The sequence below is a fragment of the Periophthalmus magnuspinnatus genome, chromosome 4, assembly GCF_009829125.3.
Source record: "Periophthalmus magnuspinnatus isolate fPerMag1 chromosome 4, fPerMag1.2.pri, whole genome shotgun sequence".
NCBI classification, from domain to species: domain Eukaryota; kingdom Metazoa; phylum Chordata; class Actinopteri; order Gobiiformes; family Gobiidae; genus Periophthalmus; species Periophthalmus magnuspinnatus.
Window position 1 is genome coordinate 29057721 of NC_047129.1, and position 109673 is coordinate 29167393.

The 109673-nt window shown below is 38.3% G+C and overlaps 3 protein-coding genes across 3 annotated transcripts; all 3 read left to right on the forward strand.

Moving 5' to 3' along the window:
- Window positions 1-48984: 48984 nt before the first annotated feature.
- Window positions 48985-57536, forward strand: LOC129456217 (fibronectin type III domain-containing protein 7-like). Its single transcript, XM_055221548.1, has 7 exons — window positions 48985-49150; window positions 50519-50797; window positions 53310-53570; window positions 54285-54551; window positions 56169-56426; window positions 56661-56921; window positions 57523-57536. Exons 1-7 carry the CDS (start codon window positions 48985-48987, stop codon window positions 57534-57536), a joined length of 1506 nt encoding a protein of 501 aa, XP_055077523.1.
- A 312-nt stretch (window positions 57537-57848) lies between these two features.
- LOC129456207 (fibronectin-like) lies at window positions 57849-85278 on the forward strand. The gene is made up of 26 exons (XM_055221432.1): window positions 57849-58101; window positions 58830-59093; window positions 59702-59962; window positions 61330-61590; window positions 62480-62740; window positions 64005-64265; window positions 65019-65282; window positions 66014-66274; window positions 66351-66400; window positions 67500-67710; window positions 67898-68158; window positions 68967-69227; window positions 69691-69951; window positions 71271-71525; window positions 72792-73052; window positions 73678-73932; window positions 74600-74863; window positions 75405-75665; window positions 76127-76390; window positions 76973-77233; window positions 78015-78269; window positions 80036-80296; window positions 80798-81085; window positions 82277-82504; window positions 83799-83855; window positions 84577-85278. The coding sequence occupies exons 1-26, from the start codon at window positions 57852-57854 to the stop codon at window positions 84861-84863; spliced, it is 6324 nt and encodes a 2107-aa protein (XP_055077407.1). The 5' UTR covers window positions 57849-57851; the 3' UTR covers window positions 84864-85278.
- A 2764-nt stretch (window positions 85279-88042) lies between these two features.
- On the forward strand, window positions 88043-96666 carry LOC129456218 (uncharacterized). The gene is made up of 6 exons (XM_055221549.1): window positions 88043-88109; window positions 91981-92161; window positions 93753-93895; window positions 94452-94616; window positions 96106-96149; window positions 96475-96666. Exons 1-6 carry the CDS (start codon window positions 88043-88045, stop codon window positions 96664-96666), a joined length of 792 nt encoding a protein of 263 aa, XP_055077524.1.
- The last annotated feature ends 13007 nt before the right edge of the window (window positions 96667-109673 follow it).

A 109673-nucleotide genomic window follows, 5' to 3' on the forward strand; every position in this document is an offset into this window, starting at 1 on the left:
CAAAAGCTTTATGTCGACAATATGAAATGATTTGAACATTTGAGTTTCTTGCCGCACTCCTTCAGATATGATTTAGTCTTATTTTTGTGTCCATCCTTTGAAAATACCAGTTTTATCCTTGAAATTGCATTAAGTTCAAATTATAAATCAAATATTACATCCCGACAGTTAAGCTACTCTTACTTGTGTAATTTCTTGGATCACTACTTTATACTTGTACTTGAGTAATATTATTTTGAAGTAAACTTTTATCTCTTTAAAAACAAACATTAGACTTGGACAGTAACAGCAAACAAGTAACAAATAAGATATAGGTTATGTTTTTACATTTTATAAGATCAGATTTGAATTAAAACCTCCTTATATTATTCATTACATTTGAAGGATGGATACTAGATTTATATGAATATGTTTTATCTGTGTTACTAACTCGATTTCGACACTAAAGAGTCGACTCGATACTCAATACCGATTACGATACCACAATAAAAATTTAAAAGATTCTTTATTTAGACAATAGAATGTGATTTTCAATATTAAATGGTAGTACTTTCTTTTATATTACTATGTGGAATATTATCTGTGTAGTCCCTCAGTGGTCCATGTGTGTATACTAGTCTATGTGTCTTATATTTGTTCTTATACAGCTCAAAATTATCCTAAATATATTAAGAAAAGGTTCATTTCTGTCCCGAGAATGTGACTTTTTTAGTACCGACACTGCTCAAATGAGGATCTAGTTATGATACTAGTTTTCGCATCAGTTCGTATCTGATTTTAAGTACTTTTGACAACCTTAATCAAAGTGTTTTTCTTTTTCTTTTTCAGTCTATTTCAGAGGGAAGAGAAGTGTGGAGTAGTCACGACGTCGCCTTTCCACAGACGTGATTCAGATAAAGTTTAGGTAATAGATAAAAATCAAGCATAAAATGTTTTAAAACAGTCAAATAAATGGACTATTTACCAGAGGTGGGTAGTACTCAGTTACATTTACTTGAGTAACTTTTTAATCAAATTTTACTTCTCTGAGTAGTTTTCAGACGACGTAGTTTTACTCCTACTCTCGTAATATATTTTAAAGTGTAACAGTACTCTTACTTGAGTACAGTTTTAGTTTGTCCCAAGGTTATAAGTGACAAAATCAGCCATCAAAGTCGGCCATATTAAATAAACTGAACATTTGTGATTCTTGCGCCGCTCGCTCAGATATAATTTAATTTGTTGTCATTTTTTGGTTTGTCCTTTGAAAATACAAACTTCCAATTACATTATATTTCCTTCAATTTATAAATCAGACGCTACCTCCAGACATTTACAATTACTCAAGTAGTAGTTCCTCCAAATACGGATTTACTGACTAATAAATAGTACTACTACTGCTGAAACTACTACTAGTACCATTACTACTGCTACTACTGCTGCTACTATTACTACTACTACTACTACTACTACTACTACTACTACTACTACTACTACTGAAACTACTACTACTGCATCTACCATTATTACTACTACTGAAACTGTTACTACTACTACTGCTACTACCATTACTACTACTACTATACCATTACTACTACTACTGAAACTACTACTACTGTAACTACCATTATTACTACTACTACTACTGCTACTACCATTACTACTACTATACCATTACTACTACTACTGAAACTACTACTACTGCAACTACCATTACTACTACTACTGAAACTACTACTACCTACTACTAATGACACTGTTACTACTACTGCTACTCCCATTACTACTACTACTACTAGCAAAACTATTACTTCTACTACCAGTACTTTACCATTACTACTACAACAACTACTGCTACTATTACTACAAATGAAACTACAGATTGAAGATTATTTTTTTTCATGGCCACTTGCAGATCCAGATTATTTAGAATACAGAGCAACCAGTGACCGATTAGTTCTGCCGATATTTTTTAGGCCGATATATATTGGGTCGATTTTATTTATTTCCCCCAAATTATGTCGTTTAACTTTACTACAAACTCGCCGCAAACCTTCCTTTTACCACTAACCTTTAAGAGTGCTGTGTACTCACGTTTGTTCAGTTTTCTCTTTAAAGTTTAAAGCAGATTGACCAAAACAAAATATCGGATTACGCTGGAGATTTAAGGCCGATACGCTAAAAAGTCCAACTCTGAAATATTGGTCTAACTCTAAATTAAACTACTACTAAATATTATTATGAAAAGTGAGTACAATATTTGGTTCTTTACCCACCTCTGCAATTAACTTTGAGTAGTAAGCGCAAAAATGAAGTTATAATTCTATGTTAATGTGCCAAGGATAACGCGTTTCTGCTAAATCAATAATATATAATGAAGATAATAGAGATAATGATGATGAAAATTGATCTATAAGAGAAATTTGCACATTTATTTTTTAATTTATGACATAAGTTATAAGATCCAAATACTGTGTAACATGATAGTCCCTTAAAACCATTGATATTATATTGAGTCTTCATTGAAATGGTGTAAAGTTTAAAGTTTAAAGCCCCTAAGTGTTCGCCTCCTGAGATAATGATCCAAAATGTGATTGAAATTCTGTTGTAATATTTTCAGGATGAAGTTTTGGCAATAAATAAATTCTCCCCATTACTTTCTGTGTCATGTTAGTTTTTGTTAAAATCGCAGAAAAAATGAAAGACATATCAACAAAGAACAGAGATCAACATCAGAACTGACATAATGTGACAGAAAGTTTAAGTCCTCGAGTTGTGTAAAGTAAATAATAAATAGTGACAGTGGTGAGTCTGTGTTTTATGTCTCATATTTAGAAAATTTGTTTTGTTTCCTTTGTGTAACACACTGTGATTTATAATAAGACAAATAGTGTAGTAATAATAAGACTTCCACCTTCGGCAGGTTTATTCCTGGTTTAGACCTGGTTTAGACCTGGTTTAGACCTGGTTTAGACCTGGTTTAGACCTGGTTTAGACCTGGTTTAGACATGGTTCATATCTGGTTCAGATCTGGTTTAGTCCTGATTTAGTCCTGGTTCAGACCCAGTTCAGACCTGGTTTAGACTCAGTTCCTACCTGGTTTAGACCCAGTTCAGATCTGGTTCAGACCTGATTTAGTCCTAATTTAGACCTGCTTTAGACTTGGTTTAGATCTGGTTTAGATCTGGTTCAGACCCAACACAGACCTGGTTTAGACCCAGTTCAGGCCTGATTTAGACCTGGTTTAGACTCAGTTCAGACCTGGTTCAGACCTGGTTTAGACTCAGTTCAGACCTGGTTGAGACCTGGTTGAGACCTGGTTCATACTTGGTTTAGACCTGGTTTAGACCTGGTTTAGACCCAGTTCAGACCCAGTTCAGACCTGGTTCAGACCTGGTTTAGTCCTGGTTTAGTCCTAGCTTAGACCTGCTTCAGGCCTGGTTTAGCCTTGCCTCTGTGGATCTGCTTATGTGTTTATTTTTTTTATTTTTTTTTATTAAAAAAAAAAGATGTTTAATAATTAGTTATAATTCACTGTAAGACCCACACAGTGAGCACAAATACTAAATGAAGACAAAACTGTTCTTACAGGGACTGTGACTTGACAGTACAGACTTATTCACGGGACCAGTCAAATTCTAGTTTCTGTTGTGGCAGCCATTTTGAGGACCATTAATAACATTAGAATGTGTTTATCTTGCATTATTTATCACTTCCCACACTCAGCTGTCCTGTTCCCTTGGGCAGACTAAGGGAAGCGACGCTGCCAATCTGCACCATCGGGCCCTCCCACTTCAAGACAGGTGAAGTGTTTTGCCAAAAGACACAATGGTGAGCTGGGATTGAACCTTCAACCATCTAATTTTACACCAGATGAAACCCATAGATAGATGTGCAAAGAGTTCCCAAATATTATGACTTTAGTAGGGTCATAAACGTCTCTTTCCCAGGTTTTTATTCAAAAAGTATAGGAATAAAAACATCCTATCCATGGATTTCAAGTGATGTAAAAACCAGACTGTTGCCATAGAGATGAACAAAATAGTAGTGAGTAAGCCATCCCTCTTTGTGAGAATAATTAGCTAATGTCCCAGGTGAGGATGGATAGTGAGATGTGCTGCCCTGCCCTATCGCTACAATACTAGTTTCTGTTGGCTTCTTTCCCTTAAGCACAATGGATGGATATTATCTGTGGTGTAAGTTATCAATAATAGGAATAGTCCTGGGAATATTCGCCATGCACGGCCAACAGAACACTGTGACTCAGGGCCAGTGCTGGAATCTTATGTAACCACATTTGGGCAGCTCAGGAATTTTGAAGTACATAGGTTTAGAAAATGGTAATATTAGAGTCATGACCTTTTTTCTCTTTTTCTACAAAACTCTTAAAGAAACTGCATGTAAGATTTTAAACATTTCCTATGGACACAAACAAGACATGTTTAAATCAAATATAACTTTTTCTTATAACAATTGTAATTCTGGTTTATTCTTAATTACAAAAACAATGGACATGATGGAGCGTATCTTTTTAACTTTATGTCTTTATTTGTATGTATTCAGTGTGTTTTTATGTTGCACTTTATCACCGATGACAGTTTTTAGTTTGTGAGCTGTGTTCACTGACAATGGCAATAAAAAGTCTTCTAATTCTGAAGTTGTTTATGCTATAATTTGCTATTTTGGTTCTCAAGACGATTATCCAATCAGAAAACAGAATGACTTGGTTTAAACCCAAAAGGCCTCTCTCTCTGATCTGAATCGTCATCACCAGCGCCCGCAGCCAATCCTTAATCAGCGCTTTTGTTGCTGCAGAATGTTTGGTCCAAGCCCTGAGAGAAGCAGGACCTGGCAACCCACGTTCAGGTGTGATTGTAATACGTTTTAGTCTGAAAAGGTACGGCAAAGTCTTTTATACATGTAGCAAGGCAAAACGAGACACTAAAACACTGTTATTTGAATCTGAAAAGCCTAAAATACAAATGTGTCCCTCATAAGATCTTCACCAAGGCGTTAACATGTCCACTGAGAGTCCAGGCAATAGCTTTGTTCACTATACACACCAAAATCTGATTGTTATCTGATTCCTGGACTTTTAAGATGATGTAAATGAAAGGGGAACTGCAAAATCAGACGTGAGTAATCAGGGGAATCATGATTAGAAAGAGATCACGTGATTTTATTTTTTTTTTGTTTATGACCACTAAGAATCAAGATACAGCGCTTTTTATGAACAAAGAGAAAACCCAATACAAAAATAGGAGAACTAGAAGCGCAATAAGTCAGTCAGGCACTATAGTTTTCCATTAGTTTACACTTTTCCCTTGTATTGTGTTGATGAAAGGATGAGTGAAGTGGGATAAGCTCACGCAGTCGATTGTTTAGTAAGTCTACATTATAAAACCTCTGTGATATCTATTACTTTTGGGAAGTTTCAGGAGGTCACATCTGAGGGAGAGAGGATTCGTTGGAGAGTTTGGCAAGGACCAGGTGATTGCCCATATGGCTTTCTTTTGTAATACCTCAAGTTTTGTAGTGTAAGTCGGATCGGTGTTACACTATATCACATTGCAATAATTTAGGTGAGGCTCAAACAAGGATCTATGCAGTGTTTAACAGTGCTTCTAATGGAAGTGCATCTCTTATTTTAAAGATCAGACTGACAATTTTGGATAATATAAACAGCTCATTAATGTGTTTGTTTTTTTGTTTTGTTTTTTTATTTAAACACTGGTCAATGTTGATTCCTAGGAATTTAGTAGAGTCAACTTTTCGGATAGCTGTCTAGTTTGCATTTCCATCACTGGATTTATGTTTGTTTGGGGGAAAAAATAAAAAACACAGACAATAAAAATGTTTTGCTAATGTTTAGGGACAGTTTGTTGCATTTGAACCAAGTATTGACTTTTACCAGATGCTCATTTAGAAGTTTTCCTAACTGGTCCATATTTGTATGTGATATAATCAGATTTGTATCATTAATAAATAGTATTTTGTGAATGTCATTGGAACAAAAGATTAAGTAATTTATATTAATAATGAATAAAAGTGGCCCTATAATGGATCCTTGTGTGACTCCTGTGTCAATGATTTTTGTGTCTGAGTTTTGTTCCTCAACATGCACATACTGTATTGCTCTTTTCCACAAATATAACTTCTAAACCACTGGAGTTTTATTCCCCTGACTCCATAGTCCATTGATTTACAAAGAAGAGTTTCATGATCAATGGATGAATTATTGAGTGTCCTATTGAGTGTCCACAGATCCGACCTGTAACATGACCTCAAAATGATTCCCTTATATTTGTTGCCTTATTTACATATTATTTTTAATCAGTTTGAGACCCAGCACGACCCACCCTCTCATTCTAACATAAAAACATGGATGGAAGCTGGCACCTGCTCACATACTGTTCTCACCAGCCTTATTCAGGGAATTTCTACAAGTAGCAGGTTGCAGACGGCTCATGAGCTGTACGATAAGAAAGTACAAACTCCAAAGCAGTTCTCAAGCTCAGAGTAAGGTTTAAAATAGTATTTGTTTGCCATAACTGCTCATGAATGATCTCAGAAGCTAAGCAACGCTGGGCTTAGTTAGTACTTGGATTGGCAGTGGCTCTAGTGCATACTGTCACTGTGACCTTAGGAAAGACACTTCACCCACAATCAGGGGAGTTGACAGAAGGGGGCAAAGGGTCTTAGGAGGCCAGAATTGGAACCTTTGCCTATTCAGTTATATTAAAAGGGAGCCCATATAAGCCTTCTTGCCCCTGCCCACCCCAAATTTCTGTCGACAGGCCTGCCCACAAGGCCTATTATGAAAGTGGTATGTGTATTTTGACTTCAGCCATAATTCCTCTCAAAAATACATTGCCTGGTCAAAAAAAAAAAGGTCACACACTCTGATATTTGGTTGTTCCGCCTTTAGCTTTGATTACGTCACACATTCACTGTGGCATTGTTTCGATTTCGCTTCTGCAATGTCACAACATTTATTTCCATCCAGTGTTGCCTTAATTTTTCACCTCTTGCATTGATGATGGTCGAGTCTGACGCTGCTCAAAGCTTCTCCAGCTCATCCCAAAGATTCTCAATGAGGTTAAGGTCTGGACTCTGTGGTGGACAATCCATGTGTGAAAATGATGTCTCATGCTCCTGATCCACTCTTTCACAATTTGAGCCCGATGAATCCTGGCATTGTCATCTTGGAATATGCCCGTGCCATCAGGGAAGAAAAAAATCCATTGATGGAATAACCTGGTCATTCAGTATATTGACCTGACCTCATTCTTTGAGCACAGACTGTTGCTGAATGTAGACCAGACCAACTGCAGGAGGCTTGTACTTATTTGCTTAGTTAAATCCAGGTGGCGACTTTTTTTTTGACCAGGCAGTGTAGTTCCCGTAAGTTGAGTCTCAGGTTACCAGGGGTGCAGTACCAAATTTTGGGCCCTGGATACAAATCATTTTGGTGGGCCCACACTACATGATGTCTATTTAAAACACCCAGTAGAGATTTTTATAAAGGGGCCTCTCCCTGCACTGGGCCTTAGGTAAACATACCCTTTACCCCCCTGGTCCAACGCCCCTGCAGGTTACACTATTATCACACAGCTGATTTCAACTGCTTCTTGTCTATTACTCAAACTGAAACCTTGTCTAACTTGGAAAATTGGTTGCATCAGCGACGTTATCCAATACGTAACTCTAGGTTAGTTATCACACCAGTCCAGTGAATACCAGGCTTCTGCCTCTCACTTCTCCTTTACTGCAAAATTACATTGTTTTCCCTGCTCCTCTTAAGTTACCGGTATAGTTTACTGCATATAACTTCTTTTGTACAACTTCCCAAATATTCTGATATAAATATACAGGCCTAAATACATTGGGGATTAGTTCTTTACAATCAAAATAATGTCGTCGCTTGTCAAAGTTTTACCAAAAATGTACATTATGCTTGAAGAAAACAGCTTTTTTGTTTTGAAATAATACCATATATCTTTTGTTTTGGTGTGGTGTACCTAGTTCCCATCGGTAACTTTAGTTTCAGCAAGTAGCCACTCCCAGGCTTTGTCTCGAGTAGTTCAGGTCAAACTCTGTTCCCTCATATTGTTTTTCGCAAAAGTGCTGGGACATGTGCAAATTTACCGCGTGCTTCTATGTTTGACAAATTTCCAGTCAGAGTCCAGTCAGTTGATGATAATGTGGGGGTGTGCATGGTTTAGGGAAATGGATTTGATAAGTCCCAGCGTAATGAGCGCAGTTTGATTGGACAATGGAGGAGATGGGTTAGTGAGTCAAACGGGAAATAAACAATAGGTGACTGCAGGGATTAAGATAAAATGGGGATAAGATCTGAGAAGACTGCCCTGGAATGTTTAGATTTTAGATTTCCTTGAAACTATATCCCAAATGTCAAGCTAGGAATTGTATTGTATTAATCAACCTGGAAAAGCCGCCATAGCCTAAAAAAATATAAAAGTGCTGGTGCTACCCACATGGAAATTGCTTTGCTTGTAATTAGAATCACAAGAATCAGAAGAATCAGAAGAATCAGAAAACTTTTATTGCCATTGTCAGTGAACACAGCTCACAAACTAGGAACTCGCTTTGGTGATAAAGTGCAACATAAAAACACGGAATAAGTACAAATAAGGGCATGCATAAAGTTAAAAAAAGATATGCTTAAAATAAAATAAAATACTTAGAGTTAGATATATACAACAACAACATAACAACAGTGCAAACAATGTTCCACAGCATGGTTTTAAACTCATCCACCTCAATGGAGACAAGCAGAATTAATGTTTTTCAAGGTAGTTTTGAGCAGCAGAAACACCTGTCACTGAATAAATGCAAGATAGATTCATTTAATGTCATACTTTGGAACATTCCTGTCAACACAATCAAATCTTCATGAAGACAAGCAGGTGGCACAAGAAAAGTTACCAGTACACCTACAATAATGTATTTGTGAATCAAGGAACAAAAACATAAATTGCAGAGATAGTAGAATGCTACCCCCTCCTAAAAAGTTAATTTAATTCAACCTACCTTATTTGAGTGAAATCTATCTTGCTCCAGTACAGATATAATGTTTAAACACTCCTTGAGGTCCAAATAAGTCTGCTGCATGCTGTCTGCAATTATAATAAATCGCTTAATTATCTGATAATAAGGAAGTGTGTGTTGTTGTTAGCATTAGAGAGCTGTGAAAAGTGCTTATAAACTAAAAAAATTGCAGTGATTAATAAGGATGCTTTGAATGCATAAAGTAAGTGGCGAATAACTTTGGACCACTGCAAAACCTTTAAAATGAACTAGTAAAAATATAGGTGCTGTGCGTTAAACCAGTCACTACTTATTTAACCTTAACCGAAACCTAAAATGTAACATACTTAAGTTGAATTAAGTCTACATACAAATTTAGTCCCATGCAAGCTAATTTTCATATATGGTTACATTGGTAGAGTTATGGTAAGACAGCAACCAGGACATGAAACAGTCACAAAACACTTTACACACATACGTGACATAAAGACACTACAAATCAGTGAAATACAATATGCCATCAATAGAGTAAAATTAAAACATGCTACAAGTTAACACAGTTCACAAAACACAGATTAAACAGAAACATGACAACAGACAAAACAAAATCACATTCTCCCAACATGACAGAGACGCTCGCTAACCCTTTGTTAAAGACGGTATTTTAAAAGACAGACGTTATCCAAGCATGTCTGATCCAAAAAACACTGTTTAAGATCTACTAAAGATGTGAATGAACCTGCCCCTTCCCATTTTAAAGACCAGTAGACCCAGTTCCAGGCTTCTAAATGATGTACACTCTTCAATTTAACGAGCCTTACGTGTCTGCATATATACTGTATTTTATATCTTGATGGGTGCATTTATTCGTATGTAAAATACTGTAGATACATTTTGTTTTGTAGTAATAGGAAAGTGTTTTAAAAATAATTATATATAGGTAACAGTAACACATTAGCTGTACTGATGAATGCTACATAGGCCCCATTTATAAGATAAGCATTGCTGACAAAATGTACTTTCTAAACTGCGCTGACTGTATATTTTTTCATTTTGTAATAAACTAAACTAAACCAAGAATCTTCCCAAGGAGATGTCAGCTCTATTCAGGTGCTGACTAATTTAAGAGGTCATGACTTCGCTTTGCATCAACTTAACTGTATATGACTCTTCTAGACCCGCTCCCAGTCACTTACAATCTCGGCATCATTCATTCATTCGCCACAGCTGCCTAGTGGCAAACTGAGAGAATGCTGCCGATCTGTGCCCCAAACCCATTCACCAAGAGTCACGTAAGCACAGCTGTAAAAGGTCAAGATGGAGGAAGTCTTTTACACCTTTCCTGTGATAGTTCTTGTACATGTGATATGTTCAGCTCAGTGTTGAGGAAAATTACATTTACGCCCATTTAGTTCTCGTGTTTACATGTGATCATCTCTTGGGTCTAGGCCAGGCTAGTTTGAATTTCATTGGATCTTTATGAACTCCTCAAAGACTCATCTTGAAATCCAATTTGAGTTCCTGGTAACTGGGGAAGCAATCATACTGTATGTTACACAATATGGCAACACAATCTTCTTCTATAGTATGTTTAATGCAGCTTTAACAGCAGCACTTACATAGCACTTACTGTACATTGGTAAGGGCAGTTTGAGTTTAGCTAAATAAGAAATGGTTTCAGTTTAATGGGAAGAATTTTGAGGGAATTCTAGAAATTAAGCTTGCATACCTTATTCAAATAACTTAAATTTTAAAACATTACTTTATATTTTGATCATATGATCGGATCAAGCTGGATATTGAAAGTTAAGTGTTACTGGTCAAAACTTAAATCTACCAGAACTTGAGTTGGCTACTGTCACACCCTGTTTATTACATTTAATCAAAACAATTAAAATAACATTAAAATGGTCCTGACCAAGCTTAGCTCAAGATCTGAAGATGGGTCCCCGGGCGCTGCTCTCTGGTCACTCAGAGCTCACAATAAGCCAAACACCTTTGAAGAATAAGTCAAATGCAGAGGACATATTTCTCTTTCCGGAAGTTGAAACCATAACTTTACATACACTATATAAAAAGACACATACTGTCACTGTCGGAATGAAATCAGAGGTCAGTTAGGATCACCAAAATAATTTCTATTTGCTAAATGCCAGAATAATGGGAGAAGGATTTTTAGACAGTTTTTTATGACTTTTAAAAAAATCTCAATTTTACATACAGTAAGATTAATATACATTTAAACAATTTGGGAAAACCCAGATGATGATGTCATATCTTTGGAAGCTCTGATTGGTTTATTGACAAGATTTGAGTTAATTAGAGACTCATCTGTGGAAGTATTTGAACCCACCCCTGAAACACACTGCTTCCTTGTGTCATATCATGGGAAAGTCAAAAGAAATTAGCCAAGATATCAAGAAGAGAATTGTGGACTTGCACAAGTCTGGTTCATCCTTCGGTGCCTGAAGGTGCCACATTCATCTGTTGAAACAATTATAAAGTATAAAGACCTTGGGAATGCCAAACCATCGCACTGCTCAGGAAGGAGACGAGTTCTGTGTCCCAGAGATGAATGTGCTTTGGCCTAAAATGTGCATATCATTCCAAGAACAAAAGCAAAAGACCTTGTAAAGATGCTGCTGAAGCTGGTAAGAGCGTGTCATTATCCTCAGTGAAACGAGGACTGTACTGACATGGACTGAAAGGCCACTCTGCCAGAAAGAAGCAAGCATAAAAAAAACATTAAAAAAGCCAGATTACAATTTGCAATTGAACTGTTTGGCTGTAATGAGCCTTGTTACGTTTGGAAGAAAAAGCTTGCAAGCCTGTAAACACCATCCCAACTGTGAAATATCGGGGTGGCAGCATCATGTCGTGGGGTGGTTTTGCTGCAGGAGGAACTGGTGCACCTCACAAAATAGGTGTCATCATGAGGAAAGAACTTTATGTGGAAATACTGAAGCAACATCTCAAAACATCAACCAGTAAGTTAATGCTTGGGCGCAAATGGGTCTTCTAAATGGGCAATGACCCAACGCATACTGCCAAACTGGTTACAAAGTGGCTTAAGGATAACAAAGTCAATGTTTTGGAGTGGCCATCACAAAGCCCTGATCTCAATCCTATTGAAAATGTATGGGTAGACCTGAATAGGCATGTGCGAGCAAGGCGGCCAGTACGCGGTACGCGGTAATGGGCCAAAATTCCTGCCAACTATTGGGAGAAGCTTGTGGAAGGATATCCAAAGCATTTGACCCAACTTTAAAGGCAATGGGACCAAATACTAATGAAATGCACTGTATGTAAACATCTGACTTTGAAGAAAGTCTTGAAAAATTGTCTAAAAAATCCATCTCTGGCATTTAGCAACTAGAAGTAATTTTGGTCATCCTAATTGACCCAAAACAGTTAAAGTTTAGTCTGATTTTATGTCAGACAGTGAGAAAAAAAGCCTGTGTCTTTTCATATAGTGCATGTAAACTTCTGGTTTCAACTGTATATACCTTAACCTTTGGAAGCATTTTAAATTATATTTCCTAGTAAATTAGGCTTAGCTTTGTTGTTCCAAAGAGCAGTGACTTCACATAGTATCCAAAGGTGTGTGAAACCTGTTTTATTCATGACTCCTTCAGATAGAGGTATGTGAACTTCCCCTGACTCTGCATGGGACAGACTCATAAATGGAGCTGTAGAGGATGTGCACACTCACGACTGGAGCAGGGGTTTTTTCAGGTACTGGAGCATCCCTCCCTCTGCTGTTCTCAGGGCAGAGCTGAGCGCCTCAGGCCTTTGGTGGGACAGCCCGTCCCCATTTGGGCTATACTGATTGGTTCCCACGCACACTAGGCTGCTGCTCAAAAGAATCCAGATCACCTTTTGTATTTTACTCCCATGTATACTAAACTAATTGTAAATCTGCACTCAAGTCAAACATGGGATTGTTGGGAGCTATAAGGCTTTCTATAGCATTGGTATCTTTAACACAGGTAAAAGCAGATTTAATTTAATTCATATTCAATTGGTCAATTGTACAACACTTATTTGGTTTTGTTTGTGTTTTGTAGATACCTTTTAGCAGAGCAGGTAAGAGATCTAACTTATGAAAAGATGTGTGCTAGGATAGAACTAACATATTTGTGATGGATTTACAAAGCCTGTGGATTGTACGTTTGTAACTGACATCTTTCTTCTGCAGTCTGCAACATCACATCTGCAGTATCTGCGGGGCCTTCATCTATTTTGGTCAAATGGGAGGCTGATCCAGTAGCGACAAATTATATTTTGGATCTACGGGTCGTAAATGGCGCAAACTATGCCCCAGTTCTGGCAATAGTTCCTAAAACTCAAACAGAAAAGAAGGTACAAGGTCTTCAACCAGGAACTAATTACACAGTGATTCTGAAAGTTCTACAGTTTATGACAGTGGAATGTATTTCAAACACTCAGGCTTGTACAGGTAAGTCATTCCTTTGTCTTTTTTCAAAAACAAGCTGGAGAAGTAATTGTATATAGACCCACCTACCAATTATACCATGATTCAAGGTTAGACTCTGGACATTAAGTCTATATTCTTTATGCCATTTTACATCTTTAATATATTTTATTGCTAGCATAAAACCTAGCTAGTTTCCTTCCATTACTTTGTTAGAAAATGCTAATTTCAATTGGACACGAATACAAACAGCTTCTAAAATATTAAATAAAAGCTTAAAAAAGCTTTTTAAACAAATAAGTTTTAAATGATTGAACTAGTGAGAAATAAGTATGCTTAAAAAAAACAATTTTTCTTTTAGTCAAATCTAAATGTAATTGTAATATTTTTGGCTCTCGAATCAACTTTTCCCGTAACCATGGTAACTAATTGATGCTACTACAGCTAGCCATGGAAGCTAACGTGCCTTCCTGTTGCTTTTTGCGCCTCAGTCCCGGACACGGCGCAGATAACCTCCGGGGTAGCGCTGTCGAGCACCACCATCGAGCTGACATGGACCGAGGTGCCGTCCGCGGGGCACTATTACCTGGTGATCTGGACCCAAGGCAAGGTCGCGCTAAACCTGACGTACACCGCGCACTCAGCCGTTGTGGGGAACCTGCACCCCTCCACCCACTACGACTGCTACGTGTACTCTGCTAACTCGGCCGGAGTGGGTTTTGCCAGCAAAGTACGCACCATAACCACGTGTGAGTATATATTTATAGTGTAAAACAAACTTATGCAGTGTTTCCCGTTAACACAGCAAACTACGGTGTCCTGTATAGTCAAATTTTTGCCGCCATATTCTTGAATAAGCTGAGCAGTTATGTCATGATGGTAATGCTAACAACTAGTATGCTAACACGCGATTCCTGATTAATGGACAAAAAATAAACATTTTAATTAGATAGAGACATAACACAGTGGACATATTGCTGCTTATGCAAGATATCTGTGCTGGTGCAAGACACATTTTAAGGTTAAACAGTCAGGTACATGGCATTTAAGACTATTTTCCAGCTTGACTAGTAACTCATGTTTGTTTCTGTGTATTTTTACAGTGGTCCAGCCTCCTGTTGGCATCAAGGCTGTTCAAACAGGCCGCAACGAAGCCAATTTGACCTGGCTTCCCGTGGAGGATGTCCTGTTTTACCTGGTTACCATTCGAAAGGCCAACGAACCTACTGCTGTCCCTTCTGCATATAAAGCGATGGGCACCAGTTTGCACCTAAACAACATCCAGCCATGCTCCGAATACCTCATAAACATCTCTTCATATAACATGTTCTTGGTGCCTGGCGAACCCAATGTCTACTCTTACACCACAAACAGTGAGTCTGCGCTAACTGCTATCAATAACTTGGTGATTATAATCTAGGTCAGCTATTCACTTGCAGGTGTTGCTTTCAGACATTTACAATATGATCCTCAGGGAAAGAAGGTGCAATGCCCTCACAACCTACTTGCTCTTGTCACGAAAGTATTTTCTATGAAACCGAGAGGAAAAACACTGCTCTTATAATTGTTTTTTATAATCCGATCATGGGAATTAATGGCATAGCGTTGTATTGAATTTCAGCAACAGTATAGTTACTTAAATATGTTTATCCAAAAAGTATGATTTGTCACAGCAGTTGTATGTGAGCTTGTTTTTAGACTATGGAGGAAAACATAGCCTCCTCCTAAATATGAATTCTGTAATGTAAAAAAATCTGTTTGGGAGACAAAGTTGATCCTAGTCCGGAATACGGTTGATTAATGGCGAGGATCCTTATTCAGGAAGTTGCTGTTGGTGCTGCCATCGTCACTGGGGTTGTGTTGTTTTGCACGGAGCTGCAGATCTTGACAGAAAATAAGTTATATAGGGACTACAGAGCTGTTTTAAAGCCTCCCAGAGAATTTTGCACCATTCAACCTATACTTTATATCATATTTTAGCAGCAAACTCCACTGAAATGATTTGGAGTCCCACTTAACCGGAAGTTCCGCCACAAAGACAGCGCAGTTTGAGGAAAAAGTGGGCAGAGTGGAAAAAGATGATTACCGTACATATCCATGGATAGCCCTAAAAACTGCTTTAAAATTTGATTACATGTGTGTTTCTATTATGTAAAATAGGCAAGGCAAGTTTATTTGTATAGCACAATTCATACACAGATACAAGTGATTCAGAGTGCTTTACAGAATAAGAAAGACATTAAAATCACAGTACAAACAAATCAAAACATAATCATCGTAGAATTAAGATTAAAAGAGAAGAGTGCAGACTAAAAACCTTTCAGTCATATACACGGATAAACAGGACCGTTTTGAACATGGATTTAAAGATTGTGAAAGTAGAGGCCTGTCTCACATCTTCAGGAAGACTGTTCCAGGTTTTAGTTCCATAAAACTGAAACGCTGATTCCCCATATTTAGTTCTCTATTCTCTGAGCCACAGGAGCCAGTGCAGAGACCTGAGCACAGGACTTATGTGCTCGTACTTCTTTTGTTCTAGTAAAAGAACAAAATGTTTTGGAATTTCATGTTCACAATGCCCTTAATATTGGCTCACAAATAATTTATGACCAAATTTTTTCAACTCAACAGATTACATTTTAAAGTAGGTGTCAGCAGGCAAGTTTATTACTCAACTTATGAATGAAAATAGTTTAAAAGTATCATGATTTACATCCCTGTATTGATACACATATTGCCAAGTGGTAGGTCTGTTGCGAAAACAAATTTTGAAGTTTGATATATTGGTGAACGAAATGTAGAAGATAAACGACAATACTGAAACAAACTTATGCCACTGACACAACAACCCTAAAGCAGGATGTCCCCCAAAAACTATTCTATACAGTATCATTAAAGAGCATGAGCTGCAAAATATGTAACACGTAATGAGTCATAGAGGTGGTTTATTCAGCACTATAGAGCTGAAATCTTATCTTATTCTCCCTACAGTACTGAAAAATAACAAAATCATCCTCACTAGTGCAAAGAAAAAGTGCCCATGATACATATTAACCTATCCCAAAATAATTGTTATGTACTGAACTATAAGTTAATGTAGTATTTATCACTAACACTTAACATTATTTCTAATAGTCACAATGCTAAAATTTAAACTTAATTTGATTACCAGGGAAAAGCTGAAATACCAATTTTGCCATAAACCAATTCTGATACTGCAATGAAAAAACCTGCTTTTTATGAACAAAAGGAAGAATGTATAGTCCTGTATGACTATATGTCTCTAGTACAATTTCCGTAGTATTATACATTTTATACAGTACAATATATAGTAATTTAAACTTTTATTTTACCATGTGCTCATACTTCTGCCATGGTCAAGATCGCTTTAAACGACTCAGGAACAGTCAAAATGGATGTTATTTTTTCCTGTATGCAAACCTGCTCAAATAAGTATCTACTTTAGATTGTTTGGCAACCTTAATTGCTGGTACTTACAATAAATTCTACCTAGGTTTGATATTTAATACCAATTTCTATACCACAATTATAATGAAAAGAATAGAAAGAAATATTTTTAAAAGCCTATTATTATTTTTGATTGAAATTACAGTGAAATTTTTTTAAACTGTTCAGGAAAGGTTCAGCTTTACCCTATTTATTATTCAAATAAGTATTATAAGTAACATTAATGTTAAGGTGTATTTTATTGTCCCCATAGGGAAATTTGTCTGTATTTGACCCAATACTGGTTTGTTAGTATTGATTAGTATCTGTGGATTTAGTTTTGCCAACCATTATGATAGAACTTTTTCAGTAATGCCTTGTGCGCTAATTTTCTGGTAACATTGGAAAAAAATAAATACGACTAATGAAGCATGATGAAAGACTTAAAGGGCCCATATTATGCAATTTTCTGATCTATGTTATAATGTTTCCTCATCACAAACAGACCTGGAGTTGTGTTTTGTTTCATATTTAGGCTGAGTTCTTCTCTCAGACAGAAAACACTCTGTTCCACCTTGTGATGTCATGTGGTAATACAGGAAGTGCTCCACTGTGTTTTTAAACTCGCTACACCTTCACTAGAATCATTTGGATCATTTCAATCCTGGAATTGCAAATCTCCATTGAGTTAAAGGTAAAGAGAGCTGTTCACTTGAAAAAAGAAAAAACACTTCATGACATCACAAGCTGGAACAGAGCATTTGAGCTTTAGAGATGTACAGACTAATAATAAAGAGTTACTCAAACATGTATGAAGGAAACAAAACACAACTCCAGGTATGTTTTTGAGGATGGAACAGCATTATAACATGACTAAAACCTCACAAGAGTCAATTTTTTTAATAACTACTTAATTAATACCCTAAATACCCTTAATTGAGTGTAGTTACTAACCCTGAATCATACTTAATTACACTGCAAAAAGTCAAATTTAAGTTCAAATTTGTTGAATTAAGAAAGTTCTATCTTGATTTGGGTAAATTTCACTTGACAAGTAAAATCATCTATCAATGAAACAAGCCATTTTGTACTAAAATGCATCTTGTTACGCTGTTAAGAAAAACAAGAACTCTCTGCTCTTAAAATTAGTAGACAGTCACAATAACAAAAGTTGAAGCACAAGATTTTGCTACAGAGAAATATCACAATAATCGATAATACTGGAACTACTTTATGCTGCTGACCAAATAACCATAAATAGACAGATAGATAGCAACAATAAACTATAATAAGCCATAGAAGTGACTTATTCAACCCTCTACAGATCAAATCTTATTCTAACAATAACAAAAATAACAAAATCTCCCCATTATTGCAAAGGAAATATAGACAAATGTAAAACACAAGAAACACTGAGCCCAAAATTATATTGTTCCAGGTGTCACATATTGAACGATAAGCCGATATAGTGATTATCATGACAGACCTGAAAATAAGTTCTTTTATAACATTTGTCTTTGTTTCATGCAGCTCTGAACCCGGTCAGTTCTGTGTCTGTGGAATACTCATGCAGCACAGACTCCGTGAAGGTGATCTGGATGCCGGTGCAGGGAGCCGACTCGTACAAGGCCCAAGCCGTGGCAGAAGGGGCCGCTCCTCTGTTCTGCACCGGCGTCCACACCAACTGTATCATCAGTGGGGTGACCTGCGGTAAAACCTATGAAGTACATGTTACACCCATCTCTGCAAACTGTGTGAACCAGGTCAACTCCACGTATGCCACGTTCCACTCAGGTGAGAAAAAGTTGTTGTAGGGCTTACAACAAGTAACACTGAATTGTAATTGTTATCTGGGCTATCTTTTCTGCTAAAAACTACGGGAACTTTTAAGGCAAGATCTCATACGTCTAAAAAACGGACGGTTTAGAACTGAAATGGGAAAAGAACGTTATTATTTTGCTTCCCAAACATGGAATACATTTCAAGGACGTGCAAAACTGGAAACACTGGTGCCACAAATGCACTTTAATAATCTGGGGATAAACATTTATAATCACACCTGCGCATGTTTTTAATGTTTTAAATGGACCGATGTAGATATCCATTTTGTTTGTTTTTGTTCTCTCCTTGGGCTCTCCCTGTATAAGTAAAGATAAATTGGATGAAATGAAAAAAATAGTTGTAAACAGGCATGCTAAGATTAGTTTGTTACTTGATAAGCATGGTAATACAGACCATAATATAATCATAAAAACAAAACAATAATTAGTGCAAAAGACTGATTGATCCATACACTCCAAAAGCCTAAGCCTAATTGTTAAAAAATAATAATAATAAGAATGAATTATTATGTAAATATCAAGAAATGTATCTTAAAAATGAACATACACACCCGCTCATGTGTTGAACGCCTGAGGGATTACACACAGATCTGTTATAGAAACTGATGTTATGGAAATGCAGCTAAAACATACAGTTCACATGAGTCACATTTATGTAACTGAAATTTACATTTTTACATTTTAATTTTCTGCTATAGCTAATGATTATGCAAATGTGGCCTAAGTGGATTTAATTTTGTTCCTCATTTGAATCTGCTTTCTCTTGAGTTTTTTGGGTAAAAGAGGCAGATCTGGCAACTATCTGAAAGAATATAATGGAATGTAATATAAATGTAACGACCCCAGTCCAAAAGTGCTTCCAATTTAAGTGGTGGATTATGGAGCTAACTCAAGAAATTAGTTTTAAATGTTGTGATTTTTTTATATAGACAAAATTATTATATAAATCTGAAAAGCAAGTATTGAAAAACTATGACCATAAACACACTAAGGCATTTGAAAGTATGTATTTCAATTTTAAAGTATCAAATTTCTGTTAAATTAGTTAAGGAAAATTATTATAATTTTTTTTCTATTGTAAAATTTATAACAAGGTGATTTTTAATTTATATATATTGCATGCATATATATATATATATATATATATATATATATATATATATATATATATATATATATATATATATATATATATATATATAACCAAAATTGACCAAATTCTCTGTTTTCCCTTTTTTTTCTTTTTTTTTGTATTTTTGACAACTAAATCGCATGGCATAGCAAATTTTTGAAAAAATTATAGTTGTTTAAAAGTTAATAAAAGTTAAAAGTAATAGTTGTGTAAAAGTTATAATGTGGTGTTTTTTGTTTTTTGGGTTGTTTTTTTTTTTTGCAGGGACAGCGTAAACAACCAAAACTGTCCAAATTCTCTTTTTACCTTTTCTTTCTTTTTATATTTTTTACAACAAAATCACATGGCATAGCATGTTTTAGCTTCACGATACTTTAGTAAAGGTTTTTTTTTTAAATCTTGCTGAACCAAATTCACCATAGATCAGATTTTCCTTCTCTTTATGTGAATCAGGTGAAATCAGTCAGTGTATGGGATCATGTTTTTTTTAATATCCATGATTTGAATTCCAGTAAACACCAAATGAATTAAAATGATGGAGGACGAGGCCGTCGCTGCCCCGCCCTGAGATCAGTTTTGTGGAGGGAGCTAATCCTTTTCATCTCACATGTCCCTCCATTCTCTGACGGAGATCTTTGCCACCAAACTCCACCCTTGGGACCACATTGTGTACGCAGAGGCTTTTGTCACAAAGATGATGCGAACATGATTTAATGTCAAGCAATTGTTCCAATGTAGGGATACAGTCATCTAATACGGAAATTGACTAAATAGGAACGCGGTGGAAAAGGGAGGGAGAGTATTTTGTAGCTAGGTTATGGTATAGACCGCACACTGCAAGACTCATCACAACTGAATCTGAACTGTTAGCTGGATGATAAGAAATGGCAGCAATTATTTAAAGATACAGTACGTAACTGTTTGGAGGTGGCGTCGCCTTCATTATTCCATGGAAATAAAAGTTAAAACCATATTTCAGTACATCCTCCATGGCGATAGTTATGTTTAAAGCCATAATGTGGAAGAGTATAGATAAAGGGACAGTATTTCCATGGAAACAGGACAATAAACAACTGAACTTAAAACCATAGTGAAAAAAGCATTTAGTTTAGACTATTTTTTGGCTAAAAAGTTATATATCGTGGCTTTAAAGGAACTTAAAAGCCAGATAACTTCTTGTAACTGCTTGCCCCATGGAAATGTTATTGCTTCACTCAGGCCAAAATGTTCCGCAGTATGTCCTCTGATATGTGGAGTCAATCGTTATGAAATTAAACTGGGGGCAGCTAAAAACAAACTTGTTAAAATTTTGTTTTTTGTTGAAATATAGTCAATTATATGGTGCAGGCAGGTTATAATATTTATGAGTTTACTTTTTGGATATTTCTTAGGCAGCAATTATGCATTTTTTTGGTTCTTCTGGTTATACTGGGAGGTATCTTGACATTTCTATAGTCCAATATTTTTGACTTTACCCAGATAATACTTGTATTTTTCTTTTGGTTTTCTAAGTCTTCTTCTGGGAACAGCTGTTTTTCCATATTTCCTGTCTAGTTTAGTTCACACGTTTTATTTTTTTATGAAGTGTTCTTCTTTGAAAACTGGGTCTCCCTTTGAGTGCCGTGTCTGTGTTGCATTGTGCTGTGTTCTTTCAGCTAAGAAAACTCCTGAACCCGAAACCATTTACAGTGAAAACTAATCTTATCATCAGGGCGTTTTAACCTCATAAGGGATTTGAGATGCTCATCTTTGAAGTTCACAACCTAATTACGGCCTGTTGAGTTCCTATCTGTGGACCATTTCATTAAAGCCCAGCATGTTTTTTTATTTGGATGTTTTTATTGGACAGAAAAACTTGAAAAACATGCGTCCTTACTCAGAGTGGGCTTGCTTCTCCACAAACCTGACTCTTATTTGGCCCAAGAGTGGCTCCTCCTGCTTGTCTCCATGGAAACGGTAATCCTTTGGCTATAATACTCCAAATCAAACCAAAGACTGCGGAGATCTGGAGTTGATCACATGTGAGCTCTAAAAGGGGGAAAATGAGCCAAATATTTCATTATCATTATCATTATTATCCATTATCAAATGCAATTTATCGACTTAAATTAAACCCAGTTATCCTTTAAAATAATTCATTTAGCTTTGAATTGGAAGTTTAAATTACAACATTAAAATCTGGCAAATGCACTGTGACTAATCGCGATGAATCAAATTCTAAATATGATTATAAATATAAATAACATGAATAACATTGGAGACTACATCCCCTTTAATGTAACTCTTGTGTTTTTTACAGTTCCTTGTCCACCTCAGAACCTCAGCTTGTTACGGAGCTGTGACAGTGAAGTTATCGTGTTTTCCTGGGACCCCTCAGACAATACACAAATCTATAAAGCCAAAGCAATCGACTCCAAGGTAAAAACAAAAACATACTCAGGTTTTATTTGAACATTTGGTGCTTAACCAGAGTCACAACCGCTCATCACAAACCATGACTGTAAAGACTACAGAGGAACAGTACTTTCTTTATGTTCCCATGTGCTCTTATACTAATTCTGATAAAGATCTGGATCATTAAAAGTGTTCTGGAAAAGTCTAATTTTGTTCAATATTTAGTTTCGATACCAGCTTTAGTATCAATTTGAATGGTCACAAGACTGCAAGTATTTAAGTCCTTTGCAAATAACATATTTTATTGTCTTATTATCTAAAAAATGCCTAACCCTGTAGTTTAACCTATACCTCTACAAATATGTTCTGAAATGCATATGATTCTTAATTTAGCAGTTCATATTTCAGTCTTTTCTCTAATGTTAATGCTTCTGGACATGTCGGCCTGATAATATATCAACTTATCATTTAATATATGAAAGCTGGAACAAGATTTTTTGGGGGTCAATATTTATCGTGTGCACATTTTCTTTGCACTACTGGGAAATTTTTGGCAATTTTTTTGTCTATATGATGAGATTTAAGTCATAGAAGATTTAATTAATAACTTGTATAACTCATTACAGACACAAACTAAGTACTAAAGTGTTTCATTCTGCTGTTTATTCATTGCAGCTCATGTTTTTTTTTTTTTAGATTTCGAATTGTTTTTGTGGTTCATCTTGTGTCAGTGGCATAAATTAGTTGCAATATTATTGTTTGTCGTCTATATTTACTTAAGCAAAATACTGCAGTTCAAAATTTGTTATTTTGATTTTGTAATATGTATATAATTTTAAGGAAAATTATCTGTTTTTTCTATTGTAAAATTTCTAACATGAATTTTTTTTTTTTTTTTTTTGTGTGACAACCAAAACAACCAAAATTGACCAAATTCTCAGTTTTCCTTTTTTTTTCTTTTTTTTTTTTGTATTTTTTACTAAACTAAACCACATGACATAGCAAATTTTAGTTAAGAAAAATTATATATATTTTTTTCTATTCTATTATTTCTATTGAAAAAGATAACATGGTGTCTGTTTTTTGTTTTGTTTTGTTTTTTTTAAAAAATTGAATCCAATTATTACAACATAAATCAAAAATCAAATTGCAATCACAGTGTTTGTCAGAAATATCGTATTTTTTTTTTATTGTTCAGCCCTACCAGTAAAAAGGTTATAGTATAAATGTGATTGTTCTGTCTGCAGGGAGTGGTCCAGGAGTGTCTGACTGAAGATAATTCATGTTACTTCACCCAAACTCACTGTGGACGCCACTATTACTTCTCCGTCTACTCCATGACTGACTCCTGCAACAGCAAACAGAGTGAGACCGTGGACATCAGCACAGGTACCATCGGAAAAACACGCTGGGGAGTCTAGGGCTGTGGTATAATAAGGCTATTTTTAAGGCATTTGAATTGTGAAAACTGAACATTGAACATTAAATCAAGTGAAGATATTCAGTAAATTTAAATACAGTGCAACACAAATCCAGGCACGAAAATTCAGTGTTTTAAAATTCAGTTGCTGTTTTATTTTTAGTGCAGATATATTCAAAATATTCAGTTCTCATACACTATGGTAATAAAAACACAAAACATGTTGACCCCAAGATCTGCTAATACAATATATCTGTACCGAGGCAAGTCAGATTTTGCTCAGATACATGAGAAATACAGGACCTTTAATTCCATGATTTATTTGTTTGTCATTTTTCCAGCTCCTTGTATTCCTGAAAACACGACGACTGTAGCTGACTGTACCTCGAATGTTTTGGTGAGCAAGTGGGACTTGGCTGAAGGAGCTCTGCACTACACAGTGGAGGCTTATGGGAACGTAGGGAACAATAGCTACCACAACTGCTCCAGCCAAACCGGCAGCTGCACCTTCCAAGACATGTTCTGTGGAGAATCTTTCACCATCTACATCACCTCCCACAACGAACAATGCTCCAGCCCCCGCGTGCTCGCCCCACCTGCAGAGACAGGTAATGCAGCGCGTCCTACATGTTTAACGTGGAACTAAACACAAAATCAACTCTGTTTTGTTTCTATCTTGTTTTAATAGTATTGTCAACTGTTCCTAGATCTTTTTAGCAATTTTACTACAAACTATGTAAATTTGTGTGGTTCCTCCAGTGGCCATTGCAATTTCAATGTATCTGGTGACATCATGCAAGACTGCCCTGATTACAGCCAGGTGTTTCTGATGACAAGCGGAGTTTAAAGTGTGGATACCTCTGAGAGCAATCACACTGTTCATTAAACCACCAGACGCTGCCCCTCCTCCTCCCTCACTTTCCCCTTTAGTTGTCCAGGTACTGCCCAGTTTACAAGCTCAAGTTTCAAGGGTGGTTGGGGGAGAGTATAGGTATTTAGTTCCACTTTGAATGGGGACTATTCCTTATTCCTTATGTTAATCACTTTATTTAATTACTTTTTTCGGGGTAAAAATCTCAAACTGATCCAATGGTATCAGTTTCTGTTGGATGGTCCACCACTTGCTTGTCTCCATGGCCTATAATATTCCACAGTAGGGGCAGTAAGTGGACATTTGACTATTAACGAAGACATGTTGTGCTTGTGTCTGCTATATAGTTATAATCTGACACCTGTGGATCATTATATTATAATTTGCACATTTTAAATTGCAGTATTCATCTAAAACGATTTAATACAAATCAAGTCCACTGACTTGTACGTTATAAAACTGTGGTGCCAAATGGGAGCTGACGTTGTCGTAAAAGTCATCACAACAAAGAGCCGTGCAGCTGTTGGTTTCATTTGTACTAAAATGGCTACATGACGCTGTGAGTGCATTGGCAATATGGCATCTTGTAAGTAAGTGACTAAAGATTGCTTAAACATGCACATATCACTCCAATACAACTTCAGGTGAGTAAATGGTGAGAACAAACAACTGTAACATGGTTAAAAGCTCTGAAAAGTTGATTTTGACTTTATTCAATTTTTCAAAGGTACTCCAAAAACTGCATTAACCAGCTTTGCTTGAAATGAGTAATCTTAGTTTTTAATGATAAGTCTTTATCATTAAAAACTAAGATTAATATTTTGTGACAGGAAGAATAAGTATATCAAATAAATATTCAGATTAAGTAAGAAATATAAACTAATATATATTGTTTTAACACTTTTCCCCCAATGTGGTTTTATATTGTACATGTCAACTGACTAAATCACTTCTTTTCTCTCTCTCTCCTTAGTGCCGTGTGTGCCTCAAAACGTCATTGCTTCTACAGACTGTGCAGAGAAGTCCATCACCGTGTCCTGGGACTTTGCAGGAGGAGCCCTCTTTTACATGGCCATGGCTGTGGACAGTAATGGAAACGTGTACGGATGCAACTCTTTCGATTTGACCTGCACCATCAGTAACTTGTCCTGCAGCACAAACTACATCGTCTCTGTCATGTCCTCCAATATGCTCTGCAACAGCTCCCAGAGTGAAACTGTCGCCGTTGAAACTGGTACAGCCTCTACTACTTTTGTACAATCATTTATAATTTGTCTTGTGTTGCAACTGCAAGTAGACAGGTTGCCATCTGAGGTGTGCAGAGTAGCCAAAACCTATACTCTATACTTACAGTTTTAGGGATAAAGGCGTGTAGTTTACATACCAATTGAAGTGTCCCCAGTGTCACATGACAGAGTTGGAAAAATTCAACTTCCTGACAATTTTCGCAAGACATCAGTGAATTAGGAGCTTCTTTCAGATGTTACTGTGGAGCTATAAGAGATGGGGCATTTTTATCCATTGATTGATTGATTTAGCAAGAAAAATACTGACTAATGATTTAATCTATATAAAGCTGAGGGTGGTTGGATATTAGGGTGTGTCCAGCTAAGTGTTCGATGCTATTTTGACGCCAAATCACATTTGGGAAACAAGTACACAGGGAAACTACTACTCAAAACACTCTATTATTGACAACATGAAGGGTTTGTAACATATATATTTACTCACTAAGATACAAAATACTTAAATTGGTGTTCATCCAAAGACAATATAGAGCGAAAAATGTATTTACCAATAGTGACCCAGCACTTAGTGGGGTTGTTCAACAGCTACATATTTTTATATTGATTTGGCTAATGCATCTATCATCTGGAAGTTTGCATTCTTACACCAAACATGGCAGATTTTTCCAATTTAAATGTTTTTCTGTAGTGGCCTGCTCTCCAAGTAACATTGTCTCAACACTGAACTGTGCCAACAATGAGGCTCTGATCTCTTGGACTGCTGAGCCCAGGATCAAGTCTTTTACAGCCACAGCTCTGGATGAGAATACAGGACTGCTCAGCTGCAGCTCCACCACCACCAGCTGTATAATCAGCAACCTACAATGTGACCAGCGCTACACTGTGACCGTGGGCAACCATGACGGTGTCTGTCCGATCATCAACTCTGACTCAGTCTACTTGGATTCAGGTAATTTCCCTCTATGTTATTTATTTTATGATTTTCTTCCTCATTGTGCACAATTTTTGACATATAAATTAGGGCTGCAAGATGAAGTACAATCAATTTAAAATCACAATATGAATGGAGGCATTTAGCAAACCACAAACACAGCTATTTTAAAATTCTGCATAAAAACTGCTAACCTTGTCATTTTTATCTGTACAAACATGATCTGAAATGTAAATCTTGTATTCATTTTTCAATTCTTTATACAGTCTTTTGTCAATTTTTCTGGACGTGTTTAAAATGTGAACTTTGAACAGTAACATCCTGTTACTTGTCAGAAAAATGTGATATTTTTTCCCCAAATTGTTCAGCCTTAATATAAATGTTTAGTCTTCATTTCATGAACATAAACAAAACAAATAAAAGGCACATTTTAGCTCTTTTCAGATATAAATCTGCAAAAATATGATTATCAATTTTTAATGAAAAAAGCATAATAGTTTGTTTGTAATTGTTCTTTTCAATGGAAGCTGTAATGATTATTGTCTTCTGAAACCCATGGATACCCAGTTAGAAACCCCACATGCTAACTTGCTTTATGATTGGGATTCACTAAGTTCTTGGCGTTTCGTCCGGGGGAGGGGCTTAGCCTTCCATGTCAACCGAAGCTAAGTAACTTCTGTGTACTGTGTTTTCCATGGAGAATTAATTTCATAATCAGCAGATGTAAGTACAGCAAATATTAAGGTTTACTGACATTGACATTTTTGTGATCCTTTAAATACTGTTAACTAATACCTTTGTTGTTATTTATAATTTTCTTTTATCTAAAAATAACAGGTCAGTTTTATCGAGTTCGGATTAGCAAACCTGTCCCCAAACCCTAAACTTGCATGTTTCTAAACCCAACCCTGAGCCTAACCCTAAATTTAACCTGAATGTGAAAAAATATCTCCAAAAATAATTTGTGAGAATAACACAACTAACAAACTGGCTGTGTTTTGGGAAAATTTGTGTCACAGATGCATCAATGGAAAGTGAAAGAAAAGCTGAATGTGTTTTTGTTACAGTTTTAGATCTAAATTAGCTTTGCCTTGTCAAAAAGTCTGTTTTTAGACCTGGCAGGTGAATAAGAAAACACTGTTCACAAGTGGGCTGCAATAGAATGTTAAGTCCCACCCCTGGACGAAATGCCAAATGTTTAGGGAGTCCCTTGTGTCACCATGGTAACCGCTGAACATTCCTCCATACAAATACATCTAGAGCACCCCCAGCGTGATGTGGCTGCAAAGTATCAATTAGCAACCCTAAATGCTAACTTGCTTTATGTTATTGTTCCAGTACCATGTGGGCCAGCTGTGACTGCTGATGTGGACTGTGGGACCCAAGTGATGACGGCCACATGGGGCGCTGTGACTAATGCAGCCAGTTACGAAGTGCAGCTGTCAGACGAGACCGGAGAGCAAGACTTCACTGTCACGGATCCTGCGTTCACATCTAGCAGTCTCGAGTGTGGAAAAACATACACTTTGGGCGTACGCTCCGTTATCAGTGGATGCATCAGTCATGCCACACAAGTCACAGTCACACAAGGTAAAACACAACACCTGGAAATATAGGAGAGTTGAGTTGATGGTGTCTTGGTCAACCACAATTTTACATTATATTTATACATTTATATGGGACAACAGCAAAAAGAAGTGTGTGAGTGAGTTTGCTGAAGATTTGTTATTGTCGTATTTTCCTCATATACAGTAAATGCATTGTTTCCTAGTGCTGTTTTACTGCATGAACTCCTGTGCAGGTGTAGTCAGTGTAGTTTGGGTCAGATACACAGAGCTTTTGCCACGCCCCCTTTTTCGTTGACTAATCAATCGACCGGACATCAATTGGTCTTTAGTCAACCAAGAATTTCTTTGATAATAACCCCACATGAATGAAATCTATTATAAGCACTATTTGTAATATGGTTGCACTGTTGAATTGATTCATATACCGTAGAACTTGAATCTAAATAAATGTATCCCTACCTCCATCTCGTTTTAGCCTGCTAATATAAAAGAGAATTTTGAAGATTTTGACACAAGAGATGCAGTTTTTTTATGTTTTTTGTGGCTAATTCTACAGCACCATTTTAAACAAACTATTATAATTCTCACTGGATCAAAAATGAGTTCTGAATTTAAAAGCGCTGATTTTTGCTATCTTAAAAGCATGAAAAAACAAACGCTGGCTGTTTGCAGTGGTCCAAAGTTATTCTTCACTGTTTGAATGCGTTCAGAGCATCCTAAATATTGGGAGATTATACACAGACCGTAGATTTTGAGTGACAAAAGATTATAATTTTAGGATTTGAAATATTTAGAAGGGTTATACCACTTGTGATTTAACTATATCTAAATGTGTGTTTCATTTCTTTATTCTAGCTCCATGTGCCCCAACAAATATATTGGCACAGACAGTTTGCCCACAGACTCATGCAGACATCACATGGCAGTCGAGTCTTGGTGGAGTTTCATACGAAGTCACAGCTGTTTCGAGTGGAGCGCCTCAAATACAGTGTAATTCTACTGAGTCCACCTGCCAACTGGAGGACCTAGTGTGTGGGCAAACGTACTCTGTCACTGCCACTGCCTGGAACGACCAATGTTACAGCGAAACCAGTGCAGAAACACTACTAAAGACAGGTAAGGTAACACGTAACACAACATGTATTAATGGCTAACTCCTTTATATTCAACCAGTGTGCCAGGGTGTGCTAGTGCAGAAGGGCCTTGAAAACATTTGTGAACAGATTCAAACAAGAATTTCTTTGAATATTTTACCATTTTGATGGATCCTGAGCAACGCTTTTCTCCAGTTAAGAAAGCAAGTAAGCAAGAGTATCTTTTCTAGTGACTGGGGTCCGTCTCCTTGTCTCCATGCAGATGATTTTACCCTTGAATAGCAAAAGAAGTCACCTGGACAAAAGCTTTAGAGTGAAGATGTCTGTGTAGTCCCTCAGTCGTCCAGGTATGATCCATAGTTCAGATTTGTTACCTGGACAAAAAGTTGTAGTAGTGAAGACGTTTCGCTGCTCATCCAAGCCGCTTCTTCAGTTCTGGTCAGATTGCTGGTGGACACTGCCTTATATCTGACTGAAGGGAGACGCTAACTACGCTGAAACTGACACACTTATTTGTTTACAGTTTCTGTTTGTTGGTTAGGTCTATTGATTCATAGTCTGAACTGTGCCTGAGTCATATTTAGCATTTGTACAGGCCCCTAATGGGTGACATCACACCTATCAGCATCCTGGCTATCACTATTGTTTTCCTTGTTTTGATTTAGATCTAAGGATGGAGTTATAAATTGGCTGTAAATTATGTCTAATCCCCCCATTCCTGTTCAAAGATGGATTGTCTTTCCTTACAAAAATGGCCTCTTTAACTCCCCTCTCAAAACATTTCTTTCTTTGGCTAACATCTGTACCTCACTATGTTCAAAGGAGTGATTAATGGCTAAAACATTTGCCAATTTGCAATGGATCAGACCTGAACGACTGAGGGATTACACAGACATTGCTTTGAATGTATTGCATTAAAAGTCAAAGAAGTTTATTCAATTAAGAAAGTTTTTGTATTGGTCTAAAACCACCTTGAAGAACATGCACTCTTATTGTGTGAGTAGGCTTGCCTCTCTACAGATCTAACCTATAACCTGGCTCTTGCTCTATTGCTATACTGTGGATTCAGAGCAAAGAAATAACATCAGACAAGCAAGTGGCAGACCCTCCACCAGAAAAGTTCCATTGTACAGCTTTAAAGAACCAGACAGTAGTGCTTTTTTACTTAAAATTGTACTTAAGTAATGTTTTAGTAGATAGCCCTCCACAGTCTTTTTAACCAAATAAGTGTTCTGCTCAGAAAAGATTGAAAAACAATAGGCAAAAATAAAAGGCATCAAGTCACAGTAAAGAAATTATACATCTCAGAATAATTTTCAGACACGAACACCGAACTGTTGAGGCATGCATTTGACAGTGTAACAATATTCTTACTTGAATAAGAAGTTTTGGTTGCTCTTTCCATTGTGAGCAAGTCTAAAAGTGCTAAAGCTTTTATGTTGACAGTATGAAATGATTTGATTTTGAACATTTCTTTTAGTTCAGTGCATTATTTTATGTGTTGTCACTTCAGTTACTAAAACCGAAATTAAGTCTAGACAGTTCTGGGCTCTTACGATTACTCTTACTTGAGCATTATTTTCCCAAACTCTCAAAATGTACTTCTTTGACCACTACGTAGCACCTCTAATATTAATTTGAAATAAAGTGACTATTTCTTTAGTGCAAATTTTACCTACTCTATCCATCTCTGGTTGTTACAAAATGAGAATAATTAAGTTTAGTTTTTTTATTTAGTTGGTAATCTGTGTATTTCTATTCTGCAGAGCCATGCCCTCCTACAGGTCTGGCAGTGTCTGTGGACTGTGCGTCTAACTCTGCAGTGCTCTCCTGGGACAGTACCCCAAACGCTGTGTCCTACAGGGCCAAAGCTGTGAGCCTCTCTCAGCACACTGTGACCTGTGATGGTGTAGCTGCGCTGAGCTGTAACCTGGAGGACTTAGAGTGTGGACAGTCCTACGATTTCACTGTCACTGCCTCAGACGGTAACTGCGAGAGTGCAGAGAGCAAGGCCGTCACTTACTCTACTGGTGAGAGTTTACTTTTCATATCAGTCGCTACATTTACTTGTACACAAGAAACATATATTAAAGAGGGGGTGTTTTACTTCTAAGGGGTGTTAACTGCTAACACATAACATATTTAAATCATCATGTTAACTTTTATTGTTTTGAAAATGCTAGATTAGGTGAAAACAACATATTAGCATGCTTTATAAGTTTCACTTTTGTTTCTGATGCTCTGAGTTTCCCTACCCTTTTCTCTCTGTGCTAAGTTACTCCTCCTTTAGAGAGCTATCACAAGTCAAGTTGCAGTGTACAGTTTTGGATCACACTTTGGTATATTTATGGAGAATTATCGTGTGGGAGCATGGGTGACTTTGGTTTGTGGGAGAGCATTGGACAGAATCTTACAGCTAATCATAAAGATGGTTCAAGTAGGGCCTGGGAGAGAAAAAAAAATACTCAAACATGCATGGATGACTTCTAAAACCTCTTCAGGCATGTTTTTGATGAGGGAATGTTATAACAAAACAATCTATTTTACCCCATCTTCAAATACCCCCACCCAAACCTGCCGTACCACTGTATTTTCCTTTTTACAAGTTTCAGAATGCACTGGTAGCCCCGCCCACTCAGTCACAGGCAGTTGTTTCTACATAGTTCTCATCCAACAGTGCAGTGTTTGAGGTTTATTTGTGTAAAACAAGTCTATATTTTGCATTTCCTTTTGGGGCCCCATTGCACTGTTACCACTGCGTAAGAAAATGTTACTTTAAAATGTATTTTCTTCAAAACCAAAATTATAACTAACCTAATCAATGCTTTAGCCATCTGAATTTAAGTTATTTTAAGTGAGATATTTACATTTTTTTCAGTGTTTGGGGATTATTTGTGTAAAACATTAATATTTTGACTATCTTTTCAGCCCCTTGTGCTGTTACCTCTGTCACAAACGCTGTGGACTGTGTCAGCAACTCCATCATCACCTCTTGGATATCTGTAGCCCCCTCGCTCAACTACACTGTAAAAGCAGAGATGTCTGATGGCTCTATGCTGTCATGTGAGACAGACCAATCCAGCTGTGTACTGGATAATTTATCATGTGGAGAGCAGTACAATGTGACTGTGACCTCCATCAGCAGCACCTGCACAGGACAGAGCACTGAACCAGAGGTGGTAAATACAGGTAAATATCTTGTCTATTATATCTAGTGTTGTCACGATACTAAAATTTGTCTATTTGGATACTAAGGAATAGACTTGAAACTCAATACCGATTCCAATACTGCAATGGTAATTAAAAACTCTTTAGTCAATAGAATGTGATTTTCAACATTAAATAATAGTACTTTCTTTTATATTACCATGTCATTTTATATCTGTGTACTCCCTCAGTCATCCAGGTAGGTTCCATCATGGCCCATGGGTGTATACTAGTCTAAACAAGAAGAGAAAATTATTATAACATGGTTAAACACTTGTTAAAGTTTTGCATAAGACTTCGCCTTTAATTCATTCAAACTCATCTGTGGCTGTGTGTTGGTGGTCGTCAGACGGGTCGATTGGCAGCCTGCATCTGTCAGGGCAGCTGTGGATAAAATAGTAGTTTACCACTACTAAGTGTGGAGTGAATGACAAAAGTTAGAAAATATAAAAATCAGTCATTGGTTAACTGTTGGTAGAAGTTATAGATAGATGCAAGTTGCAATTTGAATGGACGCAATTAGCAAACCCCAAAGGCTGTAGTTATCTCATTCTTTATAAATACTGCTAACTCTGTAGTTTAGACCAGTACAAAAATATTCTGAAATGTGATTCTTGTATTAGTTTGTTAGTTCATACTCAAGTCTTTGTGTAAATTTCTCTGGGAGTGTTTAAAATGTGAACTTTGAACTGAATCTCGTTATTAAAACATAAATCGCAATTCTAAACACAGTCACAATGCCTGTCAGATAAATTGCAATTACACATGTTTCCCATTGTTTAGCCCGAGTTGTTAAGTTGTTATGCTTATGTTTTTCAGCTCCGTGTGTCACCACTAACATCATTACAAAGATGCAGTGTTCAGCCAACAGTCTGCACTCGTCCTGGGACATGGCTGTTGGTGCCACATCGTACATCGCTACACTGAGTGGAGATGATGGTTCCTCATTGACCTGCCCCTCCTTCAATGGATTTTGCTCCTTCAACAGTTTAGAGTGTGCCCAGACTTACACTCTGAATGTGACCGGATCAAATGACAGATGTGACAGCTCGACTTTTGTCACTGTTCAGACAGGTATGTTCAGTCTTTGAACCATTGATATAGAATACTAGAATATAGATATAGATGATAGAATATAAGGTAAGGCAAGTTTATTTATACAGCACAATTTGTAAACGAAGTAATTCAAAGTGCTTTACAGAATAAGAAAAACATTAAAATCACATTACAAGCAAATCAAAACATAAAAATCATCATAAAATTAACATTAAAACAGAAAAGTACAGAATAAAAACCTTTCAGTCATATGCACAGATAAACAGAACTGTTTTGAGGCTGGATTTAGACATTGTCAAAGTAGAGGCCTGTCTCACATCTTCAGGAAGACTGTTCCAGGTTTTAGCTACATAAAACTTAAACGCTGATTCCCCATGTTTAGTCCTGACTCTGGGCACCAGCAGGAGGCCGGTCCCTGAAGTCCTCAGAGTGTGAGATGGTTCATGTGGCACTAATATGTCGGAGATGTACTTTGGTGCTGGTCCATGGAGAGACTTGTTCACACAGAGCTGTTTTAAAGTCTATTCTCTGAGCCACAGGAGCCAGAGACCTGAGCACAGGATGTATGTGCTCATACTTCCTGGTTCTAGTCAGGACCCGAGCAGCAGTGTTCTGGATGTACTGCAGATGTACTGCATATAAAACCTTCTTATCTCCTCTCTCCCATCAATGGCGGATTCTTTATTCTTTGGCCTGCTCTATCATACATTCATCAATACTGGGGGCCCATATTACGCTATTTTCTGATCTATGTTATGTTTTTTCCTTATCAAAAACAAACCCGAGTTTTATTTTGTTTCAGTGCATATTTAGGCTGAGTTTCTCAAACTGAAAACACTCTGTTCCACCTTATGATGTCATGTGGTAATACAGGAAGTGCTCCACCGTGTTTTTAAACTCCATACACCTTCACTAGAATCATTTTAATGATTTCAGCCCTGGAATTGCCCATCTCTACTAAGTAAAAGGTAAAAGGTAGCTGTTAACTTGAAAACTACCACTTGATGTCATCACAAGGTGGATTTTGAACTTTGGAGATGTAAACAGATTAATAATAAAGGATTATGCAACATGTGTGAATGAAACAAAACACAACTCCAGGTATGTTTTTGAGGAGGTAACAGCATTATAACATGACTTAAAGCTCACAAGAATCAATTTTATATAATATCACTGATAAAAAAAATGACTGAATTATAACTTTTTTATTTCATTATTTTACTATTTTCCCAGCTCCCTGTGACCCAACCAATGTGACTACTTCTCTGGACTGTGCCTCGGGCGTTGCCACTGTGAGCTGGACTGCCAGTGCGGGGGCAGTGTACTACACCGTCCTGGCCCAAGTGAATGATCATGAGGACACCTGTACCTCAACCAGTACCTCCTGTGAACTACACCACCTGCGCTGTGGTCAGGAGTACGCTGTCATCGTACTGGCTGGAGACAATGCCTGCAATACCACAGTACGCACCACACTTAAGATAATAACAGGTTTGTACATGATCCTGGTTTCTCAAATTGTGATGTGTCCCGTCAGCTGATTTAAACAGGTTGGCGCTGTCTTCCTACCGTTGGAGGCAAGACGACAGCGCCATCTGCAGTCCAATTTCTTTAGGAAAGTATCCCAGGTGTGTGAGTAAAAAAGCCCTCTCGTCTTAGTTTTTTTACTCTCACACACCTGGGACTTTAAACCGTTTATATGTTTTATTTATTCATGTTTTTGTCCTTCTTTGGGTTAATTATCATTTAGAACTACCTTATTTGTGGTTTAGTGCCATATTAGACATCCGTTTGGTCTAGGTTTAGGCCATTTTAGCCCTAATCTAGACCTGATATAGTCCTGGTTTAGATCTGGTGTTACTTGGAAATCCAAATTTTGTCATAGGTGGTTTCTTGGTGTGAAATGAAAATCACTGCATTATTCTATTGGCTTGTTTGTCTGGACAATATAGCAAAAAAGTGGATAGTATCATAATTGTTGTTTTTGAGATATGCAAAATTTGAATATAGGGTATATTGTCTATAATTAAAATGTACTAAACTAACCTACTAAAAATGACATTACAGTCCCAGGTGTTACAGTCCCAGTCTGTATACACTTCTTTTTTAGATGATTTGTAAAGTTTGTGGTTCATTTTGTGCAAGACTTGAATCTCAGCCAAGACATTTACTGGCACAATCCTGATGCATTGTTAAAATATTGTCTGAATAACGTCATTGAGTTATTGGAGAAATGTGTGTGTGTGTGTATATGTATATATATGTATATGTATATATATATATATATATATATATATATATATATATATATATATATATATATATATATATATATATGAGAGAGATATCGCAAGGGACTGGGTGGTGAGTCAAAACAAAAAAACATTGGTAAATGGTCAAATTTTTATATCAAAGCACTTTACATCAAGGAACCACTCACCCATTCATACACCAGTGTACACAGACACTGGTTCTGAGCACTGTACCGATGATTTTTTTTATGCCGAGAGAGAATTTCGAACTGAAAACCAGATCAGAGGACAAACCAACTGAGATAAATCTTCGTACTAATTATACTCATACTCATTTTTGAGTTGGTTTCTTATGGAAAAAAACGTGGACTTAAATGAAATGAACCATGTAAAAAAAACAAACCCAAAACAGAACATACTTTTTAAACGAACCTCCGTTCTTTCTCTAAATTGGCAGTCTGAACTAAAATTCGATAAAGATATGTAAAGCAGCACTGTGTAAGATCCCTGGTGCCGGGCAGAACGTTAAACCCATTTTTGGAACATTCTTTGTGGAGATAAAATGCTGTTGCGATTAATTCTTTTGCTTCAGTCCTATGATAACTTTTAGCTTTTCAATTACCACAAAATCTAAACCAGGACTATTGAGCTAAAATGGCCTAAAATGAGATTAAACCAGGTCAAATATGACCCTAAACCACACGTAAGGTAGTTCTAAATGATGATTATGCCAAGGAAAAAAATATGTAAACTGCCGCGACCACCCAAGACACCCCAGGTATCCCCAGCAGTAATCATACCCCAGCTTGAAAAACACTGCTTTAATCTATTTTTTTGGCTTAACTCTTGCATGGTGGCGCTTTAACTTACCACAAACTGCTCAGTAATTACTAGCTACTGTCTTCCAGCTCCGTGCGCTCCTGTGCTGAAAGAATACTCATTGGACTGCTCCTCAAATGTTGCCGTGGTTCCCTGGGTGAAGGACGAGCATGCCCAGTCTGTCACAGTCACTGCGGTGTCCAGTCTGAGCCACTCCACCTCCTGCAGCTCCAGTAACGACAGCAGCTGTGCCCTCAGTGACCTCCAGTGCGGCCACACCTACACTGTCACTGTGGTGGCTCAGGGAGTACAGTGCGCCAGTGAACCAAGTGCCCCCTTTGAAATCATCACAGGTGCAGAGATACTGGTTTTAATGGTGGAATTTGCTGTTTAACTGTCACATTGCAGATTTATTGACCTTGTTTATGGTTAGTATGTTTGTTATTACTGGGCCTATTCACAAAATTCAATGCCCTCTGTCAAGATAAACAAAAGTGAAATTATTTATTCAGTCAACTTGAGAAATCTACCATCTGTAATTAGACCTGACCAAAGTGAGCCTGAACAAAGCCCAGCTGAGGAGAGGGGGGAGGGAGAAACTGGTGTCATATCTGCCATCTACTAGTTAAAAAAAAATAAAGCTACCATCCATAATTTTTATTTAAGTCATAAGATTAATTTAGCAAGTTTGGGCAGCCAATCCCTAACAAATAACATTAAATAGCCCATATTAGGCCATTTTCTGATCTAGGTTATTGTCGTAACAACTGACAGGGGGACCAAAAAGACAGAACACGGAGAAACAGTTTAACAATGTTTATTTTACAGTTTGTAAATGTGCAAATGAAGGTAGATTGATCAGATAGTTTAGAGCGGGGTATTTTGCAGTAGTCCTTGAGTAGGTCGTGGGCAGCGGGGTCAGAGACAAGGTGAGCTGGGTCGGAAGTTGTGAGGTTCGTACCAGTTGTGGAGAGCTGGGTCAGAGACAGAGGAGCTGAGCGGGTCCAGGGAGTGGGATCTGACGAGGAACAAAAACATCCAACTTAGAAACAAGTAACAAAAGCAAAAACATGAGACAGTGCCAGATCGTCTATATATCCACAGTGGTACAACTCTGCTTGGCTCAGAGTGTCAGGTCCTGGCTCCTTTTGCCCTCCCCAGATGCAGCTTGATTACACTCTACTTTCCTTTGAGATATCCAAAATGTCCAAAATCATTTCTATTAGTGAATACAGACTAGAACTCACTGTATTACAACAAGAATTTGCATTGTAACAACTTGCATTTTAGCTGCTCCCATCTGTATTAAATATTATTGGCTTATATAATGTTGTGATGTCATCTGAAATCCAGGAATACTTGTAAAAAGATGAGACAGAGATACTAGTGCTATGAAAATCTGACTCTCCCTTTTCTCCTGTAGCCCCCTGCACCCCAGAAAACCTGGAATTCACCAACTCCTGTGAGAATGGTATTGCCATCGTGAGCTGGGATGAAACGCTGGGCAGAAAGTCTTTTTACATCACTGCGACATCAGCAACGGACCTGAAAACCTGCAGTACTGGCACCACCTCCTGCTCCATCAGCTCTATGGTCTGTGGGCAGCACTATGATGTCAATGTGTTTGCCATCGCCGACCACTGCAATAGTAGTGTGCCCGCGTCCACCCAAATAGAGACAGGTATGAAGGCTTGAACAATAATGTCAGAAATAGTGCGTAACTTTCTGGAGGTGGCACGGACTTTAATATTACCTGCGTTTGATATTTTTGCATCATGAGAACACTATAGGTTTGATATTCTATACCAATTCCACTACTTCAATAATCATAAAAATGCATTGACAATAGACTGTAATTTTCAACACAAAATAATACTACTTTTATATTTCCATGGTCTTATATAAGTTCTGATTAAACTCAAGATCAATCTAAAACTGTTCAGGAAAGGTCATTCATCTTCAGCTGAAACTGGTTTTGGTATCAATTTGTGGGCCTGGAAGGTTGCTCACAATTGAGTAGAAATCAAAATTTACGCAATTAGCAAATCACACAAAGACTGCAAATTTTGGAAGTACCATAATATCCTCCACAAGCACAAAATCTCCTGTTTTATTATGCACAAAAACTGCTATCCCTGTAGTTTAGATTGGCACTAGCATTTTTTCATAGTTTAGTGTTTTCAGTCAATTCTTCTGGACAGCCTTATCGATTATTTCCTGATTTTTTGATACTTTTGTCAACCCTACTTCCCGTTGCATTAACTTATTTTATTTTTTCATTGCATTCCCCTGTAGCTCCATGTGCTCCACAAGATGTAACTGCCTCTCTGCTGTGTGAAAACAACACTGCCTCTATCAGTTGGACCGCCAGCACTGGAGCAGTGTCTTATACTGTCAAAGCTTTTAGTCGAGGCGGTGAAATGAAAACTTGCTCCGCCAGCAACACCACCACCTGCGAAATACCCAACATGCAGTGCGGCGAGACCTACCGAATCTCCGTCACACCATTCTCACACAGCTGCCAGGGCTATCACAGTGTGGAGATCGACTATGTGGCAGGTAAAGTGCATTTGAGCAAAGATCCTGAGAAATGGGTTGCATTCATGTGACATTACAACATTTTTAAATCCCTATAGTTTAATCTGAACTGGAGCACATTCATATAAGTTGCTGCTTAACTGTCAGATTGCAGATTTGTTATGACCTGGGCCTATCCACATGAAACAAAAACTGCCGCAAAGTTCAGCGTCTTGTCTGTCAGTATAAATGAACAAAAGTGAAATAATTTTTTCAGAGTAGCCTCTAAGTGGTGCCATTTTTCAACTCTTAAGATGTGTAAGTTGTTGTTTTTGGACCCAATCCCAAACAAATAATAATAAAGTTCATTGTTTGTGGATTTCTATTTAAGTTTAAGTTTCTTTCAAACTTAAGTAAATCTCCGATTGATACTTTGCAGTGCCATCATGATGGGGAGGTTCTATATGTATGTATATGGCGAAATGTTCAGCTATTACCTTTGTGACACGATGTGCACATATGCAAACACTCCCAAAAAGTTTTTAAATTGTGTGAAATTCATGAAAAAATACAAAATTACTTTAAATAATTTTCAGGAGCCTGTGATCAATACGAGCGTTCATGGTCCAGTTTAGGAGTTTGAGTTTGAAGAGGTCACATTTGAACTGTTTACAAAAATCTAACTACTTTATATCATATTTTAACTACAAAACTTTTCTTAAATTCCACCTAAATGAATGGGATTCCCGCTTAACCTGAAGTGCCACCACAACAAAAGTGTGTTTTAGTAACATTTAGAAGCAAAAAATGTGAGAGGAGGAATGTGGTCAATAACTGTTTAAAGTCATATATTACAGACCTGGAGTTGTGCTTTGTTTTATTCACACATGTTTGAGTAACACTTTATTATCTGTCTACATCTCCAAATCTCCGTGTTCCGTGTTCATGCAGTTGTTTTCAACTTAACAGCTGCCTTTTACCTTTTGTTCGGTAGAATTTGGCTATTACAAAGCTGTCCAAATGATTCTAATGGAGATGTATGCAGTTTAAAAACACAGTGAGGCACTTCCTGTGTTAATACATGACATCACAAGGTGGAACAGAGTTTGAGAGAAGAACTCTGAAATATGCAGGGTTTTTGTCTTAAATGTCTGTGAATGAAGCAAAACACAACTTGAGGTCTGTTTGTGGTGAATAAACACAATTAACCTGCTGTTTTCCTGCTGTAGGTCCCTGTCCTCCCACCCAATTCACAGTGTCCCGGCAGTGCACTGGTAACGTGGCTGTGGTGAACTGGACGTCAGTGCCAAATGCAGAGTACTATGAAGCCTCAGCTTTGGAGATCGTAACTCCGCACACCCACAACTGCAGCTCCCACAGCACCACCTGCTCCATCAGAGACCTCCACTGTGGGGAGACTGTGGCTGTCACTGTGCTCACCAAAGAGAGGGGCTGCTGGAGCGAACCCAACCAGCCCTTTATGTTTGAAACAGGTTTGTAATGTTTTACTCCAAGTGAAATCTTTGACAATACCAAAGCCGATGTATGTTTTGATCATGGTGTAGGTAGAGTCGTAGAGTGGTGTGGGGAATATAACTACAATACAATACAATAATTCAACGTTCTCTTCTCTTAAGGCCAGATTATGTGTATTTTAAAATGTATATGACAGTTTTGCTTATGACTTTTTTCATTTTTAATTTTCCTCTAATCAAGAAGCAGTTTGTGACGAAAAGTAAAAAAAAAATATTGAAAATTGTAAGAAGTAGAGAGTTGAAAATGTTGATGGCATTATGTGCATTATGTCACATTTAAATGTAAGAAACCATTTTTTAAATGTTAAACCTCCTCCCTATTAAAGTGAATGGTATGTTTCCCCTCAGAAGTGTTTGGACCTTACGTTAGTGGACATTGCCTCACTTGCCAGCTGTATTTATTTATTATTTATTTGGGACAATGCATGCTAATGAAAAGACATGAAAGTAAACACACCGGATTATAGACAAAAGGCTAATTTCCATCCGTTGTCCCAAGGGCTGAGGTCATAACTCAAAAGTATCTATGATAGAAAACTCTATAATTTTAATTTGCACTTGTTTTCAGTGCATCTTTATTCTGGACTCATAAGGACAAGAGAACACACACAGTCACGCACGCTGTCTCACTCTTTTCAACTCTCTCATCCTTATTCACCTTTTCAGTCATTTGCCCACCGACCGGTTTGACTGCGGTGACGACCTGCAGCAACAGTGACATCACAGTTAGTTGGGACCCCAGCCCAAAGAGCGGTGTGACCTATAACCTCGACTCCACGAAATTCGGGGGTGCTTCTCAGCAATACAGCACCAGCAGCACGTCGTATGTGATGACAGGGCTTCAGTGTGGAGAACTTTACATTCTCAAAGCCTCTGCTCAGTACCAGGAGTGCACCAGCGCTTTCTCCCACACCTTGCAGGCACAAACAGGTTCATGTCCATTTCTATATGTTTATGTTGCTTAAACAGGTCTACTTAATTTTAAACAGTTTGCAGTGGTCCAAAGTTACTTTCAGAGACCAGTGTGGAGTTTGTGAGACGGTAAAGCTAACAACACTAAAGCTAACACACTTAAATACATGGGACAAAATTAAGTACAGGGCCTTTAAAGTATACAAACAAAGGGGAAAAATATTGATAGAGAATCACTTAATTTTTATGTAAAATAAATGTGATATTGGAGATTTATGGGACTGTGTAATTACAGGTCCAATGTAATTCCAATTGAAATGATTTTTACCTGCTTTTGTACAATTGCTGCTTAAAATGAAAACAAACATGAAAACAAATTTACTTCCTGTGGTCTGTGGTCTTCCTCTGTCAGGCCGAAGTTGGCACACTATCAGGCAGCAGTAACGTCGATAGCATCTAGTAGTGATATGTGAGAATATAACAGGGTGGTTCAGGCAGTCTAATTACAAATTGTAGCTTTAATAATTAGATTAACTTCACTTTTTCACAAGCAAAAGCTGTTTCTGTCCAGCCTAACCTCTCTGCTTATAACCAGCTCCCTGCCCTCCCACTGATCTGTCTGTGACCACTGACTGCGGTACTGGCACTGCTACACTGACCTGGACTCAGAGTATCCGGGCGACTCACTACACCGCAACATTCACTGGTGAACATGGCAACGTCACCACTTGCACCAGTAACTCCACCACCTGCACCGTGAAGGTGGACTGTGGACAGAAGTACACCACCTCTCTCATCGCCTCCAGCGCCACGTGTGACAGTAGCTCTGCAGCCACCCTGCTGTTCACCTCAGGTATTTGAAAATTAAAGGATCGTTGAAAGACCAGAGTTTATTTTAAAGCTTTACAGTGTTAAAATAAAGTAAAATTTGAGATGAGGGGAAGTGAATTGATTGCGCTAAGACCAAGGAGATAGCTGTATATCTTCCATAGACCTTATAATAGAAGCCAATCTGGAGTGAAATTGTTGAAAGTCTCTCCCCTTCCCGCCTGCACATGGCTGTCAATCAAACCAACACTTTAAATTCAGAGTGACAGGCCTGACAGTAGCAGTTACAGAGAGAGAGGTGGTTAGTTATGTCCATCTATACTGTCTTCTTGATGTCTCCCCTTCTCCTTATCCCCAGTTCACACTATATCAAGCTCTGACTAGGCCACAAAATAAAAGAAAATTATAATGACTTGAATTTTATAGCACTTTTTTCATTTAATAACACACACCAGGTATTGATCATCAGTATTTCTAACACACCTTTGTCTACCTTACAATGTTTTTCAGCTCCTTGTCTTCCTGACAATGTGGTCGCGACATTGGACTGTGTCTCCAACGCCTTCGCAGTGTCGTGGAATGGGAACCCTAACGATGGCCCTTTCAAGGCTCAGGCCATCGGCAGTGATGGCTCCCGTGTGTCATGTGGCTCTAACAACAACCACTGCACGATCAACAGCCTGAAGTGTGGCTTACTGTACAGCATCGTCGTGACAACAGACCAGGTGGACTGTGGAGTTATCAATGAATCTAACTACAGAGTGCATTCAGGTAACTCTAAGGATTTATCCACCCCAGGTTTGAAATGATGGTGGAAGATAAAGACTACATGTTGACTAAGTCTGCCATACAAACTTATATAACTTATATTTTATTGTTTTCAAAAGATATACCAATCGAACAATCGACAATTGGTTAGCTGTCATTTAGTTATTAGACCAATCAATATAGACCATAATGCATTGAAAGAGTTGGAAAAAGAACAGAGGAGAACGGCTTTAACTGGACACAGAACGACTGAATTAAAGCAGAGAGGAGCACTGGTTTAATGCACTGTTGACCCGTGATTATGAATAAAACACTCTTAAATAAACCATTAAAGTCTAAAGTTGCTAGCGTTAGCCACTTATCTTAGTTTGAGGTGCTAAAAGATCAATAATTTATACATCTCAGGCAAAACGATTAATAGTCTAGCCCGTTTACTTGAGATCCAACAAAAAATTCGGTGGTTATTATTATTCTGTAAATACTTGTGTGCCAGTCCAATTTGATCCTTATTCATTATAGAAGTTTAGCTAACTTTTTTCACCCGAATCGCTCTGTGAATGAGATATACAGGTTTATGTAGTGAGTGAGGGGTTAGGGACTAGGCTAGACACAGACATAGCCTTTTATTCATACATGGTGAACCCCAAAAATTTACACCTATAGACTTGCAAACTTAGCATGTCTAACTACTGTCTTCCCCCCTTTTAGCTCCCTGTAAGCCCTCAGACGTGTCAGTGACCCTGAACTGTGACACCAACGATGCAGTGATCGGTTGGACGGGAACAGGCCCAGACCAGGAGCAGGAGGTGATAGCGCGGGATATCAGAGGCAACACGATCAGCTGCACCTCACGTACATTGCTCTGTGAATTCACTGGACTCACCTGTGGACTGAGCTACAACATCAGTGTGGTCGGAAAATCCAATACATGCACCAGCTCTCCAACCTATGGCCCCATGTTACATACAGGTAACTACCAGAGCTTTATGTACTGATATTAAAATGTATCTGGTCGTTCTTTGTTTTAAAAAATCGGACATGCATAATTCTGTTATATTTTTCCCAGGTTTATTTTAAAGTGGGACAAAGCACTAAATTCATGTTTTTGCTACTAATATGTGTACATTGTGTTATAATGGTATTGGCTGCTGTTACTGTGCCTAGTCCATCCATCCATTTTCTTCCACTTATCCGGCACTGACATTATGTTGAATCAAAACACAGATAGTCAAAATGGTTAACTTTGCGGGGTTGCCTTTCGAGTCAGCTCCTTCTTTACGATAACGGACCAATACAGCGACCGCATCACTGCAGACGCTGCACCGATCCGCCTGTCAATCTCACGCTCCATCCTTCCCTCACTCGTGAACAAGACCCCGAGATACTAAAAGTCCTCCACTTGCATGAGAGTGCACCAGTATTAGCTACACAACTTGTTTCCAACTGTTGTCCCCAGGCAAGGTATAGAATGCTAGGACAGAAATTACATAAAAAAGTAAGGTTAGTAAAAAAAATAAGAAGCCACATAAAAGCTGATTACTGGGTGAAACATATAAAAGCAGAATGTAAAATGGTGGACAATAAAATGCACATATTTAGCTACCGACAGCACACAGTAAACAGCGGCCTCATTTTGACCCCAAAGAGCTGCTTTCACAATATATGTATATGTGGGCAAGACAAATTTTCGTACCTCTTCATAATAACTAGATTTATAATTAACAAATAGGAATGATTCAGGCTTTGTAACTACATGATTTAAGGGGTTAGTAAGGGTTAGAAATTAGGGGATTGATGAATTTGTTACTATCTTCAACTTGGATCATTCTTAAAGTACTTGTTCATTTTGAATTAAGGCTTTGTTGATGCTTTATTAAGTTTATTCAAAGAATAGTTTTAATCAAGTAGGATTTGGGTAATACTTGCATAATATCACAACGGTCATGGCCCCTTTAAGCAGTTTTAGCTCAATATTGCAGTCTACTATGAATAAAAAGTTAAATAGCAATCTTTGTGTAATAGTTTATCTCTAAAAAGCACAATATGTCTGAATTTGATGTCTGTTTTTCTTTCCTATAGCCCCATGCTTGCCTACTCAAGTGAAGACCACATTTGACTGTCAGACTGGTATTACCATTGTATCCTGGGATACAGCCATTGGAGCCACCTCATACGCAGTGGATGCCAAAGGAAGTCTGGGCCACGAGGCTCAGTGTGTAAATATTGACACTAACTGTGACTTTGCCAGTTTGGCCTGTGGACAGGACTACAACATCACTGTACAAGCCAAAAACAGTGAATGCGTCAGTGCTGTCAGCGAGACTGTAGTCACCACCTCAGGTAACGCAACACAACGTTACATTAGTGTTTGTCAAACTTTTCACAAGATAATATTTAGCTTTCCGAGGGCCACCAGATCTAAACCCGAGCTATGTCATGTTAGTGTTGTCACAGTGCTAACATTTCAAACACAATTTCAATACTAAGGAATAGACTCAATATTCTATACCGATTCGGATACCACAGTGACAATAAAAGCACTCTTTCTTTCACTCTTTCTGTAGACAATAGATGTGATTTTCAACACTAAATAGTAGTACTTTCTTTTATATTACCATGTGGCCTTATATCTGCGTAATCCCCCAGTTGTCCAGGTGGGTTCTATAGTGGTCCTTGGGAGTATACTGGCCTGTATGGTCTTACACTTGTTCTAGTATCTAGTTTATCTAGATTATCTACTTAGTACAAATTAGTATCTGATTTTCAATACTTTTGACAACCCTATGTCATGCCTACATGAGGGCTAAACATAGTCTAAATATTAGAATGAACGAATGATGATGACCTAAGATTAGACATGCCCTATTTTTGGTCCTAATTTTAGCCCATATGTCGACTTGGTTAATCCTGTTCTACTCCTATTTTAGGCCTGGTCTAGTCCAGGTTCAATTTCAGGTTTAGTCATGGTTTAGTCCTAATTTTGATTTGGTCAATGTGTAAGTGTGAAAGCACCTTAAACCATGCATAAAGAAGTTGCAAAAAATGATTAATACAAAGGAGGACAAAAACATGAGTACACTTGTCTCTAAGTGATACGAATAGTCAACCTACAGAGGTCCCCACGTACAACCAGAGGCGGCCTGCGTATGTCCAGTGGCAGCACAGTTTGAGAAACACTGCTCTACATTGTAGGTTAGGGATGGGTGATATGAAAGTCGGTGTATAATTACTTGTATTATTCTGCTGAAAATGTTCTGACAGTACTAGGACAATCAGAAATATGCTAAAAGGCCAACTTCCATAAACTTATATTATTGCATATCTCTCATTTTATTATATCATAATTTACTTTGTTTTGGTTTAGTCTCTGTTTTTATTTTTGAGACAGTTTAACCAGTGAGCTGCATATTTTGCTGTTGTATAACTAAACATAATGAATACCGCTTTTTATACTGCTATCGTGCTGTTAATTTCAAACTTATTTTTATACTGATGCTGATTTTGATACCACAATGATAATGAAAACTCTCTTTTTAGACCAGATTTGTCCAAACAGAACCTCAATAACATTATGATAGCGTTATGATACAGACCTAAAATTAATTAATCAAGACTTATTAAAGATGTCTGTGGTTTCAGTATGTGGCCCTCGGTGAAAAAAGTTTGGACGACGCTGTTTTAGACAATAGAATGCAATTTTCAACAAAAGAAATTAATAGTATTTTGTATTACCATGCCGTCTTATACAAGTTCAGATGTAGATCAATAGACCCTTTGAAACTATTTAGGAAAGGCACAATTTTGTCCTGGTTATGTGATTTTCTTTTTTAAGCCTTGCTACTAATTTCATTGCTGGTTTAGTATTGATTTCTATGTGTATATTGATACTTGTGACCACCATATTGTGCTGTCCTAATTCAAATTGTTTGATTTGTGCTTCGCTAGGTCCTTGTCCTCACAGTGATGTAGCCACAAATCTAGACTGCGGTGCCAACATAGCCGTAGTGTCCTGGACTCCTGGTCGTGGGATCCTCTATTACAATGCCACAGCTTCTGGCCTGTCCACAACCAGTACAGAGACCTGCTCCACTAACTCCTCCTCCTGTAACATCACCACTCTGACCTGTGGAGAGAGGTACAGCATCAGTGTGAAAGGACAGGGACTCACCTGCCCCAGCCCTGCCCATTCCTGGGAAAATGTCCAAACAGGTCAGAAAAACTATTAATTCATGAATACTTTGCAGCTGATGTCGTCAACGCTCCCTGGAGAGTGAAGCTAACTGATTGCACTGCTCCGTCTGAAGCTCTGTTGCTCAAAATACCATGAAGTTGAATCTTGTATCACATGTTTAATCTAATCTTGTAAAAACTACTCAAGTCCAGATTCTCTTTAAAATGCATATGATAGATTTTCATGTTTTTTTTTTTTCCAATTCTGACTGATCAATTCAATTCATCTTTATTTCAGACTCATGGTCCATTTTTAAAAACAGACATGGACAGTGACAATACAAACAGTAAACATCTACATTTTACAGACAGCCATACCAGTGTCTTCACATCCTGGACTGATTATTATTTCATTTTCTGTCTTATTCAGTCTGCAGAAAAAACGGTACATTAAAGTTCTTACTACAGCTTGCAGAGTGTTCACTCCTGCAGTGACAAACATCTCAGTTGCAGTAGTCCATCGCGGCCTCCTCAGTTGCACCCGTAAAGCGTCATTATAATCCACCTGCAGCCTTTGGAGACGGGCTTTTTTGTAACGAGTCCAGAGGTGTGCAGTGTATAATGGTGTACAATATGATTTAAATAACATTAAATTTACATGATCAAAACATGAACCAAAGTTAAACAAAAGAATATTAGCTTTGAGCGTACAACACCTGCATTGTCTATAAATATCATCATCATCTGCCATGTCCGCCGTGATTTATTTATTTATTTATTTATAGCGGAAAGTGCATGTTGACCAACAGTAACTGTTTAACATGCCAGAATTAGCCAAAAGGCTAGTTTTCATCTGTTGTCCGTTGCCATGATGTACAGATGGCTCCTTATAAAAACATTTGCAAGCATGGTTAAAAAGTAGAAAAACATTAAGTCTTAAGAAGTGAATCATAGCGAAGAAAAATAATAATAGACAGGTTATTAAGAACAGCATGCAATTAATAACAGTAAAAGATTATGTCAAAAAGGGACAAGAAAATAAACAAAGGGGCAATAAAAGATTTGTTAAAGCAGAATTATGTATGTGATGATATGCACAAGATATTTCACTTTAGCTGTAACCTTAAACACAACATTAAACACGCACAAATCAGGATATCTCATGTGTTTAAGCTCTTTGGTCCTACAGATCATGATCATATTCTTAGTTGCGTTATACTTAATATCATACTCCACACCATAAAATGAACAGATGTTGAGTAGCTGCTGCTGTTACATGTTTTGAGCTTTGTTGACAGTTCATCTAGATACAAGTTGAGCAGAACTGGGGACAAGATTGGTGGTGGTGACTCTAAATGGTCAGTTTGGTTCATTCAGTTATTCAAATGCTACTCTGTTGTACTTTGTATACCCAGCTCCCTGCCCCCCCACCCTCCTGAGCGTGAACACCTCTTGCGATTCGGATGACATCGTGGTGAATTGGGCAACTTCTAAAGGCGCGGTGACATATATGGCGGTGGCTGAAAACGCAGAGGGAGAGAAATGGACCTGTGGATCTGGGGGTACTACATGTGAAATCACTGACCTACCGTGTGGTCAGATGTTCAACGTTTATGTATCTGGAAAGGATGGAGACTGCATGGGAGCAAGGAGCAACGTGAAAGTCATTGAAACAGGTGGGAATGCTTTTCAAAAAAATGATTGGAAATATTATGTTGTTTGTTTGGAACGGGCTGAATTCCTCTTAACTTAAAAATAAATAAATTATATATAATAAATACATGAGTAAATGAATAAATAAACAAAAAAATGGCAACTGAAAGTGACAAAAAGAAGTTTAAATTAGTTGATGTTGTTTTGTTTTTTTATTTATCCTTTTTACATATTTTCAATTTTTTACATGTGTGGAGTGCTTTTCAACAATAATTGTGTCCACGGGTTTTAGAATGATCAAAGGTTATCACCGTTGCCATAGCAATTAATAATAAACTAAATATTATATGTTTTTATCAGCTTTATTCAACTGTCCATGCCATGAATATATATTATCACCAATTATCCCAAGCTACCCACTTATTTAAGATAAGTGTTGTTTTTTACTTTTTACTTTGCCATTTTTAGCTAACAACTTTGTCACAATCTAATTTTGAAGGTGCACTGTGCGACTTTTCAGAATAAACTGGCTTGTCTCCATGGAGATTATATTACTTTGCCTGGAAGATCCCACAGTATGAAAACCTTGAAAAACAGGCCTTCCGTACTATGCCGCATTCTAGGCAATGGAATGACGGGATCCACCAGAAAAGTGACGTAGTGCACCTTTATCAGAGACTTAAACAAAAAGCTGTAGTAGTGAAGACGTTTCGCTGCTCATTCAAGCCGCTTCTTCAGTTCTGCTCAGATTACCGGTGGAAACTGTATCTGTCTGAAGGGAGAAATCCACCAATAACCTGCCCAGAACTAAAGAAGCGGCTTGGATGAGCAGCGAAACGTCTTCACTCCTACAGCTTTTGGTCGAGTTGAGAAATTTTATATTTTTCTTTTAGTATGGGTCTTACCTGGACAACTGAGGGATTACACAGAGAAGGCTAAAACAATATATGTAGCTTAAAAGTTTGACAATTCCAAGGCTGAAATTATCCAAATATTCTAGTGAAGGTGTATAGAATTTAAAAACACAGAGGAGCGCTTCCTGTATTGCAACTAAATGACATCTCAAGGTGGAACAGATTGTTTTCATGGTCTAAATATGCAAGATTTGTGAATTAAACGTATGTGAATGAAACAAAACACAACTCCAACTTTAATTCTGAAAATATTGTTGGTACATGTATTTAGTCACATTTCTGCTTCAGTGTTTAATATCAGTGCAATAAAGTAGTCTTCAGTATTACCATTTATTAAAATGCATGATGAAATATCGTACTTCAAAATTTCATCAAGACAGGCCTAACTGTTAATTCAGTTGTCTATAAATTTGCTTTGCTTGCTGGTTGCATTGTCATCTTCTATGGGTCAGCGACATTTCTGTGTTTTCTTTACAGCTCCATGTGTACCACAGCAGATCACAAAAGAGCTGGACTGTCCCACTGGCGCTCTCAATGTCAGCTGGGAAATTAAGGGGATTATGCCTCTATCTGTAGAGTATTATGAATATGATCAACGTGGTGGAGTCCTCATATGCTTTAAACTTGGTTGTCACCCATCTGACGGTAACTGCATGATACCAGACCAACAGTGCGGCAGTAGCTTCGACTTTAAACTCAAGGCAGTGGGGACAAAATGTAACAGTTCTCGCAGCGCCCCTCAACCTATAACAACAGGTGAGTTTGCTAAATTGTGTTTATCATGTTTTATTAGCAATTTTAGTGCAAACTAGTTGTTCTTCTGCCTCTTCTTCCAACTCTTCCTCCTCTTCTTCCTCTTTCTTTCTTCTTCCTCTCCTTCTTCCTCCGCTTCTTCCTCTTCTTCCGCTTCTTCCTTTTCTTCCTTCTCTTCTTCCTCTCCTTCCTCTTCTCCTCCTTTTTCAAAAGGTGTTTAATGTTGGTTGGCACTGGCTCTTCTTCCTCTTCTGCTTCTTTTTCAAATGATGTTTAATAGGGATTGGCACTGGCTCTTTTTCTTCCTCTTCTTCTTCCTCCGCTTCTTCCTCTTCTCCTTTTTCAAAAGGTGTTTAACGATGGTTGGCACTGGCTCTTCTTTGTATTCTTCCTCCTCTTCCTCTTCTGCTTCTTTTTCAAATGGTGTTAAATAGGGACTGGCACTGGCGCTTCCTCTTCTTCCTCGTCCTCTCCTTCTTCCTCCTCTTCTTACGCTTCTTCCTTCTCTTCTTCCTCTTCTCTTCCCTTCCTTTTTCAAAAGGTGTTTAACAGTGGTTGGCACTGGCTCTTCTTCCTCCTCTTCCTCTTCTGCTTCTTTTTCAAAGGGTGTTTAATAGGGATTGGCACTGTCTCTTCTTTCTCCTCCTCTTCTTCTTCTTCTCCTCTTCACACAGCCAGTTTAACGGTGATTGGCTATGGCTCTTCTCCCTTCTCCTCTTCTTCCTCTTCTTCTTTTTCACATGGCGTTTAATGTGGGTTGGCATTGGCTCTTCTTTTTCCTCCTCCTCCTCTTCTTCCTCTTCTTCCTTCTCTTCTTCCTCTTCTCCTTTTTCAAATGGTGTTTAATAGGGATTGGCACTGTCTCTTCTTTTTCCTCCTCTTCTTCTTCTCCTCTTCTTCCTCTTCTTCCTTCTCTTCTTCCTCTTCTCCTTTTTCAAATGGTGTTTAATAGGGATTGGCACTGTCTCTTCTTTTTCCTCCTCCTCTTCTTCTCCTCTTCTTCCTCTTCTTCCTTCTCTTCTTCCTCTTCTCCTTTTTCAAATGGTGTTTAATAGGGATTGGCACTGTCTCTTCTTTTTCCTCCTCTTCTTCCTCTTCTTCTTTTTCACATGGTCACTCTGGTTGGCGCACTGTTCCAGGGTAGCAGCCTGTAAACTTTCTTTTTAAGGAAAAAATAAAACCACTACAGTCCAGGCAGACCAAACTGACTGAGGATGCAAGTTTCAAAGAGTTGCTAACATAATACCCTTCCATTAAGTGGCATTATTTTAGGCGCCTGAAATGAGGCTGCAGACATTTTTAACTGAGGTTGCAATGCACGCTTTTAACCCCCTGTGGACCCACGCCTGCTACAGTCCATTTCATGTCCTCACATTGTGTCTTCTTCCATTCCTTGTGTTACTTTTCTATGTGTCTCTTTAAAGTTTCACACAGATCTTCAACAGATTTTATGTCAGTCTCACCCAAAAACCTTTTTTTAAAGTGCCAAGAATCATATCAATCCTTTCAGACTTCTTTGTCACTTTTCAACAATTTATAACCTTTGCCATGAAAGCGAGAAACATTAACACAGTATAAACGATAGCTCTAGATTTGACTTCTCCTTATACATCCGAAGAACTTTGTGAAAAGCTTCATTGAATGTAGTCATAGCTGGATTTGTTTCTTCTTATTAGGTTATTGTTTCTTCTTATTAGCCATCCTCAAGGTATTTATCTTTTCCAACCTTTGTCATTCTATGTTGTCCTTCACAGTGAATGCACCATAGTGATTCCACACTCTTTCTACACTCTCTGTTAAAATCATTACTTCCACAGTTGGCACATTTCTGCATCGCTCTGTATACAGCTGCAACATGGCCACATTCTTGGCATGAAAAACATCTTAATGGCGCCTTCTCAAAAGGTCTTGAGAAGGCACCATACATGCAAAACAGTTCAAAACCACCCCTTCAGGTAGATCACACTTAAAGGTCAAGCAAACAGATGTGCCAACTGGCTTCTCTCCATACACAAATCAAGATGGCTGTCTAGCTTCTCAAACCCCTGAGATATAAAGATAAAACTCCTATCTAGATGGATTGGCAAGGAAGTCCGGTTCAGTTCAACATAGAAACACTTCACACCAACATGTCATTCGGATTGCAATTACAGATTTACAATTAACGACAACCATTCCTCCCCAGTTACTTTCACATAGTTCACCAGTCCCACCTTTTCTCCAACAACTTTCATTGGGATCTTTTAAAGTTTTCTCATCACTTAAACAAGAGTCCTTTTTTCCCTTCCTTTTTCTCTCCTATTCATTTCCTCCCCCAAACAGTCAAAACCCTGAGTGCAATTTCAAGTGCTCTGTGACCCTGCCCTAATTACGGAGTTTGAAATGTGGATCCTCGTTAGACCAACCACACTTCATCTCGCTTTTGTCCTCCAGACCCAACTACTGTACAAATGCCCCTCTATATAATTGTCTTAAGTAGTATTGTTATGAAAACCTTCTCTCTCTTCTTGTCCAGCTCCTTGCCCCCCGAAGAGCTACGATACGACTGTGGACTGTGCCTCTGGGGTGGTGTCAGTCTCGTGGACGGATGGAGCTGTTGGAGTGTTGTACGAGGTGACCGCAGTGGGGGGAGATCTGGTGGAGCACAGATGTTCGAGCTCTAATGGAGGCTGCGATCTGGACAGTCTTCAGTGTGGGTCTGAATACAACTTCACCATCACGCCTTCACGGGACGGCTGTGTGGGCCTCAGTAGCCCTCCACGAACGTTCTCAACAGGCAAGTTACTTTAATTTTATAACTCCATGGAGCTCGACAGTGAAGTGGGCGGAGCTGTGGAGTTTCTGCCCATGACAAGTAAAATTATAAACTTCACCAGAATTCTAAAACTAGAACAGAATAGGCAAAATGTGTTGTATAATCTTAAATCTAATTGTGTTAACTATGTTGTAGATTTAATAGTAATATTCATATTCTAAACCCAAAAGAATGCCTTATGGTTACATACATTTTCTTCTTCCCACTCCTTTCCGAGCTTCAATAAGAAAAAATATGTAAAACGTGCATTAAGTGTACTGGATACATGTATACTGACTTCTTCTTGTTCTGCTTGAAATAAAGATGAATATAAAAAGAAAGAAGTGCATATTACAGCTTAGACTAATCTAAAGGCAATGCAAGTTTATTTGTATAGCACAATTCGTACAAAAGGTAATTCAAAGTGCTCTACAGAATACGAAAGACATTGCAATCACACAAATCAAAACATAAATAATCACAAATAATCATCGTAAAATTACCATTAAAAGAGAGGAGTACAGAAAATAAAAATTTCAGTCGTATGCACAGTTAAACAGAACTGTTTTTAAACATTGTCAAAGTAGAGGCCTGTCTCACATCTTCAAAATAAAGTAAACATCATCATATCATCATCATATTAAAGGTTGAAAAGGAGTTGGCTCATGTTAAAGCTATTGCACATTTCTCTTGCAGTTCCTTGTGTTCCTCAGCTGAAAGAGGTGGATATCGACTGTTTGACAAACTCAGTGTGGGTGACGTGGACCGAGGCGAATGGGGCGGAGGATTACGTCATCACAGCCACAAACTCTGCAGGGGTCCAGACTTTTGAATGTAACGCCACCTTGGACAACATGTGCATGCTGCCCCATCTGGCCTGTAGCATGAACTTCACCTTCACAGTCCAAGCTCAAGACTATCAGTGCTCCAGTGCTCACAGTAATGCGGTCATGGCCGAAACAGGTACTACAACCAGAATTTTTGGTCACCAGATATTAACATTAGGCAAGGCAAGTTTATTTGTACAGCACAATTCATACACATGGTAATTCAAAGTGCTTTACAGAATAAGAAAGACATTAAAATCACACAAATCAAAACATAAATAATCGCAAATAATCATCATAAAATTAAAACAGAAGAGTGCAGAATAAAAACCTTTCAGTCATATGCACAGATAAACAGAACTGTTTTGAGGCTGGATTTAAACATTGTCAAAGTAGAGGCCTGTCTCACATCTTCAGGAAAAATGTTCCAGGTTTTATCTGCAGAAAACTGAAACGCTGATTCTCCATGTTTAGTCCTGACTCTGAGGACTTCAGGGACTGGCCTCCTGCTGGTGCTCAGAGTGTGAGATGTTTCATATGGCACTGACATGTCAGAGATGTACTTCGGTGGTGGGCCATATAGAGACTTGTACTTGTACTCGTAATTCTTGGTTCTAGTCAGGACCCGAGCAGCAGTGTTCTGGATGTACTGCAGCTGTCTTAAGGCTCGTTTGGAGAGGCCAGTGAGCAGGACGTTTCAGTAGTCTAACATACTGGAGACAAATGCATGGATAAGTCTCTCCAAGTATACCTTTGATTTTTGCAATGTTTTGTAGATGGTAAAAAGCTGCAGATGTTATTGATTTGATGTGGCTGTTAAAGTTCAAGTCTGAGTCCATTATTACCTCTAGATTTCTAGCCTGATTTGAAGGTTTTAGACTTTCTGTGGGCCAATGACTATGACTTCAGTCTTGTCTGAGTTTAGCTGAAGAAAGTTGTTTCAAACAGGGTATATTATGCAAATTATTATTATTATTATTTTTTTTTTAGCTTTGTATCATGTTATAATGTTCCCTCATTAAAAGCCACCTAAAGAGGTTTTACATGTCATCCACGCATGTTTGAGTAATTTAGCAGTCTCTTCCAGGCACTTTACGAACCCTCCTGATGGTTAGCAGTATCCAAAATTCAGCCCACAATCCTACATCATCCATGCTCCCACACAGCAATTTTCACCTAAATATACAAAAGTATGATACAAAAAAATGCACTACAAAGCTGATGTGATGTGCAGTAGTTTCATTTGCGAAAACCACGCTGATTGTGTTGTTAGAGTGATCTGAAGGGGCATAACTTAGCACGGAGAGCAAAAAGAGGGGGAACTCAGACAATCAAAAACAAAAGTGAAACTTATGAGACATGTTAATACTTAACTTTTCACCAAATATAGCATTGTCAAAGCAATTAAAGGTAACATGGTGATCTAAATATGTCATGTGTGTTAACGTGTGTTATGTGTGGTATGTGTGTTGGCAGTTAATATACCGTAGAAGTGTACGCCCTCTTTAAACATTATTATATTTCATGTTAATATTACAAACTCTATTTGTATGTAGGTCAAGTGACTAAATGTGTATGTAACTTTTTGAGGATCTCCATGGTAATAGTTAGTAGATAGGTTGGCTACCACAAAAAACAAGAATGTGCTAAAAAGGTGTCTTTAAATGTATTAGTTGAGGTTAAATGTCACACAAACATAAAAGTACTGTTAAGTTTGTTATTAAATCTAGCATTCTGTCCCCTCTGCCCCCAGGTCCCTGCTCTCCTGTGAACCTCGTCAGTCAGGTTGATTGTGAAGGAAACGTCATCTCCATCTCGTGGGACACAGTTCCTGGAGCCGTGTCCTATACCGCCACCCTAGAAGACTTTAACGGAAAGACAGACTGCTGCACCTCTGCTCAAAACAGCTGCGATATTGGTAACCTACCATGTGGACAGATGTACATTCTACTGGTGACCGCGGAGGGGAGAACCTGCAACAGCTCTGAAAGCAGAGGAATGGCTCGCACAGGTAGTGACACAACTATATTCCCAATTAGATTCCTCATATGATACAGTGTCCCTAGCTCACATTTATTGTTTATACCTAAAGGGACAGTATGTAGGTTTTTTATTTAAAATTTACTATTCAACTAAGAACCAATTCATACTATGTGGTGCCAGTATAGTCTCATTTATTAATGGGAAACACTGAATACTGCATTAAAGTCTCACATCTTTTTTTACGCTGTTCTTGTTGCTGTAGCGCCGTGTGTACCAGAAAAACTGGACTACCGTCTGAACTGCGGGAACAACCTGGCGTCCATGTCCTGGAACCATAGTTTGGGAGGACAGCTGTACTTTGTGACCGCAGTGAGTGACAATAACTACGTGGACCAGTGCTACAGCCATGAAAACCACTGCGAACTGCGCAACCTGCAGTGTGGACAGACTTATGCCGTAAACGTCACAGCAGAAGACATGGACTGCTCCAGCAAACCCAGCGACAATGTTTTTATTAAGACTGGTATGAATACACTAAACTCTGTGGGGCCAGTCTATTTTAGTGGAATTGCTGGGTTTCAGATGGCATCACAACAGATACTTCAGACATCACACTAGGGGTATTCTACATGTATGCCTGTGGTGGAATGTTCAGCAGTTACCATGGTGACACAATGCACACATTAGCCTGTGATCAGTATGATTATGGTCCTGTTTAGGTGCTTGATTTTCAATAAAAAGGTGAGAATGAATAACTAAAAAGCTGTAGTCTACTGCTAGGTAGCTTGTGACTGTAATGTTATTTGAGAGGGACTGAACAGCACAAATCAGCTCTTTATGGTCAGATTGTGTTAGATTGAAGTCTAACTTAAGTAACCGCTTCAGACAGAGCAGAGTTTACAGTTAGCGTCACACCCCCAGTGAATGTTAATGACATCAGCAGCAAATTATCAATAATATTTAATGCAAATGGAAGGCACTTAAAATGAATCTTATTAAAATGCTTATTTTTTTGTAATTCGGTGAGTTCTTGAGTCTAGTCACTAACAGAAATGACCAGGTTCAATCTGTGGATATTTCTTGGTAAAGTAGCGTAATCAATAACCACCTATTTTGGTTTTTAGATTTTAGGATGTGATGATTTCATCCTCTCAGATGCAGGGCAAGAACCAGTTTTTCCTATTGATTACATTGTACTTTGCTATGAAATATCCAATAGATAAATTCACAAATGTTGAACCATATCATTTCTATCAGTAACTAGAACCAAGTTCTCACTCTATTACAACAAAAATCTGCATGTTTTACTATTTTTATTTTAGCCACCCCCATATGTATTAAATAATATTACCCTATAGAATCGTGTAATGTCATCTTAAAACTAATTGGTTAATCTAGAACAAAAACATTTTAACCTTTGTTTCTGATCTCGCCCACAGCTCCGTGCACTCCTATGAACCTCTCATCAGAGATGGACTGTGGCTCTAGCAGGATGTCGATTTCTTGGGCAGACAGTGACGGCGCAGACTCGTACTTAGCCACAGTGGTGGACAGTTATGGTCAAATCACCAGCTGTCAGGCCACTACAGAGGGGCAGTGCAGTGTGGGGGCCCTCGGCTGTGGACTCATCTACCATGTGTCTCTAGTGGCCTCAGACGGGCACTGCGAAAGCCAGTCCACAGATGCAGTCGACACACCATCAGGTACAAAAAGACCCACCTGACTTTGTCTATGAAGCCGTAACCCCTGCTAAATCCTAGCCGTGATAAAGCCCTCACTTCACTCTTCACAGGCAGATTTAATTTCAATGATGTTTGTATTGTTACAGAATTTACTAAAATAACATCTTTAAGCATTTATATTTTTGAGATGCTACAGTGCAATGTGCATTTTTTGTATATATCCATGGGTTTCGACTTTCTGATATTATGAAGACATTTCACCATTTAAAGGTAGGGCTGGGCAATTAGTCGAAAGATTGTGAAACAGTCATGTCTAATTGGTAACGATTTCAGACTTTGGAGGAAGACATTTGATTATGTGTTTGTGTTAAATGGAGCAGAAAAGAAAAATAGGGATGGTCCGATAAGGAGGGTTGTGCAGTGAGGAGGTGGACAGCTCTGGGGACAAACGTTGCTCTCCTTCTACTTTTCGGATAGCGCAGATGACAGCCTGAGGGGAGTATTTCAGATACCAGACACAGTCCTGCAGAAACTTCCGCGCCAGTCTCACGGCCTCTTGGTCACAAAAAAAGTATTGGTGCTAAATGTCAGCTACATTTTCCTGGGTAAATCCTCTGATAAGCAGTTTAGAATAAAAACTTATGACTTATTTTTGCTACATGTTTTTATTTTTTAGAGCTGGATCAGATATATAGGTTATGATTAATCTTGAAATCCGTAATTACAATAACATTTGTGTCTTCTTCCAGTCCCATGTGCACCTGAACACATAAAGGCCATGTTTGACTGCCAGCTGAATACGGCTCTGGTGACCTGGTACCCGAGCCATGGGGCGGTTCTGTACATTGTCACGGCGACTGCAGCATCCGGGGACATCTCCAGCTGTCAGACTGACTCCACCACCCACTGTGAGCTGGACGAACTAGAGTGTGGGGACAGCTACTCCATCCAAGTGTTAGCCGTGGGAGAAACATGCAACACCACTGGCCATATGAGCGGAGAAATGGAGACCGGTAAGAAACAAAACAAAATAGACACTTTTGCCATGTCCCCCTAACTATTATTTCTATGTATCGGACCAAAACTGCACTCACAAGACTACATGCATGCATAAACGACTATTGATGCAGGAAAAGTACTAGGATACATGCATTTACATAAAGACAGATGTAACTTGTGAATCGTCTAATCTGCCGTTTTACATAGAAATTCCCAAAAATACCAAATCACCCGCTAACTCACTCTCTAATTTCTCCTCTCTGCTTTTGTCCCATATACATCTTTATATTCTAAATAAAATGATTACTTGACTAATGCAAATTTTGGTTGACTAAGACTTGACCAATTAATCAACAAAATGAGCTCTAAACCCCACAAAACTTGCTGTTTGGTCATGTACATTTACCTTAAACGTGTGACCACACAGATTCAGCATGAAATATAATGTATAAATTTAAGATTTGTGAGGAAAAAAATAAATGATTCAATTAAAGAAAATGCAAATATTGTTTTATTTTACATGCAAACAAAGACAATATGTTTTTATCACCTGTTTTTGCATCTTGTTGGTAACAGATTGAAATGCACAGTCAGCCAGTTCATAACTCACTGTCTCTTGTAGGTCCGTGTCCCCCGGAGATCCTGAGCACAGAATACAGCGTAACCATCGGACAGGTGGTGTGGGCTCATACTCTTGGAGCAGAGTATTACACAGTGGAGGCAGTGACAGACCGGGGCCTAGTCTCTCAATGCCAAACCAATGACACGTACTGCCCCCTTCACATGGAGTGTAGTCAGACTTACACTGTCACTTTAACAGCAAACAACGATGATACATGCAGCTCAGGCGTCCCCTCCAACGAAACAGCATCCATCATAACAGGTAAGACCATCCAGTTTTGTTTAAAGCTGGGGTACCTGATTATCAAACAGTGAAAAAACGTGTATGTATTTAAATCTATCTCCATCATCGTTATGTCTCACAAACCCTTTGCCACATCACTAGTATTCACATGACACTAGCACAGCGTTATCATCATCATCATCATCATCATACAGCGACTCACACGGCTCATGGCTATAAATAAAATGTTTTATAATTAGATGAAGACGCCGCCATCTACCTATCTGATTTTTGTCACAAAGTTCTGCTTTTACAATACACTTTCTCGAGAAAAACTTTTATGAGAACAAATGTACTTGAGTACGTAAAGGCGAAGGGCGTTTCACTGAAGGTAAACGTCTGGGGTCAATAATCAAAATCACATTGAAAATCACATTGCGTCCTTCATATGGGAAATACAAATTTTTTGACGTGAGTTTAACGGGGTAAAAACATTAGCCGTTGATTGGCTTGATCCCTCACTTGACCAAGGTGTGAGGATACTACTGTATACTCCAGGCAGATTGAACCTTAACCCACCATTTCTGTTCAAAGAGGGTTATTTTTTCTTCCAAATACTAATCAGGTACTTGACAGCGGTGAAAAAGAGTCAGTGCAGAATGACCCATAATGAGACTAACATGTAAACATTATGCATTTACCGGTAAGTGTCTCAAACCACCACCATCAAAATGAAAATTACTTCTGGATGGACGTTGAAATGTCTTGATTAAAAAAAACTGTATCCAGATTGCTGTGGAATTTTGCCTCCCCTGCATAGTCTGAGCAAGGACAACTCCAGTTCATTGTTGACCTTTCTCTATGGTTATATCAGTTTCCTTGGTCACTCGTCTCACTTTTATCTCCATCACCGTGTCTCCAGGCTGTCCTTCTTAGCTCCTATTTAAACCTCCTTGTGGGGAAGCATCGTCAGACTTGAATGTCTAATACTAACATGCAGTGTTGAGTATTCAAGTCATCGGGTCCTGGATTGACGGTAAATAAACTTCTCCTGCCTCAGACATCCAGAGTCTCTGGCCTCTTTACAACTCAAGGACTCGTTAGGACAACACTTATTTTCCACAGATGAGCACCTTTAAAACCTTTTCTACCTTACATACATACTTTCTTTTTTTGTATTTTTGCCTTTAAGAGAAAGATTATTGGAGTGAGTTTGTTTTTTTAAGGAAGGCCGTAGGATCAGACAGGCAGGATACCTTGGTGTTTTATTACCTATGTGTTGTATCTTATGTATATCTGTTTTTGTTGCTGTTTGTGTGAAGCACTTTGGGCAGCTTAAGTTATATTTTAAATGTGCTATATAAATAAAACTGAACTGAAATTAAATTGAATCCATTCTCCTGCAGAGCCTTGCCCACCTCAGAACTTTCAGACCAGCGTTCGGTGTGAGATTAACTCGGCGACAGCGTCTTGGGAGCCCAGTGTGGGCGCTGTGTCGTATAAGACCACGCTGTCTGGACGTAATGGTAAAACGCTGTGGTGCCAAACAGACAACACATTCTGTGAATTGCCCGGACTGGAGTGCGGAGTCATCTATTACGCAAACGTCGTCGCCATGGGAGACACGTTAAACAGTACTGAATCTGGAACGGTACAACTCGAAGCAGGTACATTTATTATATTAGTTTAGATTAGAGTGGTAACTGACTGAAGATAACCTCAAAGAAACTGTATGTGGTCTTTACTTTTACAGTTTTAAAAAAGAACTGCAACCACAACTGAACATGACTTATAACATAAATCAGAAAACAGCATAATATGGGCCCTTTAAATTGAAATGACAACACAGACATTGTTGAAAAATAGAAGAAATGTCACCAGCATGTCTTGATAGCATTTTAATGTCTACTCTACAAGATTAAATAGTATTAGACATTAACATAACTAAAGATATGGCTAAGTGTATTAGTCACCAATTTCAGAAACCAATTACAAACATGTTTAAGTAGATAATGACTTATAAAGCAATCATACAAGGTGATGTCTGAATACCTTTTTGCTTCCTTCTAAGAGCACTAGAAGAAAACATGAACAATTCAGACATACTCTCATTGTGCCTTAACCTTAACCTACACACAAGTTTTTCTCATTCTTTGGGAAATTTCTGTCATGTGAATGTGACTTTTTTAGCATTGATACTTGTTCAAATGAGTCTAGTTTTGATACTAGTTTTAGTATTGATTATTATTTGATTTTTTTTATACTTTTAACAGCCCTAATCCCTATAATAAATGCACTATACCCATAAACTGTATATATAAATGGATAGCCGCGTTCCAAACAGAAAATGAGCAGGAACTGCCAGGATTACTCAATTGTGTGAATGAAACAAAACACAACTCTAACTAAGTTTTTGAGGAGATAGAACATTATAAGTTTTGTGTAATATAGGCCCTTTAATATTACTGCTTATAATATATTCCTCTGTAGCTACATATCGTGCTTTAAACTTTGTTATCCAAAAAGGCCTACCATAAGACTTGTCTTTCCTTTTAGCTCCTTGCCCAGTTGAAAATGTGCTAGTAGACGGGGACTGGTACAACAGCAGCGCTGTGCTAAGTTGGAGCCCGGCCTCTGGAGCTGTTTCCTATAAAATGATCGCTACGGCAACAAGCGGTCACCAGGTGTCATGTGAGTCGACCAGCTCCGAGTGTGAGCTGGAGGAGCTGGAGGATGGACAGACCTACACCATCAAAGCCGTGTCAATCAACGACAAGTGCTCTGTGGAGACCGATACTGGGGTCATCTTCAAGACACGTGAGTTAAAGTACAAATAATTAAGTATGTGATTAGTAACAGGGGAGAATAAGAGTTTAAGATACTGTACCTAATTTTTACTGTCTTAAAAGCATGAAAAACAGATATAGTTCATTTTAAACAGTTTACAGTGGCCCAAAGTTATTCCTCAATTTCCTTATGCCAGGGGTGTCCAAACTTTTTTCAAAGACGGCCAGATTTGGTGAGGTGAAAATGTCTGGCGGTCGACCATTCAACCTGATAATTTTTTGAACCATTAATATTAAATGCAAATTAACTATTTAATATTTTTTTGCTTTTTATTGCAAATGACTTTCACCTTTCAAAAACAAAATGAATGTAAAAAAGTAAACATTTAAACTGTGGTTTTGATAATCACAATAAAATAAATTTCCTGAGATTTTAGCGTTTATTCACCTCAGAAGGCAAACAAATAACCTGCACTGATGTGAAGAGTGAAACTGAGATCTGGATCTGGCTCAAAGACACAAAACGTCACACAAGTGAGAGTCAGTTAGACTTGCCCTCGCACCTCTCACATAAATATGCCGAACCAAACAAATTCAGCATTTTCTTAGCAAAGGTTCAAATTTATATAAACCTGTCAGTTGGCGATAAAAGTCAGCGAGCTTGAACATGTGTATTTTACACTGGTCAACAGTGCAGATGGGCCACACATAATTATTTTTATTCCAGAGGCTGCGGGCCAGTGGAAATTTGTACACGGGCAGCAATTGGCCCCCTGAGCCGGACTTTGGTTATGCCTGCCTTATGCATTCAGAGAATTGTAATTATTCACTGCACTGAGTTTATAAGTGCTTTTCACAACTTTCAGAAGCCAGAGCGGTGTTTTGCCATCAGGATAAAGCTAACCACAACTAGCTGCTTAGACTATACATCTGTGCTGAGGCAAATACATGGAGAAAAAAATAGAGTACAGGCCCTTTTAAGTTACTTCAAAACAATATTACTCGGGTACAAACTAGTGGTCTAAGAAATGCTTGAAAATCAAGGGTGGTAAGAGTAGCTAACATCTGATAGCGGTAATGTCACTGGAAAGACAAAATATACATACACACAAGATGGTATTTTCAAACAATATCGACTACAAGTTTTCTATTTTTTTTGCAATTTTAGACTTATTCACAGTGGGAAGAGGTACAGTTCTAAGAGAAATGTTACCACTTATCAAGTAGAAGAGTAAAAACACCAATAGGCACGCACCATTACCTCTATTATAAAACTTCCCTCTTGTGTTTTGCAGGACCTTCTAAACCACAGGGTGTTGGTGCAGACTTCCTGTGCGATAAAGACATGGCTATGGTGTTCTGGAAGGATGAGGATGGAGTGGACATGTACAAAATTACTGTAGTATCCAGCTCAGGGGTCACTAGCGAATATAACTCTACAAAATCACCCTACATGTTCGATGACTTTGACTGTGGAGAAACCTATAACTTTAGCGTGAAAGCTTGTAACAGCATGTCCTGCAGTAAACCCAGTAAAACCGTGCATATGGAAACAGGTAATTGTCTAGACTTGTAAGTTTAAAGAAGTTTGTGCTTGTGTCTGCTATAGTTATAATCTATGACATTCCTGGATCATTATGTTATAATTTGAAATCACAATATTCATCAAATATTCAACAAGCCTGCTGATTTTCTCATTTAGAAAACTAGGCAAGGCAAGTTTATTTGTACACAAAGTAATTCAAAGTGCTTTACAGAATAACAAAGACATTAAAATCACACAAATCAAAACATAAATAATCATCATAAAATTAAACTAGATGGATAGTCATATTTTTTGTCAAATCTGAAAATAATTAACTATTTCTTTGGTGAAATGAGTAGTTTAACTTGCCTTTTGTATTTTAAGCTAAGGGCTTTCTAGTTTGTTGTGATTTAACATGAACTCTGCCTATTCTTCTACAAATACAACTTCAAGAGGGTCAAGGAGAAGGGGTTAAAAGTCAATTCTGCATAATAGATCCAGCTTTAAGCAATTATAGGTTGTGCTCACATGACATTACCACATTGTCTGCTCATAGTTTAAAATTATGGATGGAGGCGAGGTAAAATGTTAATTGTAGTATCTTTGGTAAATAGTTATCACTGTTTTGCATGAATTAGGAAAAAGTTGAGAAGAAAAGTACAAAAATACAGGAAGCAGCAGAGATAGGTAGGTAGGTTGGTAGGCAGAGATTTTTTTTTACCATGAACTCTGCCTATTCTTAATTTTGTATTTTAATATAAACTAAATCTGTTACTGCTTCTAGGTCCCTGCCAGCCGACCAATCTGACTGTATCCAGCTCATGTAATAAGGACACAGTGGTGCTGAGCTGGTCTGACGTAGCCCTAGCATTGTGGTATGAGGTGGACGTAACAGGAGTCCTTGGATCATACGGCGGCGCATCTTTAAAGACAAACTCCACCACAGTGGAGATAAACCTGCCGTGTGGACTGCACTACACTTTCACCGTACAAGCCCTGGGCCAAGCCTGTGTCAGTCCTGTCAGTAAACCAGTGCACCATAATGGCAGTAAGTACTAATGTCTGCGGTTTTCAAATTTTAGAATATGAGGAGATCAATGGGGCAAGAGACAGTTTTCCCATTGAAAGCATTGTACTTTGCCATGAAATATTCAAAAGGTAAATTGACAAATGTTGAACCTGATCATTTCTATTGGTGACAAATCCCAAGAATTCACTGTATTACAACAGAAATCTGCATTTTAACAATATTAATTTTAGCTGTCCCCCATCTGTATTAAATAATATTGGCGTGTGTCATCTGAAACACAGCAATAGAAATGTTTAGGAAGAAGAGATTACTTATCACCTCATGACGGGGTAATGACTAGTTTTTAGGAGAATAAATAGATTCATTAATTAAGTAAGAAAATACTCAAAAAATATAAAGGCACACTACAATTACATACATGACTATAATAACATGTTTTGTCATTGATATCATAATTTACTGCATTAACATATATTCAAAATCAGAATCTGTCATCAACTAATTATTTCCCCCAAAATATATCAGTTGTATACATTTTACTGTGTCTTTTTTTTATATTACCTTGTGGTTTTGTAGTATTAAGTATTTGTGAGGAGGTCAAAATAGTTCAGGAAAGGCCAAATGTTTTTTCAGAACTTATACCAGTGAGTATCTAGCTTCAATACTAGTGATTTTTTTTTGTTTTTTTTTGTATTTGTATATATTCTTGAAAGTCCTGCTAAACAATTTCTTTTGCTGTCTCCCATCAGGTCCATGTGTTCCTTGGAATGTGCAGAGTTACACCAGCTGTGAGGACTCTATTGGCACTGTGAGCTGGGCCCCTACTGACGGAGCGGAGTATTACATCGCCTTTGCAGTGGGACTGGACGGCCACTCTGGCGTCTGCACCACAAATAAAACTTCCTGTATCTGGAACGACCTGCAATGTGGAGATCTCTACACAGTCTTTGTCACAGCCCATAATGATGCTTGTGATAGCATGCAGAGCAATAGCACCACTATAAGAATGGGTTTGTTATAAAACTCACTATTTTTTGTTTTAAGCTCATTTATTTTCAGTTAACAAAGTATCTCTCCTTTTCTCAGCATCTTGCATACCACAGAATCTCTCAGTTGATTTCAATTGCTCCATGAAGGTAGGTTTTTGATTGCATTGTGTTAAAAGTGAATTTAAGTTTTGACTAAATCTGGAGGTAAAGCTGGACCACTAGACAGGAATTAACCAGGACTTGAACTGGACTAAACCAGGGCTAGAACAAAGCTGAACCAGGACTAAACCAGGACTAGAACAGGACTAAACCAGAGCAAGAACAGAGCTGAACCAGGACTAAACCAAGACTAAAACAGAGCTGAACCAGGACTAAACCAAGACTAGAACAGAGCTGGGTGAGAGTTTTGCAGATTGGGTGATTATTTATGTTTTGATTTGTGTGATTTTAATGTCTTTCTTATTCTGTAAAGCACTTTGAATTACCTTGTGTACGAATTGTGCTATACAAATAAACTTGCCTTGCCATGCCTTGCCTGGCCTGAACCAGGACTAAACCAGGACTAGAACAGAGCTGAACCAGGACTAGAACAGGACTAGAACAGGACTAAACCAGGACTGGAACAGGACTAATCCAGAGCTAGAACAGGACTAAATGAGAGCTAGAACAGAGCTGAACCAGGACTAAGCCAGGACTAGAACAGGACCATACCAAGTCTACATCAGGATTCGACTGGGCTCAAACCAGAACCAAACAAGAGCAGGTGTGAACGCACCCTTAACATGATGAGATGGCACAGTTATGATGATACTTCTGGAAGGAATACCTTTTAGAAAGACATTACTGGACCACAATTTCTAATAAAAAAAAATCGACATCTTTGAAGCCGTAAGTCTAAGAGTTAAAGATGCACTATGTAACTTTTCTGAAGCGAAGTACAAAAATGCAAGAAGTAGCATTGAGTTCTACAATGGAATGCCTGTCCCTATGTCATCAACACCGACAATCACATTTTTTTATTATTGTACTTATTGTGTAAATTAGACAGGCTTTGACCCTTGTTAAAATTTGGCTGGTAAAGTAACAGTAACCTCCATAAGTATGTCATATCTGCTGTCCATGTCCAACCTGCAAGTAAAATGATAAACTTCACAAAAAAAGTAGTAAATACCAGGCAAAAGTTTTAGTACTGTGTTAAAATGATGTATGTGAAATGAGCACTCTAACCTGTCATATGCTCTTTAAGGTGGGCCATCTCTCTTGGGATGCCGTCGACACTGCAGACTTCTACATTGCCACAGCAGAGACCAACAGTGGGCACAAAATCCAGCAGACGACCAATGACACATGGGTCTACTTCTCTGAGTTCTTATGTGGAGAGGAGTACTTCCTGTCTGTCCAGTCTGTTGACGCACACTGCACCAGCAAACCCAGCCCTGCTGCCAAGCTGCAGTCAGGTACAAGTTGTACTATTGCTAGCTATATAGATATAGATATAGATAGATAGATCGGCAGCTGTGGGTACAATAATAAATTACCACCACCGAGTGTGGAGTGAATGAATAATGACTGTGAAATGATTTCAGTGTCTTGAAAGCTGCTATAAAATTCCATTGCATTATTATTTTGTGTTTTCTTTCCCAGAGCCCTGTCCTCCCACTGGTGTGAGCAGCTTCATGAACTGTGTGGCGAATATCGCAGTGGTCTCCTGGAACAGATCGGCCGGAGCAGACTACTACACGGCCACAGTGATGTCAGAGGAGGGCACGTCCCACTCCTGCTGGTCTGATAATGACCAGTGTGGCATCCCAAACCTGCGCTGCGGACAGGACTACTCAGTCAGTGTGGTGGCCTCCAACAAAGCCTGTAACTCGGACCCCAGCAAGGAGAGCAAGCTCACATCAGGTGAGAGAGAAGAAAGAGGAGAGACAAAATGATGACGATGACAATACACCAGATCACAACTAGAACTAAACTGAGGCTAAACATTGGCTAGTCCTTTGAGGTATTGCCAAGTGTGTCTTAGAAAGTGTGTGAAATGTGCAATTTGAGTGAACAATGCAACTGTTTTTGAGCAAAATTTCACAAACTATTTTTTTTTTTTTTTAGGGATGCAAAAAAAAAGTAAAAAGTACTTTTCATATGTTTTGACGGGTTATTTTTATCATGTCCGTGGAAACATCCTGACTAAAGTTTTCGAGTTCAAGCTTCGAATTTGAGCAAACAAAAATAAATACACAAAATTCATAAGAAAAAATAAGAAACTGATTTGTATTGTTATTGTTCGCAAAAAAATATGTATCTTTTTTAATCAGTATCATTACTTTTGCACTTTAACAAATTAATAACACTTGTTTGAAATACTTTTTTTTTTTACTTAAAGTACATTATTAAACAGGTACTTAAATACGTACAGTAAATTTTTATTTATTTTTTTATTTTATTTTACTTGAGTAACATTTTGCCTCTGTAGCTGTACTTTTACTTAAGTAACAAAATTGAGTACTTCATTCAGGATTGGAAGCTAAAAGTTGACAGTACTCATAGTTATTTATCTGACCTTTTATCTCCTCTTTTCTTTTCTCATTCTTATTATGTGTTATGTGTTGGTCTCTTCTTGGAGGCAAAGAGTTTGATTTGAAATGTTCGGTTTCGATATTGGTTTAGTAATGAATAGCAGACTAACTGACCAACTGAGGCTCCATCTTTGCAGTGCCGTGCGTTCCTACCAATGTGAAAGTGTTAGTGGATTGCAGCAACAACCAGGCGACAGTGTCCTGGGATGCCAGCGAGGGGGCGCTGTCGTACACAGTGACAGCTGAAGGCGGGAGTGGCATCTCCTCTTCCTGTGAGACGAGTGCGTTGTCGTGCGTTCTCGCTGATCTGCAGTGTGGACAGGAATATAGCGTCCAAGTGGTGTCCAAAGATGACATCTGCTCCAGTCTGCCCAGCCCGGCCACTCTCTTTGACTCAGGTACTTTGACTATTCATGCTTATTATAACTCTTTACATGCAGAAACATTCAAAAAATATAGGTTATAGAATATAGTATTATTCAGTTTTAGTCAATGTATGAAGCACTATTTCTCAAAGACATCTTCAGAGTTGTTGACCTGGTTTATGGGTAATATCTCTGTAATTACTGGGCCTATCCACATGAAACAAAAACTGGCACAAAGTTCAATGTCTTCTCTGTTAACATGATTTCTTTTTCACAATAGCTTCAGAAAGCGGTGCCATTATTCAACCCCAAAAACGTGATTGTTGTCACTTTAATGCCATAAGATGAATATGGCAAGTTTGTGGTTCAATATTTGTGAATCATAAGTTTGTATATTTTCTTCCAAATCAGTGAAACTCCCATAAAGTTATTTAGACCCCTCTCCTCCATCTGAAATTATGATCATCAAATTCAAACTTTCTCTTTTTGTCCTCAGTTCCTTGCGTCCCGGACATGGGCTCTGTGGTGATGGACTGTGTCGCCGACAGTTTCATAGCCGACTGGATGTTCTCGGAGGGAGCGGTGAAGTACACAGCCACTGCTCTGTCAGACAACGGAGGGCAGTCCACGTGCAGCTCCAATAACACAAACTGTGAGCTCAGCGGCCTGCAGTGTGGTCAAACATACTCCGTGAGCGTCCAGGCTGAGAATGCCGTCTGCAGTAGCGCCTCCAGTAACGCTGTGCAGGCCACGTCAGGTCAGTATTAACACTTTTATGGGCTGTCTTTTTACAAGGAAAATCCATAGTAAAACACACAAATTTATGTTAAAGTAAAGTTGTCTGTGTAATCCTTCAGTCATCCAGGTATGATCCATAGTAAAAGAAAAATATAAAAGCTGTTAACTGGACAAAAAGTTGAAGCAGTGAAGACGTTTCGCTGCTCATGCAACTCGATTCTTCAGTTCTTCAGTTTACATTCTCTGTTTGTTGGTTAGGTCTAAAGAGCTATACTAAGTGTGAACTGTGCCCGAGTCACACTTAGCATAATCATTCAGGCCCTTAACGGGTGCCCTCTCACACATTAGCATACTGGCTAGCCCTGTTGTTTTCTTTGTTTAAATATAGGTCTGAGGATGGAGTTATAGATAGATGATGTCCAAGGCTCCCATTCCTGTTTTTAAAGTAAAATTCACACATTCAAAGCCACAGTATGTAACTAAAATGTGTTTATTATTATTATTATTCTGTGTGTGTGTGTGTTTATTGCACTGAAAAACATGCATCCTTACTGTGAACTGGATTGCATCTCCACAAACCTGACTCGTATTTGGCCTCCTGCAGGTTCCTGTGTCTATAATATTCCACAGTATGGCCTAAAACCTGTGTCTCCATGGTGAATGTTCCATAGTATGGTTTTAACTTTCTATGTCCATGGATCTGGGATATTATGTTTATATTTATTGTGTGATTGTGTAAATATTCAGCCATATTTTTAGCATAATTAGCTCTGAGAAATAGATTACTCATCCCTATTTTTTTACAGTAATACTTAAAATATTTGATCTGTAAACAAGAATTTTTGCATCTGTATTTCTAATCCATCAGAAATGAGCTAAAGCTAAATGTACCTTTTAAATGTAAATGTCTTGGTTGAGGTTCAAGTATCACACAGATTTTAATATAGAGGATACACCCAATTCTGTAATTTTGAAAGACTCTTAAAATGTCTTGTAAAAAGCAAAATCACATCAGATTTTGGTGCACATGTGAACACTGTGCATAGGGCTGTAATCCTTTAGTTGTTTATAATCTAAACCCATTACTTGACTAAAGATTTACAGCAGGAAGGAGAAGTTAGTGAGTGAGTTATCTGCAGATTTGTTATTGCTGGTTTATATGTTTAAAGTTGTGAATCATGAGTTTAATTAATAATTAATCTGTCATTGTACACAAACACATCGTTGCTAGTTTTGCCCTTTTTAGTCAATTAATCGATCAGCAGGACATGTCTTTAGTCGACTACAGCCTTAGAACATAGCCAGTGTATAAACATTTAAACTTCTTTCTTCCTCCAGCCCCTTGTCCTGCTCAGGGTGTGGCCTCCTCTCTCAACTGCTCCACAAACTCCATCCATGTGCAGTGGCAGCAGGTCTCAGGTCTGGAGTACCTTGTGGCCGCGTTGGGGGTGGAGGAGGACACAGCCTATTGCTCCTCCTCCTCTGACTCCTGTGTCCTGAAGGGTCTGGAGTGCGGCTTCATCTACAACATCAGTGTCATAGCTTCCAATTTTGTCTGCAATACGTCCAGCTCTGTCATCCAGCAGCACTCAGGTAATCACTGACTTTGAGCTATGATAAAATGTATTTCAGGTCAGTGTTAACTACAATGTTTCCCTCATAGTGTTTGTCATGATCATAATTATCATAATTAAAACTAAATCATAATCATAAAGGCTAAAACTTGGATTAAAATGGACGTAATTTGGATAAAAATTGATATTTTTGTCAACAAAAAGTATTTCTATAAAATAAACTCAACTAAATGAATCAAAATAGACTAGATTCAAGTTACACTTGTTACACCAGGCCATAAACAAACTCAACTTCCTATAAAGCAATGTAATGTACAGCTTGTATATCAAAGTGAAATCAAAATGTAAATAATTTAAATACATTTTCTGGTTGGTTAAAACTATTATGGATTAAGTTGACAATTTGCATGACTAAATTAAAAGTTCAGCATTTAAACACTTTTTATTATTAGTTTGGTTTGTCATTTGAGAATTTGAGGTTTTGTCCAATTTAAAGACAGGGTATCTGATATTTCAAATTTTCATCCCGTGAAAGTAGGAGATTGGCAGTTGGATAAAAGTTTATCCTTGCTCAACTAATAATTAGACAACAGATGAATACTGCCGGTGTGAGGTAGAAAAACATTACATAATCGTGATCATTTACCATATAAAATAAAGGTAACACTTCATAATAATTACACTTTTTAAGGCCTTAATAATGCATGAAAAAAGGCTTAATACATATTGATGTACAGTTTAAGAATGATCCAGGCTTAGTAACTACTTAATTAGGGGCTTAGGAGTTAGGCTCTGTGCACAGCAACTCACTTGCTAGCTCACTGCGTCTTAAAGGTAACAGTCACCTTTATTAAAATCGGAAAACACAAAATAAACAACCTGTTAAAATTCAAATAAAATAAAATAAAAACTACCCTATTATTTTGATATGTGTAATACTTCAGTTTCAATATCTATTATGTCTCAAAATTTGCCTTAGCGTTAGCATTGAGACACAAACATTGCTTTGTCTAAACACAAAAGTGTCTTCCACTCAAGTATTCATTTTATTTGTGTAGTGTTTAACGTGTTGTCAGTGACATCCACAGCTCTCTGTCCACTGCCTTATCCTTAAATATTTATTCCTTTTAGCGTGATTCTATAAAAACCTCATAGAGATAATATTGGACAGGAAGTACTGATACTAACAGAATTGGATCTGTGCACAACAGCGCCCCGCAACCTCACTAATATAAAAAAAATAGATGTCTGTATATTTAACCTGTCTTATTTATGTGTTTTGTAGTTCCCTGTATCCCACAAAACGTCCGCACTAAGTTTGACTGTGAGGACAAAGACGTGCAGGTGACGTGGCAGACCACTAAGGGCGCCCACGGCTACAGGACTGTGGCTCAGAGTTTGGGTGGATTTCCTGAGGCCTGCCTCACCAATGACACTTGGTGCACCTTCAGTCAGCTCGCCTGTGACATGAACTACACCTTTACTGTGGTGGCCTTAGACGATGAGTGCAGCAGCTACGCCAGTGACCCAGTGGAGATATACACAGGTAAAGTTGAATGAAGCAAGCTTTATTTTACAGGTTAAGTCAGAATTCACCCTATCCATCCCTGCCCACGATGTCACTGCAAAATTCTGCATGTGTGTCTATGGCAGAATGCTCAGCAGTTACCAGGGTGACAAAATGCACACATTATCAAGCTTGCCAAAAAGTTAAAAAAAAAAAAAAAAGTCTGAAAACACCAGAAAAAATACAAAATTGATTTAAATACATCATATTTTGCACCAACACGTTCATGGACCCATTTAGGTATTTCATTTTCAACAAAAAATGTGAGAGTTACTAACTAAAAAACTGTTGGCTGATGCTAGCGTGTTTGTGAGTATAATGTTATTAGAGCGGCACTTGTTCAACATCACAACATCAGCTCACCTGTTGTAGGTCCAGCTAAATCAGTTCTATGATCAGATTGTGCTCAAAGCTCAGATTAAAGACTAACCTGAGTAAAAGAGCTTCAGACAGACCAGTGCCTTCAGTTAGCGTCCTGCCCCCATTGATGACATCACCTGCAAAGTATCAGTAGGCTCATCAGAATCACCTTAGACCAACCTGTTGCACATTTTTGTTCCCATTAGCGCAGTATTAATTTGTTTATTTATGTGAATGTTCTTAGGTCCGTGTGAGCCTCAGAGGGTCATGGCAGACATGTTTTGTCATAATAACACTGCGATGGTGTCCTGGGAGGGAGAAGGAGTGACCTCATACTCTGTGCATGGCTACGGCCCTGATGGTCACGCCGTCTCATGCAACACTGAGGGAACCAGCTGCCAATTACCCGACATGCACTGCGGCCAGACGTACAACTTGACAGTCACAGCCAATGACGGCCGCTGCAATAACAGTCAGACTCATGTCAGTCTAAAATCAGGTAGGAGCTCATTTGTTTTCCTGCAGATTATGTTCCATTTTGAGGAACATGGCTCAGTTTGAACTGTTGGCTCCCCACATTTCAGACGAATTTATTAAGCAGAAGGGATTTTTCTACTGGGCATCACAGCAAAAACAAAATACCTTTAATTATGCATTCAGTTTCTTTTTCTCTCCACAAATACTTGTACATCACACTGCATCGAGTAATAAAAGTTACTGTGCCTAGTTTAACACCTCAAAAATGTGAAAACCTACTAGTTAATTTCAAACTACAGTTGTCCAAACTTTATCCTCACTTTACTTTCACATTCCAAGCTTCCTTATTAATATTTCACGCATTGAGTTTATAAGCGTGTTTCACAACTTTCAGGGGTAAAGTGGACAACAACTAGTATGCTAACATCTCACCACAGCTGATAAAAAAACACTTTATTAGTTGCAGACAGTACACTGTGCTCTTATTTTGACCCTAAGAGCCATCCACACTTTACAATATATCTGTACTGGGTCTTTAATACTTGAAAAACAATTGGGAACCGCTTTTTAATGCAATATTAAGGCCAAGATGATTGACACAAACAAAACAAAACACCTATTTTTAATGCAAGGATATAAAAAAAATGCAACACCTTTAATATATATTGTGTTATTTTTTTCCACTCCAGTCCCGTGCAGTCCTACAAACGTAGGTGTCTCTCTACAGTGCTACAGTCACATTGCAGCGGTCACATGGGAGCCGGCCAGTGGAGCCATCTCCTACAAGGCCTTGGCAGTGTCCGCAGACGGCAGCCACACTTCAGTCTGCACCAACAACGAGACACACTGCGACCTGAGCGACCTGCAGTGTGGTACCGTCTACAGCGTGACGGTGGTCGGCGTGGACAGCTCCTGCTCCAGTGTGGAGAGTGCAGCTGCAACGGTGCAAACAGGTGGGACTCAAGGCTTATGAAAGGGCTTCTATAGTGAATTTGAAACTACGGTCACATTTTTATATAGTGCCACCTTCAAGGCACTCAAGGCTGCTGTTGATACTGATACTTGTTTTTTAAATCCAGAGCAAGGACCACTAATGTATTTTAAGTTGTATCTACTTTTCAATTTCAATATTATAACAAAATGTGTTTATCTATATAAAATAATCTCACTTCTATTTCCATTTTAATCATGAGTCGGTTCAAAAAGACAATTGAATACGCTAAGGACAAACAGGTAGCGAATACTGGACAGAAATTCGATATTGGCCACTGGCACGGATACACCGCTACATCCCTATTTGAAATGTCTTATTGAAACGGGAAATATTATGCAAAATCGCCTTTTAAGAGCTTTCACCCATGTTATGATTGTTCCTCTTCTCATTTGCCCACTCAAACTTGTATTGTATTTTTGTAGCAGCCCTAGTAATATTAAAAAGACAACAAAAGCGTCTCTTTTCTCTTATTTCTCACATGTTCCTGTCTCTTCCCTCAGCCCCCTGTCCTCCTCAGGATGTCGTGATTACTGAGCAGTGCGCAAATGGCTCCATGACAGTGTCCTGGTCTGCTCTCCCTGGAGCGCAGTACTTCCTTGTGAACGGGATCAGCGACAGTAGCAGTGTGCTGGACTGTAACACCACCTCCACCTCATGCTCGTTCAGCAGTCTGCCCTGTGGAATAAAATATAATTTCATTGTGCTTGCCATCAGGGGAGCTTGCCCCAGTCGTCCCAGTTCACCAGTGCTTACCAGCTCAGGTGAGATTCAAAAACAAGTGTAATCCCTCAGTCGTCCTGGTACTACTTTTACTACTTTTACTATAGTACTCGAGGTAAATATGAACTGTAGTCCTTTTCATGGTAGGTTAAGGTTAGGCTTTTGGATATACCAAGTGAAGTTTGTCAAGAAGAGTAAAAAGAAAATCATTACAAGAAGAAGCACTAAGTTTTATAACAGGAAAAAGAGAACAGATTTACTGTAGTCTTAGTTGTTTTCAACATTAAATCATAGTACTTTGTCTGCGTGGTCTTATACTTCTGATGTAGCTCAAGATCATTCAGGAAAGGTTTATTTCTGTCTTGTAAATGTGACTTTTTTAGCATCAATACCTGCGCAAATGAGTATCTAGTTTGAATACTAGTTTTAGTATCGATTAGTATCTGATTTTGACTTTTGACACGCCTATTTTGGACTTAATTTGCACTTTTCTTCCCTCCAGCCCCATGCGTACCCACAGACATTAACGGAAACCTGGACTGTGTTACAAATGCCGCCTGGATCAGCTGGACTAACTCAAAGGGAGCGAGCAGTTATTTTGTCTTCGCTAGTGCCAAGGGAAAAGCACATAACGCCTCCTGCACTTCAGACTCTTCCCAGTGCAACCTACCAGACCTGATATGTGGGACTCTGTATGACATCCAGGTCACCGCAGAGAACGAACACTGCTCCAGCACCCCCTCCGCCAACTTCGAACTTGAGACAGGTACTCTAAGTTATATTACATCAGATATTGTGCAACATTTGTCAGTCGCTGGTAAAGTTGGGCCAAAATATATGGGATTTGTCTTAAAAACCTGAAAAACTGAACTAGTTTGCAGCAGTCCAAACACATTTCTCACTTTCCTTACTTTCCTAATGCATTCCTAGCATCCTAATTATATTTGAATATTTATGTTTTACCTCTATTCAGTTTAAATTGTCAATAGAAAGTGTATAATATTTGTAGTTTTGAAGCGGTTTCAATGAGGCTAAAGCAATAGTTGTAACTTTTTGAGATTTTTTTTTTTTTTGGATATTACTAGTGAAGGTGTATGGAGTTTAAAACACAGTTGAGCACTTCCTGTATTACCACTTAATGACATCATGCGGAGGAACAGAGTGTTTTCAGAAAAGAACACAGCCTAAATATTTGTTAAACATGTGTGAATGAAACAAAACATAACTCTATTTATGTTTATGATGAGGAAACACCAGTATAACGTAGATCAAGTTGTGCAATATTGGCCTTCAGTATATCAATATTAAAGGTATAACACATTTTTCTGTACTTGTCTGATGCTTGCAGCTGCTTGCGCCCTGACCTCCATAAACGCGTCTACTAAGTGTGACAGCAGCGTGATCACGGTGCAATGGGAGATGTCTGAGAACATGCCCGTGTACGTGGCCACAGCCGAAGGTCACGACTTCAGCCTGATCATGTGTAACAGCACCAAGAGCTCCTGTCAGCTCACTAGTGCCACCTGCGGGATGCACTACACCATCATCGTCTCCACCTCCTCCATCAAGTGCAGCACCCTCAGGAGCCCGCCGCACAAGATCGACACAGGTACAACACTTGCTACTGCACTTGAAAGAAGAAAAAAAAACGTACTTAAAGGGATGCCAGGTCCACAGGTGAAGAATATAGAGGTATTTTCCACGTAAAAACAATTTGATTTTAGAATAATCCTATTGAAAGTCCTGAATTTCAGTGACAGATCTTCATATTTAAAGCCATCTGTGCAAAAGAGAGGGGAAAGTTGTTTTTGTATGTAGGCAGCACGGTGGCTGAGTGGCAACACTCATGCCTCACAGCAAGAAGGTTTGGTTCGATTCCCGGGTCGCCCAGGCCTTTCTGTGTGGAGTTTTTCATGTTTCTCCCCGTGTCTGGATGGGTTTCCTCCGGGTACTCTAGTTTCCCCCATCAACCAAAACATGAACGCCCTTCGAGACAACTGTTGTTGTGATTTTGGGCGTTACAAAAATAAAATGAATTGAATTGAAAGGGTCAGGTCCGTGTTACCGGAGGAACGCTAATTTACTTTACACAGTGTAAAATCCAGCTGTGCCACACATTTCTGCAGGTTTTGGACGTTTTTTTAAGCCCAACCGCTCTCCTGCGAGTTGGGCCGGTGATACCTGGCAACCTGCATACTTCTACTGGCAAATATTATTTTAAGGCAGTCAAAATGTACTGAAATCAAGATAACTACTACTTGATTCAAGCACTTATTAGCATATTATTCTCTTCTCTTATTATTATTGTTATCTCTAATTTTTAAAACATTGTCCATATAATTAACATTGAAACCTCTGTGTTGAACAACTCTTTGGTATCTTCTCCACAGCTCCTTGCGCTCCTCAGAACGTGACAGCGGTCCAGTCCTGCAGTAACAATGGAGTGATTGTGTCTTATGACCTTTCCCGGGTGGCCAGTCATTACAAAGTGGAGGTGACAGGACCCGGCTTCAATAAAACCTGTGAAAGCACTTCTGACAGCTGCACCCTGGACGGCCTGCCATGCGGAGAGGAGTTTAAGGTGGTGGTGTACGCCCTCACGCAGAACTGCACCAGCCCAGGGACCACCATAACCTACTCATCTGGTAAAAGGACCATTTGTTTGTACCGTTTTAGATCTCTCTTTGTTGTGGGTGGCACGGTGGCATAGAGGTTAGTGTTTCAGCCTCACAGTCAGAAGCAGTGATGACGTTATACTCCCAAAACAGGCGAAACAGACAGCTTTTTTCTATTGATAACATACTTTTCCATGCACTTTTCCATGAAATATCCAAAAGGTAAATGTACAAACATTGAATCTGATCATTTCTATCAGTGACTATACCCAAGAACTCACTGTAATACAACAAAATGACTGTATCAACAAAAAATGTTCTAACTATTCCTTTTAGCCTCTCGTCTGTATTAAATATTATTGGCCTATAGAATTCTGTGATTGTTGTATTGTTGTAGTTAAGTCACAATGTTTCAACTCCAAGTCACACTGGAGTCTTAGTCTGAGTCCAAGTTTGAGACACTGAAAAAAGTTTGTCATTCTCAGAGTTTCTCATATATTTAAAGCTACCGTTTATAGTTAAATTGACTGACCAAACACTGTTGTATTCTCCCATAACATAGACTGATGCTACCTACGTTACTACTGTCTGCTGCCAGTTTTGGCTTCTGTCGGTTTCTGTTCTGTTGCATGTAGAACAGGCGCAGAGGCACAGGGATCGTTCGGTAGATGTTTATTGCCGGTTACAGCGATACAGTCGGGTTAAAGGCAGTACACTGTGAGACTGATTTTGTTAGACTCTGTCAGACCCTGGTACAATCTCACCGAGTCTCACAATCTCACAGAGTGTGAAGAAGGTGAGCTTGTACCTATGTTTTATATTACTCGAGCAGTGGGTGTGGGAGTTAACATTCTATAGATAAGAATTTTAAAGCGAGGGTGATGTATGGCCACTGCAGCATGGAAACAGAACATTTTACACCATTATAAGAAAGCAAGCAATATTCCATCTATATATTGTCCAAACTTCATAGAACAAAAAATATCAGTAACTCCCCTCGTCAGTACAACTCCTGCTCATCTGTGAGAGAAAAATAAAGTAATCTGATTTGAAGTATCACCAAAGACTGTAAGAGATTTAGCTATACACCCAGAGGCGGAGCTAACATTAGACAAGGGTACGTCCCAATCAATCAAGTGCCCTTCCCTGCCACCAATGTCCCATGCCTCAAACCCATTTGATATTATCTCAGTGTCACAATAAGCCACTAAACAAGATAACAAAATATTATCTAACTGCCAAATCTATTTTATCTGCCAAAGTCTTCGTCTCTTTCCCGTAAGAATTGAACTATTCCAATTGGACTTTTTGAGTTTGCTGTGTGTTTCTTTTTATTATTTCCTACTTCTGTTCACTCAATGATTATAGTTTAAACCATCTCGTAACTCACATTTAAAACATGACAGCAACACAGACGGGCAGAACCAGGGACTCGAGGGCTCTAAATCTAAGAAGAGTCACAAATCGGAGTCCTTGAAATGATATTCCAAATCTCTGGAGGACTATTCTTGTAAAATAAAGATGAAGAATGAATTTTGTTTGTCATAGTGGTCTTACACATGATCCTTATTTCAAACCCTCTCCAAAATACGTATTGTTGTGTATTCTCGTAAGCTTGGTTTAAAGAGCCCATGTTATTTTCTGATCTATGTTATAATGTTGTTTCCTCATCACAAACAGACCTGGAGTTGTGTTTTTTTCATTCACACATGTTTAACTCTGGATATTTAGGCCAAGCTTCAAATAATGGCATTTTCAGGTCTTGTTTTGACATTTTGCCGTGTGTTTCTCTGCAGGCCCGTGCCCTCCCTCTGGCCTCACTGTGTCGTACGACTGCGCCGGCCTGTCTGCCACGTTGGCCTGGGACAACAGTGAGGGCACAGAGCAGTACTATGCCAGTGCTCAGACTGACGAATACACTCCACTTTACTGCACCAGCACAGGCCTGTCCTGCACCATCGAAGGCCTGCTCTGCGGCTACAACTACTCCTTTGGTGTGGAGGCCTCCAACAATGTGTGCAACAGCTCCTCTGCACAACCAGTGGAAGCGGGAGCAGGTGAATATTTAAAGTTATCCCCGTAAAAGAAACTGAATTCTGTCAACTGGGCAAAAGGTTTTTTTAAGTGAATATGTTTTGACACTAGCTTCTTTAGTTGTGACACGTTCTGGTGAGCCACTGTCTTAAATATCTGTGTGAAGGGAGAGTTTTACATCATTCTGGTGTTTATGTTTTGCAATTTTGTTCTTAGATCAAGATATGAACATTAATAAGAAACCAATCAGATACCTTCTTTCCACAACGTCGGCTCCCGCAGCATTAGTAACAGGTTTTATCAGACATTAGGGACAGGAACAAAACATGGCTCAGGCGACAGTTCACACCTTAGGGTAGTTAAATCGACTTAAGAACAGATACTCTTTTTTACTGTAAACAACTAGGTAGTGTTAGTTTCAGTGTAGCCAGCTCCTCCCTGAAGAAAAATGACTTGCAGAGCCCCGTCAGAACTAAAGAAGCCGCTTCGATGAGCCTAACTTATTCGCTCTTATTCTCCCACAGTCCCTTGCAGTCCGACCAATATCCGGGTTCGCATGCAGTTGATAGAAGGTCTCTTCTGGGCCATGATCTCCTGGGACCGCGTGACCTGTCCCGACGTGGAGTACCAGATGGTCCTCGCAGGTCACATTAACGACAACCCTAAAACCCAAATGCACATCTCCTCGTACTGGCTAGAGCGGCCATACTATGAGACGCCTCTGCCCACCAGCTCCAACTACAAGATCAATGTGTACGCGAGAAACAAGGCCGGAGTCAGCAGGCCAAGCTTCACCGAGACCGGGGTCACGGGTGAGTGTAATGGTTGTGAACTCTTCATCAGGTTGTAGCATAGACTGTATATTTAAATGGACGTAGCTAACCTGCTAGCCGCCACGTTCCAAATAGGAAGTGAACATGGGCGCGCGTCCAGCTCCATCAACTCTGGCTCCTTTTCGCTTTATATTGAAAAATGATCACCTCGCTCTGTAACTGCTGCTGTGAGCCTCATCATTTTGCTCATAAAATGTTCTTATTAACCCGCTCTACATGACCCTGGTGTTTTTATTTTGCTATTTTGTCCATAAAGCAAGATATGAACATTAATAACAGACACATCAGGCGCCTTCTTTCCCTGAGGGTGCTCGTGGTAGCATTAGCAGGTTTGATTGACAGCATCGCTAAGCGCCCACTCCCTGCCAAACCTGTAGAGTGAGCAGGAAGAGGCGTTACCTTCTACAGCCTGGCTCCGGATTGGCTCTTTGGTTGCTATGATACTCACAGTCAGAATTCCAAATATGAAACTCAGCTTTCAATTGGCCCCTATAACTGCGAGCTTCGATGAGCTTCATTTGACTGGAGCTGAACGCTGTGGGTGACGTCACACTCACTTAAAAAAGACAGGACACATCCTGTGACAGACATAAAAATACAGGTACACTCGCTCCCCTCTGCAGTTTCAGGTGTGCTACTGACGGGAGAAGTGATGCTATCAAAAAAAAAAAACACCCAGAAGCCGTGGGCACATCAATTTTTTCAAAATGATAAGATATAATATCCTTATATATAATAGTATTAAGTGTGTTTTTAACTGTTACATGAGCCAGGAGGGGACGTGTGTGAGTACCGGGTTTTTATTTTAAGTTTAGAGATGGTGGTAATTTGTTACTTTTTTCATTTTTGGATTTATTTATCATAACTGGGAACAACTTCTTAAGGATTGCCACAGCATATTTTAGTTTCTGGCAAACACTGAGATTGCGATCAGATTTGTGATTTATGTTTTAATAATAGGATTCTGTTCAAAATTCAAAGTTCAAATTTTAAGCACGTACAATCACATTTCAGAACATGTTTGTACAGATCTTAACAGTTTGTATGCAGAATAAGACAGGAGGTTTTGCTGTTTGTGGAGGAAATAATAACTCAAACTGTGATTTTGATTCGATTGCAATTAATCTTCAGCCCTACGCCTTTTACACCTGTTTTTCTCCACTTTTCCAGTGCCCTCCCCTCCTCAGAACGCGGTCTACAATAAAGCCACTTCAGAGCTGACCTGGGACGCTTCCATCTTGGCTAACCACTACAGAGTGTACACGGTGACAGGGAATGTGGAGACAGTGTTGTGTGAGACCTCCCATCTCTCCTGCACCGCCATAGCAGTCGACGTCTCTTCTCTCAGAGTCAAAGCCACGAACTCAGCTGGGAGCAGCCTGCCCAGTGTCCCTACAGGTAAGAATCTAATGCACGGGGTCACAGGACTTTTGAATTGGTAAGTTACTGCCAGAGGTGGGTGGAGTAGCCAAAAATTGTACACAAGTAAGAGTTTGGTTACTTCAAAATAATATTATTCAAGTAGAGGTCTGAGAAATTACTGGTACACACACATGTATACTCATTTAGGAGTAAAACACTGTTAGAAAAGTACAATTTAAAAAGTTACTCAAGTAATGGTAACTGAGTACTATCCACCTCTGATTCGTGCCAGTTCAGGAATTACTTAGCTCAATCAGTCTCCCTAGGTCAGAATTTTTAGTTTAGTTTAGTTTATTCTTTATTTGACACAAGACACAAGATGTAAATTCTCACAGACTGTATTACACTCGCTCTTGCATCAGACTTTTACTCACTCACTAAAGGCAATGTGATGCCCTCTAGTGGTAAGACTCATTTCAACAGGGGCCAATCTCTCAAACTGTGCACAATTTTAGCAGTGTGATGTTTAGCAGTTTGCTCAGTTAATCAAATGGTGCACCAAAATGTTAAAATACTCAAGTAATGCAGTAGTAAAGTGATTTATTTAGTAGTAAAATGATTTATTTATTTATTTTTCAAATTTCTACTGGAATTATTAAGACCATTTCAGACTTTAATGCAGCGGTCTAAACATTTTTAATTGGTTAGTTGGTTAGTGCCACTTCAGGGTCAGTTTAGCTCATTGCTATTAGATATTTTTGACAAATCGTTCAGCCTTAATGGATAATTCAATTTTTCAAACAAGCTTTCCAATTAGATTTGCAATGTTTTTAATAAAACATTTTAGAAGAATTGACAAAAGAAGAATAATTAACTGAATAATGAACTGAATTACAAGAATCACATTTCAGAACATGTTTGTACAGATCTAAACTGTTGGGTTAGCAGTTTTTTATGCAGAATAAGACATGATTTTAATAATTATCTTTATTCATTAGATTAGATTGCAATGCATTAGATTAATCTTGCAGCCTTTTTTATAAATCTTAGTGTCTATTTGTTGTCAAATTGGGCTCTCTACTGTCTCAAAGATATCTCAGCATCGTTGGCCATGCTGCTAAATGACTATTTTCTTCTTTTTTTTTTTTTTTTTCATCGCTCATTCCTCTTTCTACCAACAGATGAAGTCCTAATGACCAAACAGACCCTCATTATTAACACAGGCATTAGTTTAGTTTCCAATATGTTAAATACCAATTCAAGAACATTTAAAAGCATGTTGACTCATATGTTCACTTTTATGATTTAACTGTAACTTTCTGATCCACAGCTGTTGACGCTCGCAAGAGAAGAGACCTGATAGGAGCTGAGATGGCCTTGGATAACAGTAAGATTTTTGAATGTGTTTCTGTGTATTAGCATTAGTGCAAATTTAAAAGTTATAGCCTCTGAAGACAGAAAAAAAAGCTAAAATATAAAATAAAAACAACCCATTAACACTGATTAATGCAGAGACTATTTGGTCGTTTTAATATATAGATTATTTTAGTTTGTCATGTTATTTTAATAGTTTGCCTCAAAATTAGCATTAGCATTTACACACAAACCCCTGCCTTTCTAAAGACAAAAGTGTCCCCCGGTGAAGTTTTCTCGCCTCATTTGCTTTGAGACGTTCACCCTCAAGTCACTGTCCACTGTCTTATCTTTAAATGCTTATTCATTTTAGTGCAACTCAGCAAAAACCACACAGAGACAGGAAGTAGTGACGCTAACACTGAGGCTGCCAGGTGCTGTTGTCCGCAGAGCTACTTCCTGTGCTTATATCAATAACTGATATTGAGTGAAAGTCAAAACCGCATTTTTAGAAGTTAACAGTTTAGTTTAAGGTGAGGCTTAAGGAGGTAGGCTCATTGTATAAAGGGTTGTGTAAAATAGTCACCAAAAATGCATTCAGAAAGAAAAGGAAAATAAGATGACTCTAAACTTATCAACACAGCAATGATTTGAAGTAATTTAAAGCAGACGATATAGATTTATTATCACTATTTAACAGACTGGCTCATAACAGTGAATGCAAATACTAAAAAATTGTCTGTTTTTCTCCCCAGCTCTACTGCCCCCCTCTGGTGTGAGCGTGAAGGTGGCCGGCACCTCTCTGACAGTGAAGTGGAGAACGGTGATCGATGCAGCCGAGTATGTGGTAGTCATCGATAAGAAGATCGAAAACTCTCAATCTTTGATCAAAACTACAGCAAAAACAAACCTCATTGTCACCGGCCTCCAGCCCAATACCGAATACTGCCTCAAGGTGGCAGCAAAGAACATTTCACAGCAGAGCCCTTACTCTCCAATCCAGTGCATATCAACCAAAAAAAGAAATGGGACTGAAGTCTAGTAACAATAATAAGACCTAACTTGGAAGCTAAAAGGGAAATATTGTATAAAATGAATCTATGAACAGTGATCTGTGTGGGAATATGTCAAATTATTATCAAATGTGAGTAGTTTGAAAATCTTTAGCCTTAGAAAATCAAAAGAAGAGATTATAGGTTGAAATTAATGCAGCATGCCACTTTTTAGTGCTTTCACAAAGTATTTCTGAAATTATATTTATCAAATTATTATATTTTTGACTCTAGGCTTCAAGATCTTCTGCTGATTGTGCAAGTAGGTAATTTATCGAGTGATATTTTAAACCATGCAGTATGTTGTGTTTGTGACATATGTGATTATCTTTTTGTGAGAGCTTTAACCAGATCTTTTGTAACAATTTCACAAATTTATTCACTAATTAAAACAGCTGTGAAACTAAATGCTGAAGCTTATTTTTGGGGGTGGTCGCTGATCTCTGCTCGTATATTTTGAGGGCAGATTTTTATTATCTTAAGGGAGAGTTTGTCTGGAAAGTCACACAAAGTATCCTAGTTTTTGCATATTTCATAGAGAGAGATAGCTGACTCCACCCAATCAAATGTTTCCCCGAAGAAAACAGACTAATACTTATGTTTTTTTGTTCATATCTGCTCCTTTTCCTCTCATAGTGCCTCCTTAAATAACCTGATTTCAACTGAAAAAGGGTCAAAGGTAATGGCGCCGCCCATAACTTGCTAAATAAGGTCAATTGATATTTTGCAGCTGACGTCATCAACATTTCCTGGTGGTGTGATGCTAACTGCAAGCACTGGTCTGTAACTGATCTGTTGCTTTGCCGGACTTTAATCTGAGCTTTATTTTATCATAATCCGACCAGAAAGAGCTGATTTAATTGGAACTACAACAACTGCAAGAGCTGATTTGTGCTGTTAAACAAGTCTCACACATAAAATTACCGCGTCAAACTAGCTAGCGGTTTGTCAATCTCACTTTTTTGTTGTAAATCAAACAACTAAACAGGACCACGAACAGTCGCATTGATGACAAGCTACTGAAAATGCGTCGTTTAAATCCATTTTGTGTTTTTATTTTAGTTTTCAGACTATCTTAAAGCTTTTTGGCCGTGTTTCCTTATGTTTGCATTGTTTCACCATTGCTGAACGTGTCCTTTTCGTATTTAAGTGTTCAGTCAGGTTCTTCATTCACGAGCTCAGCACCAAGGCCGATAGCCAAACGTGCCAAAAAATACAAACCGTGAACCACAGAAACATTTGAGAAGCCCACCCAACCCTGTGTGAAGTGTCTCTAGTGCCTCTGTTCACTTCAAAGCCCCCACTTCCTCTGCTGTGGTCTGTGTGTGTGAACATCAGATACATGGATTCAGCTGACAGGGTGTAACGATGGGGGTTTCAGTCTTTTTTTTTTTTTTTTGTCGCAGTAATTTAGTTTGGTAGAACAGATAGTGCTACAACATCACTGTTATGACCTACTTCTGCCAGGGTTAAGGGAGGTAACAACAAAATAACATAGTAAAATCGTAAAAAGTGGATGGAAATGGATTCTTTTGAGTTTTAAGCCATGTTATAATGTTGTCTAGTGAAGGCGTGTGAGTTTAAAAACACAGTGGAGCACTTCCTGTATTACCACATGACATCACAAGGTGGAACAGAGTGTTTTCTGTTTGAAAGACACAACTGCAGATCTGTTTGTGATGAGGAAACAACATTATAACATAGATCAGGAAACGTGGCTTTCAGTCTTAAACTTGTGAACATAGTAACAATACAGAGTTTCTATCAGTGACATTTAAAGGTGTCCTATGTAACTTTTCTGACCTTGGCTTGTCTCCATGGAGATGTGATTGCTTTGTCTGGAATGATCCAAACCTCAGATTCCAACAGCTGTGAAACGACCGATCCTTATGTTTGAGAATAAAGCAACGGATGGAACGAGGACTCACACAGGAGCACAAGAGGAAGAGGATTCTTCTTCTTCTCCTCCTCCTCCTCCTCCTCCTCCTTGTTCTTCTACTTCTTCTCCTACTCCTGCGTCTTCTTATCCTTATCCTCTTCTTCTTCTTCTTCTTCTTCTTCTTCTTCTGGTTCTTCTTCTTCTTCTGGTTCTTCTTCTTCTTCTGGTTCTTCTCCTTCTCCTCTTTCCCCTTCTCCTCCTCCTTCTCCTCTTTCCCCTTCTCCTTCTCCTTCTCCTCTTTCCCCTTCTCCTTCTCCTCTTTCCCCTTCTCCTTCTCCTCTTTCCCCTTCTCCTTCTCCTCTTTCCCTTTCCCCTTCTCCTTCTCCTCTTTCCCCTTCTCCTCCTCCTTCTCCTCTTTCCCCTTCTCCTTCTCCTCTTTCCCCTCCTCCTTCTCCTCTTTCCCCTTCTCCTCCTTCTCCTCTTTCCCCTTCTCCTCCTCCTTCTCCTCTTTCCCCTTCTCCTCCTCCTTCTTTTCTTCTTGTTCTTCTCCTCCTCCTTCTTTTCTTCTTGTTCTTCTCCTCCTCCTTCTTTTCTTCTTGTTCTCCTCCTTCTTCTTCTCCTGCTCCTGCTTCTCCTCCTCCTCCGCCTCCTTCTTTTCTTCTTGTTCTTCTCCTCCTCCTCCTCCTCTTCCACTTCTCCTGGTTCTGCTCCTCCTCCTCTTCCACTTCTCCTGGTTCTGCTCCTTCTTCTTCTTCTCCTGTTCCTGCTTCTTCACCTCCTCCTCCTTCTTCTTTTCTCCTCCTCCCCCTTCTTCTTTTCTTCTCCTTCTCCTCCTCCTTCTTTTCTTCTTCTTCTCCTCCTCCTCCTTCTTTTCTTCCCCTCCTTCATTAAGAACACATGATTCATCTCAAGGCAATTTTGAGCAATAAAAACACCAACAGAGATGAGTTTAAAGCCATAATGTGAAACCTTTCAGGCGTAGTAGTAGTAATACCTCTATGGAAACAACCAGGTGATCAGAGAAGTTACATCATGCGGCTTTAACAATAACAATCCCTGCCTCCAAAAGCCCATTTCACATGATATTCAAATTTGCCTCTTACATTAAACCGCATGAGGAAAACCATTGAATGAGTAAAGAAATCTCCCTCAAAACCTCCTACGGTGTTTGAAGTGGTCTGTAGGAGGCGCCGTTTGAGAATCTGGAGGAGGTAAACCAGGTCCTCCTCTCAGTTCCTGTTTAGTTACTACTGTATGAGAAGAGCACGAAGCTTCAGTAGAACTATCACCATGGAGACGACCAGAACCGAACATCTCTGGGTCATTTCTGTGTTGGCCGCGGTGATGCTCCCGTCAGGTAAGGCTTATAATTTTGTCCTGTCATGTTCTATCTTCATTTATTATTAATTTTTGTCCACCTTAGCCTAAAATAAGTCCCTGAATCTTATTTTTTTAGTGATTTGGGCTTCAGTTTTAAAAAACAGAGTTGTCAAAACCCAATAAATCCTCAGTTTACTGTCGATCAGAACATCCCTCCAGACGCCAGCTTCACTTTTTATATTTAAACCAAAAAATTTTTGAAAGTTATTTAAAAAATTAGCTAGTTAGTCAATTGACACATAACTCTTTGATTATTCTACAGACCGAAGGGTTTAAGCTGAAGTTTAACACATAAGCTCTTTACACAGACATGCCCAAACTGTGGCCCATGTGCCAAAAGCGGCCCTCAGATGAATTTTTTTGGTCCTCGAGCTTCCAGGTGAATTGGCCCATATCACCTTAAACAGTACTTTTTACTGTACATTTCTGAAAATCTACTTTAACAAGCCCATATCAAATATTGAATGTGTCCTTTTGAGGATTTAAGCGTGTTTATTCATGCTTACATCCTCAATAGGATGTAAGCATGAATAGACATCTAGTCTAACTTGTAATAATAACGCAGATTTGAAGTATTCACTGTATCTGCGACCAGTCCATGGCGCTCAATCAACCCTCAGCTTTCTGTTTTTAAACTTGACCCTTAATGAGAAAAGTTTGGACACCCCTGACTTAACATGTAGAACATAAGATGAAAAAAAACAGACAAAAACTAAACTAATCTATCATCAGTGTAGGAAAGAAGACTTAAAAGAAGAAAGAAGACGTTTATACACACACATACGCAGACGCTTTATATAATTCATTCATTTCTATGCTTTATAAGGCTACATGATGCATTCTAGTAATATTTTCCTACATAATATAATACTGGACTTTTTTAAAATGTGTAAATTGTTTTGGAGCCTTTTAATGTTTGTTCTGCTCCATAAATGAACTCCTCTAATGGAGACACATGGATTTTCTGAAAGAACCTGATCCTATTGTCTCTGTGTTTGAACGTCTCCTGGATAAACTGAGGGAGCGTATGATTATGTGCCTTAAACTTCACAGCTGCAGTACTGAGATCAACAAGATCGTGTCATTTTAATGGGTTTAATTTGATAAAAAGAGCCTTTTTTTGGGCTGTAGTAATCTGCAGAGTTGACAGTTTTAATAGCTTTCTTTTAGAAGTAAGAAAATGGAATTAATTTTTGTTTTATAATTATTTCCTCACATTTCCACACAATAGTTACGATATGAAAGGACAAAAGAGTTATATAATAGTTGCATTTTGATTTACAGAGTTCTAAATTTTACATAATATGACACTAATTTTTAATATGTCGGTCTTATGTATATTTATGTGTAATTTACAGTTTGGCTTATCATCTATATTTATTTCCAAGAATTTTGCTGAATGTATTTCAGTCTCTATACAACCAATTTTGATGTGGGACTGTTTATTTTTATTATTATATTTATATTTGATTATTATTTTATTTTATTTTTTGTTTCCACATATAATGCATTTTGTTTTATTTAAATTTAAGTTAGCTAGTGTCATCAGTGAATAAAATACTTTGTAGATTTTTTAAGACTTTGCATGTTTTGTTTATGGCGATTATAAATAATTTCGGTCCCAGTACAGATCCTTGGGGAACTCCAGGTGCGATATACTTGTCAGAATTTACATTATTTATTTGAACAGACTGATCTTTACCAATTAAGTCACTTTTAATCTAAATAATAAGCAGTAGCCCTAATACCACACCTCTCTAGTTTATTCAAAAGTAGCATGTAGTCTATTGTGTCAAAGGTTTTACTTAAGTCTATAAAAACGCCGTCGGTGTACTCTTTCTTATCAGATGCTGTCGATATCTTCTCCACCAGTGCCACTGAACCTATTAGATCTGAAGCTGTTTGTTGTTCACTTAACAGATGGTGCTTATTGATGAATCTATAAAGTCTTTTCACAAATCATTTTTCAAGGATTTTAGGAAATTGTGGCAGTAATGAGATTGGTTTATAATTAGTCAAACTGATTCTTGTCTCCACTTTTAAAGATTGGTATAACTTTTGCTGTTTTCATTTTACTTGGGAAAATACCAGTTGAATAAGACTTATTACATATATACAAATGTGAATAGTTAATCATTTCTTTTACCAGGGACATATCTATTTTGGAACAATCTGTAGACGTCTTATTCTTGAGTGTGTTTACAATTTCAACCATTTCATTTTCACATACACGTGTATTAAAAAGCAAATTTAGATTTTTTTTTTTTTTGAATGATTCTGGTTATTCACTGGTTGGACAATTTTATTGGCACATTTACAAAGAAATTATTAAATAAATTGGTTATTTCCTCAGTTTTGTTTATAGTTTGTTGATTTTCTATAAAATATTCTTTCTTTTTCAACACCTCAACTTCACAAAGAGCCCAGTTCTGTCTTTGGCAATAAAAATTTGTACATTTTTTCCACTTGATCTCAATGTTAAGTTTTCTTAATATAACAATAAAAATATAATAGTAATAATAATAATAGATATATTATTATTATTATTATTATTATTATTATTATTATTATTATTATTATTATTATTATTATTTATTTATTTATTTATTTTTTTATTTTTTTATTTTTTTATTTTTTTATTTTTTTATTTTTTTATTTTTTTATTTTTTTATTTTTCTTGGCTGGCTTTCAATCTTAATTTCATAAACATCACAAAATCTTATTCCACATGCACATTATAACTTTGGAGGAGTGTCACCAGCTTAGATACGTTATTACTTTGTCTAGAATATTCCACAGTAATTCCATAGAAACAAGCCATTAAAGCCGCAGGGCCGAGTTACAGATCAAGAACTCACTCGAAAAAAGATTATACATCTCAAGGGTTTGTTCCTCTAATGAACAAATGTGAAAGAAGAGTGTGGAGAGGCTGCACACAGTAAGAATGCATGTGTTTCGAAGTATTTCTGAGCAGCAAAAACACCCACATTTTACAGATGAGTTTAAAGGCATACTGTGGAACATTCCAAGCAAAGCAATTACATCTCCATGGAAACAAGCAGGTAAATGGTCACGACTTCATATAGCGCTTTTTCATCTTCAAGGCACTTTACATCAAGGAACCGCCCCCCCCATTCACACGCACAAAACACGGGGGGCTAGAAGGTTAAGTGTCTTGCCCAAGGACACAATGACCACTGATGATTTAAACCGCTAACCCTTTGGATCAGCGGACAAACACACCAACTGACTGTCGCTCGCTTTAACCTCCGACAGATAAACGAGACCGTGTAACCCCACATTTGTTTGTTCAATTTGAAAATGGCTTGGACGGGAACCGAAACTTATTAATTGCAAAAACAGCGAAGACGACTAACTCTGAAACCTTCTCTACCACAGACTGCATAAAGTATGACGTCACCCGTAGCGTTCGGGTCTAGTCAAATGAAGCTCATCGAGGCTAGAGCGGTTATAGCGCCGAATTTGGAGCCGGGTTTCATATTTGGAAACCCGATAAAAGTATCAAAGCAACCAAACAGCCAATCCGCAGTGAAGCTGTTGAAGGTAACGCCCCTTTCCTCCTGCGCTGTTGTTTTTGGCAGAGAGCGGGCGCTTAGCAACGCTGTCAATCAAACCTGTTGCTAAGGCTAGCAGGAGCAACCTTGGGGAAAGAAGGTAGATTTGTCTCTTATTAATGTTCATATCTTGATTTACAGACACAATAGTGAAATAAAAACACCAGGACCGGTAAACTTCCATTTAATTGTGGTCTTTTCCATTATTTTTTGTGGACGTTGCATTCGGTTGTGTTGTGTGCAGCCCTGCTCATGTGTCCTTGTTGTTGTCAGTTAGCGGCAGCGCAGAGGTGGTCAATGGGACGCTGGGCTCTAACATCACGCTCGAGTTCAGATTCGACAGCAGCCGCGCTCACACGCTCCACCACGTCGGCCTGTACTACGGAGTCAACCAGAAGAAGGCGGAATGTAAGGCCTCCTCCTGCCCCAGCGCCTTCGAGGTCAAAGAAGCCAGGTGAGGAGGACTCTGTCACGTTGGACTGGAACTTTTCAGATCAAATTGTGGTTTTCAGATTGATATATTTTACAATGTAACTCAGTACTCTTACTCTTACTTGAGTAAACGTCTTGGTTGCTCTTCCTACCGTCAATAAATCTCAATTTCCAAATCTCTCGTCAATAAGCAACAATCCCGAACCCATTTTTTCCATATATTTGAGAAAAATCTGTACTGTCTCCCTCTAATTATAAAGCGTTTATTGTCTGATCACGCTAGTGTTGCTAGTTTTTGTTGTTAGCTTTACCGTGAGGGCAAAACTCCGCTCTGGTCTGTGAGAGTTGTGGAAAGTGCTTATAAACTCATCACTGTGAATAATGAGGATGCTCTGATAATAGATAAGTGAGGAGGAATAACTTTGGACGACTGCAAACTGTTTAAAATGATGAGGATCTATTGTTTTTCATGATTTTAAGACGGTCAGAATCAGGAACAGTGCCTTTAAATGGTTTGAACATTTGTGTTGCTTTGCTTTTTCCGTGATTTTGTTCTTTATTTAATGTTTTGTTCTTCTAATTACGTTATAAAATTATAAATCTGGTTGTACTTTCAGGCATAATGGAAAAAAATACCTTAATCTTAAAATTATAAGGCAAGGCAAATTTATTTAAATAGCACAATTCATACACAAGGTAATTCAAAGTACTTTACAGAATAAGAAAGACATGAAAATAACACTACAATACAAATCAAAACATAAATAATCATCATAAAATTAACATTAAAACAGAAGAGTGCAAAATAAAAAACCTTTCAGTCGTATGCACAGATAAACAGAACAGAATTGGATTTAAACATTGTCAAAGTAGAGGCCTGTCTCACATTTTCATGAAGACTGTTCCAGGTTTTAGCTGCACAAAACTTAAATGCTGATTCTCCATGTTCAGTCCTGACTCTGGGCACCAGCAGGAGGCCGGTCCCTGAAGTCCTCAGAGTGCGAGATGGTTCATATGGCACTAATATGTCGGAGATGTACTTTGGTGCTGGTCCATGGAGAGACTTGTTCACACAGAGCTGCTTTAAAGTTTATTCTCTGAGCCACAGGAGCCAGAGACCTGAGCACAGGACACATGTGTGAAGTACTTCCTGGTTCTAGTCCTGACCCGAGCAGCAGTGTTCTGGATGTACTGTACTGTCTTAAGACTCGTTTGGAGAGGCCAGTGAGCAGGACGTTACAGTCGTCTAATCTACTGGAGACAAATGCAGGATAAGTCTCTCTAAGTCTGGTTTTGACAGTTTACCTTTGATTTTTACAATCTTTTTGAGTGGTAAAAAGCTGCAGATGTTTGATTTGATGTGGCTGTTAAAGGTCAAGTCTGAGTCCATTATTACCCCTAGATTTCTAACCTGATTTGAAGGTTTTAGAGAGAGACTGGAGGTGACTGCTGACACTTTCTATATGTTTCTGTGAGCCAAAGACTATCACTTCAGTCTTGTCTGAGTTTAGCTAATTACTTTGCACTTCTACTTGAGTAATATTATTTTGATGTAACAGTACTCTTGCTTCAGTACATTTGTCTCTAATTCCCCCCTCGGTTTCCTCTTGCAGTGCCACTGTGCAGTATCACCTGTCTAACCTGAGCCAGGGGGACAGTCAGGAGTACTACGCTGTGCTGTTAACAGGAGAGGTCCCAATTCCCGAGAGTAACAGAGTCCACCTGAATGTGATGAAGGAGAGCAGGAGAACAGCGAGTAAGGCTTCATTACACTGTCTACAGCACAGAAAGGAGAGAACTTTAGTTTAGAATGCAAATTGTATTGAGTATATGCCAATAGCTGATTTTATCCAACATTTTTGTCCTAAAATGTATATTATTCAATGCATTATTATTATTATTATTATTATTATTATTATTATTATTATTATTATTATTATTATTATTATTATTATTATTATTATTATTATTATTATTATTATTATCATCATCATTACTTTATTTATTTATTTTACACATTTTATTTCTTTTTTTTCTTTTATTTCTTCTTATTTCTTTCTGTTGCAAAAGAGCAAAACACAGAAAATGAAACTGACAACAGAACATAATAAACCACAAATGTCCGGTTGTTTTCTTCTAATTAAGTTGAACCTCATCATGTTTTTTTTTTCCTTTTCCATTCTGAAGACACTTGCTCATTCAAAATATACTTTATTTTGTTGTGAATTGTATATTTTTATGGAAACAGTGCAACATTTTCATGGCTCTAAAGCTCATGGATACTTCTGATAGTTTCCCTGTGCTTGTGTCAGCCCCCTCAGCCCCTCCTCGGTCCTCGTCTCCCCCTCCTCTCTCGGTGGACAGGGGCTCGTCCCGGACCCTGTCTCCCTCTGTCCTCATTGGGGCTGTGCTGGGTCCTCTGCTGCTGCTGGCTGTGGCTCTGATCACTGGGTCCTGGTGCCTCCTCAGGACCAAAGGTAAAATACAGAAGACAGGAATCTACCCAAGGAGTTCAACTAGAATAAAAACAAACAGAAAAACAATGATGCCTTTTTAAAAACTTAACTTTTAATACAAATGTCTGAAAATACTTGATGTATATAAGATGTATTTTTACCATACAGTGGGAACAGTGGTGGAAAATAATGGAATAAAAGTAGTAAAGTACTGTATTTAAGTATAAATTTGAGGTATCTATACTTTACTTTACATTTGAGTATCTGTACTTTCTACTCTACTACATTTTTGAACTGGACTGAAAAGTAAATATTATATTTTTCACTTTTGTTTGAGATCTGCTGATTGAGGGGTTTATTTTTAACACGTTTGTAAATTGAGCAAACAAAAAAGCAATCAATCTCAAAATTCAACACAAATCACGACATTTGAAGCTTCATTTAATCTGAAAATTTGCACAAAATATCTTTATTTTTAGTCTATATATTTTTTAATGGGTACTTCAATATTTTTACTTGAGCAGATTTTTTCATGTGATACTTTTACTTATATTTTATACTACTTTATACCTCATTTTGTACTTTATTTTTATTTTACTCCAGTATCTGTAACTTTTACTTTTTCCGCTGATCTGAACTGTCACGTATCAGCTGATTTACGATAATACACAAGGCTCCTTCAGCGCAGACATTTGACGGATACAACAAACCACTGTCAAACTCTTTCCACTGAGAGAGACTGACAGGAATTAGTCACCGTTTTGGGTAGCTATGGCAAGAATATTGAAACTAAACTGAGATTCAGCACGTTTGAAAAGATGAATCATATCATCAGAGCAGCGAACGTTCAGATATAAGCGGAAAAAAGACGCTTTTCCTATGACATATGAACTTTCACTCTGTTTTACTTGTACACTGTACTCTGAAATGGGACACCCCCGAAACCAACAACTTCTTCTGCACCAGAGCAGAGCGCTCAGAGGAGATCTAATCTAATCAAGGAAGTGCAAAAAAAGTGCTGCAAACAATAGAGTAATATTACATATTTAAGATTCCCTTTTTCCAGGAGGCGTTGAGATGTTATTGCTTTGTCTGGAATGTTATAAAATATGGCATTGAACAGATCCATTTTGCATTTATTCAATTATGGATGTTTTTGCAGCTCAGAAATATCTTGAAAAACCTGCATTCTTGCTGTAAGCAGAGGCGTCTCTCCACTCCAGATGCATAATCTCGTTTTCGAGAGCGTCCTTGATTTGTAAAGCAAAGTAAAGCAAAATAATCTAAAAATTGTTTTTGTTTATTTAATTCAATTCATTCAAATGTCTTTCTGGTCTGGACCAATTCAAATTCAACAGAGAAACATTAAATGTGGAATGGTCAAACCTTTTTTTTTTCTAAATCACTGTTATTTTCTCTTCATGTTTTTCTTTGTTGTTGTTGGAATGATTCACTTCAGGCCTATTTGATATATATAGATTTATATTTTACACTATTGTTTTTCTAACAGAACCAAAAGGACAGACTGAGGCCAGCTCAATCCCCACAGTACATGTAAGTACATGAGTGTAAGTGCACAGCTAACAGGCCTATTGCATCTACAGAACTGTCAGGTACATTACCACATGTGTAACTGAATATTTGCTGAATATTTGTGGCAAATATTACAGTCTGATTCATTTAAAATTTCAGAATGTTTGGAGAGGTCTAAACTACAGGGTTAGCAAGTTTTACATAGAATTACACTCATTAGTCTGCAAAGAACATTATTTTACCCACTTAACATGGCCTTTGCAATTAGCTCATTGCAACCATTCAATGTGTGATTATAAGTGTTCTGTTTAGTAACAACAATTGTATCTTCTGTGCCCGGCTGCAGGACAGAGTCGCGTCTGCCAGTGGTCCTCCTGGCTCCTCTCGGGTCGGCCCATGTGAGAAACCTGGTTCCTCTGATTATTCCCTGGTCTACAGCGTCCTGGACTTCCCCAAAAGACCTGCTCCAGTCCTGGATCTGAGCAGTGACACACAGTATGCCACCATCAGCTACCTGCCCCGGGAGAACCAAGTCTGACCCCGACACGAGGACATGACCGCGAGGACATGACCGCGAGCACATGACCGCGAGCACATGACCGCGAGGACATGACCGCGAGGACATGACCACGAGGGGACCTGTGAATGTAAATAAGGCAACTGAATGTATTTTATATCACTGGCTCTGTCTCAGAAATGTACCAGAGTCTGAGGAGCAGGTGACCACAGTACAGAGCCCAGTTGTTTATGGAATATTTGAAGTCACTATACTAATACTAAAACTAATACTAAAAGTTGTTTTTTGGTTCACCTGTAGAAACCATTATAAAAATGTAATTTATTAATTATGCATTAAAAATAGTCTCTTGCCTGACAAAAAAAATACTGGCAGCAGGAACTACTGGACACAAAATGACATTTGATACTATTTTAAATCTGCAGCTCACATATTTGAGTCAGAGTTTAAACCTGCTCTAGATCCAGTGGTGTCCTCCTCCCTGTATTAATCTGTCCCCTCTTCACTCAGTTTATTAGCATAAGTGCTGAAAGCAGCTGTGAGGCAGGATGTGCTCAGGCCACAGAAACCAGTTGCATTTTAGTTTTAAACAAACAGTGGTGAAGTGCAGTCCACCGCAGATCATGTGCAAAAAGTGTTTAAAAGAGACACAGATTCTCATTTCGCATTTTTACATGAACCATGACCTGAATCTTCTGCATATGTCACTTTGTGAATTTCTTGTTAAAACTCTTATGTTTGTGTGATTGTGAACTTACACCTGGTTCTCTACTGTAATTGCAACTGTTTAGATAAAGTACTTGAAAAAGTTGTTTACCAACAGCTTATTAACTTTCTGCAAATGAACAACTCCTTTGATGTTTTCCAGTCAGGTTTTAGACCCACCACAGCACTGAGACTGAGGCTCTTATCAAGGTGACAAATGACATCCACCTGAACACTGATGCAGGCAAAGTCTCAGTCTTGATCCTGTTAGATCTGGGTGCTGCCTTTGACACTGTGGATCATGGGATTCTCTTACAGAGAGTAGAGGACTGGGTAGGCATCACTGGTACGGCACTAAACTGGTTCAAGTCCTATCCAAAAGACAGGGAGTTGAAGTTGGAAACTAAGATCACATGGCCCTGACGTGTGGGATTCCTCAGGGGTCAATCCTGGGACCCCTGTTGTTCAATGCCTACATGCTGCCGTTAGGCCAGTTAATACGCAGCAATAATGTGTCTTACCACAACTCTGCAGATGACACTCAGATCTGTGTCTCACTGCAGCAGGTGAATATGGACCAGTGGATTCACTCACTGCATCCAGAAACAACTTTCTTCAGATAAACTCAGACAAGACTGAAGTTATAGTCTTTGTCCCACAGAAACATAGAGAAAGTGTCAGCAGTCACCTCCAGTCTCTCTCTCTAAAACGTTTGAATCAGGCTAGAAATCTAGGGGTAATAATGGACTCAGACTTGAATTTTAACAGTCACATTGGATGTTTTTTGCAGCTTTTTACCATCTAAAAGCATAGCAAAAATCAAAGGTACTTGGAGAGACTTATCCATTCATTAGTCTCCAGTAGGTTAGACGACTGTAACGTCCTGCTCACTGGCCTCTCCAAACGAGCCTTAAGACAGAACAGTACATCCAGAACACTGCTGCTCGGGTCCTGACTAGAACCAGGAAGTACGAGCTCTGCTTTACAAGTCTCTCCATGGCCTATCACCAAAGTGCTTTTAATGTTGATTTTTTGATGATTATTTATGTTTTGATTTGTTGTATTATGATTTAAATGTCGTTCTTATTCTCTGAAGCACTTTGAATTACCTTGTGTACAAATTGTGCTGTACAAATAAACTTGCCTTGCCTATTATTCTCTGTACTACTCTCTCTGTACTACGCTCTCTGTACTACGCTCTCTGTACTACGTTCTCAGTACTACACTCTCTCCTCCTCTTAAAAGCCACAACATGGTTTCAGTCACATGCACCTCAGATCTATGTCTCTGCAAATGTAGTTTATTTCCCCCGGTGCCATCCCAGGTGGGTGTATAAATAAAACCCTGATGACTCATTCACCATCTTTCCCTTGTTTACAATCTCTAACGCTCAATGGTGCTTGGAAGATACTGTATTTTTAGTCCAAAAAATGTCCAATAGTCTAATCGCTAAATAATTGGACTACACCACTAAAAGGTAACGGATTATACAGTATTGACCCTACATCACTACAGTTCAATCCTGTGATATTGTAGATTCTAGATACATTTTCGATACAGATTCACCACTGGATTTCATGGCGTTTTGCTCATGTAATTTTACACAGTCTCTTATATACAGTCGACACCAGAATGTATACATTAGTTATACACTATATAAAAAGACACATCTGTTTTTTTTTCACTGCCTGACATGAAATCAGATTAAAATTTTCCTGTTTTAGGTCAATTAGGATTACCAAAATTATTTCTATTTGTTAAATGCCAGAATACTGACACAATTTGTCATTTTTTTCATCAAAGTTAGACGTTTAAATACTTTTGCGTCCCCCGGGTCAAAACCCAACTGCGCTCAAGAGATGTTGCTTCAGTATTTCCACATAATGTTCTTTTCTCATGATGACACTTATTTTGTGAAGTGCACCAGTCCCTCCTGCAGCAAAACAACCCCACGACATGATGCTGCCACCCCCGTATTTCACAGCTGGGTTCTCTGGGTTGTAAGCGCCCCCCTTTTTCCTCCAAACAGTTCACTTTTAGTTTCATCAGACCACGGGACATGTCTCCAAAAATGAAGGTCTTTATTCCTGTGTGCATTTGCAAACTAATCTAGCTTTTTTATGTTTCTTTTGGAGTAATGTCTTCTTCCTGCAGAGTGTCCTTTCAGCTCATGTCGGGACAGTCCTCGTTTCACTGTGGATAATGACACACTTTTACCAGCTTCAGCAGCATCTTCACAAGGTCTTTTGCTTTTGTTCTTGGGTTGATATGCAGATTTCAGACCAAAGCACGTTCATCTTTGTCTTCTTCCTGAGCGGTGTGATGCCTGGACATTCCCACGGTCTTTATAATTGTTTATAATTGTTTGAACAGATGAATGTGGCACATTCAGGCATCTGGAAATTGCACCAAGAACCTGATTTCTTTTGACTTTCCCATGATGTTACACAAAAAATCAGTGTGTTTCAGGTGTGGCTCTGGATACATCCACAGATCTGTGTCAGTAATGAACTCAAATGTCATTTATAAACCAATCAGAAGCTTCAAAAGACATGACATCATCATCTGAGTTTTCCTAGATTGTTTAAAGGCATAGTAATCTTACTGTATGTAAACTTCTGACTTTGAAGATAGTAATGAAAAACTATCTAAATAAAAGTTTTAAATGCGCTGAATGTTTTGTTGTTTTTTTTTCCAGTGTGCCTTATCAGTCTACATTTTACAGTGCATAATTACTACTCCTCAAAATGTAAAATTAACTAAAATTTAAATAAAAAATAAAACACCTGTGTGCTGTTGAGCTAAATCAGGATAATCAAAAATAACAAAGTGTTATCTGTTTACTCTGAAAATATTAATATAACTCCTGATTTTGGGTTAAACGGGCACTCGGGTCCAGTGTTACTTAATTAACATTCCACATTGGACTTACATAAACCCTGAGAAAGTGTTAAAATAGATTATACAAGAGCTAATTTAACACTCCACTTTTTGCTGCGTATATGATCATTATAATTGAAGATAAAGGACATGATCACAAGCCTGTAACATGGGGAAAGTGGTGCAGTTTGACTTACGGTAGATAAAAGTTAAAGGTTCACTTTGCAATTTTTCTAGTACCTTCTGGTCTCCATGGAGATGTTATTGCTTTGCCTGGAGAGTCCAATGTATGTCATTAAGCATCCATCAAACATTTATATAATTATGGCAATATGGCTGTTTTTATTCCTCATTTCCCTTGAAAAATATGTTTTTATTGTGAGTAGATCAGACTCAATGGAGATAGATCAGTTTAATGCCATACTGTGGAACATCACACATACAGTAATAACATCTCCATGAAGTGGTTGATCATAAATCCTTCAATAGAAACGTATACTTGCATGTTTAAAGTGTCAGCAGAGACTAGGGTTATTAAAAGTATCTCAAATCAGATACTAATCAATGTTAAAACTAGTATTAAAACTAAATACTTGTTTGAGCAGGAGCCGATACAAAAAAAGTCACATTCACATTTTTTAATTATCATTGTGGTATCGGAGTCGGTATTGGGTGTCAGGTCTATTTCTTAGTACGGTAATCAAATTTGAAATTTTTGTTTTGTGACAACACTAGCAGAGACAGAAGAATAACCTCAACATTTAAATAACAGTACTAAATGTTTGCTGTTTACCTCAAACTGACCTGGATGGGACTTAATAGAGCATGACCTGGATGTTTGGGCTGTCAGCAGCTTTATCGGTCACTGTGTGGGAGTCTCATGTAAACGTTTCCAATGAAAGTCCCTCAGTGTAAGGTTTTTTAGTGCTGCATACAATGGTTCTGGTTGTGTCATCATCCTGTGACATGAAGACACTGTGCGTCCCATGGTGACCTCTGCTGGAGAAATGCAGAACTACAGGAAACTGATGAAACTATGATAAAAAAAAAAAGATGCAACATGATTTCAAATTGGGGAATACTTGTTTCACCTTTTTTATAAAAGGCATTTGGATATTTTCTTTGTTAGTGTTGCCGTGGGGCTAAAATTTCAATCTCAATTTCTAGTCTTTGTGTCTTATACATGTTCTGATACAGCTCAAGGTCATTCTAAAGTTATTCAAGAAAGGCTCATTTCTGTCCTGTGAAAGTGACTTTTTAGCATCAATACCTGCTCAGATGAGTATCTAGTTTTGATACCAGTTTTAGTATTAATTAGTATCTGATTTTCAATCGTTTTAACAGCCTTATTAGCCAGTAGCCGCCACATTTACATAACAGAATTAAGACAACTATTAACTTTAGAATATAATCCCTAAATAAGACACACAATCATGAATGGTTCTGAATAACTGTATAAATCTATTTAAAAGTATAATAGTGTGTATGAGGTGCTATGGGGTATGTATTTTCTAGGTTAAATGTGCACTGTGGGGGATTCGAAACATTATTTTTTGGAGTTCTTGTTTTCCAAGAAAGTTGTCATATGCCATATTGTATATATATTGTATATTCAGGGTTCTGTTCAAGTTCTGTTGTTGTGTCCTTAGGCAAGACACTTCACCCACATTGCCTAGTATGAAAGTGGTGTGTGCGCAAATGATAGGTGATGGTCAGAGGGGCTGATGGTGCAGACAAAGAAATACCATCTCCATAAGCAAAGCAGGTTACAGACCCCGCAACAAAACTTACATACTGCACATTTAAAGGTCATATATTACACATAATGGACTCCAAGAAGGAGTCCAAGAATGTTGAGATGTCATGTAAAACTCTATAATTAACTTTCATTTCTCCCAGAGGTTTAAAAAAAATACAGCTGTTTTGGGAGAGGGAGTTTGGAATGTAATTAAAGATAAACTTAGTGTTTTTGTAACTGTAAATGGTGTGAGTAAAATAAATGTATTTTATTAAAGCAAAGGATCAGTGTTCCCAAATGTACAGTCTATTTTCTAATACAATACAATACTACACTTTTGAGTAAACTTAACATAGAAGTTACATAGTAGAGGCTGGTGTTCTTAAGATTTAAACCATTTTGTGAGATATTAAAAATGTGTTACTGGGTAGTGGTAACGTCTTTACTTTTTGAATTATGTTTTTTAGATTTCAGTACTGATGATAAACCTAGACTTTTCACCGACATATGCCAACAGCATGACCACTGTGTCTGTGACAGTATAAAGAGCCTACAGGTACTTTCTGACTGCAACTAGTGATGGGACTGGCGGCTCCTTTGTGGGATCCAATTCTTTTGGATCTGTTATCTTCAAAGAGCCGTTCAAAAGGCTGGTTCTTTTATGATTTATTTATATGACAAATGCCAATGTGAGTGCTAATTTTATCAACATAGCTTAAAGCTCACAAGAGTCTTGTGAGCTTTAAGCCTGTGAAGCAACAACCCTTTCAGCCAACTGTGCTGGTACATGTCCCGATGCTTCACATTGATTCATTTACTCCATGACGCCATCTGGAGGTCAACATGTACAATTATCTAATTTCCATTACAGCACCATCACGTTGAAAAATGTACTTCAAAACGTGTGATAGGACCACCATGAAATGCAGTTTTAGAAATAGGAATGCTTGTGTAACTTTGTAGGAGCATTTGTAAATGAGAATAAAACATTGATATGTTTCATTGGTTTTTATTCAAAAAAAGTTTTTCCAAAGTGGCTGGACTGAGGCGGTTACATTTTTTTGTAAGGATTTCCTCTGCTTTAGAGAAAATCCTCACATGGCACAGATGATGCTGGTGCTGAAAGATGGAGCCAGTTTGTATAAAGTAGGGAAATTCTTTTCCTGCTGTTTCCAATACTGCAGTGGATATTCCCGTCTGTCTATGTTCGGCTCGGCCAAGTATTTCTGAACTGAACTGTAGCATTCACTGTCACAGATGTAGATGGGGTTTTGCCTTTTTGAACGGATTCGTCCAAGCGATGCCAGAGTTTGCTCCTTGAGAAAGTAGTCACTATATAAAACAAATAAAATTCATGTACCACATACAATACCTCCTGTTTGTGGCTGTGAAGCTTCAGATGGCAATGATGCTGGAGCTGAAGTTGATGCTGGAGCTGAAGTTGAAGCTGCTACTGAGGGAGAAGTGCGTCTTATTAATGAAGCACATTCTGAAGTAAGTCTTGTCTCTGCTTCTGCAGCTTTATGTCGACTAAAGAAACTGAGTTTTTTAAATCTGGGATCCAACATGGTGCTTAGTGATAGGACACTTTGAGATTGCAAATAGAACAATTTTTCTTTTAATTGTTTTTTTTTTTCAGATACCCCACTAATGCGATTCCCTCTGGAGTGGACATATTCATAATTTCTTCTTCTAGTGCAGTATGAAACATGGTCAGCATTGGTATGACTTTAGATCCCGACACACATTTTTCCTCTGACAACTCAATGGTTGCATCATTGAATGGTGCCAGAACCTTTAATGAATCAGAAATTATGTTAAGCTGATGGGAGGAGAGAGGAGAAATGTCCGTACTCAAGCCAGCCAGGGCAGCGGCAACTGGCTCCCTTTCCTGAAAAAGACTCTGCCACATGTTGTAAGAACTATTCCATCGCGTTTCCATTTCTTGGATAAGATTTAGAGTTGGCTGACCCATTTGGCTTTGAACCTGCAAAAGTCTCTCCTACTAGTGGAGCAAAATTATTATTATTACTAATATTATGCATTCATACACATGAATGTGATGGAGAGACAAAGATGAAAAAGAAACTACCTTTGCTGTAGTGCTGCTCTTAAAGTACCCAACGATCTTCCTGCTTTTGTGTCTTATTTCTGATAGCGTATCATTCACAGAAAGTGCTTTTTTTACAATCAAATTCAAAGTATGTGCCACACAGATGGCATGCTTAACTCCCATCTCTTTTGCACACGCAGCCATATTGGCAGCTCCGTCTGTGACTAAGCAGGTGACCTTGTTACTGATGCCCCACTGTAGAAGAAGGTCTTTTTTTCACAGCAGCCAAATTCAATGCAGTGTGTGATGCCGGGAAGTGTGTAACACCCACCACAACAGAGTTCAACTTGGTGTTTTCATCAACAAAATGGGCAGTGACGGCGAGGAATGCTTCAGTATTTATGGAGGTCCACATGTCAGATGTTAAGCTTACAGCAGATGATGCACTCACAGTGGCTTTTGCCTTCTCCTTGTTTTCATTATATTTCTTATCCACCATAGCTTTCAATTCAATTCAATTCAATTCATTTATTTTTGTAACGCCCAAAATCACAACAACAGTTGTCTCGAAGGGCGTTCATGTTTTGGTTGATGGGGGAAACCGGAGTACCCGGAGGAAACCCATCCAGACACGGGGAGAAACATGAAAAACTCCACACAGAAAGGCCTGGTGACCCGGGGATCCAACCAACCTTCTTGCTGTGAGACATGAGTGATGCCACTCAGTCACCGTGCCGCCAAGACACAAAAAACAAAACAACAGGAAAAATCAGACACAACAGGAAAAATCAGACACAACAGGAAAAATCAGACAACATAAGAAATCAGACAACATAAGAAATCGGCCAGGCGAGGGGGAGGAGGCTTTCAGGGCCTAAAAAAGAAATAAGTACAATTAACAAGCAAAAGAACAACTACTTGTAGTTGATTTTAATTCACACCTGGCGTGTAGGGAGAACATAAGATGGGTTGCATGATTTAACAAAGTTTTGGAACCCACTCCCCTCTACAATGGAGAACGGGAGGCAGTCTTCCACAACCATAGCAATTAATGCTTCAGTCATATCAGTCTTCTCTCCTGAAAAAGACTAAATAATTACTTGAAGATTACAGCTTAACTATAAACAGTTCAAATGACTTTGTTATCTCATATATGAAGTACAAATCTATATATTGACATATTAAGATATTTTTATATATACAATTTCTTAATTTTCTCTGACTCTGACACAGTATATTGTGTATTGTGCTCAAAATAGCTTACCAGAGCTTGAACCACCTGCCATGCTGTCCTGATTATAGTACGTGAGCAGACAATGTGTCATTTTGCACACCTCTTGTGTGACTATACGAGTTAGTGATTTTCCACACTGTGAAATTAATAAGGTTTTATTTATATATTTCTTATAGGACAAACCGTATTGGTGGTCAAAGTACTCCCAAACCGGGGAGTACTTTCTTCTTTTTGGTGCTGGCTCCATCTTCGATTTGGAAAGACTTGCAAATGCAGTCAGACAACACAAGATGTTTGGGGGACTCCACTGCCGTTTGCTGAGGCTTTTCTGCTTCAAATGACACGTGCCAAACCAGCGAACCACTTCCTGAATCAGTCAGGTGGTGCGGTGCTTCAGGACGGTTCAAGCGTCATCACTGACATCACCAAACCATGCTTCGAACCACAATTTGCTTTGTAGCTGCACTGATTACTCAACTCACGCTTCGAAGCCTCTGTTCATTTTGCCCATCACTACCTCACACCCTCCAACTCGACTCACCTCGTCTCTGACCCCGCTGCCCACGATCTACTCAAGAACTACTGCTCACCACCCCGTTCTCAACTATCTGATCAATCTATCTTCATTTGGACATTTAAAGCTGTAAATAAACATTGTTAGACTGTTCCCAGAGTTCTGTCTCTTTGGTCCCGTCAGTTGTTACGACAAAAACAAAATGTCCTCTTCCTATACTGTACATGTAATAGTACCTTAAAGAGAGAACATACCTCCACACGGTACAACAGTAGAACATGACGGCCCATTTATTTATGTTTATAATTTAGTGTTTTGGTTCTCAAGATGATTATCCAATCAGAAAGCTGATAATTGTGAAGCAGAGAAGACAAAACTCCAACATGAGCTGGAGAACTTGACGAGATCTCACCAAGATCAGGCTGCAAAGGGTTGAAGGAGATAATTTTGAGGAAGAGCAAGCCTTGATGGAGCAATTTTGTGAAATTAAGTTTATAATACAGAAGGCAAAGGACATTATGGCAAAGCTGAACCAGATGAAGGCAGAAAAAGCCCAGTGGTCTACAGCATGGCATGAGAAGTGTTCTCTGAAGAAGGAGCTGAGAAGAGAGGAGGACCAGAGGAGAATCGCAGAAAAAGACCTCAAAATAATGGACAAGAACCAGTATTTGGACACGAGGAGGTACAGGAGGCTGTTCAGGTGCTTTACACAGACCTCTGCCCCAACCTGCTGAGTGTGTTTATGAAATAAAATAAGCAAACAAAAACACGGAACTGTGCGATTTTTACAATATGTTTTGGTACAGATCACAAATATGTCATGTGATCAGCTATCAATATATAACCATTTAAAATTTGTGTTTACTCTGTATATCTAGTCTAGTATAGTTGTTTCCAAAAGAGTGTGAACTTTAATTCAAAAATACATCTGTCACATGGATAATGCCAAACTCAGCAGAAACTCCCAATGTCTCAAACCTAAAGGTAAATATATAGTAGCTGTATTTTTAATATTGAACATAACATAATTATGGCCTATGGAGCGCTGTGATGTCATCCGAAACAACAATAAAAGAGTAGGTAGTGAAACCGTGTCCTGTTCAAGTATGAAGTAACATTAGAGAAGTGATCCTCTCTTTATTTTTGTACCACAACCACTGGGGCCACTGCTTCCATGTACAGTGATACTGTATATACTTGTCAAGTACAGTGAGTATCAGTCTTGTAGCAGCCACTAGTGGAGACATTGCACATTGCAGTTTCACTCTCCACAAACCTGAACAGGACGCTTCATGAGAACCAAAGGCTCGGCCCCATTGGGTGAAGAGGTTCAGATCTCACTCCAAAAATGTAAAGCTTGTTAGATAGTGAGGAGTCACATCAGAGAGACTCCTTTTAGGGTTAAACCAACTGGATTTTAGCGTTGAAACTGGCAACACAAATGAATACTCAGTCATGCTTATTTTACTTTCTGATTGGATAATGATCTTGAGAAACAAAACACCAAATTCTAACATAAAAACAACTTGACCATCTATTACGGCCCTATTCCTTAAATTATTTTTGTTGTTTGTATTTATACATTATGTTTCTTGTGTGTGTCCCTGAGTCTTCGTTTTTCCCCATAAACCTGGCTGCTGGATCCCTGGGTCGTGATTGGAGGACAGTTTTCCAGTTTGTCCCACCTTCAGCTGCGTCCCACCCTACTTAAGAAGATTGGGGACACCTGCCATTGTGTGTGTCTTTTACCTTTGTTTTTGGTTTAAACCCTTGCTCTTTGTTTATATGTGTTTAGTCCCTTTTTAGTTTACCCTTACCATTCCTGTTAATGAAATTACTTCTTATTTTACCTTTTTTTTTTCCATCTTGGTTTTCTTTTTCTTACTTCCCTTCCCGTAGCTGAGCTGGGTCGTGACACCATCATGTGCAAAGTTTTTATAATGTTGCGGTTCATTTCTATGGGAATTCTCCACCGCTCTGAATGGGGAAGTGGAGACACAGGTGGGTCAGGTTTATCGAATTTAAAATCAAAGTTTTAAAATACGGTTCCTTTAAACACAGTTACAGAAAGTAATTATTATTTGCCTTAGTCATTTTAATTCACAGGTCTGCAGCAAATCTTGGGGCAGTAAAATATGTGGTTTGACAAAAAGAAAATATATGTAATTCGTATGTCAAACAGCATCATGAGCCTTGTTATTAAAACCATTTTCAAACTTATTTAAAGTAAAAAAAAAATACAATACACGAATAAAACAAGACAAATAAGTAAACATACTAAAGTAAAAGGGAAAAAAACTCAAGTAAAAGTAAAGGTATCACATGAAAAAATCAACTTAAGTAAAAGTATTAAAGTACTTGATTAGAAATGTACTTAAAGAGTAAAAAGTAAAAGTATTTCACACAGATTTCGATCTAATGAAGCTTCAGAATTTACGGATTTTGGTGAAGATTTATGCTGACTTTTGAAATGACTGAATCGATTTTTTAATTTTTTTTTTGTATATTTTTATTTCTTCAAACTAACGTGTAAAAAATAAACCCTCAGCCTTTTCAGCAGGTCTCAAACAATAATAAAAAAAATGCTTTAGAACGTAGAAAGTAAAAAGTACAGATACTGCTCTCAAATGTAGTGAAGTAAAAGTAAAACGTATCCAATATAAAATCTTTACTACTACTTTAAGGACAGATTCCAACAATTTCTACTTAAATACAGAACTTTATTACTTTTACTTAGTTTCCTTTCACCACAGCTCGTCTTTAAATACAGAATGAAGCTGCTCTACTGTTATTCACAGGTCAAAACTAAATGTATGTATTGAGTGCACTTTTACCTCTGGGTACAAAGTATCTGGGGCATGTGGTCCTGCACGTTTCCTGTTTGGGGACAGTGAATTTCAAAAAGACATAATTTGTTTTTTCATGTTTTAAAATCAGGTTGACTTGTTATGTGCGGTGTAACTGAATAGAAACAGCAATATTGAAATCAATCTTTTTTTTTTCACTCGATGTTATGATAATCCACCACAAAAGCCATGAAGTTTCTGTTTTTATTGACTCTTGTGAACTTTAAGCCATGTTATAATGTTGTTACCTCATCAAAAATAGACCTGGAGTTGTGTTTTGTTTGAGTAACCCTTTATTACGAGTCCGTCTGTGTCTCCAAAGCTCAAAATGCTCCGTTCGACCTTGTGATGTCATGAAGAGATAGTTTTCAAGGTAACAGCCACATTTTACCTTTAGTTCTGTAGACATTGGACATTCCAGATGATTCTAGTGAAGGTGTGTGGGGTTTAAAAACACAGTGGAGCGCTTCCTGTATTACCACATGATGACATCACAAGGTGGAACAGAGTGTTTTCAGTCTGAGAGAAGAACTCAGCTTAAATATGCAGGGTTTGTGTGTTAAACGAGTGTGAACGAAACACAAAAAACACAACTCCAGGTCTGTTTTTGATGAGGAAACAACATAACATAGATCAGAAAATGGTGTAATACGGCCCCTTTAATATTCTAGCTGGGCGCTGTAGATGTCACTCATACTCAAGTATTAAAACTGGTATAGCAACTTGATACTCACTTGAGCAGGTATCGCACGAAAAAACATCATTTGACATTTCAACAATCGCACTTCACTATTTCCAGTAACTACTTCATTAAGGTGTTAGGGTTAGGAGTTAGGAGGGGGAATACTGGGTTTCAATGACATTTCAGAGACATTCAAACAGAAATAAGAGGAGCTAAAATGAAAACTTTAATTGTAATATAGAGAGTTCTTGGGTCTAGTCACCAGCGGCAGAAAGTAACTAAGTACAAGTAGTAAAGTGCTGCATTTACGTAGAATTTTTAAGCATCTGTATTTTACTTAAGTACGTTTTACAGTGGATACTTTTTAATTTACTTG

What these genes read in the sequence shown, in the direction of transcription:
- LOC129456217 (XM_055221548.1), top strand. Translation starts at nt 48,985, where the DNA reads ATGGCGGTGGCTGAAAACGCAGAGGGAGAGAAATGGACCTGTGGATCT. An exon ending in CCCTCAACCTATAACAACAG is followed by an intron (nt 50,798 to 53,309) that starts GTGAGTTTGCTA and finishes CTTCTTGTCCAG; the next exon opens with CTCCTTGCCCCCCGAAGAGC. An exon ending in TCCACGAACGTTCTCAACAG is followed by an intron (nt 53,571 to 54,284) that starts GCAAGTTACTTT and finishes TTTCTCTTGCAG; the next exon opens with TTCCTTGTGTTCCTCAGCTG.
- LOC129456207 (XM_055221432.1), top strand. Translation starts at nt 57,852, where the DNA reads ATGAACCTCTCATCAGAGATGGACTGTGGCTCTAGCAGGATGTCGATT. An exon ending in AACAGCATCCATCATAACAG is followed by an intron (nt 59,963 to 61,329) that starts GTAAGACCATCC and finishes ATTCTCCTGCAG; the next exon opens with AGCCTTGCCCACCTCAGAAC. An exon ending in CACCATAACCTACTCATCTG is followed by an intron (nt 78,270 to 80,035) that starts GTAAAAGGACCA and finishes GTTTCTCTGCAG; the next exon opens with GCCCGTGCCCTCCCTCTGGC.
- LOC129456218 (XM_055221549.1), top strand. Translation starts at nt 88,043, where the DNA reads ATGGAGACGACCAGAACCGAACATCTCTGGGTCATTTCTGTGTTGGCC. An exon ending in CGCGGTGATGCTCCCGTCAG is followed by an intron (nt 88,110 to 91,980) that starts GTAAGGCTTATA and finishes TGTTGTTGTCAG; the next exon opens with TTAGCGGCAGCGCAGAGGTG. An exon ending in GCTCAATCCCCACAGTACAT is followed by an intron (nt 96,150 to 96,474) that starts GTAAGTACATGA and finishes GCCCGGCTGCAG; the next exon opens with GACAGAGTCGCGTCTGCCAG.